The sequence below is a fragment of the Echeneis naucrates genome, chromosome 11 (assembly GCF_900963305.1).
Source record: "Echeneis naucrates chromosome 11, fEcheNa1.1, whole genome shotgun sequence".
Classification (NCBI taxonomy): Eukaryota; Metazoa; Chordata; class Actinopteri; order Carangiformes; family Echeneidae; genus Echeneis; species Echeneis naucrates.
The window spans coordinates 3,888,769-4,000,930 of NC_042521.1; the positions used below are offsets into that span (position 1 = coordinate 3,888,769).

Below are 112,162 nucleotides of genomic sequence, written 5' to 3' on the forward strand. Positions count from 1 at the left end.
CTTCCTCTGGTAGTATCAATGTCAGCAATCGTGTGTGCAGACATTCAGGACAAAGTGTACAAGCAGAACGTATTATATCCTTCAGGCCTGATTACATCGCTGCCTGCATGGCCTGTAATGGTTTAACATTTTCATTAGACACTGTTAATGCACAAGTGAAACATCGGAGGCAAGGATATATTGCTAATCTGCCCCAAGATTCATCATGTTTATGATGACAACAAGAAGTCTTAGCATGAAGAGAACAGACTGCCCCCGGTGCCTGTAGCATAGCACACCCAATCATCTGACTGACCTGTTAGCAGTCAGTGTATTATGGGTAATGTAGGCACCAGGCCTTCACAAGGAAGAGGACTGCATGGAACAAAACAAATGATATATCAGATTTTTCTGCATCAGTTTTATCACTTTTCCAAAAAAGTCTGTTGTGAGTCTGACAGTAGACGTGGAAGTTAAATTAGTCATCAGATGTTTTTGCTTTAACCTTTGATTTGATTTGGATAAAGGTGATCGATGACAATGAAAATAAATGATGCACTTTTCACTTCCTTCCTATCGTGCCTCCCAGACGCTGATAACAGCAGCTTGTTATGAGGCACCAAGCGGCTCGGTCAGAAAGCAGCTGATTCGTTTAACCAGATCACGGATCAAAGGCGGCAGCAGCAGCAAAGGCCGCTGCTTCCACTGACTTTGAAGTTTGGGATGAAAGAGCATCTCATCCCTTTTACAGGTACGGTGAAAATCTCCCCCTGCCCTGCAAACCAGCAGCAAACAGCCACCCGATCCGAGATGGCTCCTCTCAGCAGAATAAAAGAGGCAGACGCGGTGATGGGATAATGTAACTGACCCAAATCTGAAGAGAGTCCAAACATAGCTCAGCTTCTGAATGCTGCAAATGATCCAGCCGTGAGAAATACCACAGTCTGGGCACAGCGCCCTGCAGCCCCCCCACCGGGTCCACCTTCAAGGTGTAAACACAGTGAATTATTGGTGACTGTGAGTGGGTGTGAAATGTTTACTGATTATATCATTAATCTCTGAGTCTGAGCGAGTTTTTCTTTACAGACAAGCAAGAAGTAGTAAGTCTGAGGTGTCGTGTCAGGTGATGTAGTGTCCCTGTCCTCCCCCAGTGGCACTTAGTGTTCCCTTAATGTGTGAAGAAGTTTAATCTCCAGCATTATGATGGATTATATCCTGCTAGTGGTTTAACATTTGTTGTTGGGTGTACAATGTTTGACAGCTCAGACACTTCGAAAATGCGATCAAACTTTCAAGTTAGAATAAATATTGTGCATTAAAGATGTTTATAAATTAAAAAAAAACAGCAGATTGTGTGGCCCACAGATCTCCCACTCAGCTGATTAAAGCTTTAAGATTAATGTCACAAAATTGCCACAACGGTGTAAAACACCAGTCACTTATGGTGTGAAAATCCTCCGAAATGACTTGAATGACTAATCAAGTATTACATTTGTGAATTTCCTGGTTGACTCAATGTTTCGAGGCAGGTCTGTGTTTACAGATCTGTGAAGCTTTTAGTCAGACTTTAATAAAAGGATGTGAAAGTAGGTGACATGAAATCCTCGTGAACAAAAGGCTGATCCGCTTCTGTTTTGAAGATGATCTGCAGTTTGTTTCATTTCTAGTCACATTAGATCAGTGGTTAATCCTACAAATGAATCCAACAAGTCCTCCAAATGAAACAGCAAAATACCCTCACCAGTTTCTGTGATAGGCCACGTGCCCAGAAGAGGCCTCTAAATAGTCTGATCATGGGAACAGAGGGTTGTTGGTTCCCATGATGCAGCTCAGAGTCCGATCGCTGCTGTAGACGGCAGACGTGAACCGTCTCTGCGCCCTCTCATACAGAATCACATGAGGGAGGCAGAGACGCACAACCACCGGCATTCTTGACCTCCTGCCATCCCTCTCTTATCTCTTTACATTAACACACACATTTTTCAGCTGATGTATCTGCTCATGAGAACTGTTAAACAAGTGCATTCCTGTACAGAGCCACATGAGAGGAATTAGGCTTATATACCATAAGAGAGTTACATAATGCTTGGTTTATTTTTAAGGCATGCAGATCTTAACCTCTATTTGTTTTATTGACTGTAGTGCAGACCCATGAGACCACTGAGGAGTGTTGTGTAATGCGCAGGAGAATATCTCTCTGAGTGAGAGCGCACATAGTTGCATGACATCTTTTAAAAATGTTAGACTACATTTCTTGATCTTATTTAAAGCACTGGGCGGTGAGTTTGTGAGGAAGGACCGGTGGTCACAGGTTGAAGGTCGCGATGTGACCCATTTTTTGATCTTATTTAAAGCACTGGGCGGTGAGTTTGTGAGGAAGGACCGGTGTTCACAGGTTAAAGGTCACAATGTGACCCTTACGTTTCTGAATTCTTTTTGTATAGAATTCTACTTAAGTATGGCATCATTAATTAGATGACTAAAGGAAAACTGTGTGCTGTAAATTATAAAATTTCTGCTTTCAGACATCATCACTGGCTTCATGCACCAGTTGAGGTTTGGCCTTATGGGAGCACAGAGAATTTAAAACAGAGGTGGATTTTAAATGAGTAGATGACTGAACCGTAACTTTCATGATATATTTGCCACCATTAGGTCAAAATCTAAGTTTGAAATCAGTATTTTAATCAAAAATAGTGTGATCACATAAATGTGCAGCTCCTCAGGACTCTAAAGATCTCATAAAGTTTTGATGGTAGTGACCAAACAAAAGTCGAACCTGTCTGAGATCCATTTAATCCACTGGCCGATATTCTGCTGCTGTCAACATCTGGCAGCTGCCGCTCGCTGGATTATACATCTTCTGTTTGTGTAACCAGGATCAGCTGATTCTGCACAATAACAGAAACCGTCATTCAGAAAAAAAAAAGAAATAAAAACTACATTCCTGCCAACCGTGAGGCTTAGACAGAAAACGCAGTGGCTTTAGGCTGAGAACAGGGCAGGAGGGATTTTATAGGCAGCAGGCACTTTTAATCTCCATGAATGAATGAGTGAATGAAAGAAGTGTGTTTTTCCATCATAGGCCGATTTTGGTGACAAACATCAGGCACAGATCCATTTTATTGGGGTAGAGGTTGTCCAACTGGGGAAAAACACCATTTCGCCATTTGAGAAAAAGTTGATGTGTGGGTCAGAGGTCAGAGGTCAGAGGTCAAGTAGTGGATAGGATTAGGCTAAATCTCCAGGAAGAGAATGCAACGTGTTCAATGTTAATCTATGACTGTGTGTGAGAGAGAGAGATTATAGTAACATGAGTGTTCCTGTCAGGTACATGGACATGAAAAAGGGTTTATTAACTTTACCATTATTAAGAAAATAGCTATTTTAGAAATGTTGTGGGGGCAAGGAAAACTTATTTATGCAACACATTTTAGTAGTATGAATCTATTTCTCGGAATGAATTAGTTTCCTTCTCTTACTGCGCCTTCTTCTGCTTCACTCATCAGTTCTGATCTAGTCTGACTTTTAGGTTTTGTATGGACAGCTGAAAGAACTCGGCACTGAGTCTGCTGCTGCTGGTCACCAGATCTCGCCAACACCTGGAGGAGCAGGAACACAAACAAGCTGAAATCAGGAGGGGAAAAGACAGACACAGCAAACTTGAGATTAAAGCCTTTATTTGTACTGAGTGTACTGAGCGAACGGACACAGTCTGCCCTGATGGTGCAGAACTTGAAGCCGATCTCCTTGCAGCACAGAAAGGCTTAATACAGAAAAAATACGAGCTACCATGAATGTGGGTTATTTTTTAAGATGGTCTGGATGTTTTTAACAATGTGTTTTAATGTCATCAGTGTTTCCATCAGACAGCAGAAGTGAGCTGAGCGCTTCCCAGCAGCAGTGTGGATGACTTGGACTTTGCCTCCTGCAGATATGCTCTTTCTTTGGCTCTGACTCAACTGTGTCTAGCTAATTATAGCAGCTCACCACCCAGGACGGCTTCAGACATCTGGTGTTTTTTTTTTTGTTATTCCTTTGTTCCTGATGGGCTCCTGCTGAACAAAGTTCATGAAGAGACGGCGCCTCGTTTTTGTTATTTAATCTGCCTCTCTGCTGTTTTCAGCTCGCATGTCAGACAGCTCAGCCTCCACTTGTTGCAGTCAGATCAGAGACGATGATATAGCCGTCCAGAGTAAATTATGTCATGTGTGCTGCTCTGTGTTTCAGTGCTTTTTGATCAGCGCATCACCTTAGAAATAATATCATCATCTTTATGTCTCCAACCAGAGGCAGCCGTTTCAGCCGTCTATGTTGAATATGATCTCTCAGGGAATTCCTTCAAATGTTGAGCAAACATTCACTTTAGCTTCAACGTGAACTGATGACTTCTTGGTGGTCAAGGGTCAAAGTTCAAGCTCACAGTGAACTGACATTCTGGTGAATGCCGTATTTCAGCTAAGCCCAGAAAGAATTTCATCACATCTGGTAGAAACATCGACTTGAACTCAAAGATGAACTGATTGAACTGGTTTAGGGTCAAAAGACATGTTTTGGTTTTGTCCAACAGGATAGAAGTTTTACAGCCAAAAATAAAAATCAGCGGCCTCAAACTGCTCTATTAACTGTGCGAAATAAATAGGCACTATAGTTATGGAGGTATAGTTTGAGTGTTCCATTTGTTTATAAATCTATTTGTAAAATTCAACAGTGTATTCTCAGTGTATTCAGATATTATGTTATTAAACAGTGGATTCACTGAAATCTTGATCCATTGAATAATCAGCAGCACTTTCAGTTTGAAAACTGCTGTTTGGTGAAAAAACTAGTTTCCAGGGTCATAAAAGTTTACAAAGAAATTACTAAGTGCGGCTTGAATTTCCATTTAACACAATTAGCTGATGCTTGCAGAGGATGAAGTCGTTTACAGATCAAAAGCAGCAGTGGATGCAAATAGGCATGAGGCCAGAGTTGGGTCAGACATGAAGACAAACCTGGATAAGCAAAAGTGAAAAAGAGAAATAATTAGTTTTTCTCTATAGCAGAGTTTTATTCCCACCCTTCAAACGATCCTGAACGGTTTAGCTCGGACTAGCAGAGGATCCTGCGGGATTTGGGCTACAGATAATGGACTTAAGGACGCATCCCTGTAGCCTCGTCCCTCTTTTCTCAATGAGAGCTGTAATCACTGAGCCCAGTGATGTGGAAACTGGAGGATCACAGTCTGTGTGAGCGCGGCCGACTGTGATGGCGGCATTGATCAGCTGCAGTCAGATGGTGATAGTCGGTGCTGGAAAATTCCACTAGAGAGCAGTTTGTTACAATCTGTATGGTCACAGGAACAAGGTCAACATCATCTGAACCACTAAGAGCAGATTTACATAATGTGACTGACGTAATGTGCCCAATTAGAGCGCCATCAAATTTGATCACATTACTTAAATCTAATAGGGAAATAGTTTAGAAACGACTGAAGTCATTTTGGTTGTTTAGAGGTTGATTTCCGATGTTTCGATGCCCGTCTTAACTAAACCGTGTTGCACATGTGTGAACTCAGGTATCAGCAGGAGGAAGGCCGCAAAAATGTCTCTTCCCAACAAACGTGTTGTCATGGTGACGGGCTGCTCAAAATGGCCTTGTGCTCGTTGGCCTTAGGTCGCAAGACCAGAACAAATCTGCCGTCTAGCCAACAGGTTAAGAGGATTTGACTCATTGATGGAAGTGGAGTGATGCCGGCAAGTTAGTCCAGAAATCGAACCGCGTCTCTCTGGTCTGGTCTCTTTACCGTCTGTCTAATATCCGCTTTTCCTTGCCTTAGCTCCTTCACTCTCCACCAATTGATCATCTGCCCCTACCCGGAATCGAAACCCACGACCTCCTTATTGCGGGCCGTTGCGCAGTGTGACCGGCCTGTGGAGGTGGCCTTGTGGGTAATGTGTGACGTAGTGAGCAGGTAGCCATGTTGCAGCGTGTTTGTCCCTCTCTCCGGTGAATGGTGTGAAAAATAACGGCAGCTGTTGCCGCTGTAAGCTGTATAGTGATGAAACTCAAAAGTCCTGCTTTGTGATGCTGGAAGGGAGAAAAGAGCTGAATAAAGCCGGCCCATGTGTTCAGCCCGGACTGCTAGTTACCATGGTTACACTAGCATAAGCTGAGCTAGCCAAACTCACTTATCTACCTCACAAAATGTAGTTTTTGTATTTCGACCCAGCTCAATGAAAGGCAGCAGCAGTAGAGCTTCCTATTTCCATTTTCCCACAAATTACTTACAGCTAACCAGGAAAAGCGGCAGCCATTGCTAATGCAGTAATATTCACTGTAGTTACCACATATTTCCAAGAGGACATGCAAGTGATTTCTTCCGCAGCTCGTTTGCCGTTCGAACATGAGTCAGTGTACCAGCAATCAGGGAGCGAGGGAAAAATGAAATACAATAATCAAATAAAATCATTGATGCAGACCAGAGGAGCACTGTGGAGAGCCGGTGGAAACATGAAAACATCCTCCCTCCCCACAACTGTCCCGAAACCATGTGTAAGGATTAAATCCGTCAGAGGAAAAATATCCCTGCTGCCATTAGCCATAGGTAATTGATTTTCCCGGGTAGATCAAAAAAAACAAGTTAATGTGCAGGCGCCATTAAAGAGCGGACAGCTTGAGTCCTGGCAGGAAGCACGATGACTCTGTGGCTTCGGTTTGAACGACTCCCTCAAGTAGGACGAGAAACAGGCAAACAATTATAATCGGCAGGAGCGGCAGATCAGCGTGTCCTGTCCCGGGCCTCCTCCCTCGAACCTGGCCTGCTGTCAAGCTGCTCCTGCTCGGCCCCCCCACCTCCGTCTGCCTCCTCACATCTACTTCACAATTACTGCCTGTCTGATGGAGTGATCATCAGTGTGGCAATCAAATCAGCCTTCAGATCTGCCCCTGTGTTTCTCAACAGAATCTGAGAGGGGACGTTCAAGAGGGAACCACAGCCGGTTTAAAGGCCTCCTTAATCACCGGTGGTCTCTTCCTACGTACAGCCAGTTGAAACCACCAGACAGGGGGGACTTCAGTCAAGCATTCAGAATTAAATAAGGTTAAACAGTCTGCATCTCGTCCTTGAGCTAATGAATGACAGGCTGCCTTTTATCTCCAAGCTTCACCACACGTTTATTTGTAAGGTTTGTTTGCAGATGGTTGGGATTTTCGTTTGCAATACGCAGTCTGAGCAGAAGACTTTATATCAGAGGGTGACGAGCTAGGACAAGCTAGCAGGTTCATACATACATAGAATATGATAGAAACCAGGATTAACATCACTAAGCCTACAAATTGCTCGAAAGACCAGAACAGAATGTTTCTGAAGATACGAAACATCTGTTGTTCACATTAAAAGTGCCACAAATAATAAAATAAAAGACGACGAGAGACTTTAAAGAATTATTACCAGTAGACATTAGTTCCGAAGTGCCGATTAAGTTTAGACTGTGATCTGATGGAAAGGTTGTACATCATTACTGAAATCATGGCAACCATCAGTGTCTGTACAGAACTTCTTTCCCAAATCCTATTATTGTGGCTAAAGTTTCCTCTGGTCAGGGCCCAGTCCCCCCCCCACCCCCCCATTGTGTATCTGAGTGTTTTTCCATCAGCTGAGCCTGTGGGTGAGAACACAAGATGGTTCAGATTAAGTGTGTCAATGGCATGTGAATAAAAGCCCTGCTGTGAGCTCAGGATATTTCCCAGCGCTCCGTGTTCCCTGCATGTGACCGAAACCCGTATTTCGCCTCTTCCTTGTCATTCTGCATACATGCTTGCTGTGTTGATGGTATTTTTACAGACAAGCAGAACTGCAACAAAAGGTGATAACAAAGCAATAATGATCTCCCTTTTAAAGGAACGGATTGGTTGAATGATTGTGAAATCAGGCCACAATAAAACCGCTGTTGGTCACACTGCTGATCATAAATACATTCTTATCGCTCCAGTTATTGCTTTACTTTGTGAAATATATTTTTGTGCAACATGTTCCCATTTTATTAGCTCTAGAACAAAACATTTTGATCTCCTCATACTGCAAACACTCGTGAGTAAACATTTTTCCAGTACTGCAGGTTATGAAATCTGGGCTCAGCGTGCAGAAGGCCAGTGCGAGGCGTCCTGCTGAGTAATGCTGCACAAAGACTCGTGTGCGGGACATGCCACTCTGAGATAAGAGTTATTTATCTTGACTCCAACAAAAGGATACGGATTGTGTGATATTTGCCCATGATGTGGATCCCCCAGTGCTAATGTGCTGGTATGACCCCAGGAGGTGAGCCTGGTTGGCAGTGTGCGCACAGAGTCATGAAGCCGGGACACTGTGCCATGTGATAAGGCTATTAGAGAAGGATCTGGCCTCCTTAAATAACTCAGGTTTAAGTCTCCCACTGTGAGGGCATGGATGGGCCGAGAGAGGAGGTATGCAGGAGGCAGAGCAGAAAGAGGAGAGGTAGAAGGAAAGGAAAATGGTGGGGGGGCTGATTCAGAGCCACAGAGCGGGAACATCCTGTTGTGAGTCTTGTGCAGCATTAAGGAGCTGACTCAGTCTGCAGCGAAGTGGGAAAATCACGTACTGGAAAACTTCTTAGTGTGTGATCCGTCTCCTGAATTACATCCACATACGTAGATGCACTGGATGCACTTTACCTGAGAGCTCTGCATCGATTCAGACAGAAAAGAAGAGGGTTCAGTTGGTTCTTCATTTTTAGCGAATTTCCAAAAAACTTTTGAGTTTTGGGTCTTGAAAGTTCACAGACTTAAAGCTGCATTAGTTAATTATTTCGGCCACTTTGGGGCAGCACGACAAGTGATAAACAAAATATATAAGTTTATATTACAAACAATTATTTATTGAGCTGGCACTTTAAGTCATCTATATAAAAGTATTCATTAATTAATAATAATTTTCAAAGAGTTGATTTTTCATTTCAATTTTGTCACTTTTTTAATTTCAGAATTTTGTTTTTGTGAGATATTTCCAAGCAGTTTCCACAAAGTCGGTTTGGTTTGAATGGCTCCATATCTGGCTGTGGTTTATATTTCTTGAGAACAATTACTGTAAATGACTTCCTTTACTTTTCTCATTGTGGTATGACAGGGAGGGGCAGCTCAAGTGACTGAACAGCAAAAAGAACAACTTAATTATGGAAAAATACTCTCACCACAATGCTCCTATAATAACATATTTCACAATCCTGTCAGTATAATTATAAACATGCTCATCAGAACTTATTATTGGCTTTGGAAACAGAGGTTGAGTAAAAAGGAACATTTCACCACAAAGTCAATTGAATAGCAGCTTTCAGTCATATCACATGTCATCAGCAGATGAAGCTGCAGTTGATGATACGACAACATTAGACTTTTTTCTGAAACACAAAACGCACCCCAGGTCTAAAAAAAAACACCCCTCCTCACTGATGATTACAATACATGACAAAGCTGCAGCACAGTGCCCGCATGGCTCCACGCCATCCTCCTGTTGACCACGAGGAATAAAGAGTTTCACGTCATTTAGGAAGCTGTGATCAGGTGGAACAGATTATGTGCTCATTAAGACCCCAAAGTCTAAATGAAACCTCAATTATCCTCAAATTGCAGCCTTAAGCCTCTCAAATCACTGCATGGTTTCATAAGCATGGCTGGGAGCCACTGCACGAGGGAGGCAGCTGGAGCCTCAGCTGTATCTGTACCGATGCTGCGTCCAAATCAGACCGAGCTGTGGCGTCCACACGAAGGCGCCCTGAAACAGAAGGGGCTCCGCCATTCAGCTCGGAAAAGCAGAAACAAACACAACAGTTTTTCATGTTTAAGAGAACGGTCCAGCTTCTTATACAAGACGTTTTCAGGAGTTTGATTTTCAAACAAAACCCAAACACATGCACATTTTTATTCAACAACACACACATCAACAGGCTGTGGCTGATCACGCGTCATATTTCACAGGACACTTAATACTTTTGACTTTCTGGGCCCAAAAAAAGCAGCTGGTGACCTTTTATCATGATTTCATGATCGATTCCTAATGAAGTAATTGTTAGAGCGCTATGAATCATTAACAGATGATGGGAGGATACACAACACATACACACACTCACACAAGGACATAATTCACATTCCACATACCGCCAGATCCCCTAATGCCACTTACATGACTCTCACTTAAGTCTTTAGTTTAAAGTCCAAACACTCTTGTGATGCGCTTCATTCAAATTGAGCAGGAATGAAACAAATGGAGAATCTAAACACACTTGAAAAAGTGGAAAAACTCTATATGTGACCTCGAAGTGGTTCTGAGAAAAGGCCCTTAGTATCGAGCTGTTTTTGGTCCCTTTTGAACAAATAAGATGAAGACGTTTGAGGCGGTGTTGAAAAGGTGCTGAGGCAGATTACGTCTGTTGCCTGGAGAGGGAGTGCTCTCTGTGATCAGGCCACTCCCAGACGATCATCGAAGTATTTTCAGCGTCAGGAATGAATTTTCATGTTGACCCGTCTGATTTAGTTTTTATTTTAAAGTTGCGTGACCTTCTTCCTGCCAACAACTTACAACATTCACGTTTCATGTAATCATTAGATCGATTGTCTATATACAATTATTGATTAATGCAGCTTTAGTATTTATATTTTAAAGATTAGTGTAAACATTTGAAATAATCCCTGAAAGTTTCCTGCATTTGTAAGTTTCTAATGTGCAAGCTCTGCCAAATCTCCCAAAATTTCACATGAACGCACTGCCTTCAGTCATCGCTTTATTAGTGTCATACTTCGGAGTCATAACTGACATGAAAGTGGAGAGCAGCATTGGTCATTGAGTTATTTTAAGATGTCTAAGTGAGATTATCTGATTGTTCAAGCTTTGGCTGATCTGGATTGTTATTGTTGGTATTGTACAGACGTGGTCGTGTAGCAAAGCAGAATGTCAGATTTAATCCTGAGACATGGTTGAAACAGGATTATTCAAAGAGATCAAACTGGCACTATATTGTTCGGTGGAAAATTTGTCTTATATTTATGGCTTCGACAGAGCAATGATGTTGTGTTGTGTCCCCCACGACACTCTGGATTCGTTTTTACACAACTTCCCCGAACGCTCATAGTCGCCCAGTCAAAGCAGAGGAATTAAACAGCTTGTAATGTTTTCTTCAAACACAGATTCAGATTGTCACTTCTGGGCCTTCATCTGTGAGCCAACCGTGTCAGCTGGACAAACAAAGATGAATTCATTCTGGCCGTCTGCTGATGATGCAGGCCACAACAGGCGGCCCAAAGAGAGGTCTTCTCTGTTTAGCCTGTATTGTTGGACGCCAATGAAGTCTGAGTCATCAACCACGAGTGTGATCATCATGGACGCTTCAGAGCCACCGACACCCACGAGCAGCGGCCGTCCAGACCTCCTGCATGAAAACGCTCTTCTCATATTAATAATCATATTTATGGGAATGGGCTCATTCAAACATCCTTTCTATATTATCCATTCAGAACTCTTGCTAATTAAAATCCATAACAACAATTTGGAGGAACAACGACAATGATTCTGAACAAAACATTTAAAAAGCAAACAACTTTAATGTTGCAAATGTCAGCGGTCAACACGGGAAAGTTAAGACAACTTTTCAAAATGCTGACCTTAAATACGGACTTTACTCGTGTCCTACTTGGCTAAAGCTGAAGGTTTGTTTCTGCCAGAGATAAAATTATGAAATTTCCAGCATGAGAAGATGAATCAGGCATGAGTTTCATTATGATCATACGCCCTTCCGTCTTTATTTTGGTTTGTAAATCATCCATAAATGCTTCATTGATCAGTTGTCAGACACTAAATAAGAACAAAAATGTAAGAAAATGCATCTTTTTTTAATTTCCTTCCATTTTCAGCGATTTTCCTGTCTGGTCTTTAACAGTCTGTTTGTTTGTTTGTTGTCGCTCTCGCTTGTTTGCTTCATTTTAAATTCACTTTAAATAATTTTCAGAAACGTCACACAAACATCCGGCCGCCATCTTTGATGTCTTGCCGCCCCCTGCAGGAGACCCTTTACATGCCCTCCACTGACGTCACATCCGGCCGGACCCTTCAGTGGAAGAAGCAGCAGGAAAAATGGCGGAGAGGTCTGTAAACTAATCCACCTCCATCCGACTCAAACTTCTAAATAACAACGCTTTTTAACTCCGTTAGACACGTCTAGGAAACACGATGTTTGACAAAATGGCGGTTTTTGTTGAGAAAGCGTCGTTTTTAACGGTTAAAATCGGCACGATGGATCAAACGTGGAGAGTGTTTCTTTGTTTATTGTTGTTTTTCTAAATAATTGAATGAATGTCCTTGTTGTTTACAGACTGAAGACAGATGTCCACCTCCAGCAGTAAAATGTCATGGTAATACTGACATTTAAGTTTTCCTCTTAAGTCTGGATTATGATAAATTGTCATTTTTCACCCCCCTTTGTGGGAATATCTTTTTTCTCATAGTGTACCTTCCTCTCCAGTGTTGTGTATTTATGGAAGAAAATGTAAAGGTCTGATTAAAATGTCAGTTCTTGTTTTCCAGGCCTGGCCCTGCTCACACCTCCACCTGGCTCCCTGTAGGAGTCAGGCAAAACACCAAAAATGGAGGTTTGTATTTTTAGTTTAATTTTGAAAGGATTCTATAAGAAGCTTGCTTGTTGATTGAAATTGAGTACATTTAATTTTAGTAACTTGGTGTTCCCCCGTCTTGCCTTGCTGGTATATTAGGAGTTTCTAATGCTGCAGGGGAATTGATTTGAAATCACAATGCAAGCCTGACAATGTGTCTGCCAAGTTGAATGTAATGAAGTTTTTCATGTCAGAACTACAACTCAGTAAATACCAGAAGTTAATCAGCGTAGTAAAGTTCTTTAATAAATATTAAATATAAAGCAGGAGGTTGGATTTGAATGTGTAGATTCACTAAATGCTCAATTTTTGTGTTCTCCTTAATGATTGACTCGCGGCTGTGATGCAGACATCTAATGAGGCCCGGCCTGCAGTGGCCGCGTCCTTTCCTGTAGTGTCTGCTAGAGAGATGTTGGGGCTGTTTGAGGCCCTGCTGTGGCTCTTCATGGCAGGGTTATAGGTAAACCTCAGACAAACTGTTTGTTCCACATGAATGTGGATTAATGACGTTGCCGTTCCACCGGCACACTGACTGGTACTGATACTTCGCAGCCTGCTGGTCGACCGCGGCCTTTGTCTGAATTGTCTGGTTGTCTCTGTGTGTTTCCCAGTGATTGACCGGTGATCTGGACACAGTGTACCCTGCCATGTCACCAGGGAGAGGTTTCAGTCCCCCCATGACCCTGAGAGGGAAAAGCAGCTGAAGCTGACAGATGCGATGTGGCATCTGGACTCCTGCTGCAGCTGTGCAGTGCAGAGGACGAGGACCTGGGAGTGATATCAGGTCTGCAACGATACTATGAGTGGTGTATTAAGTTTAGTTAGTTTTTCCCCCAGCTTCAGTACATTTAAACTTTAAACTCTAAACACATTTGGAAAATGTAGTTTGTGCAATGTTGAATTTATTACCAGAGCTAAATGTCTAAATGTCACTGAGATGTTGTTTTTTGATTGAAAAAGCCAAACTATTATACTGTTTGTTTGTTTTTTTTTTCCCTTTCTCACTAACAGTGACTATTTTCCTCCTTTCATTTGTACAGAAATAAAAGCACAGAAGAAGGAACAACTGAATCATCCAGATCCAAAACAAACCAGGAGCGTGTCACCTCACAAGACTTCACAGATTTTATGAGTGTTGTGCACCACTGTGTCATAAAATGCTGTCATACAACGTGTCACACCATTGTGACTGTAAAGGATAAAACCTGGGGTGTGCAGAGAAAAGTGTTAAGTGACAAATCTTTGCTGCCCTCTTCAGTTATATAGTTGAACGAAGAATGTGTTTGTGTTCAAGCAGAGATAAAAACACTGAGTGGAAATAGAATTGTACTCTTCTGGATATTATGTTATATTATGTCTTGTTTGTTTTGTAATGTTGAAATAAATTTAATTTGAACACATGTAGTGTGGTACAGCTAACACACAACACACACTTCCTATGGAAAATGTAATAGAAAAAAACATGTATCACTTTTTTTATGGAGCAGATGAATATCAGATTAATTTTAAATTAAAGCCTAAATATTGCATCAAAATCCAAACCCATGAATTTCACATTCTGTTTAGAAGCTGCAGTTTTTCAGTATATTTAGATGATTTAGATGTTGCCATGCCAACGGACGTGCTAATAGTGCACCAAATTATAATGACAAACATAAGCATAAATACCAAAATGTTTGAGGAAGCCAAATAAAAACATGCATGTCAATAAATGATGGCTGTTTTCTCAGATGGAGAGGATGTAAAGTTTGAATTCCTGATTTATCCGTCAGCTGCGTCACTGCTCAGGATCCATGTGGGGGCGATATTGTACCACATCTGTACAGACCAGGAGAAACAAAATACATTTCAGGAAAAATGACTTTAAAATGCAAAGTGGTTTCAAATGTGATCCAGCAGGCATCCACCTTTAGTATACCTGAACTTTCTGTAGATTTAAGATTCATTATAGTTAATCACTGACCAAAAAAAAAAAAAAAAAGAAAAACAGACCAAGAAAACAACATTGAACAATGATCTACAAGAAACTGCAACCTCAATAACAAACTCATAAAACCTGACTACAAAAATGTATCATGAACATGGTTATTTTTGCTGAAGCCGACCAGAATATTTAAATTTAAAAATGAAAAACTTCATTTCAGCTCTTATATATTTTAATAATCATTTTTATGCTCATTAATATATTTAGTGAAACTTTTTTAGTCTTTCCATTCACACAACAACTACTTTTACAAAAATGTGAAATAATTGTTACAATTAATTTAATTAATTTTATTTTGGAAGCAAGATTTTAAAGCTCGGAGCGGATGTGACGTCACTGCTTTCGCTTTACCCAGACGCGGTGTCGGTTCGGAGTTCGGGATGAAGAAATGACAGAAACGGTAAGTTACCGAGCTGAGGCCGTGTTTGTTCACTGTGTGTTTTTCTGCAGTGAAACTGTCCAAATAAGAAAAAGGTGGACTGTCATGGCTCACTCGGTGTTTCCTCTGAAAAGTTGGACTCCTTTTCAGAAAACAAGTTTTACCTGGATGGTCTGATCGGCGCCATGTTTGTTTCTACGTCTCGTGTTTTAATTTGGCTGTTCAACTTTACTTTTTTAACTTCAGTTTACTTCGGTCTTTACTTTCGTTTTTGAGGAAAAGTGACTTTCATCTGCAGAATGGAGGTGTGTTGTTTGTGTTTGTGTTTCCAGGTGGAGCGACAAAAGGGGGAGGTGCCTGCTCCTCATCCTCACCATCACTATAAGACGTAGATGGAGGGGGGCAGTTATAGAGAGCAGCATCCTCATCAGGCATCATGGAAGGGGGGGGGGGGACTGACACAACAGACCTCTACTGACAATTCATGAAACACAACAACAGAACTGCCCCACTGATGATTCAGAGTTTTCATTCATTCATCCATCACAGAGCCAACAACCTAAAGACAATTTAGACTCAAGAGTTAACCTAAACATGATGTCTTTGGATGGTGGGAGGAAACATGGAGGCTCCACACAGAAAGGACCCAGGCTGGGAACCGAACCTGTGACTTTCTTATTGTGGGGCAGCAGAGCTACCCACTACGTCAGCGTTTGTTGCAGTTAAAAGTTAATTTTAGTCGATCAGCCTCATCAATGAACTCTGTAAAGTATGAAACTCATCCAGGAGTTTATTCAACGCCGACAGTACAAGCCAGCTCAAAACTGTCAACACAAATATAACATATGGTGGTAATAACTAGGAGCGATCAGACAAAGACTAAATAATCACAAGCTGTAATGGAAAATGACAAGCAGACAAGAGACTAAATGATAACAAGCAGTTATTATGATGGGGGAGATTAAGGAGATGAGACATGATAAATGAACTGCTCTGACAAGTGAGACAGTTAAGTGATGAGATCATATCCACGCTGTAGAGATGAGCGAAGACTTCATCGCTATGCTTCTTCTGCCCTTCAGTATATTCACAGGTGAAAAGAGGGAGCGCAATTCCACTGAAAAGACAACACTGAACTTTGTCTGTGCTGTGACTCGCACTGTTTCACTGTCTGATATATTTCCTTTGTTACGATTCTTATTCAATTTTTTTTTTTCTGGTTTAAAAAAATCCAATATGGCCAATTTAAAAGCTCAAGGTTCCTAAATGGCGGTTCTTTAACTGATGGGTGACATCATGGTTTGTTACAACCTGAATTATGGTCAGTCAATTGTTGAGTCGAGCAATCATCCACTGAGGTAAATGATGTGTCTCCTTCCACAGTCACTGCTGGAGTCGTGACAAAACTCATCATCATCATCAACAACAACAACATCAATTGTTGTGAGAGTAGCTGACTGGCCTGAGGTAAGTCAGATATTTAATGTAGATGTTTAGTGTTCTCTTCAGATAAAGAAAATGTTGTCTTCAAGTTCTCTAAGTGTCATTGTGCCTCTTAGATGGATTTCCCGGTGAAGGCAACGTTGCATCTGAATTTCTTTCGAGATGAGGCAGAGGTACGAGACATCCTCAGGTCGCACGACTTTGTGTTGACAGATCTGAGCGGACAAAAGCTGCGTGTCAAGGGTTCCTTTTTGAACCTCAGATCTGTGAAGGCCCATTTGGAGAAACTTCTCACCTCACAAGCCCAGACCAAGACCCCGCTGTACTCGCCTTCACCAGTCCAAACCACTTCCCCTGGGGCCATTTCCAAATACTATCCCAGCAGCAGTTCAGTGTCTCGTGTTGGCAGAAGTAGATTAGGATCCAAAGACTCTGATGCCTCTCCGTCCTCGCTTAAAGACCCTGGATCTTGGGTGCCAGACACCTCCCATGATGACTGCAGGAGCTCCTCAAGAACAGAAGAGCAGCATTCATTTAAGTACAGGACTGAGTCCTTTGTCATTGATGCAGATGTGTCTGATTACGCCAGCCAGTTCAGGAAAAAAGACATTGACGTCATCCTGAACTGCCATGATGTCAAACTAGAAGTTTCAAAATTTGATGATAGTGCCAACATCACTTTATGGGGAATGCATCCAAGGATAGCTGCAGAGAAACTACAGAGCCTCTTGAATGAGCTCAACAAATCCCTTCGTACACAGGAAGTTCCTCACAAAGACTTGGCTCGGGAAGGCAAAGCGCTTTTAGAGAAAATTCGGAAAAACAAAAACATTTACAGTTTGGTCCTTGTGTGTGATATGATCGACGGTCTTCACCTCGTAGGACCGTCTCGTGAGAGCTACGAGTTAAAGCAGAAGTTGTTGGGGAGGTCGGTGGACCAGTCGGGATGTAGAGGGAGGACGTTTGAAAAAAACTCCAGCCGGAGGAGCACCTCCGCTCCACCAAGGAACCGCATCAACACTGAAAGAAGTAGAGGTGCGGTTGCTAATCCGTCTCCGGTTGGAGCCTCAGGATACTCCCCATCAAAACCTGGGGGAGGTGCGAGTTACTCCCCATCCAACTACCAGGATTATAAACAGGAGGGGGCTAAACCCAAGTGGGGAGCTGGAGCTCACCTTGGTCAAAGTGGGCCTTCAGGAGGAGGAGGAAGAAGAAGAAGCTGCTCGGAGACCCGTGAAATAAACTCGGCACAGAAGGCCAATGTCTTAATGCAAGAGACAGAGAAAAGAGGCAAACCTCCGAAGGCACCACTATTACATGGTGCATTACTGAAGGTCAATCCGAACAATATAAAGAAAAAGATAAAAAATCTGAAAAAAAAGAAGAATGAGCAGTGACTCTTTGTTGATGAAAATAAGAAACTTTTCTATTTTGTCTCAGTTTATTTTGTTTTATTTTTCTACTTAAGTATCTTTGACAAGCTAAAATTTATAATAAGCTGTATAAATGTATCAGCACTTTTTAAACTCTTATAAGCTCTTATAGATACTGTGGAAATGAACTATTCATGGTTTTTGTAATAATGAGGATCAATTTTCTGATTCTTAAATTTAACTCAACTGAATTCACATTGATAACATTTAGATAATGTGACCTGGAACTCTCTTATTACAGGAGTGTATAAGAGCAACTCTGTTTCATTATTACTTTTGATCTAAGTATGATTCCACTTCTGTACACCCAATAGGAGCATAAATTACTTAAACAGGGAGAGAAAGAGGAGTCACTTTGGGAACTGATTGCACAAAGGACCATTAGAAAACAATAAGAATGCATCACCATGGGTGTTTTGAAGGCTCTTTGAGTGTTAATTAAATGTGATAATAAGATGTATACCTTCTTTTATCTCCATCTGTTTGTGCTTCCGTTAATCTTGTCACATTAACATCTAGACGGAGACAGAACAGGAAGTGGGGCAGTCCGTGCCACCGACCTGAGCTCATTGTGAGAGGGGAAGTTATGACGCTTCATGAGGATCTATCAGGCAACTGTCATGACAGACGAGCAGTTAACAACTATAGATGCAGTTAAGAACGATAGATGAGAGGAGTCAGGACTCAACTGAAGCCTCCAGTAGGTAGGTGTTGTATAGTTATGACAAGTGGTAATGTAGTTTGTTGTAAAGTCCCTTTACTCATAAATTTCCAATCAGTGTTTGTATCAAGTCTGAACTGAAGAGACAGTCAAACAGGGCTGGACTGATTACTCAAGCTGTGACTCAGAGGTCTTCGCTTTAGCAGCAGATCAGTATGATGGAAGCTGGTGGTTTCTCTCTTTTAAAGTGAGTTTGTTTTTGTTGCCAGGATATTTAAGAGCTCCCCATAAAGCATAATGGATGGACAGATGGAGAAACAAGACGAACAGCAAACAAACATTACCATCATTTCATCAAATTATAGCACGTCTCATTCTCCTTGACCTCAAGTTCGTCATAGATGCTACAGATTTTAGATCCTCAATCCTCTTATCAACATTTCCTGAGCTTTTGACTGTCTGTGCTGAAATACATTTAGGAAGCGACTCTTTGTATTCAACAATAAGCCTTTTGTTTTCTAAGGTTTTCATACCGAGGACATGATCATCCTCATTTCAGGAAAAAAAATGTGCAGGCGTGGATTTTGCTTTTCACGGACAATTAAAGCCCATCTGAGTCACGACCTATACTATGTTACCGCCTTCAGTTGAGAACGATAAGCATCTGCTGAAACATGTTGGGAGCAAAGCTGAAAAGAGAATAAGAAACACACGAAATTTGACCGAAACTGATGTGAGCACATTCTCTAGCTTCGATAACGATAATGGTAAACTTTCGAAAAAGTACATAAACAAATCACAAAGAGCTGGGAAAAGAAAAACCTCGAAAAGCTTCCTGATTTCATGAATAAGGCCAAGCGCCATGAAAGGAAATTAAGAGATTAGCTCTTTGTCATGACGCCTTTGTCATCACTCTATGATCTAAAGTAATTATGAGCTTGAGTTGAAGTCCAACTGAGAGGAAACAAAAAGTAGCACACAGAAAAGTTCGTCCAACATTAATTTGGCAGTTAAATACATTAGTCGTAGCTTCTCACCAGTAAGCCAGTTTTGTCATGAGTCACATGAGAATATAAAGGTATTCAGTATTTTTCTGAGTTGGAAAAATAAATACATGGACAAGTTACAGCAAACCTTCCTGATTTCAAGAATAAGCCCAAAGTACCATTAAAGAGAGTTCGTAAATCAACTCTGTATGACTTCACACACTCTGAACTTTATCATGCAAACACATCAACACTTTCTTATGTCGTATGTGAAGAAGACTTCTGATGATGTTTTTTGGCTCCAGTGTCCCAAAACTGGAGTTTTTTTAGTTTAAACACGGCCGTAACTTGGGAACATTTGGTTTAAAGCCTATGGGACACACTGCACTGCCAGTGCCAAGTTAAGAAAGGAAATGCCATGATCCTTCCCAGGAGATAAAGGCCATTTTCCACCCTCAAATTTGCAAGGTTAACTGCTCTTGCCTGGCAGTATGTCAGATGTGGGGTTCCTGCGTCTGGGAAGAAAAGATACACAGAAGTTGGGGCTGAAAGAAAAAGAAGTATAGAGAGTTAAGCAATGCAGCAAGAGTCGGACTCTGTCTGGTGACGGCGTAGAAACTTGTAGAACTTGTGGCAGGAAGAGAGACACAGAAGAGGATGCAGAAGTGTTGTGTGCTGTTAAAGATAGCGTTCTGCTATTTATATAGGTTTGTACGAGGGCAGGGGCTGACTGACAGGATGACGTGCTGTGGCTTGCAGACCACAGTTCTGTGACTTCACTAAGCACACCCTCGAATCTGCCGAAGTGCACGCCACGCCCACGACAGCACCAGAAGTCGACCATACTTCTCTTTCTTCTTCCTTGAGCTGTTCTCTGTTCCTCTGCGCCTTGTTCGTCTTCTATTTTTTTGTGTGTGTGTTTAGCGACTAAAGACAAGTATGGCAGAGCTAGAGGGCCTGGAGTTCGGCAAGTCGGACTTCGTGCTGCTGGATGAGGTGACGATGGAGCAGTTTATGGAGAATCTGAGGTTGAGGTAAGGCCTGAGATACTGTCAGAGGAGAGGAGGTTGGGAGCAGCCGGGTGTCAGAGATGCACACTTCATACATACCTGACATATACAGGAAAACTATACACTTTGTCAAGTATTTGTTTAGTTGACTGTGAAGTAAGATGAAATTGTTTTAAATAAAAGATTTAAGTGTTTACCTTCGCTGACTTACAAACCCTTTAGTTTGGTGATGATGACTTCACCTTAAAAAGATGGAGGATAGAAAAATGAGAGATTACAGATAAAATAGACATAACAAACATGATTACTCACCTTTTCTAATTCACCCTCAGGGTTTGGATATAAACTGAAGCACATAGACAGGCAGACAGTTACACCAAACCTAACTAATGTTTAGCTTTCTTGTGACCTTTCTGCTCTTTTGGTTGTTATCTGTCATACCGTCTCTGAGTCCAGACGGTGTGTTTTTTTTGTGTTTTTTTTTTGGTTGTTGTCCAGTCTCACTTCCTCAGAGCATCTTTTCAGTTCAAACTGAAATATCACTGTTATGCCCAGAGGCAGACACACACTAAACTGTCAAATTATATCAAATAAGCTCTGGATTTAGAGAAATTAAGTCACTTTTTTCCTCAAATGATTCACAAAGTTGCTCCAGCTTGGTGTCTGTTTGCCATCACAGGATGGAAAATAATGTATGTAGCAAGAGTTTTCTCACACAACCTGTTCAGACTTGATTGTGTAGATGGAAACCCAGCTGTGTAATAAATGAATGAATTTTTCATCTTTGCTTGTGAGTTCAGGATGTGTGTATTTGCAATTCTTAATGTTTTCCTTAACTTGCTTCTCTCAAGTTTTTGATCTTCTCAGTGAAAATGACGAACTGAAATTTAACCATAATCACCAATAACTGTGAATGACCTCTGAGATTGTATTTCTGGAGTTTCCACTCATGTTCTCTCAAAACCAAAACCCATAATGGTGCTTTCAGGATCCCCTTTTCATCCCTAATAGTTAGAAAAATTCCAAGTTTACCAATGAGGAAGTGGTATAGTATATTATAAATGGTCAACTAAGTGTTGATCAAAGTAAGAAATTGGGATAAATACACAGTCATTGTATTAACACAGCATTAACAAAAATGCCACACTGCATGTGTCCTAAAATCGTTTTAGCTCAGCTGGACTCAGCTTGGTCCTGCAGTGATGTATCACGTCCACCTATATGCCATTAACTGTTGGTAACACATGTTGAGTCAACTACTGCTCAGACACCAACAGTCTGACATCACTGACTTTCTGGTTCATTTCTCAAAGAAAAACACACACACACACACAAAAAGAAGCAATTTATATGTAGTGTCTCATTTGTCCCATGTGACACGACAATTTTACCTCTCCTAATTCAACTAAACCCAGGGGAGGTTACACAAGGCTGTGACGCCCTTGGAACCACAAGTTTCATTTCCTGCTTTCAGAGTGCACACGCTTGTGTCACTTCCTGTAGGCTACATGTGGCATTATATGAGCTTATGCGGAAATTTTAACTTGAGGGTTTTTTGTTTTTTTTTTCATTGTAGGTTTGAAACTGTTGTGGAAAACTCATTGTCAAAATAGCTTTTTGGTCCTACACATGTACAAAAATGTTACAGCCGCACATTTTATTTACATGTCTGGAGAATATCTGTATTCCTAAAAACTTGCTGATGATCATTGTACATCCATGTGACGTTTGAACAGCCTCAGTAATCCCTCACTGTGTGGGATCTTTTGTGTGCACAGGTTTGAGAAGGGTCGCATCTACACTTACATCGGGGAAGTGGTCGTCTCCGTTAACCCGTACAGACAAATGGACATCTACGGCAAAGACACCATCGAGGCATACCGCGGCCGAGAGCTGTACGAAAACCCCCCACACCTGTACGCCGTGTCTGACGCTGCCTACAAGGCCATGAAGAGAAGGGCCAAAGATACCTGCATCGTCATATCAGGTCAGCCTCTTTCACAAGCTTAAGCTTCACCACGTGAGCCAGAAATGCAGCTCTATTTTTCTGTTGATCATTTCTGTCAGGACCATTCTCATGAAATCGTTGTTTGTTTCAGGTGAAAGTGGGGCGGGAAAAACAGAAGCCAGTAAATACATCATGCAGTATATCGCAGCCATCACGAACCCAAGCCAGAGGGCAGAGGTCGAGAGGTGAGAGGATTCCTTATTCCCCCACTTTCAGCTGGAACGGAACCAGATGGGATATTCTAATTAGATCATGAGAATTTGATGTTGCCATAAATCACATCACTCTCCTCTTTTCCTCTCACTCCATTTTTTACCTCCCTCATGGCTGCTCCTCACGTTTCCATCAACGGTCATGACGTTGTGAAAAATCAGCGTGAAAAACGTGCTGCTCAAGTCAAACTGCGTGCTGGAGGCTTTCGGGAACGCCAAGACAAATCGCAACGACAACTCCAGCCGCTTTGGCAAGTACATGGACATCAACTTCAACTTCAACGGCGATCCCACCGGAGGACACATCAACAACTACCTGCTGGAGAAGGTGAGGGGCAAGATGGTGGAGGGCTGCAGACAGTAAACACAAAAACCAAAAAGTTGTGCGCTTTTTGGGAACACAATGAGCTCACCACTGCAGAAAACTTCTGCTCATTTACTTTTTTTTTTTTTTTTAATTACACCTTTTCTCCTGCATATGAATGTTTCATGAGGTGATGATAAATAGGTGTTAGGGAACATCCATGAATAGATGTGTCCGTGAAGTCGATGTGCGGCGGTGGCGTGTTAATGAATGGCTCACCTGGGGGTACTTGATGCTGCTGTATTTATTCGCTCTGTTAAAGAACCGTCTGGCACTCAGAGCCGGTGTGAAAGATGGTGGTGCCATGATTCATCCTCAGAGAGCAGAAATAACCAGGCTGTTTCTGTGGCAGCAAGCTGGTTCAGAGACGCTCTCCTGCAAATAGGAAAGGTTCGCTGTAAGTGCCTGAATTGAGGAAAATAAAACAAAATAAATTATGGAAATGCCATCGAGGAAAAACAGATGGTGGATTAGCTGTGGGAAAGTTGAAGATCCAGATTTTACTTTTAGAAATTTAAAGTGCACCTTGAAAAAAGGTGCTTTCAGAGGAATTAACTGCTCTTCTAAAATATATTTCTTCCTCCTCTCTGATTGGGATGGTGGTAGAAAGCTCATACGTCAGCCTGTAGGGTTGAACTCCAGCGGCATCTGATTCACATTATTTTCCAATTTGTCATCCATATTTTATGCCATATCTGAAAAATCAGTTGATTTTTTTTTGTTTGTTTGTTTCCCCGAGGACATATTTGCTGTCCATCCAGTTTGTAGCTCAGATAGTCTTTTGTTTAAATTAAAAAAAAAAGACAACTGCTACAAACAGAACTTAACAAGAAGTAACACCCTTTTGTTTGGGTTTGGTTTGGACAAAATAGATTAAGCGTGTTAGAATAGATGTTTGATTTACTGCCATGATTTGTTTTCCTGTTCAAGTCCAGGGTGGTCCACCAGCAAGAGGGGGAGAGAAACTTCCACTCATTTTACCAGGTAAAGTCTGAAATATGCAACAATAATGCTCTGTTTTCCTTCACTCAGCTAATTGACATCTGAACTAACATTAAACATTTCTCCACAATAGAATCGTATTGGTCCTTATATCTCTATTTGTTGTGTTTTCCTAGTTACTACGTGGAGGCTCTGAGGAAACGCTGGCAGCATTTCACCTCCAGAATGATCCTGCTGTTTATGTGTACACCAAAGAAGGAGCCGCAACAGTCGTGAGTTTCAAAGAAATGAGATTTATTGAAAAAGAAAATGAATTTTTAATGGCCCCACCACATTTTAGTGAGATAATAATAAACTTTTTTAGCCACTAATCTATTGGATAAGCCTTATATATATATAAAATCTTTGTGTAGACGTCCAACAATGATCGCACGAGCCACAAAGCTGTGATAAGTGCACTGGAGGTGATCGGCTTCTCCAAGGAGGAGATTAACTCAATCTATCAGATCCTCGCATCCATTCTTCTGTTGGTAAGCTACGCTTGAAGATACACTATAAAAATGTCACATAAATATAAATGTTTGTACCTGTGGATGTGATAGATTCGGCATCAGTGTTTCTCTGATAAACTGCACTCGCCTGTTTTTCAGGGTAACCTGCAATTTGAGAGTGACGGAGAGAGCGTTCAGATCCTGGGACAGGAAGCTGTGAACCAAATCTCTGAGCTGACCGCCACAGAGCCAGAGAGCGTCAGTAAGACCTTACTGTACCGGACCGTGGCCACCGGGGGCGGCGAGGTCATCGAGAAGGGCCACACGGAGCAGCAGGCCTGCTTTGGGCGGGACGCTTTCGCCAAGGTGCTGACTACCACTACTGCTGGTTCATTTTCCAACCATCAGGCTGGCTCCGTTTGACAGAGCAGCTAATCAGGGATGAGATTTTTGATGAACCGCCATAGCTTCATCACTGTAATGTCCTTTTCTCACACATCATCTTCACACTTGTCACATTATTTAAATCTCTGGCTCTTTCTCTTCTAGGCCCTCTATGAAAGACTGTTTGGCTGGATCGTTGGCCGCATCAACACCGTCATCGAGGTGAAAGACTACAACCCGGTGCTTCATGGGAAAAACACAGTCATCGGAGTGCTGGACATCTACGGCTTTGAGATCTTCGATAACAACAGGTCTTGTGAAACATCCTGCACAACGTTTTTCAGATGAAACACATTTTGGTGTTTGGTGATGATGTTGCTCAAGAGTGGTGTTCCTCTGTCGCCGGGCAGCTTTGAACAGTTCTGCATCAACTACTGCAACGAGAAGCTGCAGCAGCTTTTCATCGAGCTGATCCTCCAACAGGAACAAGCTGAATACCAACGAGAAGGCATCACCTGGCAACACGTGAGAAACACACTGTAACACATGGATCTGAGAGAGGTGCTGCCCTACAGCTTTCTCTTTTGCACAAAAACAAATTGCAGCCTGCTGGTTGTGGTTTGGTGCAGGCGTGTCCACAAAGTGTAGTGGCTTGTGGAGGTCAACTGAAATGTGTGACCCTTTACAAGAATTGGATTGTGTTTTGTTGGCAGGGTGTTTCTATCACTTTTCAAAGAAACACTGCTCTGTCAAAGGCAAACAGCAGCTTCCTAAATGATCACAGAGTTTAATCACCACCCGACCATTTTCAACAGAAACTGAGCAGTATAGCCTTCATGATGGAGGATTTAATGAAGGATAGTTCTATAAAACTGTAATTGTTTTATGTAGGAGATCCTAATAAACTGCTATCAGAGTGTAATCTGCTGGTTGGCATAGTCCTGTGTTAGTGAAAACAAAAAGTTTCAACGTGAGGCACAATGATGTCATTTACTCCCTGCGATTGCACAAGCAATGTGTTTGAAACAAATCCAGACAGACAGGACATGCACACACAGGACACACAAAAACACAAGACGCGTACACAGCAGCATGAGTAACCACCTAATGCACAAATGTGTCTTCACCGTTGGCACAGATTGACTACTTCAACAACCAGATCATTGTCGATCTCGTGGAGCAGCCGCACAAGGGCATCATCTCCATCTTGGATGAAGCCTGTCTGACGGTCGGTAACGTCACTGACACAGTCTGCCTGGACAGCATGGACACCAAACTGGCCCAGCACCCCCACTACACCTCCCGCAAGGTGAGGATGCATCACATCAATCCTACTTTGAAGCTGTTGGAAAAGTTGGAAAACAATAATTCACTCTATTTTTAAAGCTGCTTGAAGGTTGACACTCCTTTGCTATATTATATTAAACTGGCACTGAATGCACACTTCTTTTTTAATTTATGAGACTATTTGGATTTAAACAATGTTTGCCTTTCCCTCCAGCTGGTCAGTGAGGTTAGGTGAGATAAATTTGCTGATATCAGTCACACCAGGTGTATTTTAAAAGAAAAAAAAATAAACATCCTCCGGTATCATTAAGGTAAACACCTTATACTTCTCAAGTTAAAGAAAGGATCTTTGCCTCAACTTAGAAGGAAGTGGTTGTTGACATATCCACCCTACACTTACAGTAACTCTGAAATGCAAAAATGAAGAAATCTTATTTAGCCAAAAATGTAGTTGTTATCATTTGACAGACACGATAAAGTGAGAAATTGGATCTGCTTCAATCTCAAAGAAGTAGAATCTTTATCAGGGGGAAAGTTGGGCTGTAGGAACAAAAACAGCAGCGCTGGTGAAGCAGATAAAAACACATGTTCATATTAATTTGATAACTAAAACTAAAATGAAACCAAGGGTTCATGGATGAGCTAAAAATAAAAAGGCAGAAGTGGTTCTTGTGTCATTTTGGAAGTTGTGGTGCATCAGCTCAGCCACCTAAAAATAAATTTTTCTGAAGATAGAAAAGGGAAACAATGAAAAATCTGCATTTTTTTAGTTGATTTTTGACTGAAAATGTCGAGAAAAGTTCAAAAACCCTTCAGTTCTCCTTACTTTAACCTGAGAAGCCTCTGACACAGGCGCAATTCAAAGTTGCTGTCAGTAGAGAGCAGAGTTTCTCCAGAATGTTTTAGTGTTTCATTCTTCACAGGATGCTTTCCAAACAGTGGAGCCAAAACACAAGCATCAGCTGCTCCCCTCAAGGCCAACATTTGGACACTACTAGTTGTAATTTATGTGAAATATGAAAATGAAAAATGTTTTGGTTTGCAGTGACAGTGTCTTCTTCCTGTTTCCAGCTCAGCCCCAGTGACAAATCCATGGAGTTTCAGAAACACTTCCGTATCCGCCACTATGCTGGAGACGTCACGTGAGTCGCTCACACATTTACACACTTTGTTATGATCATCTGCTTTGGCTCAGACCGCCATGTGGCTGGAAAAGTGACAGGATGTTGTGCGGGGTTCACGAGTGTAAACCTTATAATCCTATTAAGAGAGGTCATTGGCAACAGCAGGTTTATTCATAGATGTATCCCAGCGATTCAGACAGACGGCTCTAGTGCCCTAAAATGTTTTATTTATTTATGTTAACAAACTCCCTGAAAAGATTCACAACATTTCTCTCATCCTTCTAAATATGTAGATGTGTGTTAAGTGTGTATTTAAAATATTGAAAACTATGTGCAGAACTGTGAAAGGAATCTCACGTATATTCCCACAAAACAATACAAAATCTAAATTTCTCACAAATAATGTGCAAATCCGGCACACAACTGTAGATATTTATGACAGACGTGGCCTCGTGGAAAGAATTTATTTATGTATTTGATGGCTCATGACACTGGATCCCTCTGCATTTGTATTTTCCAACAAGTGTTACAGATATCAAGTGATTGACATATTTCAATCTCAGGATTAATCCATTTGTTTCAGAGGAAAATGGGCGTGTTATGAAAGGAAAGACCTCATCTGGTTCTGATTAACTGTAATATAGTCACTATGATACTTATAAAGCTCATCAGAGTCTTCTGCCTGCATGGGTGCAGAATTTATAAGATTATTTATCATAAAATTAGTTTAGTTTGTTTAGACGTTGGTTAATAATCAGATGAAACATGTTCAGTTTCCTCCTCTGTCTCTGCTCCACTTCACTAATGTGTTCTCTGGACTTAAACGTCACAGCGGCCAGATGAGGCCTCTGGCCAGCAGTCACCCGCTGTGGCTTTGGTTTTTCAGAAGATGCCCAGCGCTCACGTGTACTGCCCTCAATCTAGAGAGGGGAAGGACATTAATATGTCAAGGGAACACGAAAGGAGGAGGATGGGGAGGGACGGAGCCAGCTGATGAGACAATTTTGGTTCTGTGAGATGTAGCAGCATTAATCAAGGATAAGTGGAGTAGCGTTTGCTGAGGTTTTTTGACTCAGGGAAATCCAGGCTAACACCATGTCGAACACGCACAGCAATTTCATCCATATTTCAAACTAAAGATGGCTCTCACAGACAATCACCTCGCTGGGTTTCTCTGCTCCCACTGAGCAGCAGCTGTAAATCTCAGCTCTTCACTGAAGCAAAGGTACCTGAGCTCAGCGGCGGACAAATCAATCAGAAGTAAAAGTCCTTTGTGGAAAATGTTTTTTCAAAAGGTTATATTGAATATTCAATGAAAAGGAACAGACACGTTTTTGATAGTGAAGAACCACCACTGAGTCCTCTGACTCTGCAGCTCCTTTACACAGAGTTTCACTCTCAGCTCAGTTATCTCTTGCGGCAGCAGCAGCCTCATATTTGGCGGCAGCAGGCGGCTATAAAAACACACAGTGATTTCCTGCCCAGCAGATGACATCACATATTTAGTTCAGGAGGTGATAGAGACCAAAAAGAGACAGCGATGAGGCTGCAGAGCAACAGCTGGATGTTAAGTAAACATCTGGTTGCTAACAAACAAAAAGGTGTGTCGAAAACTGGTGTCCACTGCCCCCAAGTGGGCGGACAGTCACTGAGTTACAGTACACCCCCCCCAGCGTGACCTGCATCGCTAATGACAGATGGTTGTCCCTGTCACTGTGTGTCCCCATCACCTGGCTTCAGCTCATCCCGCGGCCACGTCGAGGTCGCCCCAGCTGAGCTGTCACCCCTTGTATATTGCTTCCTGATGGCAACCCCCCCCCCCCCCCCCCCCCCCCCCCCCATCCAAATCCATCCTTACTCTGGCTAAATATACCAGCCCACCACCACTATCACTGGCTTTGACCTACTTCGCTCCCTCCTCCTCCTTCTCTTCCTCTTTTTCTTTCCTCATCCTGTTTCCTCTTTTTTCTCCTTCTTCTGTGCTGCAACTCTCACCTGGCTCTCTTTGTTATCCACATTTTAAATTCCCTGCAGGATTTCAGGCTGCACAGGCAGCACTTTGAGCAGCCATGAGATATATTGTTTTTCCTTACTGCACAACTTTATACTGCAAGAAATACCCCATCTTTGTCACCTCTTAGTTTGTGCTCCCTCTCGACCTGCACAGCACATCCTGTCTCCTCGCATCAACCTTGGCCCTCACTGGAATACGTTGTCCTCTAAATCATCCTCTCATCCCTGGAGGGCCTCTGCCTTTATCTCAGCATGTCCTTTCCTGTCTATCCTGTTTCTGCCACTGTCTTGTCCTGCCCTTGCATATAGTGTTGTGACTTGTTATTGTGCGCTCTGATTGCTCTCTCTCATCCTTTCACATGCCGTCTCCCTTTGGCGAGCTTTCCCAGATTCTGGTCAGGTGGTTTCGTCGCCTGTGAGCCAAAGGGACACATCTGTCATAGTCAGCCTCGGCTTCTTTGCCTCCAGATGTGACAGCCGAGGACGCGGTCACAGACAGGGCCACGCAGCTGACATTCAACATGCTGTGTGTTTGTGTGTTATTGTTTGAGGGAGGGATGCAGACAAAGTGTATTCAGATATTTATGAGTGGAAAAGACAGGAAGCTGCTGCAGCAGTGAAAAGAAATTTCAATCAACTACTTTTCACTACACATCTGAAGGCAAAATATTGTACAACATGTGTCTTGTAATTTTGATTCTTCATTTTATATGCACTGAGAGGAAGTTAAAGGATGATGAGAGTTTTTGTTCAATCATGCATGTTTTCTTTTGTCTGGAAATTATGATTAGTAGGCCGAGGCGCCTCTGTAGCAACACAACACATCGACTTGTAGCAATGCACAATATATTTTACGACATTTCAAAAAATAAACAATACACAAAAAACTCCTGCAGCTCCTATGATGTTTTTGCAGCACCAGTGATTTGGATATTGTACATGGCCATATAGTGATTTAGATTTTTATTAAATGTGCCGCCCTAACGGTTATCGACCTAACAATATTAATTTCTTCATTATCTCAGAATGATCATAATCTTGTTAATGCAGGAAAAAAAAACACCTGAATACACTTCTTTACTTTTAAGATAAATATTTTACATCAAATACTTCGCAATAAGTTTGGCCAAATTTTTGACAGAAATAAATTACCATTATTTCGTTAAAAAGCAAACAGAAAAAAGTGAAAAGAAAAGAAAATGAACTTGGCTCTCTTTCCTCCTCCCACATTAATCATCTCACACCCTCATATTTTTCCTATGACACTTGGAGCCCCAGGTTGGGAACCACCAGACTAAAACTAACCATAAAATGTATATCCTTTTTTTTTTTACTTCTACTTTTTAGTAGTCTGTTTTATGGCTGGATTTTCAAGATTGGTGTGTTGGTGTTGTGTGTTCTATTAAAAGCAAGATTTATGTCAAGGGGCCTTACAGTGTGACCTCCCACTAATGCCTCACCAAAACCAGCAACAGTTTGGAAACAAGCAGACTGATTAGTTTACAGACAGTTTCTTTTTATCCCCAAACGTGAGCTGAGGGGTGAATTGGACCGTGTTCCTAAATTGAAAATCATCTAACCTCTGGATGTGAATCATTTGGAGCAGAGAGTGGAGTCTGTTAACGGGTAATGATACTGACCCTGGTAGAGAAACACACTATCCCCTTAAAATTGTGTTACTTTCTCACTGATCTTTGTTATTGTTTTATTTTTATTCATCCTGTTTGTGTTCTACTCGTTGATTGATTGCCTCCTATAAAGCATCTTTAAGCACAGTTAAAGGTGTTTTTTAAATTAAATGTATTATTATGATTATCCTTGGTGGGGCCACTCTGGATTAATTCCACCGTCTCCTTCTGTCTATTGCAGATATTCCGTCGAGGGCATTTTAGACAAGAACAAGGACCTGCTTTTCCAAGATTTCAAGCGCCTCATGTACAACAGGTGCCGCATACAGATAGTTTTCTCCAGCATCGTGACAGTTCAGTACCTGGATTAAATGTACAAAGGAGTTGCTTCTTGCTGGCCCAGTTAATGGCGTCCTCTGTTTGCTCTCTGCCTCTCTCCTAGTACAAACCCAGTCCTGAAGGAGATGTGGCCAGATGGTCAGCTGAGCATCACAGAGGTCACCAAGCGGCCTCTGACCGCCGCCACCCTCTTCAAGAACTCCATCGTGGCCTTGGTGGATAAACTGGCCTGCAAGGTAAGTGGTTTTGGGCTGGTGATTGACTTCCTCTTCCTGTAATCCTCAGTTACTTATGGACCGATTTAAGCTTCTTATTACCTAATTCTAACCGTAATAAAGAAAAAAGGTTTCTAACTTTTGAAAATGGCAAAGAAAAACCTGGATAACACACTGAATTTTGATTCATTCATTGTGTGCCTTTTGGGGCTGATTATTTCATACCTCAAAGGGGTATTAGTAAATTTGTGCCCTGTGGCACATGAAACGATATGATACAAATCAAATAAGTATGACAGAAATCCTCAGATATATAGATACTGAAGGTGAACTCACAACCAACACAAGTTCTAGGCTGGAAATTTATGTGCTAATTATGATCAAATACTTTTATTTCATTCCTCCAAACTCTTCAGTGCACCTATTATACAAGCCTGAACACACACAGATGCCTTCAGCACGAGTAAATTTAACATTAATCAAATCTAATTTCACACTTTTTTCACAAAAGGGCTTTTAACACTTCAAATGACTGTCTGTGTCAGTGGATGTTACCTCCGGTCTCCTCAGCTGTGAACATTAAGGTGATGCTCTGCACCAGTGCAGGCCGGTCCCCGTAAAGCCTGGATGAGTCACAGTCTATTCTGAGACCATCAGTTTGTTTTGTGTGACGTTTCTTTACGAAAAACGGTTCATCACCATGCATGAAAAATGACAGAGCCAGGGGAAAAGTGTGGCCATCCAGCAGGAACATGTGTAGATAGCGATGCGCCCTTCTCAGTATCAGTAAGCACCAGTTTCGAATGGTGAAAACGTGCTGCTCACCTCTCTTGGCCTCATCTCACTGAGTGAAGTCTGACATTTCCTGCTGTTATTTTGGGATGGCCTGTTGTCGGGCAGTTGTAGCATCTTGTCTTTTTTTGTGGCTGAGGTATGAGGTAAAATGAAAAGAAACTCCCTCTGGCAACCGTTTCAGGTCACGTGAAAGAGAGCAGATGCTTTTCTCAACCGCTCTTCGGAAGCACTTGTGCCCAGCCTGGCCCACCTCATCTGCTCTCAGCCCCCATTAAGCGACTTTTTTCTCAAATCTCTGCTGAGCTGAGTTGAAACTTGGGGCGGACATGCATCGTTGATATGATGGACAACAGCAAGTCCTCAGAAAGTGCTCCCTTTGCTCCGCCTTGTTCATCTTTCTTTGTTGTTGGGATATCAGGCTCCACGTTACTGTCTCCAGACAGTCAACATGCAATTCACTGTGCTGTTAATAAGCAGATGCACAGGATTGGTTGTGAGGCTCAGCTGCTCACTGTAGCATCTGCTGAAAGATTCTGCAAGTCTGATTAAGGTCAGTGAACTCAGTCTGCCAGTTTTGGCTGCAGCTCTGTGACAGTTTACAAGCCAAGTTTAGTTTATTTACTTACACAGTGATGAACACAACAACAAGAAAATCAAAGACAGGTTTGTACAGATGAGAAAAAAAGACTTTCCTCAAGCATACGAACTTTAAATCAGTCCAAGTGCGGTGACATGAAAGTGTCAGTGCTCCTCTAAAACTGATGTTCTGTTTCACAGGAGCCGTACTATGTTCGATGCATAAAGCCCAACGAGATGAAGTCCCCGATGTTGTTTGACGACGCTCGCTGCCAGCACCAGGTGGCCTACCTCGGCCTGCTGGAGAACGTGATGGTGCGCCGGGCCGGCTTCGCCTACCGGCAGCCGTATGCTCGCTTCCTGCAGCGGTAAGACAAAGAGCTCACTCTGGAGCTTCAGTTAATTCCACTGTAAGGAAGAAAAGTGTTTTCACCAGAGGTGAGAAATAGCATAAAAGTATTTTACATAGTTGAAGTAGCTGCTTTGATGGCATTTCATTTAAAAAAACTAAAATGCAGGACACAAATTTTCATGTGCTATTTCTTGTTAAAGTGGGAGAACGGAAAGTACCAACTAGATCTTTTTCACTGATAAGAAAAGTTCATTTGCATTTTAAAGTAAAACCAGACTTTTCTGTCTTGTTTCTTTTAAGACAAAATCTTGCTGTGTACAGCTGAAGAAAGCTGTCATTTTCAAACAATATTGCAGATATGTACATATACATAATAAATGCAGTAGAGCATTAGCTTGGATTTTAGTCTCTCATATGAGTCTAGCTGTAAAAACACTCATTAGACAGAATCATTTGTACTTCTTGCAACCAACATACTGAATTAAACATGCAAAAGTGGGGGAGTTCCCCTTAAAATAAAACCCCTGACTCACCAAATTTCATAGCTAAAGTGATTTTAATCTGTTACTTCCACATTCTAGATAAAAATAGAACTCCTTTCTTCTTCTCATCCTGCACGTTTCACAGGTATAAAATGACATGTGAGTACACGTGGCCGAACCACCTGATGGCCTCGGACCGGGAGGCGGTGGAGGCCATCGTCACCCAGCATGGCTTCCAAGATGACGTGGCGTACGGTCACACCAAGCTGTTTGTCCGAACGCCACGCTCCCTCTTCACCCTGGAGCAGGAGAGAGCGGCGCTCATCCCCATCCTGGTGCTTTTCCTGCAGAAGGTTCGTCGTTTTAGAATGATCGTGATCATCTCGAGTATTCACCAACGGCTGCAAAATCTCCACGGCTGTTTTAATGAACATGTATTGATCTGACAGTGCAATTAACTGACACAGAGACCGAATTTGATGTCATAGGCAGCTCGAATCATGTGATTACTGTTAATCATCCAAAATGTTATCATCTCCAGCTTCAATCGTTGGCTTCTGGGTTTCAAAGTGGAGATTGCGTTTTGCCTCAGCCTCATGAATATGTGGCTCCTGGTTATGCTTGACTGAAATTCATCTGCCAGCTTGAATTCTAATTTCCTGTAACAATAATTGGGAGAATTAATGAGATCCAGAGTACAGTTGCATTAAAGCCAATTACTTCGCTTGCTCAATGAATTACCCTTCTCCTTTCTCTCTTTTCCCTGACCTACTTTGACGGCTCTGCAGAGAAGTCTTTAACTGGAGCATGAGTTTGTCTTCAGCACAGCAGGACACAGAGGAGACATCTTTCTTCACTCTTGTGTCTCTAATACATCCCTCCCTTTATCTAAAACTCACAGGTATGGCGTGGGGCTTTAGCCCGGATGAGGTGCCGGCGGATGAGGGCCATCTATGCCATCATGGGCTGCTATAAGCGCTACAAGGTCAAGGCTCACTTCTGGGAGGTGGAGCGGAGGTTTGCTAATGTGAGAAATATGGCCGACTACGGAAAGAGCGTTGAGTGGCCGACCCCACCTGCAGCTCTGGCCCAGTTTCACAAGAACACAGTCATGCTGCATCGCAGGTCAGATCCCACAAAGTGAAACTCATACATAAAATTTACAGACTCTAAGAACATTTTTAATATCTTTATTTAGCCTTTATTCCTCACAGACTTTAAACTGTAGTGCACCTTCGATGTGTAGTTATTCCTCCCATGTGGCATGTTTTCTCGTCCTCACCCTTCAGGTGGTGGGCGAGGCAGATCGTGAAGAAGATTCCTCCGTCCGACATGCTGGAGGTTCGGGCCAAAGTGGCAGCTCTGACCGCTCTGAGCGGAGAGAGGAAGGACTGGGGGATCAGCAGAGCCTGGGAGAGGGACTACCTGGCCAACGTAAGAAAACACAAAAGAAAATGAGTCCTAGGAACCGACAACAGAGATTTTTTATTTTCCTGTACATATCCTGTTAAAAGGCGAAAGATATCTGCATCACAATATTCTAAAGTTTTAGTTGGTAAGCTTTTATTTATTCAGCAATTTTAGGGCTGATTGTTTTCATTGGCATTAATCTGAAAGTTATTTTTGACTGTGCTCAAAACAGATTGTGATTTCTCTTGTACTGAGCTGGTTAGTTGTAGAAAATATTACAAACAAGCCTCAACATGCAGAACGTCGCTGGACGGCAGCTGCTAGCTAAGACAACAAGGTCAGCAGTAAAAACAATGCTGAAGTTTAAACTAAGAGATTTTTAAATATCTTAATTTGTCCATATATCCATATATGTACGGGGCGCAGCTTTGGAAGATCAGCAACGTTTAGAAGGCAGCAAGCTGAAGCCAATGTGTCGCTCTGTACCTGTTTAAGCCTTCAAATGGAGGTTAAATAAGACATTTTCAGTCAAAACAGTTTTGTTAAGAAAAAAATAAAAATATTTACATCAGAACTCAGCCAGTGAAAATTCTCTAAAATGAAACAATAATATAAGAGAAAACCTTGGTTTAACTTTTTTAAATAATTGTTACTTTAATGGTGCAAAATCCACAGGTTTTTTTTGTGTGTGTGTGTGTGTGTGTGTGTGTGTGTGTCCCTCAGCAGTCTTCTTATATTTCTCATGTTTTCAAAGCAGCTGTAAACAAGAAGACCTCATCTTTTTCTACTGTGAGCTACTTTTGGCTTTCATTCACCCTCCAGGCAGAATTTGTCACAGTAAACAGGACTTGTATGACCAGCAGTGTGAAACAAAACCTGAATCAAACTTTCTGTAAATGTGTACAGTGCATGTGACGAGCTTCACTGTAAACAGCTGCATGGCTTAATGAGCATGCCGTTTGTGAACACAGCCTCTTTTTAATGACTCCAACAGTTAGCTCATTTAGCAGCTAATCTGGGGTGTACTAATGGCCGGAGCCTTGAAAGGTGCCTTCAGGGAACACGAGCTCGACCGCCTCAACGTCCCGAGTCACTCCTTTTGTCGGACGGCCCATGACTCGCTGACTTCCTTCAGGGCTTCACCTTCACATGATTGTAGTTAATTCCACAAAGACCTCTACTGTACATGCCTGAACCTAATGCATCATGCAAGCAGCATGAATCATAGCTTGCATGTGGCTGATGTGGCTTTAAATCAAATGCCTGAGAACAGAAAAAGAAAAAGAAATGGCGAGTTACACCAATTAGTGTGTCCTGCAACACAATCACAAGATTCAACAAGTTGTCGTTGTTATTTAATTTGAGCTGATATGAGAAATGAAAACAGGGATGTTGCTTGTGTGTAAAATTGAATTATATACATATACACACACATATTGCAATAGTTATGACTGGAATATCTGCTCTAAACACATTAAATATGAAGAGCTGGACGTTACAATAACTCAGATATGACATCACATTCAAACTCTTCCTGGTTTTGGCTTAGTGCCCTGTTGAAATGGGAATGCAACCCTCTCAGACCAAAGCAGCACGTTTGGAAGCACTGAAATATCATTCCCTGCTGTAGCATTGAGAGTGTCCCTCATTTGGCAGGAAGGGGCCGAATGCAGACCATGAAAAACGGCCTCAAACCCGAATGTGGACTGGAATCTTCACACACTGTGGCCTTATAGCTGTATATTCAGTCTGAACATTGAAGACTTTATTATGACGCCTCCACTCTGCAGTAGAAAGACTGTGACATGGTTTTAAATTTCCTTCTCAGCAGCCCCCGACTGTATTTCTCATCAGGCAGTTTAGCTCCAGTATCAGTCGCCCTGCTCCCCTTCTAACAGCATGTCAAACACCGTGTCTGGTAGCAGCAGCCCGAGGCCCCGAGCTTTGATCTGAAGCTTATGGAATTAAACCCATAAAAAGTCTTGAAAGAGGCTGAGAGAGGTCACAGGGAGTTTCACGACTAATGACAAGATATATTCCCATACCATCCGAGCCATAGCTGCTGGCGCCCGGCGGCTTCTTCTTTTAATTGTTTGTGTTTTTTGTGTTTTTTTTTTTTTTTCATTTCTGCAGGCACGAGACTGCCCTCAGACCAGCTCCGGCTTCATTCGGGTCTCCAAAGAGCTCAGGAACAAAGACGAGTACAGTCAAGTCCTCTTCTCCGGCTTCTGCAGGAAGGTACCGTATGTGCGGAAAAGAGCACAGTAAAATGGAAATGTCCATTTTTTGTAACCAGAAGGAGTTTCTTTCTTTTGTTGCTTCCTTTCAGCTGTGGGATGTTTTTCTCACTTGCTGCTTCTCCCCTCATTCCCACTCCCTCACACCTCTCTTTGGTATCACAAGATTGCATGTTCCAGTGAAAACAACCCACTCTGACAGTAATCTTAAAAGAAAAAACAAAACGAAAAACAAGCAATATAGATAAGAAATAATAATGAAAGGAACGGAACTATGAATTAATCTCTTAAGTTTTCCTAACCTTTAAGATTCTGCCTGTTTTGAATGAAATGAATGAGCCAGTTTATTATTTCCCCTCAGGATTAAGTTGCACTTATCGTATCCCTGTGGATGATAATGGCCACAATTTTCAGATCAGAGATTGCACAGAGAGGGCTCTGCTAAATTCCAAGTCGAGCTTTAGTTTATGAAGAAACATGGCCTGTGATAAAGGAAACAGGACAGACACACCACTGCGTTCGTTTCTCCTCTTTTGTTTATGTTTGTGTCTTGGTTGTTTGCAGCTCCACGAGGAAAACCTGTTTTGTGACTGATAACCCAGAAGACTCTACAAGTAGCAAAAAAATGTATTTTTAAAAAAAGGCTTGTGAATGAAGTCAGACATTGAACAAATATGGAGTGTGATCTTTTTCTTCCTCTGCTCTCTCAGGTGAATAGATTCAACAAAAGCACAGACCGCTCCCTACTCGTCACTGACAAGTTCGTCTACAAATTAGAGCCCAAGAAGCAGTACAAGGTTATGAAGAGGCTTCCTTTAGACGCTGTAAGTAGTCCCACAGGAGAGCGCGCAACCGTGAACACACATTCACACACATTCATGCACAGACACACAAAGAGACAGAACGGAAACTCATCAACAATGCTTGTGAATATATTCTTTCTGTTTCTGCAGTCGTTACGTCTTCATAAATATCGAAAAATGTCACGTAAAGACCAGAACTAACTGAATTTATATAAAACTGCAAACACATCAAGTACAAAAAGCCCGTTCTGTTGAATTTGGGTGATATTCTCACTCGTTTCTTGTCAGATAGTTTAAGCCGTATGTAAAACCACCTTTCTGATGTTGCAGCTGAGAATTTTTTAAGTGAATGAATTCATCAAACGATGATGATGATTAACATGAAATTAAACGCATAGTTTTCCTTTGTTCTTAAAGGGCCTTTTCTAGGGATTTATTGTTGCACGTCTGTAAACTTGGGGTGGTCAAATTAAAAGCCAAACATGCTTTTAATTGTTAGTTTTAGTTAGTTTTGTAATCCTCCGTTCTCCTTGAGCTCACACGTCAACAAACAATCCTCAGCTCCATCACTCTTTCTTCACGATTGGTGGTAAGAACAACCTGAAAAACTCACCACAAGTAGTAAACTTGTCTTTACGTGCGACCCCCACAACCCTTCACTAAAACTCCTTATACTCTATTGACCCCTGAAGCTAAACGAAAGTAAAAAGGACGAAAAATGAAGCGAGAGCTGGGGACCGGTCTGGGTTTGTCAGGCCTGCGTCCCCACAGATGCACCGAGCAGCAGCTCCACTTCCTCACAGCTCAGAGGAATCTGGGTCAGACTCGTTGTACTTGATCCCAGCTGTCCTTTATTTCTTACTCTTTGGTCTCAGTTGTGCTCTTCCTCTATTCATGAAACAAACATGCACATGTCACATCGTCCATCACGTTTTGACCCGGGTCACAGCCGTCCATCATTAAGGTGTGAGCCATAAGAGGACTAGATGCGTTTATAACCCATTTTAAGGCGTGCTGTTGTGGATGTTATGCGTGGCCATGCTCCTGCTACCACAGTGATGCCGGTCTTGGCTTATCTTAAGGGTTTGTGCCGTCTGGGGCGAACCTGGCACACTTTGTGGCCTGATCTGAGAAAGTGGATCAGGGATCTCACAGGGCCGCCTGCACTGAAGGACGGGAGGCTAAAAGTGAAGAGAGACCGTAGATGACATCTTTATTTAATCTGATCCTTCAAGGCCCCCTGAAATAGCTTCTAGATCCCGACTTTGCTCTGTGGTTTGAAGTATTTCTGACTGAAATGGGATGTTGAGGAAGTCCTTCTTGATTTGAGAAGTTTAACGGTAGCTGAAATACTCCTGTGTCTTTCAGTATTAGCTGCTCAACTTAATCCTCGAACGAGAAAGATTGGATGTTAGATTTATGATTTGTTGTCTCTGACCTTTGCATGTTTTCACTTTTAAAAGCTTTTTCATACCTGTTTGGTAATTGTTTTTTCAATGTAACTTTTATTTAAATCAGGAATGTAATTTCACTGATGGTCTTAGTGAAGACCAGTAACACATTCTTGAGTTGGCACAGCTGGACGTCAAACGGTGGTTTTAGCGAGCAAAGCAGAGGGAGAGAGAGAGAAAAATGCCAGAGGGTTAAAAACCATCATTATGCAGCAGCGGAGTGACTAAAGATAGCTGATGTCATTAAGCTCCGCTGCTCAGACTGAAGGATGTAAGTGGTATCCAGGTCAGAAACGGAGAATAGAGCCATGAAGAAGCAGCTCAGCCCCGTCACCGTCCTCCTCAGTACACAGTCATCAGCTTCCCTTTTTCTGATTTTAATGGCTCTTCATGTTTTTTACCCCTAATCAATTGGAGCCATTTGTTTTGACCAAACTTACATGACTCACACTTTCTACGGATTGGATGAATATGAAGCCCATAACAATGGAAGCTGAGGCTCGTGGTTATTGTAGTGATGACAGCTGCCCACTTTACCAAACGGGCGCAGCCTGTCAAAAAGAAATGTTAGACAAATATATGTTGAATGATAAATAATTGTTAGGGACACTGAGGATGTGTTTTAAGAAAATATGTGTGGCTATAAACATTCCCAACATTTGGTGGTCCCAGCTTAATAAACGTGAATGTTTGCCTTATTATGTAATTATCTTTTTACGTCAGTGAATGTCTTTGGTTTTGTGGTTTTGTTCTGTCGGTTACATCGTGTGGATTTATGTGTTCAGCGTGACTCAAGCAGCCGTTGAAACTGATGAGGCATCTTTTCCACTTAGTCAGTCTAATTGGTTTCACAAAGAAATTCAACTTTACGTTGACAGACTCGTGCACAACTTCTGCATTGTCCCCTCCACTGAGGGGACGAGTTGCACCAGCATGTGGCCTTGACTGAGCCGGGACGTCCTGCTCACAGTCGTCCTCACTGGATAAACCTGTGTGTGCCCGGCGCCATAAGAGGCTTAGTCCATCTCTGACACACCTCACTTTCTCTTGCCATTTTTATAGTTCTGCTGTTTCTTCTTTGCCTGTTTTCCTTCTGCATTTCGTTTTCTCTCATTCACACCCCGTCACTCTTCTCTTTGTTCGTGTTTCTCCAGCCACAGTGAATTTGTGCATTTATCCCAACTGGGTCATACCTCATGACTTTACCCTCACTGGCCGTGCACACGTGCACCGTGAGTTTCTCTCACCCTACATACAGTAAGCAGAAATAATCCTCTGGCTTCATTCATGCATGTTTTTTGATCCAGGATATACTGCGCCTTGCTGTATTAAATTTACAGGTTTTATAGGTTGACGCGATAATCCCCAGCGTTGTCATCCAAATTAATTTCCAGTGCTACATGTGCCACCGAATATCATCGTCACTCAGGCTACAGTCAGGGCTTGTATACAGTATGTGTTAAACTGGAAAAACTTCCTTTGTCTTAAAGAACTCCTGCACTCATTTTCCTGTGATATGTGACCGTCTGGGTTCACACAATAATGGACAAAAATTGAAAAAAATCAAAATGAAACAGTCAGGTGTTTTACAGAAGCTGCAAAAGGTCATCAAAAAAGGGACATAAAAGCAACAATGGCTCATAACTACACCAAAAGTCTACATGCATCAGAATATCAGCAGCACGGCCGTTGATATGAGAGGAATAAACATCATGCACACACGTTTCTCTTGGGTCATCCCCTCAGTCAGAGCTGGCGTGTGACTCCATGTCTGTGTTTGTCTCCACAGTTTACAGGACTGAGCCTCACCAGCGGGGTCGACCAGATGGTGGTGCTTCACACGTCCTCCGAGGACGACGTCTTGTTGTGTCTGCAGCGAGGGGTGCTGTGCCCGAACCAGGACCGAGTGGGCGAGCTGGTGGGAGCGCTGGTCGACCACTTCACACGGTGAGTCCGGCAGCAACTCGCACTTTTCCGCTGCTAATTTTATCCCGAGGCCTCCATCTCTGTTTGCACCGCAGTGTTTCAGAGGGGACAAGGTGGCTCCTGCGATGTGCCCACCAAGGATGGTGGAAGGTTGAAACGTTTCAGGCTTAATCTGAAGCACATCAGCATGACAGACATCCGTTCGGCAGATGTCTGGCAGTACATTTACTAAAACTGTACTTTTCAAAGGTTATACACCAAGGAGAAGTAGGAGAAGACTCGTGTGTTATTATGATTATTATTATTATATGATTATGTTTCATTTTTTCAGAAATCACTGAATAATTGAAGCTGTTAAGAACAAAGGAAGAGCTCAAATACCACAGCTGTGCTATCAGTCAGTTGATTGACAGAAAATCAACCAGCAGAGTAAAGAATTTTCAAATATTTACAGGTCTAGCTTGTCTGAATATTCAACACAATGATGATGTTGGCTGCAGCGCTGAAGAAATTGCTGTTGGTCACAGCTGGTAGATGTGCGATTAGGGTGGTGAGGGTTTACAAGTAGATATTGATAAATTTGATGGTCACGGCCCAAAATCAAAATCAGAAGGAGTTTCAGGTGAGTTTGCTTCTAAGAAACTCTTCCATCGTGTTTTGTAGTGGTCAGAATTTCAGCGGCCCTGCTGATAATTAGACAAGTTTTGTACTTTTGCACTCATGCTGATAATTGATTAGTTTGTTTATTCAAAGTTTTCGCTAATGCCAAACTCTCAGGCAGCTGATTTCACTCATCAGAAAACTTTACAGAGAGGAGAAGTTCATTAGTGAGATCAGCTGGTGAACTGATTGTTTGGAGAGAAAACAAGCAGCGTCTCGGGTCTCGAGGTCACATGAATAAACAACACGCTGTCGGTCTCATTGTTGCCGGTCAAAGACCTCAGCTGGAACCAAGTCTATTAACGCAGCGCAACCATTTCACAAATCATACTCCTGGCATTTATCACTGCCATAGTTGTTGGTGTTCGCGCCTGGCACTCAATAACTGCCACGAAATGAATCAGTCACGCTGGCGTTTTTAACACTTATCACAAACGGAGCCTGATTTGTCATTGTTGTTTATAAATCACATTCACTTCCACCCACATCAATCTCTACCAGACCGGATCTGAATGGCACAGTCACAAGTTTTCACACAACTCAGACTGTTTAGGTTGTGGTAGCAGGTTTGTGTGTTTGTGTGTATCTGTGTGGTGTGTGTGTTGTCGTAAGGACTGTCCACTGAGACAAAACCTGGTCTGCAGTTATTTGGTCTCTCGATGCATTAATCCAACAATTCTACCACAGTGAGTGAGTTTGTATCACAATTTACCAAAGACTGAATCTTTTTCAAAACCAGGGAGAACTATTTCAAGTTTCAAAGTGAGTACGTGATATCCACTTACTTGGTGCGTCCAAGTCTTTCACACGCTGAAATCTGCATACGTGGATCATGTGATAACCATCCAAAGCATCTTTGTTTCTTTATTTTGATCTCTTTTATCTGAAAGCTCATTTCCCAGGAGTCCAATTAAAATGACAATAAAAGCATTTTCAGAAACAATGAACAACGCACAGGCGTCGTGTAGATATAAATATCAGCAGTCACACGCAATACATCGTCCCACAAATAGTATAACTGCAGTAAAATAAGGAAACTGATTCATTTAGTCCGCTGAACAAGGCCATAAAAGTGGGTGAAAAGCTCAAGTTGGCAGATTTTTGCCAATGACAAAATTTATTATTTAAGACATATTGAAAACAAACCACAGGAGAAGCCGTTCAGATGGAAAATTTCGATTTTTATTACACAGTTTTTTCATCTGTAGCATTCAAGCTGTTTCTAATATTTCGTCTATTCGTGACCGTCGAGTGAAGCCGATCTGGTTGTTTAAGAAAAGTAAAAAATATAAACAACGGGCCTTGCTGGCTGGCAGTTTCTGTTTTTTATGGGATGTCTGATGTCATGGAGAGATCAGGTCAGCGTCATGTTGCTTCAGTCGTTTATTTGGTTTCTCAGCTCAGACGTGTGCCTTCCTGCGTTCAGCCTGCTGATCCCAGATTCCCAGACTTTTGGTCTGTGCTTGTTTTTTTTTTTTGTTTGTTTGTTTGTTTGTTTTATTTGTTTTTTGGAAGGGGTGGGGGGCAGTATCTGGACCCCGCAGCAGCTGCGTGGCTCTGGTGGGTGGATGCAGCAGCGGGCGTCACAGAAGAGAGCTGAGGATGAGGACTCAGTTTCAGCTCTCCGCCTGTCTTTGTGCCACCATCTGCGGTGAATGGGGGGGGGGGGGGGTCGCGACCTCGACCAGACTACTCATCAAAAGGAGGCTCATGAGACAAAGTCAGGGGTGAGCTGTGTAAGAGTGTAAGCATGTGCAGGGATTGGGGGGGCGCACACACACACACACTCCTCTTGTGTTTCCTTGTGTGAGGAAGTGAGATCCCAGAGTCATGTGCTCGTCATTTTAATTTGCGAGGAAACTAAATGGGGGAATTGTGACTCCTGCTATTTTTTTTTTTGCCTCATCTCATCAGTTCATACAACTGGAGAGGAGACCTGCGAGGCTGCCGGTGTTTATAGTTCAGAGTATGAGACCAGACGGATGAAAGTGGGTCAGCGAAGGTAAAGTCTGACTTCAAAGCTGCTCGGCATCGTCGGCGTGATTTGCTGTCATGTCACATCCGTCTCCGGTTCCCTCGGCAGAGCTCGTTCCTCTGCTCCTCCTTCATCTGTCGCTCTGTTCCTGTACATAACCCCCCCCCCAACGCCACCACCACCGCCATCCCATCATCCCTTTCTCTCTCCTGCTTTCCCCTTCTGTCACCTGGGTCTGAGCTGTCAGCATGAATGAGGCATGTTTGTGTGTTTTGGTTTGTCTGTGAGTTTGTCGGTATGCGAGAGAGAAGTTGAGTGTGTGTGTGTGTGTGTGTGATTTTTGGGGGGTTGGACTTGTGGACCATCTGCTGGGACAGCTGGGGGAGTACGAATGAGCAGGATTTGGGCTCTGATCTGCCCCGGCCTTAAAAGATTGTGGCGTACTCTTTATTTAACAGGCAATTTGTGTATTTTATTACTTTGTTGATCACTGCGAGGAGACCGGTGTTAGATGTGGCCGCCAGCAGAGTGACATTATGTGCCATCAAATCGTAAATGTGCATTTCAGGTTTATTCAAATCTCTGTCACCCCCCCAACTTTAACAACCATCAGCCTAACAGTTTGTGTGAGGAGGCCGTGGATGGAGGCCAACAGCCCACTACGACACTACGACAGGTGGCGTCCAGCCCCACATGGGGCTCAGTATTTTGGGGGAATAGTTTCTTCGTGGATTTGAAATGACAGCACGAGCGAGCATATACAGTTTCAGCCAAAAATAAGTCACAGTGTGGAAGACAGAAAGGCTCTAACTGTCCTTTAAGGTCTTCAGAGGGGTCTGTTTTCACTGTAATCCTGCCAATAAGTAGCACAATCATGGAATATAAGATCAATTTGGAGTTGCTGGAATAAAAGATAGTGGCCTGTAGTCTAATATGTGTCAGTTTTAGGTTTCTAGATGTGAAAATAGTTACAGAAACGTTGATGAGGAGGAAAATGTACGACTAATGAATAATTAAAGATAACGGACAGACAAAGCTCTGATTTCTGTTGATTGCTCATGTTGTGTAACAAAAGTGCACCACCCACATTTGGCTCGATTGGGGTCAAAGGTCAAGGATTCATTTCCTAAACCTCAGGAGAGTCCAGACTCGCCATCTTACTTCCTTTCCCGGTTATTTGTTTTCGTTTACTCCGTCTCTTCCTCGCAGCCTCTCTCCTTCTCCAGCATTTTCTCTGCTCTTCTCTAAATCAGCAGTTTCGTTCATGAATATGAAAAGACCTGGGATGGTGTTGCATTAATAGCAATCTTCTGGGTCACCCCTCCCTTCCCGGAGTAGCAGTAAAACGAAGGGGGGGGGAATAAAACTGATTTCATTAACCTCACAGCATATGTAAGTGGTCTTGTGATGTGTGTTTAATGCCCAAAGAAGCCCCCCCCCCCACCCCCACCACCTTGACCTGTTATTGACGTCTAAAGACTTGTTGACTTTCTCGTCTAACCTTGCTGTCTGTTAGTGCAGACGTGGGCTAAATCATCCCTCTATTTTAAATTTCAGCTTTTTAGGTCGTGAAAGGCGTCATCCTGAAGCCTGAAATAGCCCCTCTTTTTTCTCCCTCAGTGTCTGTCCTCAATGTGTTGGGCTCTCAGTCGGCGAAGCCGGCTGGGCCGACAGACAGAGGTGGCAGGGGGGGGGGCAGCTGGTGCCGGCCCCGGTCAGCTCACCCTCTCCGCTCACTTTCCGTCCTCCCTTTTCTCTTTTAATTTCATTTTTTCCGCCCTAACACAGCTTCCAATCCGGTTCCGGTTTCGGTTTTGAGGACCTGGCACAGGATCAGAGTCTCTGCCGTTTTGATCGTATGGATGGTAACCATGGCAACGGCTTTTAACTTAGGTGGACATAAACACTGACCTATTTCAGTTCCCACAGAGCTCGCAGGTCATGTGGTTCAATGATTTTTCTTTTTTTCCCCCCCCCCACATCAAGGACAAAGCTCAGCCTGAATCTTTCTGTTGATTACAGACGTCTGACATCAAACAGGCCTGTTATCAGCTGACTGACTGACTGACTGACATCAGCACGCTTTAAATTACTCACCCTCAAAAACGTCCCACATGCAAAACATCCAAGCACTTTTCTGCGTCCTTCTTTCATGGCTAAAACCAAATAAATTCATTAAGATGGGGAGTCACATTTTCCACATCCAGAGTGATATTTTTAGGGCAGCTGTGTGATGTCGTTGTCTAATAAATCTCAAGTTCACTGACTTTTTTTGCCATGTATTTTATGAATGATGACTCTCTAATTAATCACCCATCACAAATCTTCTGTGATCAACTGCAAATCTACTTTCACTGCTCAGAAACTCGACAAAACAGTTTTTGTAGGAAGCTGTTTGTCAGTGTGAATGCTGCCCTTCTTTCAGGGTCAGTCATGATAAAATTAACTCGGGGTTAGACTCCGTGGACACGTTCCTCTCTCACCACATGAACCATGAAATGAAGTATAAAGGGTGTTTTGGTTGTGATTTTTGTGGCAACTGTATTTAAAAGCTTCTTGTCGGTACAAGTTCAGCGAGGACGCCCGTATTTAAGTTTTAACAATTTGTTGCAACAAAGCTATTCTGGCTCGGTTGTGTGTCTCCGCTCCAGAAGCAATCTTCCTACAGACTGTCCTTGAAGTCACAAAGCTCCAGCAGGATGAACACACATTACAAACATTTAAAATGCACATAAATCTAAATACTGATACCAGCATCAGGGGCCTGGTGAGGTGAGGTGAAGGCTGTCAGTGGTGCAGCAGCTCAGAGCAGCAAATATTTATTTAGTGTTACAGATCTGACGTGAATTCATTTGGACAGTACACCAAGCATGTGATTATAAAACGACTTTTGTTCCTACTTGACCCTCTGTGCTGCTACATTTGTGCATTTTACAAAAGCCCCATTCAGACATGATTAATATTTCAGGAAGCTGCCTGTAAATCTTGTCTCTTCCCGTCCTCAAAATAAAGTTGTTTTCCACTTGGTGTCGTAGCCGCCGGAAAATTGCACGAGCTGTTTCTGTGTTAGTCAAAGACATGCGTGACCTTCGTTAGAGGTGGGCTTTTTATCGAACATAGTTTTAGTATCATCTTCTATTTATCATCTTACACAGGACATTACATCCTCTGTGACTCTGAACACTGATGAGGCTGACTTGTCTCTTGTCTGTAAAAAAAATACCTTCAAGTGTCTTTCTGAATGGTGGATCGTCTTTTTTTCAATTTTTTCAAAGACAATTGTCTTCAACATGATGTTTAAAATGAGCTCATAAAGCCTCCTTTTTTTTTGTTGAACAAGTTCCCAAGATCCTTTTCTTCTTCTTCTGTTGTCACACTGCAGGATTCTGATGAAACACAGGTACAGAAACACAAACATGACAACTTGTCCTTTATCAGACTAACACAGTATATAGGTCAGGACAAATTACTCCTGTCGCTGTTTTCCCCTTTCTGACACAGATTGTATGTAAATACTAAAGCGAGCAGCTTTGTGTGTCGGCGCTCCTGATAGGATTTAACGGTCGGATGCGATGGGTGGGAAACATCTGAATACCCACATCACATTTTCCCGATGAGCTCATTCCCACAGCATCATCAAAGGCCCCGCTTGTGGAGGAGCAGGTTTTTAGAAAAACGCCCTCACTGTGTTAAGTCTCGGGGACTTGCTGTTCCAGCATCACAAAGCCTCCTGGGTGCACTCACACAGTCCGCTTCTGACCTCAAAGCAGCACCGGCAGCAAAAGGCCTCTTTGTGGGAGCGACCGGCGCACGCACGTGCTGCTTCGAGGTCGACCTCAGTGCAACAAAGTGGTCCTCAACACGAGCTGAGCACCACACAGATATTCGTCATTTTAGAAAACCTCAAAAAGACTCACTGTTTGGCTGTTCACTGGTGTTATTCTGCTGAAGATGTTTGTACCGATGTGCTCAATAACAGTTGTGCTTAGTGCCGACTTTCACCGAGATGGAGCAAATGTTCCTGCTGCATGAAGAAATTTAGAACAAACAAAAAAAAATCAGCTTGCGGTCGAAATTGATAATCAATTTGATGAGTCACCCAGCACGTCCTCTTTGTGCTTCCTCACGGATTCACTGCTAAACTCATTTGCTCTTATCTCAGAAATGTGCAGGGGTCTCAAGAATTAATCAGTGGCGGGCAAATTATCGACTCCTGCTAATAAATTGCATCACAGTTGATTCAGGCCGTGTGTGTAGGTGAGGTCACGGGGTGTTGGCTTTGCATCTTACACCATATTTCCACCGTTTATAGAAATCTCCCTTCATGTGCTTGCTCTCCAGTTGCTACAGTATGAGTAATTTTTTTCCCAGAATGCCCCCTGAGGAGATTCAAGATGCAGGGTGCAGCTGGTTGAGATAGGCCCACTGTTTCTGATGGCGGTGATGCTAATTATAATGGATGAGCTGAGCGATGATCGGCCCTGTGACGCCAAAGCGAACTCCCCAGGGGCGGTCCGCTCCCCGCCTGCCCAGCCGCCATCACACCCAAGGATCTGAGCGGCTTTGGCTCACGTTGCCCCTGCCTTCTGGACCGCAGATGCTGCCGTTGCCCCAGCGATGGTTGCCAGGCAGCTGGGGAAGTGCTAATTTAGATGGCAGGGGAAAATTGTAGGGTTGTGTTGACGAGGGAGTGTCAAGTCGGGTGGAGACGACTGTGAGCTACAGAAAGCTACAGGTGAGGGATGATCGACATATTTGGAAAGCAGCTATTCCTTAAAAAAAAAAAAAAAACTAAAACAGGAACAGGAATTTTTATCAGTCTCACCTCCACCTCTCCTCCATATTCGGTGCACAAACATCCATTATCTCTACAAGCTCACTGTCTGTCTTTAGGAGACAAACAAACTATGAAACCCTCGACACGCTCAACAAAGGAAGTTCAAACCCAGAGTCCTCTGTGCTCTAACCACTGCACAGCCACGCCGCCGGCAGAGTGGCGGTACTCAGGCAAGGAGCACGTTTCCCACATTGTCAATCTGTTAATTTAATCCAGCCATCGACTGTGACTCAGGCCACGCGAAGTGACTGAGGCAGAAAGACTGGACTGTGAAAAATGAAAACACATCAGCCCAGCTGTGTGACGTTCAACCTCGACGTCACTCTGCTTCCTGTCGGATCCTAACGATGATCCAAAGGTTCAGATTTTACTCTGATGATACTGATGTGAAGAGAGAGAAAAGATCCTGGAGGTTGACTTCTCCGACGACCTTTAGCACAGTTAAAAACTCTCGGTCTGATGTCAGAATTTCAAAGTGTGTTTTCATTCTCGTTAACAGCGTTGGATGGAAGGTGGTGTGATGTGAATTTAGGTTCAAAGCTGTTGTTTCCTTCGCTGTTTCGCTCTCTTTCCTCAGACACATAACGTGTTACCTCCAGGATGTGTGGAAACCGAAGAACAGGGCTGTCAGCGCACGAGCGTGTTTGTGTGTTTTGACAGCTCCGTCTTGTCTGGGGTCTGTGGGATCATCAGGACGTCATCATTTCTCTGATTGTTACCTGATCCGACAACAAAGCGTTCACTTCTGAGAGTTTACATCCACCTACCATCACTCATCTGCTCCTTCCTGTCATCATTATACTGTTATTGTGAAAATCCTGCTCTTTGTTGTTGTGGTATGTTGTTTCATAAGTGTGTTTGTTTATTTATCAGAGAAGAACCACTTTGAATTTCAGGGAAATCGGGATCACGTACCGCTAATTTGACTTTTTACTTGTTTTTGAGTTGTTCCTCCGTTTTTTACACAACGTCTTAATCAGGTCATAATCTGTGTTTGGCCGTTCTGACAAATTTTTACACAACTAGTTAATATTTTATATGACTCTCGACAAACAGGGATGGAATTTGAAACTGGTCTGAACAGCAGAGCCAAACAACTCTTGAGGGGGTAATTCCAGTTTCCTCTGATGTTGGTTCGTGTTGTTTGACATTGCCTTTGGCAGCGGATTGACTCGGACTGGCCTTATAGTCTGGTTGTGTGTGTGTGTGTGTGTGTGTGTGTGTGTGTGTGTGTGTGTGTGTGTGTGTGTGAGAGGGGAAGTTTGTGGTTTTTTTCCCAAAAGAATGGGAGGCCATCGCACATGTGGCCATTTTCAGTTTATTGAAGGAAAATTCTGTCCTCGAGCAACAAAACAAACAGCATTAAGGAAACAACGTGAAAGAAAGCTGCTTTGTCTGTTGAAACATCTTTTATCTGAGATGGCACATTATTCCCCGGGAGCGTCTTCTGCACGGGCCGGCTGCTGGTCTGATTTTCACACAATGGGACGAAGAGCATCAGCAACACGGCGCGGCACCCGGCTCACCGGCAGCCGAGCCATGAATAAAATGGCACGTAATTCTCTGTAATGCTGACACCAGAGGCATGTATTCACATCGGATCAGCAGCATTCGGCATCACGGAGGCGATGACAGGGAGGAAAGATGGAGGAGGAGGAGGACTGGTGGAGATGAAGAAGGAGAGCAGTGGAAGGGGGAGGATCCTCCAGGAGCTGTTGCTGCGCCCCAGTTCTGTCTGCAGCTTCATCTCCACAGAAATAAATTATTCGACTGCAGCACCACGAGGAGCGTTTGGCAGACGGCAGACCGTGGGCCATGTTTATATACCGAATCCCCATCCACTCACCGAAACACACACACAGACCGCACACAGAACACAAAGCGCTTTATTATCCCCGTGGAGGCTACTCTGCACCTACACAGCAGCAGGAGAGAGAAGTTTAACGGCCGCAAACGCTCACATTAAAGTTGGTACAGTCTAAGAATAGCAGGCAGCATGGCGAGCATTAACACACAGTCTGGTTGCTAAAAAACGTGACATCTAAAACACCAGCTCACATGATGAATTCAGCACAATGCTCTGCTCAGAAGCCACCGGTTTTTCACAATAAAAGCTTTCCTATGAAAGTAAGGCAGCAAGACTTTAACTTGGAACGCTGTGGAGTTAAAGATGGACGTGACTCCAGCTGGACAGTGAATTTATCGAGACGAGATGTGAACATGGTCAGCTCGGTGAAAAACGGCAAACTGATCTGAGATCAAAGTTAGTTTTTGATCGTAGCCTCCTCTTCCTGCAGCACAACATCCCCCTGTCCTCGCTGTCCTCGCTGTCCTCACTGTCCTCACTCCTCCCTGTCCTCGCTGTCCTCGCTGTCCTCGCTGTCCTCGCTGTCCTCACTGTCCTCACTCCTCCCTGTCCTCGCTGTCCTCGCTGTCCTCACTGTCCTCACTCCTCACTGTCCTCGCTGTCCTCTCTGTCCTCACTGTCCTCGCTGTCCTCACTCCTTACTGTCCTCGCTGTCCTCGCTGTCCTCACTGTCCTCACTGTCCTCTCTCCTCACTGTCCTCGCTGTCCTCTCTGTCCTCACTGTCCTCGCTGTCCTCACTCCTTACTGTCCTCGCTGTCCTCGCTGTCCTCACTGTCCTCACTGTCCTCTCTCCTCACTGTCCTCGCTGTCCTCACTGTCCTCACTCCTCCCTGTCCTCGCTGTCCTCACTGTCCTCACTCCTCACTGTCCTCACTGTCTTCACTATCCTCACTCCTTACTGTCCTCACTGTTCTCGCTGTCCTCGCTGTCCTCACTGTCCTCGCTGTCCCCACTGTCCCCGCTGTCCTCACTGTCCTCACTGTCCTCTCTCCTCACTGTCCTCTCTCCTCACTGTCCTCGCTGTCCTCGCTGTCCTCACTGTCCTCGCTGTCCTCGCTGTCCTCGCTGTCCTCGCTGTCCTCACTGTCCTCACTGTCCTCTCTCCTCACTGTCCTCGCTGTCCTCACTGTCCTCACTGTCCTCACTGTCCTCACTGTCCTCTCTCCTCACTGTCCTCGCTGTCCTCACTGTCCTCACTGTCCTCTCTCCTCACTGTCCTCTCTCCTCACTGTCCTCACTGTCCTCACTGTCCCCACTGTCCTCGCTGTCCTCACTGTCCTCCCTGTCCTCACTGAGCCTTTTCCTCAGCACGTTCCTCTGGTGTCGCCTTTCAGCAGGATGCATTCGGTATTTTGCACAAATCAAAAATCCTTTGGAGGTCAGTGGGTTTGTGTGTCGGACAGGACAGCTGGTTTTTTGTGAGGGTGGGGGGGGTTTGAGGTTGATGAGGAGCCAAGAGGGACTGCAGGGTGAAGGATAGCGAGGCCACACCTGTTGGAGTGACCTGCAGGACGATCAACGGCAACGCGGCTTCGGAAACTGTGACCGAGCTCAGATTCTTTCAGCATTAGCGGAGCAAATGGTGCGACAGCATCAAGTGACTGCCAAGTTCAGTTTTAGGCTCCGCCCCCAACTTTATGCAGGCAGCTCGAGACTCATCTCCAAGATATTTTAACGTTTGAGGTGGGATGTTTGTGGCATTTGGCTGCTTTCAGAAGGAAAGAGATGGACAGGAGTGACTTTATAGCACCAACTCGGCATGTTAGCTGCAGTAATGGAAGAAACAAAGCAGCCATGCGATCGTAGGTCGGCTCTGGACTGCCAATACCAAACAGGTTCAGCTAAAACTGGACGTCAGATTCATTTACTCTCCTGCAGCTTCAACATGGAGTTTTAAAATGCCAGCTTCACTCTGAGCACACTATGGATGTTAAATGGAGCAAAGCTTGTTCAAACTTTGTCATACGTTCTATTTTACTTGTCACAGTAAACAGAAACAGTAATAAATGTGATGAAGATTTTTTTTTTTTTTAATCTTTGCTGTCATTTGACAAAATGAATGTTGTCCTCAGATGTTCAGGTTAGAGACAGAGAAAAAATGTGAGCTTTGTTCACTTGTACATGAATATGCACAAATTTCAAAGCCGCTCCGCAAACTCAACTCACGCCACACAACCATGTGACTACCAGGAGAAATATACCATCCGTGTCCTTTATGACGCGCTGCAGTGAGGATGTCTGATGTGCTCACCTGGTGTGTGTAAACCCGATCTGCAGTGTGACTGCATAACAAATAAAATTGCGTAATTTGCATGAATTAAGTTCATCTTTCCAAACAAACCAAAAAAAAGAAGCTTTCTGAGGAGGACCTCTCAGAGTTCAGATAACAGGACTGAGTGTTTGAAGCGATGCATCCTGTCCTGTCCTGTTAGCCTGAGCCAGCCCTGTGAATCAGTCACATTGCTGACGTTCAGAGGCGTCCACAAATAGCTGTTTGGAAAATATTGTCCTGCATCTGCTGGGTTCAAACGAAGTGCTTCTGACAATCGAATGCCCGATCGGAATAGATTCATAAAAGGAATATCAGCCGTGCACTCGGGATCTCCTGGGACTGGGTTAGAAACAGTGTAAGGCTCTTTGTCGGCCTCTGCCATGAGCTTGTGTTTGGTGAGGCGGGGGAGTCGCTGAGGCTGCAGGAGCCCCGCGGGGCCGAGAGGAAGCTGCAACTTCACAGTGGATCATCTTCAGCTGACTGTGCAGCAACCGGGCAGGCGAGCAGACACACTTCCTCATCCCAGCTGTCAGCAGGGACTCCAAAACTGAACTCTGGATATCACAAATTCATCCAAGTGTAGAGTCATCAATAACAAACACACACTCATTGTGTGTGTGGTTCAGATTTCTCTGAGATGAATATATCTACGTTCTCATTGTGCAGGTTTTCAGGGTTTTCATGTGACGTTCAAACACACCTGGTCTCAATTCAATTCAGTTCAGTTTCATTTCAAGACTTTTAAGTGGATAAGCAGTGTTATTTATGATCAGTTGGGCCGCTCTATTGTGATTTCAGACAGATATACTGTCTGATATTTGATCTTGGGCCGTCTCATTGTCTGGGGAAACAGCTGCAGCGCTTTGTTTTGCTGTGAAGCTTCAGCATAAGCATTTCTGAGGCATAAACATTTTTACAGAGCTTCAGTTTCATTAGACCCACAGTCCAGACTCGGATGTTGTGATGCTTCATATCTTATTTTGCCCAAAAGCATTCATGTAAAAATGTAGTTTTGTGTGAAATAGCCAAAGGCAATCAATTCAGAAATACGCAACGCATTTGTTCAATACAGGAAGCTTTAAAAGGTGCAGTTTTTCCAATGTCCACCAGAGTCTGACTCCAAAAGTCCAACTTTAAAGACATCCATCAATGTACTGATGTTTAAGGAGGCGTTTTTGACAAATAACAAATTCTGGTCTTGGTCTGATGTTAATTCAAAGGTTTGGTGAATAAACTGTCCCACTGAAAAACTTCACAAGTATAATAATACAGAGATGTGTGTCTCTCTTTTTGTCCTCCAGTGTAAGAAAAGTCCAGTTTCCTGTGAAGGTTTGTCGTTCAGCCGTGCAGCTTCACATGCGAGGAAAACTCAAGAGCGTGACGGTGGAAACTAAACCTGGCCAGGCTGCCGCAGATTTCAAGAAGAGTCGAGACGGTTTCATCCTGCTGTTCCCCGGAAACTAAGAGAGTCCATCCAACCAGACTGCCAACAGATCGGCCTGGACGCCACTGCAGCTTTGCGCCTTTATCAGGACTTTTTCAAATTGTACTTTTAGAAAGATTTTAAAATAATAACCTGGCAGAAGAATTGTTGGTGGAATCTGCTTTTTTCATCCTGAGCTGCATGACGACAGCATTTACCAAAGAATGATCAAAGTGCTGAAGAGCTTTAGAGGCAAACTTGAGAAGTTGGAATTGTTTGTGTTGGTGCAGACACTCCTTCGATCCTTCCGTGTATGAAGCTTGTGTTTTGTTATTATATATCTAAAGTGTTTTTTTGTTTTTTTTTTAAGAAGAATGAGTTAAAGCATACATAGATGCACTTTTTTTTAACAATGCGTACAATCAATCAAGACAAAGCTTTCCAAATATATTTTTGTACATTCAGTAAAACTGCTGCAAAGTCAAACTCTTTAATGTATGTTTTCTCATGCAGCAACAATTTTCCATGTCAGAAGTAAAAAAAAAAAAAAAAAAAAAAACAAGACGGGAAGAAAATAAATTATTCAAGAATTACTCATGCAGTTTCTCTGTGTATTCACTCTCTCCAGTCCATGAACAGCGCTGTTAGAAAATACACTTATCAAAATATTTTTCTTTTAAATGGATTTGGGGCCTGTGGAAAAAAAAAGACAAAAATATGAATAAAAGAGGTCGAGAGCTGGCGTGATTGTGAAGGTTTCCTGCACAAATACAGTCAGTTTACAGTAACAGTAATTCCGCTGTTTGTATGGAGCTTCTCCACCCAGCAGGAAGTGACAGTCAAAGATCTTCAGTCCAAACTGAACCTCTGAACAGCTGCACTCAAGCTCGCCGTCCGGAGAAAGCCTGACTCCGTGACGCAAGAGCCATTTCCTCTGTCGTCCCCTTGGTGTCCTCTGGACCTGTATCATCTCTAGACCACCAGACGACCAGAAAGCCAGGAAAGGAAAAGGAGGAGGGGCGGAGGAGTCGGCGATCAGCCTGGATGTTCATGTGCAAACAAACAGAGATGCAGCGATTTCAGGAAGTTTACAATCATCTCAACCGCAGGGCAGCCTGGATTAGACTGAATATACCAGTCTGATCCTCATCACACCCACATCTCCAATTTTTATCACCTCTCATGGCAAAGATTCTCACATTTCTCACAGCAAATCAGAATGAAGTCTCTCCTCTACTTTTACAGTAACTCAACATTTTAGCCGTTGTGCTGCACAGTTTAGCCATTTCCACGATTGTGCATCTGACACCTACCACAGTGGTTGTGGTCAGTTGTTTACTGTTTGCTTTAATCGTCCTTGAGATGTCTCTGGGACTCTAATTGGAGTCCATCTGTGGCAAACAGAACTGATTGGACCTCGTTTAGAAAGGCACAGCGGGGCAGGGCATGACCTGAACCTCTCTGTGATAAGACTGCTGAGGGACAGATCGTGTGTATACTCCATTTCTCTTCAGAGGAAGGGTGAACGCAGCCAAATGCAGAAAGGGCCTTGACAAAAAGCCTGCGAGCTAAAACAGGGACCGCTGTTCATCTTTCAGCTCGACAGTGACTCGAAGCAAACTGTCAAAAAAGAGCAGGAGTAGCTTCATGACACGTCCCGAACTGAGACTGAAGACAGACAGTCTGAGGGACACACCAGGAGGATTTGAACTAAAGCCTGGATATTCTTGTATATGACATATTTCACTTTCTGTCAATGAGCATAGTTAATGATTATATTATTTTAAAAATCTAGTAAATTAATAAGTATAAAATCCATCATCTACTTTAACCATTAAGGTATTTAAAGGCAAAAAGTGAACTGAGAATGCAGATGGTCCAGTCTAATGAATATTATCTTTCTCCACAAACCCCAAATCTCCCTCCTGCTCCGTAACATTCTGTAAGTCAGTGTTTATTTGTGATCAGGGGGATTTGAATAATATGGAAACAGAGGGAAATGTGTTGTGTCTGTATAAGTGACACACTCAGAGAAATGACTGCAGATCTCAGCTCTGTGTTCATGTTCCAGCGCCTGCATCAACACTTCTCAACTTTGAGTACAAGGGAAAAAAGCAACTTAAAAAAGACGAAAAGCATGTGTAATACATTAACTTGTGATTGTTAATGCATTGAATGCAGAATTTTAAAATGTGCATCAAAGTAGGAGGTAAAATTTGCTGCAGTTCGTTGCAATGCTGTTTATAAGTGCGCTGCTCTGCTCATCAGTGTTATCTGTAATCGACTGCTCTGACCTTTCAGGTAAAAGGTGGAAAAAAAAAGTCGATCTGTGTTTAAAATCTTGTTTATCTTGTTTACTTTGTTTACATTTTGGGGAATTTCACTTTATGTCCCGTTCTTTCCTGTGAGTTTAAAGTAGCGGGTCGCTTTTTAATCCTTGAAGCCTCCTTCGGCCTTCATGTTTGGATTTACAGGTAAGAACGAGGGAATAGATGGATCTGACGGCGTGTTTGTATTTTAATGCTATAAAGTTGACAGGAAGGAAAATATCTGTGACTGGAATCATCGTGTGAAATCAGCAGGCTAATGTGAAAGGCTGGGCTAGTCTGTCGTTAGCCTCTCTGTTAGCCTTTGTGCTAACCTCTCTGTTAGCCTGTCGTTAGCATCTCTGTTAGCCTTTGTGCTAGCCTCTCTGTTAGCTTGTCGTTAGCCTCTCTGTTAGCCTGTGTGTTAGCTTGTTTGTTTGTTTGTTTGTTTGTTTGTTTGTTTAAAAACAGAAAAAAAAATTAAAATAATGTTCTGTAATGCAAAATTGAGATAAAAGTATTCTGCTGTATTTCTGGTGATTTGCGGTTAAATGCCCACTTCAGGTATTTTTCTCATTTGTTGACAGTTAGTTTGTTTAAGGTGATGTGTTAAGGATTGTGTTGACATACTACACTTTTTATCTTGTAACTTCTTAAAGGGACAAAAGGGACAGTGCACTATGACATTTTTTATAGTTTTTACAACATTGTGGTAACCTGTGAAGAAGGATGAGGCCCATACAGGAGTAAACTTTAGTCTGCAGATAATTCCATCTGCCATCAGAACTCTTTTTATTTCTATATCCTCATTGGTTTAAATTTTATTAAAGCTTGATGTTGTGCATAATGGATGATGTGACTGGCTTCAGTGACGTGAGTGTATCATTGCCAGATATCAGCTTGCATGCGGCAGTCCAAGGTGTGGTAGGACGAGATAACGTGATGTCAGTCTGGTCAGTCTGTTATTGCAGCTTCATGTTTCAGAATTACCAGTCGCAGAAAACAACTGACCCGTGAGTTTGCTGACTCCCAGATCAGATGTTGTAAATAATGTAAATGCATGTTGTGTCTTTGAAGTGACTGGGGGGGGCAGAACAGTGATCCTCTGGAGTTGTCATGCGAGTGTCAGCCCGAGGTTAGCGCTGAGACGACAATTATCCGATAATTATGGGGTCGTCGTGACATCCCTTCTTAGGCAGTTTGACACCAATTCACACCTCGATTCTTGCAACTCTCAGCAACTCTCACATGACCGCCATGGCATCTAAATGATCCACAGGTAACATGAATGTGTGAACAAGCCAGAGGAAAGGTCCAGATGCCTGATGAGAGGTTAAACATCTATCCTGCTCCTGGATACATCACATCATTTTTAGATTTTTGTAATTAATGTTATATTTTCTGCATGTCGGGCAGCCCTGGTTCTATTGTCCCGAGCCCCGCTCTGACTGGATTCATTTCTCTTTTACATTAGCTGTTCGTCTGTGTAAAAGCTCAGCTGAGCAGTTGTCATTTGTAAGTGGAATTTACAGAAGGTGCTGCTCTTCTACTTTTACCGTCTTCTGGCCAACATTTGGTGATATTGGCAGATTGTAGCCATTAAAAGTTGACATTAGATATCAGCTGTTCCTGTTTATTCATTAATTTATTCATTTTCCAATACCACTTATGCTTTTCGGCTAATCTGGGGCTGGAACTAATCCTAGCTGACGTCTTGTACGTCTTGGACAGGAATGTGAATGACTTCTGGTGAAAAACAACCTTTCACACTCACATTCACACCTTCGGGTAATTTAGAGTCTCACTCAGTTCCTGTTATATTGTAAATAACAGCAGCAGGAGAGGATTATGTGTTGTCAGGCATTTATCCAGAAATGTCTCAATTTATAATTTAGAAACTCTGGTTTTATGATTCTGCTTTCAACTTTGCTTCACTTTCCACAAATGAGCGATAACTCCAGTTTCCTTTTGGTTTCCGTACTGAACCTTTCCATATCTATGTACAATACACAGCTTTACCCAAAATGCCTTTTGCCATCTAAATCTGCAGCTGTGCAGCAACATGTTCACTTTTTGGTGCACTTTATTTTGAGATCTCAGAGTAAAGTACAAGTAAACATTCGACAGAAATGCCCCTCCTCCACACACCTTAGCCCTTTGCTTTCTGGGCCCATTTTCTCAGAAAATTGACAAAATAAATTTAAGTGTTGTATAATTTAAAGTCTGTTTTGATGACGTCTTTTTGGCACAGTTGATTCAGCTTCTTAGAAAATAAACTCCAGCTGCAGAGGGAACTCATGCTGGAGCAAATGACCGAGATTTGTTTATAGAAAATGAAACAAAAGGCGTCTCGGCATTGGCCTGATATCTGTTACTCTGTAATCTGCCGCTCTGTGTTTCTGCACCAAATAAAAGCGTCTGGGTTCTGTGTGTTAATCTGTTGCCACCACAGAGCCCGTCATCAGCTCAGCCATGAACTGGAAACCACATCTCTTCTCCCAGTTAGAGCTCCACCAGTCACACCAGTCTTATCCCGTAGTGTGCTCCATCACATTCAATCCAAAACAAAGATTTTAGCAGCATATACACTCAACCCATTTGTGGATAATCCCTTAATCATGGATGTAAAAGCTGTGATTTATAAATGAAGTGTGAGAGCAGCTTTTGAAAATGCAAATTGAAGCATATCCTCTCTGGTGTTGAGTTGGTGTGTGCGTGTGTTTGAGACGTGCGCACGTAACAACAGTTACTCATCAGATCAAAACAGGAACATTTTGATCCACCAAAGCAGAATCTTTTTCACAGAATCAGTAGATTTATTCATCGTGCTTTTCTTTCCTCCCACCCCTGACAAACTGATAGGTTTAGTTTAATGACAGCTTTTCCATCCACAAAAGTGCAACTATTATTTCCCTGACTGGTTTCCCCATCACAACCACAGCTGCTGCTGCTGCCAGGCTTGTTTTCTACCAAATTTTTCCAATCATTTTTTTCCTTCTCTGACACCTCCATTCATCTACCTCCATCGCACCGTGAATGAAAGGAACGCTTGTATTTGCCGCCTTCACGATCCGTCACAAGATATTAAGGCATTAATGCAAACAATCAAGTGGTTTCAATGTGGATGCGTGTAAATCAATTCTAATAGTGTCACCGAGCATTTGTTCTGGATTAAGATGAAGTTTCTTGGTTTCTTCCTGCAGTGCTGCTCAAAGTCAAATTCCTCCACCTCTAATCTAATTTATCAGGAGTGGCAGTTGTTGATGCAATCACTTAAAGCGCCATGCAATTCCATTACAAAAAGACTGGCACCTGGTCCGTCTCCCTTTAGAGATTAGCAGCCCTGCAGTGAGGATTTGGTAATGAGTTGGAGAGGATTTACCAGTGGGAATATAATATGTGTCCCAGAGCTGCTGTGTTTTTTCCTCTTCTAAATCCTCTCAGTGCAGACCAGGCCACTGGTTTGGTCAGTGCTGCAGGTTTTCCAGCGTCTCTCCGTCATCAAGCCCGGGGGAGGTCACATGCTGGAGATTACAGTAACATGAGGGGGGAGATTGGTTTTTGCTTTGGCTCACTCTGAATCAACATGCCATCAGTCCAAATGCTTCCTATAATCAGGAAATATTTCAGAAACCACTTTTAATTGCTGCTGTCACGTGAAACCACTTCACAGTCTATATTCAAGTTAAAAACTTTAAAACAAACCTCCAATAGAAGTGAAAGTCCTGCTTTTAAGGTAAATAAAAATAGTTTTAAATGTTGGCCGAAGACCAATGTCCAAAGGAAGCAGTGGAGACCAAATATATAAAGAGAAATAGATAAAACCAACATCTTTAGGAAGAGTAGTTTTTCTTTTTAGTTTCATATTGAACAGATAAACATGAAATCATCATCAGTCCATGAGGAAGGATTTCACCCAAAATATTTCTACATTGGCAGGAAAATGAGCAGGATAGTTATTCATGATATATTAATGTATAAAGGGTTTTAATGTAATGAAACATAGTGGTAGTCATTTATATATATATATATATATATATATGTGGCTTTAACAAGAGCTGTCCAGTGAAATTTGACATCTCTGGATGGACTGGAGTCCCCTCTGGCGTTGTCCTTCACCCACTTCTTATGACTGCATGGCTGATTGAACCATCTGTTCGCTCAGTCAGGATGTGACAGCGAGCGGCTCCTCTCCAAGGTCCCAAACTGTACCATGATCTGTAAAGAATCTCACAGTGGAGGCTGACCCTGATGTTACCTTTAAAGCTCAGCTGCAGCAGATCAGCAGATCTGTGTTACCGTCATTATGGTGAAAGTGAACTTTGGTGCGTGAAACTGTTCCACGTCTTGAGATTTAAGAAATTAGATTTATATTTCTCAAATGCATATATGGTCACAATGATGGTCACTTGAAGCTCCTCTCCTACTGCAGTTTAAAAGGATGGTGGAAGTTAGCAATTGATTTAAAACATAACCTGCGCAAACTAGTGAGGCCTAACCAGTTTGGCCATTTACAGCTTGGACTGAAGGTATTGAGGTGGCAGACACGCAGACGACTGGAACACTTTGTGCTTTGGTCTTATTAACGTGAGGAGTTTTGCACTGAGCTTGGACACGTGAAGAAATCCAAAGCTTGACAGATCAGCTTTGTCTGGTGCTCTTATTCACCTGTTTGTTTGGACAGCTGCTATTAAAGAAGGATTTTCTTATGTTTGCACTTTTTAATTATTGTTGCAAATGACTGACGACTCACTTTCTGTTGAAAAATGAGAAGCTGAAAGTAGTCGATTGTGGTGAGCCTGAACTAGAAAAGTGTTGCTGTTGCTTGAATTGATAATGTCTCTGGATACCATCCATGGGCTGCATTGAAGGTGGGGTTGTTGGAGCATGTTGGATCCCAGAGGGCTGATAAAAACCAGTGAACAGCAGCCGAGTCTTTCAGGAAGCCGCTGGGAACTAACACATCCACTATAGAAGTGTGACACTGGGAGGCAGCGAGCTCGGTGATTTGTGTCCTCGGAGGACGGGAGGAAGCTGGAAAGCACTCAGTCAGGCTGTGGCAGCCATCTGCAGCGAATCCTCTTCATCTCACTTCATCTGTCCTCTTTTTTTTTTTTTTAACCCATCCTGGCCTCACCTCCTTCACCTCTCTGCCCTGTGAGGTGTCCCCAGTCGTAGCCACTGACCCCAGCTCTGACCAGCTGCATATGTTTGGGGTTTTCTTTTCCCCCTGCTGCTGCTGTCTCAGTTCAGCATTGTGAACAGATTATAAATGGCATTTAAATAATCATTCTCCAATACCATCAGACAGAGAGCCCAGACAGACGCATCGCGCCTCAGTAAGTAAGCTGCTTTGACTGAAAAGTCAGTTTTGAGTCTTAGTTTTGTGGCAGACATCTGGTCCATGATAGAAGCTGAATGCTAAATCTGTTAAAAAAATGAAAAATGTGGCATTTCACTGTCGGTTCATTGTGGTGTTTCACAGATCTGTGTTCTGTATGGGGAAATGGATGAGTAGTAGAAGACGGAATGATGCTTCTACTCTTCATGTCTCAGTTTTAACAACAGAGAACTGAACTCAGCGGCAGAACTCGACTTATGTTCGTTCATGTTTTCCCATCATGCAGTGCAGCATGTTGCTGGGCCGAGGCTGCAGCTCAGGATTTCCACCTGTGGTTGTGGCAGAGGGTGGTGATTGACTGCAAGGACACGCTCAGATGGGGCGAGGCCAAACGGCCATCTGCAGCGCCGGGCTATTGTGTAGCTGTGCATTAAGCTTTTTTATGTCCCACATGAATTTACAGCCAGACTGAAGTTAGTTGGATTGCAGGCGGAGAGTTTATCACGTGTGATGTGCGGAGAACAAAAGCCAGTTTTGGTTAAGTGTGTGAACGTCGCAGATGCAACAGTGTAAGAAAGCTGCACGTGTATGAAAAGAGAGAAACATCAGGTTTGGATTTCAGCTCAATACTTTATTAAATAATCAACATAGTAAACATCATCATCATGAAAAGGAAACAAACAAACAAACAAAACATGGAGAAATGAAACAGTCACATTTGTTTTACTTCAAGTTTTCCCTGTCAACAGTATTTAACTTCATAGCCACAGAAATGCTGCGGTGGCTTTACAAAAGTCACTGGAGGTGATGTGCTGCCTCATTTTGGTGTGACAGTTTTAATGATGGCTGAGGGAGGTAACCATGGAAACTCAGGGGTACCTGGGCGGTGACGGACAGATAATATATTTATCTCCATACTAACATCTGTCCAGTGTTGGCACAACACAGCGGAGGTGTTGCGTTGATCTGGAGACGGTGAAGTCTGAATAGCTATGGTCGCCGAGGCCGCGGGCCGAGCAAGAGCCGCCTACGACAAATGCTACATGTACAATGGCCGACTTTGTGCCGCCAGCTGGTGCATTGGTGAAAAAAGCTATTGATAGCTTGTAACTTCGATCAGTCCTTTACTGTACTCTGTGTGAATCTGAGGGGGGGCAGTGAGTTCCTTGTTGCGGGAGATGACGCTGTCTTTATGAATTTTAGCAACAAAACAGGCTGAACCTAAAAAACGTCCATCTCACCACATCTTTACTTCGCAAAATGACAAATCAAGTTCAAAACCATAGACGTTAAGTTAAAATTCTGTTATAACGCATATGAAGTCACATGCTTTGCTATTTCAAGCTTGAGAGAATGATTTGAGTTTTTTTTTTTTTCCTTTTGTTTCTAAACACGGACAGACGATTATGATAGTTGAACCTGCAGTCACAAGAGACTTTAATACTGTTGATATCATGTTTCCTACGAAGAAACACTCCAATGAGATCCAGTTTTAAGTCACCAAAGAAATAATCTTTCATTTAAAACATCACATATAAAAATGAAATATAAGCAGAGGTAAAAAAAAAAAAAAAAAAAAAAACTAAGAAAAATCTCTAAACTACCTGGCTGACATGCATGCTACTACACAGCAAGACTATTTCTTTTTGTTCATGGTTTCATTCTTAACAGCTCTTTTTGTTACACATCCACATATTTACATCATCAGTCGAAGGTATGACATTTAAATCTCATACCAACCTACAGCAGCAGCAACAGCAGCAGCAGCAGCAGCACACTGAAATAACACAACTCACAGAGCTGTGGCGACTTAGAAGATAATCCTGGTGATAGATTGATATTTCTCTTACTGTCAACAAATCCCATGGAAACACCAAAACCAACATTTAATTTATCCACAACCAACCAATCGTCGCTGTTGCAAAGGTCTTATATATCAATATTGTTTTGCGTCACAGAGTAAATCCTCTATATGGTATCCTGCTGCTGTATTCATCCACAGCTGGAAATAGTCCTCAGCAAGTTTACAAATTTCTCCTGTTTCCATCAAGAAATGTGTTGTTTTTTTTGTTTTGTTTTTACATTACAGACAGAGAAAGTACTAAAATGCAGTCTAATGCGTGGGACTTGTTGACAGTAGGAAAAATACAAAATAACACCATCAGTACCCTTAAAATCTTTGTCACATTGTCCACAAGAAGAAGCCAGAATCTGAAACAGCCTGTAAAGCAGAGGTGCCAAAGTCCCAGATGAAGGTCCTGTCCACATATTAAGATCCCGTTTGCTCTAAATGTCAGCTTTAATCTTGTTAAAAAAGCGTTACAAATGAGCCGCAGCGATGTCACAGGCATCATGTGTCTCTTCGCCGTCCGTCACTTAGGAGAGCTCAGGAGTCATGCTGAGGGCTTTGATTGGATGAACAGAATTAGAGCTCATGTTGAGATGTGAGTTAATTGGCTTTGAAGCCGCTTCGTCCGGTGAAACGACCACAGGAGCAGCTACAACCATCCAGCACGGCGCTGATTGGGGGGGGGGACAGTTGCCTACCAAATTTATGTCACATTTAACAAATGTCATCATATTTTTTAATTGGTAAATAAACAATAGATAAACCTGTTTCCTGTGTGTCTGTGCCATGAGGGAGTACGAAGAAAGAGACAAACTTAAGCGAGGGTTGTTTCTTTGTTTAGTTTGGTTTGTTTTTTTCCTCAGCCGTCACTGCTGTCAGGGCAGCAGTTAATATCAGCATCGCTTGAGCATGTTGTTCTGAATCTTCTCAATTAATTAACGTCCAGGTCTGCAGGAGACGGCTGGTGAAAGCAGATGTTGCCCTTAACTTTGACCCACATTCGCACGCACACACACTCGACCAATCTGATGCCAACAAACAGTCCCATTCTGCCCTTCCTCGTCCTGACAATGGCTGGCGGGTGTGGGGTGTCAAATCCAATGAAACAGGCCGGGAACAACAGCTGAGTGTGTGTTGATATGAGGCTGGGAGGGGAGGGGAGGGGAGGGGAGGGGAGGGGAGTCGGGGGGGTCCAGCCAAGACACAAGTGTCCTTGTTAAAGCTGGAGCCAGGATGGAGAGAGAGAGAGAGAGAGAGAGAGCTGCAGTGACCGCCACGACGAGCCCAAAATGGCTGCCGATCAACACTCTAGACAGAGACAGCGGCAGCATCGGCGGGGGCGTTTCACTTCTGTCGTCTCTCTCTACATCCCGAAGGCGAGTTTGACTCCAGTAAACCCGAGCAGAAGATCTGGTCTTTCTCCGAGGCACCTGGCTAAGACTGTACAGGAAGTCTGACACCAAATCTCATCAGATCCTGAACCTTTTACTAATTTCTTCCATCCTTTGCTCCCTCTCTCTGTTTGATTGGGCGGGGGGGATTAGGCCTGGATTACCCAAGGAGAGCACCAAGGAGTGTTTGTATGCACATCAGATCTTACAGGGTTGCCTGTTTATCATATGACCTTGTGGATGAGTGTAGCATCACAGCAGAGCGTAAAAGGGCGACTCCCTCATTTGGAGGGAGGCGGAGCCGCAAAACGTCCAACTGCCCAAACGATCCGAGGCCACATGCTACTGTTGCCAACATTTAGTGGTGGATGTTTAAGGCTTTGAAACAATTCCCAGCCTCAAGCCAAGAAAATGGCCAACAACAGAGGAAAGAAAAAAAAAGTCTCTCTGTCAGACTTGTGTTTGTTACTGTGGTTTTTTTTTTGCAACTTTTAATTGTTGGCAGGTTGGATGCATACATTTATCCAAACGAATTTGTTTGGATAAAAACAAAAAATGAAGAAAATTGATAAAAATGCTAAAATCTCACTCCAGATATATAATTTGCAACCGTTTCACTGCTTATTTCCCTTTTATGTGCTGAGAGCCAGTCTGATGCATAGTGATCAGCTAATTTGTGCTTTTCTGCTACTTTTCTATCTACTTTCTGCACATCGAAGCATTTTTCGCAGCAGACAGCATCTGAAGATATGAACCGTAAACTGATCTTTTGCAGCAGGACACTAAGCTCGTGGTCAGCTTGGGACACGAAACCCAGATGAATATTATATCTTGTGTGCTTTTAAATTAAAGAGAGCAGTAAAGTTCATTTGTGACCCATCTCTGTAAAACACGAACACATTTACAACACGCAGGAAATGGAGATTGAAGTCACTGGAGCACAAATGCCAATGGTTCATTTAAGCGAGTAATTTAGGAGAGAAAACAACTCCCTGTTCCCAAAAGCCTCTCGATGGCAGATGAGGATGTCCGGCTGACTGATGGGAAAGTGGGACAAATTCAGGAGCAACACCAACGAAGCCCATCAACCACAACAGCTCTCATCTGTCATTCCTGCCTGGGTCGCTCTCTCACACAACAGAAGAGTTTTTATTCACACACCGAAGAGAGTGCATCGCACAAGACGAGGCATTTAAGTGTGTGTGTGTGTGTGTTTACAGTCCAGCCCGGCCAGGATTAGCCACTGATGCTCTGCAGGGCTGCCGAGTGGACAAGAGGGGGGCAGTGGAGAGCAGGGAGGGGCTGCAGTAATCTGCTAATCTCATTAATACCCCGGCTGTGGGTGCCCTGTCAACAAGACGCAGGGAACAAAGGATGGGGTAAACAGCTGACGACCCTGGCTGCCGTCCACCGCACAATGCCTACGCACGTTAACGCAAACACTACGCCTCCTGGAACACAAAGCACGGCAATCTGAAACCCGTATTCTGGGTGCAGCAGGAAGCGTCCCTCCAGATGAGATAAAACAGACACTCACAGGCAGGTTTAGTCGGGTAAAGATTAAAAAAAACAAAAAACAAACAAACACCAAACAAAGCAGCAACTGTCCCCTCAGGTCAGAAAACCCCCAAAAGGCTCCTCAAAACACTGCCTGTTCACTTTTCTTCACTGATTACACGGCACACAGCAGGACCAGCGGGACCTGACATGGACATCTCAGCTGCTCCCATCAGTCTGAGTCACTTTGCACTGCCGGCTTCACCAGCTGAGGACGTCGGGACGTCTCCTCGTCTTGTCCAGGAAAACAAAGGTGGATTATTCTATCGCTGAGGGTGAATGACGTTATTTAAAAATCCTTGTGCTGTTCCTACTGAGTGGTGACATTCAGCCAAGTGAGGGTGGGACACTGGCTTTGCAGATCCTGATGAATTGTGTGGAGATGTGGGGGGAGGGGGGGTGGGCAGCTGGTCAGCTGGGAAGACAGGGACCAGCCTCAGATGGCACAGGTGGACCAAACATTTCCTCAACTCGTGTAAACTCAGGTGGAAAAAAAGTTCATGTAAGCCTCTGTTTATGTGCAAATGATCAGAAATAACCTTCATGGGAAAAAAGTTTCTATCTGTGGCGGAAACAGACGACAGACACAAACACAGATGGAGTGAATAAATAAGTCTTTTGTGGAAAGAGGCTTTCAATACTTCTGCAGAGAAGCAGAAAACGGGAGGGAGGTCTGCATGAGACAAATGTGTGTGCACGGACGTACAAAAAGGCATGCGGTCAGCAAAGGACGGGTGCTCCGACCTCCTCTCACCGATCCAGCACCCGACTGTAGTCCTGAGGGCCGCAGGCGCCTTCACTCTTCAGTTCGGCAAATACTTGAGTGAAAAAGTGCGGGTCTGCGTTGATGCGCAGCATCTTGGCGCTGGTGGCGTCGATGATGGCGAGGCAGCGGTCCCAGAAGGCCTCCTTACCGGCCTCCACCAGGAAGGGCTTGAGCGGGTACGAGATCTCGTTGCCCATGTAGGAGTAGGACAGGTAGAGGCAGGTGAGCAGGATGGCCTGCAGCTCGTGCTCCGACGCCACCAGGTCACCATCCACCACGTCTCGGCACAGCATGTAGACGAAGACCACGTTGGCCGGCGTGACGAAGGCCTGGTCCTGCCAACCCTGCAGCAGCAGCGAGCGGTCCACGGCCCGCAGCCAGAGCACCGGGTCGGCCGGGGACAGGTGCTTCAGGCGGTAGCAGCGACAGCACAGGAACTCTCCCAGGCAGCGCAGGAGCTCGCTGGTGGAGGCCTGGACGATGACGCGCTTCGGAGAGGACGTCAGGCCGCCCTGGGGGACTTTTTTCACGGAGGAGAGCTGCTGGGATTTGTTGTATCCGTATCCGTGGCCCTGACCCATCCCCAGCCCATAGCCCAGCCCCAGACCCAGTCCTGCTGGGCCCTCGTAGCTGGACAGGTTGGCACACGACAGCGACTTCTTCACATTCTCCCGGTTGAGGTGCAGCACCGCGTCCTTCTGGTAGACGTTGATGTTGTTGTTGTTCAGGGGTTCCCCGAGGCCCCCCGGACCTCCGGGGCCTTTCTTGGAGTTGCCCTTCTTCTTCGTGGAGGCCACCAGTCGTTTCCAGGTCAGCGCCGGCAGGAAGATGGACTGGCCCCTCTTCAGGCCGCGGTCCTTCTGGCTGTTGAGGGAGCGGCTGCTGAGGCTCGGGTAGTGGCTGAGCGAGCCCGGACGGCTGTCATAGTATCCGGACTTGCGGGAGCCGGGCGACAGCGACAGCACGGTGCCCATGGTGAGTCACAGCTCCAGAGATTAGACCGTCTCAGAGGAGGAAGGTGTTTCGCCTCTGCTTTATTTCTCCAGCTCCAGGAGACGTGAACGCTCAAGAAGAGGAGCTGAGCAGTGCAGACATGTCAGATAAATCAGAGCGGTGGACACGTTCAACGTCACCTGCAGCAACGAAACACAACAGAGGAGATTATTGTTAACACAACAAGGATTTCACACAAACACAAACCTACTTTACATTTTGACTTCCACAGAGAAGACGCCAAAGTTTCCAAACACCTTAAAATACGTCAGTATTTCAGCCTGGAAACTTCACCAGGAGCTGGAACAGGCTGCTTTAATGAATGAAGAATTGACTGGAAGGAGTTTTTTTTTTATTCTGCAGTCTGCACAAATCTTTGAGCTTCTACTCTGAAAGAAAGCTTCAGTTTCATCTGCCTGACCTGAGAGACTGCTTCTGTCCACAAAAACACATCCACCGTTCTGCCTCACCTGTCCGAGAGGTTCAGGTGAGGCTGTTGGTTGTTGTTTTCACTCTTTTGCCGCAGTCCTCAGGAGCGCAGCCGGATCCGGACGCAGCGGAGGGTCGCTCCTCTCCACCGACTCTTCAGAGAAGCGGAGTCCGCAGCGGAGCGTCGGAGCTCGGCAGCCGCGGTGCAGAGGACACGCTCCGGGCCGGGGTTAATCTCTCCTCCATGTCCCGGGTCGGAAAACCAAAATTCAACTTTTTCACAGCGCCCGAGTCCTTCCGACGCATCTCATGTCCGCTCCCACAGACCCGAGCTGGGAAGTCTTCCTCAGACCTGGACCCGGACTGATCGGTCCGACAGTCGGACCTCTGAACGGGATCCGACACCCAGAGAGGAGAGCAGCCAGTGAGAGAGAGGAGCGGCCCATCACACACCAACCCCCCCCCCAGACAGACTCCTCCTAAAGGGGCTCAGCCTCCACACACACCCACACCAAACCAAAACCAAAGCCAGACATACATCCGCTGTGCAGACTGGTCTTAATGGGGAAATAGAATAAAAATTATAAAGTAAAATAACACACTCAACTCCTAAATGATGGAAGTAAACTATGATAAAATAGAAAATATAACTAAATTGAAAATTGTTACAGCTAAGCCTGATTAAGAGTCTAATAACGAAATGCAACGAACAATAATTTAAATGACCTTTAAAACAAAGTGAGTAAGTGAAAACTACAAAGTCAGCTGGTTTCCATTTTATCATGAGATGATGAAAAGGAGGAAAGTGATGATCGTGTGATTTGAGAGAAATCCCCACAGCAGCTGTTAAACGGACCTCGTGGTCAGACTGGTCTCAACTGCTGCTCCAAAACTAAATCTAAACTTGAAAACAGTCAGCAGCAGCACCAGCAGGCGTGCTGCTGGTTTAATAAGGAAGGATTGCATGCAGTAGCAGATTACCTGTGTAATAAATGTTTCATCGAATGGTGCAGGATGCATGTGGGCCGATATAAAGCTGTAATCCCCGAGAGGCCTGCAGAGCGTCAAGCACTGGGAGGTGAAATTCACAGGTTCATGTTGCTTTATGGGACATTCATGCATTTTTCTTACACCTCAGACAGACGCAGAGCTGCCACAAGTGCTCCTGTACTTCCCTCAAACCTGTGCTGTGTTATGCTGCATTTAAATTTTATTGCATAGTAAAGTTAACACCACGTTTTACAGCGACTGTGGCCCTTTAGTGTCAGTCCATGTTGCCATAATGATCCTCATCTGTCGTCTCCTCTCTGCCCTCATGTCCAGTGAATCCATCAGCTCAGCGCCCTTGTCAGGACCAAATTTAAAATGAACTATCACCGGATGGTGATGAAGTGACAGAGTAGCCTCCTGAGAGGGTTTACCACGGGCTGGGGTGAGTAAACCGCCCTCACGTGGAGGAAAGTCAGGTCTTATTATGTAAGTGTCTTCATGAGTCCATCCTGAATTGTAGGTCATTGCCTGAGCTGTCGAGTATAAGAGGATAAGATGCAGCGTTTGAAATTACGGCGAGGAGAATATCAATGAAACTGCCACTTCCTCTGTTGTGTACAGTGTGTTATTCACACATACTGCATATATTGCACAATTTCTTGTGTTATATTTGTTATTAGTTACAATAAGTGGCTTTATTAGCAGTTAATAACTAAAGCTCCAGAGCTCAGTTGCATGAAGAAGTCAAACTCTTAAGGTCCCTTTAACTGACGCCTTCATTAACAGCTTATCAGCATTTGTGACTGCAGATTTGGTTTGCAGATTTTTAGAGCACTCTTCAATACATAACAGCATATTATTACAAAGTTGGAGCCTTTTTAAAGGGATTGCTGCAATCTGGTAACGGCAAAGTTCATATGAACAGCCTGGAATGGATCCATGAAGAATCAGCAAACTGTTGGCCTGGTTATGCAGTGATAAATTATTTACAAACTACAAGCCCTTATTAGAAAATGGCGGTCACTGCCTCATGATTACATTAAAATAAGCACTAACATCCTTTCATGGCACTTTGACATCAGTCTACAGCGAAAGACTTGACTTGTTGCTTTTCAAGGATTTCCCCAGAGGTGGGAAATTGTCGGAAATGAGATGATAAACAAAATAAACAAATGCTGGAAGGACGAGATAAGAAGCGTCGTTTTGTGTACAGGACAGCAAAAATCGGACACACACAGAGGTCGGAGAAGATTTGATTTCATGAAATTTTAGACAAATATTTAAGCTCACTCTTCAGCTGCTGATAAAGACATCTGCATATTAAAATCAGGAAGCTTACCATGTTTTTAAAAATGTTAATTCTTCCTGAACCTTTAGTAGCGTGGTCGTCTAAAATGAAATATATACAAATGTATTCAGTGGCCTTCTGGCACTTCAAACAACAATCACAAACACAGCTAAAAGAAGAAGAAGCTTGTTGGGCGCACCACACATCCACAACACCACCCAAATTGCTGTCAATTCAGTATAATTAACTTCCTCATGAATACCAGCAGCCCAAATGATGCGGGGTTAACCGATACTTTACCGTTGAACTGCTTCGTTCGTGTCTTCCAAGAAGCAGGTTAATCAGAAGAGCCTTTTCTGTGAGCTTTCCCAAAATAAAGAAGTGAAGAGCTGCAGTAAAATTAGCTCTGAGCCGTCATACCATCCTGCTGAAGGGCTAAATTTGGATCTAGTCTTTGTCTACTAGATACCACTTTTCAGCAGTGGACCCACACACATGCACATTTCTGTGGCTTTACAAGCCTTAAGAGAACAAACCTTAAAATGCATAAATGTGACTTTGGCTCGGGGCTGTGAGGGACAAAGTGCCTCTTCAACTCTTACTCAGGGGCAGACACCTGCCATTTCCATCCAGCCTTTCAACAGAAACCTTAACTCGGGAGCTGCATTAAAACAAAGAAAAAAATGATTGAACTTGAGTAGATGAATTAGCCGTCCTTTTGGCAAACCTGCCAGTACGACAGTAGATAAGCTGGGTCGCTTCTTTATTAAATCCACTCATCTGATTGACCGTGAATCACTTTGTAACCTTGGAAGTCTAAAAGCTTGTTTGGCAGTTTCTCAAACAAGCTGTCAAACCGACAGCTGTCTGCTGCTCTTATAGCTGAGTCACTTCCCAGAGGAGGGAAACCTTCATTTGGTCTCCAGAAGGAAGACGCTGTGGGTTCGTAACATCCTTTAACGCCCACCGAGCGACCACACTTAACCACAAACACGCACACGGATGACCCCCCAACATCACCAACACATGCAGACTGGAAACAGTCCAAAGATCGCACAACTTTTTGGTCAAACAAACAAACGTGTGAAGTCTTATTTAGTGGTATCTGACAGAGCCAGGCCAGCGGTCCTTCCTTATTTTCAGTCATTTTACCGGCCACTGTGATTCATATTTATTGTGCAGACATGATAGTGCTATCACTCTTCTTCTCTAACTCTTTCATAATCAAATAAAGAAAACCAAATTAATGAAACAGCCATAATTCAAATACACCAGTTTTTCTCAGTCTGAAAGTCTGTTGCCTGTGATTTACATGTCGGGGACACTCCGGTGACACGAGGCCACATGTTTAAACACAAACAGGACGCAGCGTGAGGAGTTTTAGGCTGAGTCAAGGGGGTGCAGACAAAGCAGGAGGAGGCACTCCTCTTCTCGTATAAACCCATCTTTGTTTTCTCCTCTGTTTAACTTTTATGGCACTGTGAGCTGCCTGATTGGCTGGTGGAGCTGTATAGGGGAGATCTCCTCATTCAGCTGACACACACACACACACACACACACACACTCTCATTATCCCTTCTCATTTTCTCTGCTGTCCTTCCCCCTCTCTCCCTCCACCAGCTGCAGGACCTTCAGCATCTCCTGCACAGCTGACCCGGATACACTGCCGACTGTGAAAAGAGCTGTTGTTGTCCACTCATGACCCCCCACCCCCCCACCCACCACCACCACCACCATCTCCTCATGCTGCACACACACAAAACACAAACACAAGCACATGCAAAGAAACACCAGCACAGTCCTGTGATGACTGTCAGTGTCGGTCTAATCCTCATTTTGACTTTTATTTTCAGAGAATGTGGATAAATGACATCAATGATATCATCGATTTTGCTTTAATGAGTCCAAATCCTAAATGTCCACGTTAACTTGTCCTGATTTATGTCTGGTTTGCATTTTTTCTCATTTCAGGTCAGACGTCCTTTTTGCTATGGTTGCTGTTGTTTGACCTAGTTTCATTACGTGATTGCGATTTGTGCTGTCATGTCCCACAGTTTGCACCAGAAGACCGATGCAGTGGATGAAACTAATTGTATTCAGCTTCTTGGTTAGTTTTTCAAACAAAAAACCAAACGCACAGCTGGAACTGTTTTTCTGTTATACACCTTCTGAATCTACATTATTTTTGAATGCACTGAAATGAAACCTAAAATTAGTTTGGTGTAGCAGGTGGCTTCATTTTAGTTTTTCTTACTGTAGTTATTATTGTGAATTGCTTTTCTTTTCTTTAATTATACTTTTGAATATGCAGTCGATGTTTTATTGAAGTTTAAGCTGCTCGTTTTCTCAAATGAATATATAAAAAGATTGCCTTTGTGCTGCAAACTCAACTGGCAGCGTTTTATATAGACTTCCAGGCGATTTGGGTTCAGTCAGTTTAAGCAGAAGAACTCCATGTTGGAAAACATCGCATTCTTTAAAAGAAGGCGGAACAAAAAAGGCAGCCACATCAAAACAAAATAATGAACAACATAAAGAAAAGGCAACAAAATCAGAGCGAGACATCAAAAATGAGAGAAATGAGGGCGCAGGAATAGGAGTGGGTGAGAGGCATGAAAAGAGGACACACGGAGAAGGGGAGAGAGTGAGGAGGAAAAAGAGAACAAGGGTGGGAAGAGTCGATAACGGGCTGCAGAACGAGGGCACAGACGGACGATGAGCTCAGCTGTGGTTCCTGCCGGAGTCAGACAGGTTCACCTGATGACACATCTGTCAGTCTGACTCACACAGACTCTGTAATCTCCCTCCTCAAGACCTGCAGAGCAGCAGTCCACATCGAGGGGAAAGACCACATGTGCCACAGTGGGATTACATGATGTTTCAGGCTTTTATTAAACATCACATCGTGGCCTCTATTATTATCCTCCGCTGACGTCATGGAGCTCCCTGATGAAACAGTGAAACACCCTGACTGTGTGTTTTTCTTTGTTTTTCTCATTAAACTTATTCATAGTTGTCTGACAAACATGCCACCAAAGAAACGAGACTAAGATGACTAATAAAGCTTTAAAAGCACTTCCTGAATAAGTACATACAATTAAGTATTATGTGTCTGATGCTCATTTATTCTATTTTTATTCATCTTTATTATTCTTACATTGTTACTTCAGTAAAAATATTTTTTCTTCCGTCACTGTTGAAGGCTCTGGTGCATCGATGCAACAAATTTGACTTTGACTGGTTCAAACTTGAGCATTTGTTGTGTCTGAATGAAATATCAATCAAGAAATAATACGAATCTTATTTATATTGTGATGATATGTTTCTGTTTCTGTTTGAGTGTATGGAAGTCCATCAGAGGAGATAGAATTGTGCAGCATATATGTGGTGATACTGCTCTCTAGTGGACAGTTCTGAGCCTGTTTTTAAAAATGTTTATTCTGACATGAATTGATTCACATCCATTGTTTGCAATGAAACATTTCTTTTCAACAATAAGAACTCTCATTGCAGGCTAATTAACTTTTTTTAGGTTACAGAAATGCATGTATGGATTTGCCTTCTTTGTTATTTTGTTTTTAGCTTTTTTTCTCCACTTTTCACAGCATATTTCCACTGATTAGCCTTTTATATGTAGGCCTGTATGATAGTGGTAAAAGTCTTTTTTCAAACTGCAGCAGCGCCACCTAAAGGCTAAATATGTGAACTCTGTCAACCTTGATTGTATCAGTCTCTAAAATAATTTATAACTAATAATAAATATATGCATTGCTGGCTGAAACAACAGAATTTTTTTAAGCTAAAGTCATAATAAATGTATAAATTTCATAAAAAAAAAGTAATTGGCGGAACTGACCGGAAGTCAGTGGGCGTGGCCTACAGTTTGCGCTGACTGACGGGCTAAAAGTTTAGAAAACTTTTTTTTTTTATTAATAAAAACAAAACAACAAAAAATGGCCGAAGAACTTGAAAAGCTGTCCAGGTAACCTTTTTTTTTTAAACATTTCTCACCTGTAGCTTCTACCTGTTTCCAGCTGGACGACGTGAATGCTGATTTAATTTGTTCTGATGGTCGCCATCTTTAAAGAGTCTGTTTCTGTGGAGCACTTTGGACCCTTTGGGCCGTTCAACAGCTGCTGTGAAGGAAAAGTGAATTGACAGACTCACCTTTTGGCCTGACTGAGCTGAAGAGTCCCAGTGTCACCTTAAAGGCCAAACTTTGGACTGATTTCAGGTCAGTAGCTGGAAAACTTCAACAAACATGTTAATTGAATGTATTTAATCTGAGAGTGGATGTTTTTTATCCACACCCACAGGATGTAGACGGCATAGTTACAATTCAAGGCCATATAATTGCAGTTTGCTGTGTAAAATGTGAAAAATGTCTTTATGGCTGTTGAAGTTGTGACTCGTGCAGGTTTCTGTTTCCCAAGTTGCTCCTGTTGTTTTTGACAGTGTTATCCAATAGAGGGCAGTACATGCATGTAATAATACATTCAGTCTGCATGCCTTTCACCCAACTTTGATTAATGGTAAATTATTAGGTGCCAGTTTAATTTGGACCTAACATGTATTGGCAATGGGCTAAATGCTTTTTATAGCCGCTCTGGGCTTGGCAACCGTTGTTAGACTCAGTAACTGACTGTTTCATTTAATTTTAAGTGCAGGCCTATTATTACCAACTGAACTGCTGCTATCAGCACTGGATGAGCTGGTTGTTCATATATTACAGGGATCAGACATGATCCATGACAGACGGCACATACAGAAAATACAATCCCACAAATCCTGGAAAAGAATCAACCAGGGTTTTATTCGATAATCATCTGCTGGCTGTAGCTTCATGTTTATTGTACAAGATAGAGATTGATATTGATCTTATCTCAAATAAGAGATGTAAACATTTTATTTCTTTGACCGTTTTGCATCATTATAATTGGAAAATAACTGACCTTTGGTTGAACAGGCCAGCACTCTGGAAGACATCACCATTGAATCTGGGAAAGTGAAGATTTTATTTCTGGATAATCTGTAGATTAAGTCACTAATAAGAAAAATATGAATGAAATCTTACTGCATGACTTGGTAGCTTTTCTTTAGATCCAGTGAGGTCAATTGGGAACCCACTGTGATTAATGTTTCTACAGTGAATTTGAAAATGGCTCAGGTTTCCTGGCTTCCTGTAAGTTTGTGTCTCGTGTTTGTCACTGTCTCTGCCTACCTGTCTGTCTTTGACCGTCGTAGCTTTGGGCAGGGGGTCAAACCTGTTAACCTCTCTATTGAAGAAAACATCATTGTGGGGGGATGACGTGCTGTTCGCTGCACCTTGATGCACACAAACAGACACCCTGATCCCACAGGCACAATGCAGCTTTCAGCACTGAGCAAACATTTGATCCGACCGGGGATCAGCTCACTAACCCTCATCCCCATTAGCTCCTTGCTTCTTTCCTTTTACGGTGCACAGATTGAATGGATGCAACTTGGAGCAAAGATTTATCTCCTGAAGGATGACATGTATACGCATCCGCAAGCCGCTCACCAGAAACAGGATCAGAAAAGACCGATGGTGGCTAGTTGGGCGCAGAAATTGAGATATTAGCTGTGTGTTTAGGGTGTGATGGGATTTATGGGACCAGAAAGTAAAGCCTTTCAGGACCTGGTGTGGGTTTTAGAGACAACTTATTTGTTGTTTGAAGTCAGTCTGTGGTGTTAACCCATGACCCCGCTGACCTTTGACCCTCAGGACGACAGCTCCATCCACGCGTCAGGGAGAAGGGCTGTCACAGCGGAAACATCCAGAACACAGGCAGCGCTGCTGGGGAGGGATGGAGGCCAATTAAGGGCAGTGTTGCAAACACAGGATCAAAAACACGGCGTGAGAGGAGAGTGTCAGGCTACCGGATACATAATCTGTCTGCAGGAAAAGTGTGAACGGATGCCACAGCCTGAAGAAGAGAGGCAGGATTAAGAGCCAGGTTTGTGGGGGCTCAGCTAATGTGTGCAGAGAGAATGCCAAATGACCAACTAAGCCCAAGAAGGAAAACATCCACAAAATCCTTGAAAGATGTCAGGAAATTCAGAAAAATGCCAAAAACTGAGCAAATATTTGCTTGATAAGTGTTTTCATGACTTAAATGATTGTCTATTGTTAGTTAGTTATTGCTATCATTTTTTCACTAGCTTATCTTTTAACTTGTCCAAATGCAAATTACTTTAGTCGTGGCAAATATTTATAGGAACTGCATGTGTATGTAAAATATGTTTAAAAGTTTATATTCTTTGATGCAATGGCGAGGGTGATGATTGCTTATTTTCATCATTTATCAAATTTATTTATTTATTTAATTATTTAATTTTCAATTCACCAATATTTGATCCATAAAATGCCAAACCCCAGAGATATTCTATTCACAGTGCTACAAAACAGAGAAAGGCTAAATCTTCACTGATAACATAGAACCTGCAAGTGTTGAAGAAAAAGTGGAATGATGTTTTGTTTATTAAAAGGGATGCAGATACATTTTCTGTCAGTCAACAAACCCAACAACATCATCATTTTTATATTTTGCAAAAACAGTTATTCAATTTTAACTGCAGATTGCTCATCAAAATATCTGCCAAAGTAATTGCAGTAAAATTTTCTTTTTACTTTGCAAAAGGTTTAATTGAAGTCCGAGACACGAGGGAATGTTTTTGTCTTTTGTGCTGCTGAGGTGCTGCCTTTTTTCTTGGGGGATCATCACAGATTCAGTGATTTATTTTATTTATTTATTTATTTTTCTAAATCTACTGAATCTAAAGCACATTGTCTTACAGTTTGGAAGGAATGTTTGGGCCACAGCGCTTCGTGGTGAACTTCAGGGCTCAAGTGGTCAAAGTTCCTGCTTTTGCACCGCTGTTTATTTTATCTGCAGCTCTGCATCCATCTGATTTTGATAGCTCATTAAATTTATCACTGTTTTTGCTGATAGCTGCCTTCCAGTGAGTTGATAAGGGTCCTGTGTTTCATATCTTTTTCAGGTGACAGACTTTCCCTCTACCTTTGCTGATGTGGACAAACGTCTGAATAACTGCTGAGGGAGGTGTGCAGCCTTCAGGCCGTCGGAGGAGAAGCTGGAGGTGGGTGACCACAGACATCCGTGTGCCAGCGCAGTGCCACACATGCATCAAACAGGGGCCACGTTATCTTCAAAGCCCGTCCCCTCCGACATGTGATATGACTCAGGCCTGAAAAAGAAAAAAGAGAGAGCGCAGACATCTTGCATTCCTGAGCCCATTCCACAAAGTACAATAACTTCCTTGAATTCTTCGACCCTCGACAGCGGAGCCAGGGCACATCCTGTTGTCCTCGCAGCACTTCCTGCTCATGTGGCTCAATCGGTCTCCGTCGTTGCCATGGCCACTGAAAAACACTGAACTCATGCTTAATAGGCACACTAACAGATAACGCTCAGGTGATAATACAGCGAACGATGAGTGAAAAAGTTCAAGTTGGCATCACTTTTTTTTTTTATTTTTTGTTTTTTTGACTTCTTATCCATCTGCAGTTTTAGTGACAGAACTCCTGTAACAGTCACGTGTAGTCTTCTTTCTCACCTTCTCTTTTCTTTACCTTGATGACCCTCCTAATGTATCCTGTAATACCTGGTGTGTGGGGGGGGGGGGGGGGGGGGCAGGGTCCACCGTGGACAGGTGACCCGTGACAAACAACACGGCTACGGGCAATTTAGAGCCACCAATTAACCTACTGTGCATGTCTTCAGACTGCGGGAGGAAGCCGGAGCACCCTGAGGGGAGTGATCTGTGTCAGGTCAGGTGACCATGTGGCTTTGTGTGTGATTTTTAGAGAGATGGCCCCTGACTGACCACAGCTTGTTGTCCCAGAGTCAGATCTGCTCTGTTGGCTGTCTTCCACTGTGGCACACTTAACACCTGAATTGCTGTTTTCATTTCAGGCTGATTAGAATCATTAACGATTAAATATTCAGTCTGTTGCATGAACGACAATCTCTGTAGTCATGATGCTGCAGGAAGTGGGACCAAAAAAGTTAATATTTGGGAGGAGCTGAGCATCAGGGCAGATCCACTTCTATGATGAAGTTGGTGGAGACATTTGGTGCAGCTGTGGATGTTACAATATAAACCTGAATATCTGTTTAGATTGCGGGCCATGCTGCTGGAGATATGAATACTACAAACAGGAGGATGCATCATCAAAGAAAACCTTGTTGTGGTGCTTAGCTGGAAGCAAACATTTGAATAAATCTTGCGCAGTAACGCTGAGCCACCTAAAACGGCCTCCATCAGGGCAGTTGCTCACTTTAGTGAAGTTTTAACGGCTGCACGCTGTTCACTTTTCAGTTTTTGGACCGGCTGTGTTAAGTTTGTTTTGTTTCATAATCGCCTGCTCGCTGCCAGCATGCCGTTCATTTGTGAGCTTCCAGCACGGTCGTCCCCGCCAAACCTTGATCCTATTTAGTAAAAGAGAGAGTGAAAGACGGAAAGCCAGCAGGCTCCCTTGGGTATATGCTAACCCTGAAGGGATGCATTCAATTCTGCTTCCTGCGCTGCTTCGTCTTTCCAAGAGTCCACAAGCCGGAGGAAATCAGACTGGCAGCACGCCTGTTTTAAAGAGATTGGTCTGAGATGTGTGTTCTTTTTTTTTTTTTTTTTTTTTTTTTTTTTTTTTTTTTTTTTTTAGCAGAGTTTTAACCATCTCTCCACATTAACTCCACCTGCAGATCTCCTGTCAGTTGACTTTGAAAGCGGAGGAGGGATGCTACAAGCCCTCATACCCTTATGGGATAAGCATGAGTGCCCGTTTGGTATGGCCATAGATAGCAGGTATAGGTGGCGGGCCATGACATCATGTGCCGTGAAGGTGACGCCCCCCCGTGTCTGAACACCGCGCCTCCATCCGCCGCCTGTACATGGCAGCTGACGCGGCCTCTTGTGTTTTTTGGGAGGTTCAGAGTCTGTTTTGGTTTGTTTCCTCTGATTGGAAGAAGCTTCTCTATTTATAGCACTTTTGAATAAACCTGTTTTTCCATGAATTCATTCTCATCAGCTGAGGTGAACATTTTTAATTTTTTTTTTTGTTCGACGTTGAGACGACGATGAGGGTATTCGTGACTGTCCACTTTTCGTCATGATTCGTCCCGTATCTTGTCATGCCGGGGAGTTTTCACGCCCTTTGGGTGAGGTGTATCAGATGGCATACCGGATGCATGCCTATCAACCGGGGCGTAGTTATCATCCGATATTCTGGAGCTCAGGTTGTTATCTGACATACCCCTACACAACCGACCCCAAACATACACAAACAGCATTGTAATGCAATGCCAGGAACGCACAGCCGTCCTGGATGTGGTCACACGTTTCTCAATACGTCATCATGACGATGACGAATGTCGATGTCAAATCGAGAAAACCACTGCAGGGAATCTCTTATCTTACCTTTTTAATATTCTCAATCATATTGACGATGACTGTACATTCCTGTTCTGCAGTGCATAAAAAAAAAATAAGACTGCAACATTATTAGTATAATTGAAGTGAATATTACTGCTTTTTTTTATCACTTAATCGATAAAATACTTTTTACAATTTTATAGTTGAGTTGTTTTGTTCAAAAAATTGTCCTGGAAAGTTCAACATAAGTCGACATTAAAATGCTGCTTAAGGGGCCATTTTACTGCTATCTTCCCTTTTTATGTTGCTGTTTTGTACTGTGTGTAACAACTTAAAGCAGCATTTTGCATGCGGCACTTTTACTTGCATTTACTTGCATGGTGTTGTATTTACTACAACTGAAACTGCTGGCTGTCACTGCACTTAACGCATAATTGCTCCCTTTTAAGATGCTTTTCTCTTCGTTATAGAAAAGCCTCTAAGTCTCACCTTTGACGGGATTTACAGACCTGCGAGTCAAAGTTAATGATCTTGTAACTATTTCACAACTTCATTACATTTACACCCACTGATGGGAGACGTCTCTGGCAGGCATCCAATATAATGAAAGTATTATAACTGTTACATACTTTTGTAATTTCTGCAATTAATCATGAGTCAACCTACAGTAAAATTACATCATTTAAGAATAACACAAAGTTCTGTACACCCAGGTCCCAGTTTAACATCTGACATGCTGAAACAGATTAAATTTATGAATGTTTCTGATGTTGTGGTGTCTCTGTATGTATGTGTATATATAGATATATATAATTTCTTTCATGTGGTCCCCTCTGCACTGAACTGAGGGACACATTTATTGGCTCTAACACAATCACCGAAATCCTCTTTAAGCCGCTTCCCCTCAGCTCTGCACGCTCATCAAACTTCACTCAAATATGTTATGATCTTCTAACTGCTTTCCCCAACAGGGCAGCATGTAAGGAATGCTGCTTAATGTCGCCGTCTGTCAGTCCGACTTAATGCGCGGCGCTCTGTAACACTGCGAATATGTTAAACCCTGTGATGTCATGGCGTGAGAGCTGGAGAAGAGAAACTGTCGGCACGCAATGTTATTAATAGAGCAGTATGCACGTGTGTGCGGGCAGGGGCAGACCATGCATGCGACAGATTTGGCTAATCGGCACTGCTGAAGGCATTTTATTAGGAGTGCAGATGTGCCAGAGATCAGCTCAGGTTAAGGAGCTCTTCTATTCTAATCTTTACGCTGCGCTCATCACGATGCACGTGGATGTTGAACTTTTACATTTGTTGTTTCGTCGGTTTGCTTTCAACTTGTTCTAAACTTTGGAGGCAGCAGTTGATCTAATCATAAGCTCCATTTAGTAGATGCTCTGGAGCCTTCAATTATATCACACAATCTTCATCTGCAAACTTTTATGGTGGATTATTTTTGTCAGCTGTAATAATCAAAGACATGAATGAGTTTTGAATTGCAACCTTTAAGCCAACAATGATGATGTTTCTGAAGTCATCTGAAAAAATGGAAAGTGGAAAATGAACTCCACGTTAAATGAGCTGTCTCTGTCGACTTATGAAGATTATGGAATTTGATGGGATCAAAAATAAAATAGCTACTTAATTGATGTTTACTTTAGTTGGTTTGTAAACTAAAATGAAGTTTATTTTGCCCTGAATCAGTGTAACACCACCAGCCCCATTCCCACTCAAGAATACATTTTTCCACAGTGTTTTTATATTTTTGTTTGTGTTCTCTTTGGAGGTTTTTGTTCTTAGTCCAAACAGCGGCTGTTGATATTATTTGTGCAGTCATGGTGGAAATGAGCAGCATGATGCCTTTGGAAACTGTTGGCTTCTTAGTGTTTTTGGTGCTGCAGCTGGGGGGGGGGGGCTGTATGTAGCTTCCCGGAAATCACTAAAAGCTGATTGTTTTCCTGCTCTTTTGGAAGTTGGCACATAAATACCTGCCACGGAAAGGCATGAAGACGAAGGGTTTAGCTGCCATCATGTCGGTGCTGCTGTCTTGTTGTGTTTAGTCCACCAGAAATGTAACATTTAAAATCGAAACTACTGAAACTGACCAAAAAGTAAATGTAAAAAGAAATGTGTTGCTGAGGGCAGACGAGTTTTCCCTGAATGAGACTTTGTCCTCATCAGTCTACACTTGATACCCAATAAAAACAAAGCAACAAACTGAAATATCACATTGGCATGAGTTTTCAGAACCTTTGCTATGACACAAAGTTTGGTTGCGTTGAATTTCACTTGACCATCTCTGAGATGTTTGAACAGAAGCACGACAACAATACGACTGGAGCATAAGTAGCACCATGTAAAAGTGTTGAATGGGTCCATTTGTCGCCAAAGGCAGAGGATGTATCATTAGACACTACCATGAAGGTGGACTTGGGACTTGATCACTTAGCTGCAGGTGAACTTATGTTGTCATTGTTTTATTTGTACAAGGTCATCTGATTAGTGTAACATCTGAACATGGAGTCACACACAACTGCTCATCAGTGATAACAGTGATGAAGCTGGCTCTGAGTTTTTTTTGTTTTTTTTTTAAATATATATATATTTTTTTACATTAACTGCAAGTTCAGGAGTGCTAAAGATCAAATTTGCTCCACAAATGCAGGTTCGTTAAGTATTTATTTGCCGTGGCCACCAGAAATGAAATACTGCTAAACACTGTTAAGTCTGAACCGTTAGTTTAAGTTTTTTAGATGCAGAGAATTTAAAATGAAATACATTCAAACTGATGTTTTTGTTGGATGCATAACATAACAACAATAACGTTCTCCTCTTGAAACTGATTCCAACGAATTGTTGAGTCTCACCTGAACTTAATGTAAGTGCCCTCCCGTGTTTTGACAGTAAAACAAGCCCTTCTTGGATGTGACCTGACATATATGAGTCGAACGGTATTAGAAAAGTTTGAAGACCGGGCCTGAACTTGAACTGAAACTATAGTGACTCAGCTACAGCATTCAGAGGGAGTGTTTTGTTGTTGTGAAAACTATTTCACCCATAGAAACATTTTTTTTTTTCCCTCCCGACTCCAAATGAGTATCACTCATATACAGTAACACTCAAATCACACTCAAGTGGAACTGCAAACCTGAAACACAACAGAAGTTGTCTGCCAGTCAAAATAACCCGGTTTTTCCTTCGCCTTGCTGCGGCGTCTGTGATCAGGAGGTTTACGTGTGAATGTTCCAGTTCAACCTGAATAACAAGCAAACAGCAAAACAGCGTCAGAGCCAGAGAGAGAGAACGAGGAAGTGGTGGAAATGCTCATTGTTTTTAAGTGTTAGAACGAACATGACATTTCTCTGACTCATGGGACTTGTGGAACTCTTGTTTTTTTATTTTATTTTTCTGCCAAAATTCTTCGAAGGCTCTTGATTCGACACCTCCCCCCCTTATTTTGAACTCATTGGTTTTGAACTGCTCCTAGGAGTGGTGGGAATGTTGATTAGTTAAGTCCTGAGGGCATTCATAATTTGGAGAAGTTGAACTCCCTCCAACTTTAAGGTTGACTGTCTCTATTAAGCAATAAGATGCCGTTTTGGCGTCTAATCCAGCACAGGTGAAATGAGAGCTGTCACACTTAAACTTCCTTTTATTATTTTAGAAACCAGGCAACAACATTGAAAATGAACAAGGAAAAAAAAAACAAAAAAAAAAAAAAACATTAACTAGTGTTGTCCAGGACAGATACTTTTGTGTAATTTAATGCTGGACAGGCCGTCACGAGTTTGTCACCCTTTGTGTCTTTTCAGTTTCAGCCAGCCTCCTGTTTGATTTGTTTATGTAGAATTTAAATCGTTCATATATTAACTCTTTGTTGCCTTGTCCACCACTTTGGTCCAGCATGAGCTGCGTCAACAGCCAGATTTGGTGCAGATGTTCACGGTGCCCAGATGATGAACTCCTCTGATCATCTGACTGTTCTCCTAAACCCAGCGAGTCAAAGTTTTTTTTTTTTTTTTTACTTGACCAGTAAAATGACAAAATTTCCCGCTTCGTCTCATTGACGTCACCAATCTGACTCCGCCATTGTAAACATGTTAGCCTCCAGCTCAAATGGTTAAATCTTGATAAAGTCGATGTTGATTTGCTTTGAAGCAGGAGACTCGTCAAATGTAACATCATAGTATTTTTCCAACTTAAACAAGCCGCACTGTTGTTGCCTTAACACTGGACAAAGGTTATAAACCCCAGCCTGCTTTTCCAGAGTCCTGTGTTTTGTTCACATGAACATTACAGCAACTGCTAACAAGTTCAGGGAACATAATCCAAGAAACAATTACAATTTCTTCCAAATGTATTCTGCAAAAATATTTGCCTAATTTCTTGGAGACAAGACTGTTTAGTACACATCCCTTCAATTTTAGCATTTATGCCACAAATCTCAAATTTTACTGGAATCCCTTTTTAATTGATGTTTACGGTCCAATTCCTGCAATTTCTAGCTATACCTGCTATATCCTCCTTTTCTGTGCTGTTGTTTTTTTTTGAGCCCTCAGCATGAGGAAGCTTTTATGCAAGAGCTGGTATCTATGTTTAAAATGATTAATCTAAGTTTGTAATGATTAGCTAGCCTTGGACTACAAGTCGGTTCAAACCACAGGTTTGTTTATGACAAGTATATCCTGTGAAGGAACAGATTCATTATGCGTTTTGTAATCACAGTGTGTGGTGTCTACACTCAGCGTTGCACACCCAGAGCACAGCAACTTTATGATACGGCAAGCAAGACGTGAAATAACTTCAACAGTTGGCTTCGTTTTAACTCAAAATGTTGGCGCTCCATAACTCCATTTTCTCAGCTACAAGTTGATGAGCTTGTGCGTTTTTCAAATACTTCTCATGATATTTTCAGTCAGGCACCTGCAGCCAAGGCAGCCAGTGGACAGAAAACACTCAAACCAGCTCTGCGTTGGCAGTTCAGCTGCTTCACCTTTGCATTCGAGAACAAATTCCTGTGGGGTTTAGCGTTTTGAAGGGCGTAGAGACGCACACATGAAAAGGATTTAAAGTGACACATTCCAGAAGTTATTGTCATTTTATATGTTCCATTACACCAGAGCTGTGTTAGCAACATAAAAGGAAAAGAAAATTGCTGTCAGTTACGGAGACAAACGCGTCTCGTCGGCTCATCATCATCAGCCCTGACATTGTCCTTAAAAGAATGAGCGGCGATCCCATGATGGCAGAGGATGGTGGTGCAGTCTGCTGCTTCGATGTGTCATGTCGTCTCAGGTTCCAGGCTTTATATTGCCTTTTGAATAGCTGCATATTATTGGCATTATTCATTGCGGGAACTTTTTATGCTTAAACAGCCTCAGGTCGTCATTCAGTGTGGCTCTTATCTGCAGCGCTGCAGGAGTCACTCTTTGGTTCCTGTTATTGCGATCCCTCGGCGTGCAGGCAGATACTTGCGCCCACTTTGGCCGCGGCCGGGCTCTCGCCTTTTCCACCGCCTGACAATTCAGATTGTATAAACCTTGATGGCAGAAAATAAGGATTGTTTGTTATTACAATGCCAGTCCACAGTGGGTTGAGCGTGCGTTGTTTTGACTCGGAGAACAATCAACTGTTGCAATAAAAGAGCCTCCCTCAGCTCGCTTCTCCCCCCTCTTCCCTTCCCTGTTTATTTACAGCATGGATTCCTCCAGAAATGTCAGCATCTGATCCTCATTCTGTCTTCTTTCTGGAACGCGGGAGACAGCTCTTTTCTATTTTATGTTGTAAAACTGAGAAGGAAGTTCTTGCCGTGTGGACAGCTGTCACCCAGATTAATTGGAAGATGATTTGAAAGGATGTTGTGTTAGACTGACCTGAGGGCATGCCCGTTTCACACAACTTGAATATGAATGGAAAACTGGTGTCTTAAATTTGTACTGTCCAGACTGATTCATATGAGTGATATACTCTAAAAATAACTAATCTGTGGAACAAGCAGGACCCCGACTCCAGATCCTGTGTGGAGGCGAACCGATCTGGCACCAGATGCAAAAAACTCTGCATAGATTCGTGACCAAACTATGTGTACACACAAAACCAGAAATATGCTTACACAAGACTCTGTTTTGCAAATTGGACACCCGCGCATGAGCCTCATTGGTATGTACATGTACGTAGGAACGGTTTGAAAAGTTGGTATAAGATCCGCAGTCATCTTTGATATCACTGATGGCTGCTCATTTCTAGGTCGGTAGACGTGAACGGGCTTCAGGGGTCGACTCCCCACAGCCGAGTTCAGTTTGGACATCATTTGTGTCCATACGCTCTGAGCAGGAGTCCCTCTTTTGAATCCCGACTGGTGCAAATCAATGCAAAATAAATAAAAATCAACAAAAGCACAACTTTGATGAAGTCCATTGCGTTTGTTCTCAAGGTTATGTCAAATCAATGGGTCGAGTGGTGAATAGATGGTTGCGACGCTCACCCAGCTTCAGTGTGTGGAGATGTGAGAGAATACGATGAAATGATGTGAATCGTCTTCAGAGATGCAGACTGAGGAAAGAAATCAATGCCATTACCTCACGAAGTACTGTTCCTTTAAAACTGGCCGTATCACTGTGGTTTGTGTGGCTTGGGAAAGTTTGGAGTGAACAACAGGAAGCCGGGCTGCATGTTTATGGAACAGGTAGCTTACTGATGGTTATGTCGCTTTTTTTTGTGTGTGTGTGTGTGTGTGTGTGTGTGTGTGTGTGTGTGTGTGTGAGTGAGATAAGACACAAAAGCTGTGAATTAAATGGCTCCGCGGAGAAACCTGCTGAGATGGAAAACTCATTTTCAGCTTTCCTCTGTAGACCTTTCCATCCTCTTCTTATGAAAGCGAAGAGAGAAATGAGCGTGTGTGTTTGTGGCGCGTGAAGAAGGGAGGGGTGGGGGAGGGTTGTAGGTGGACGGCTGGGCAGTGGAAAGGTGGGAGTCTCTCCTTTCAAAAGGGCCGAGAACAAAACAGGAAACTATCCCCCTGTTTTGGCTCGTGGTCGCTACAAGTGTTTGGAATTTTGAGGAGATGAATTCACATGTTATGTTCATGTCTGCGCTCAGGTCGGAGCATGCACACACAAACACAAACACACACACACACACATTCACACACAGCTGAGGGAATGTCTGGCATGTGTCGATAAGCAGAGACACGACGACTGCAAAAACCCCCCCGTGGATGTTATGAGGAGCGATCGTCCAATAGACTAAATAATTGCCGTGATGGTTTGGTGACCTTGGTCGAATCTGGACTCATGTTCTTGGTGGGTCAAAGCAATGTTGATGCATGTGTCTTTGTGATTTTGGCTAAGAAGCTCTGAAAAGCATCGTGACCTCTTTAAGCCTCTGTAAACTTTACACAGCGGCAGGATTTTTATCTTTGGTGTTTTTTCTTTTTTTAGATGTATTTTCTTCTTAAGAAGGGACACAAAAGCAGCGATCAGTTTCTTGGAAAAGGGTCTTATCACCTGAAGCAGACGGAGCAGACAATGAAAGAAAGACTCGATTTAGGGGAACTAGCTGTTGTTGTTTTGAGAAGAAGAAGAAGAAGAAGAAAATCTGGGCTGTTGTTGATGTTGTTTCTTGTTGCATGTGTGTTTCCTGCACCTCCTTCGCCTTCATATTGTTTTGACATAGCTGCCATCCTTTTGAAGCTTGTGTATTAATTGGGGACTTTACAGCATCGAGGTTAGCTGGCATCCTCCATACGTTGACGACCGCACAACCAAACACCTATTCTTCTCCCCTCACGTCCGGGAGCCTCCCCAGTCAACACCTTCCTGTAGCTGTCAGATATTTGCTCATGGCCTCATGATAAAACAATATCAGGAGAGATGCCTCTCCTGATATTAGAGTTTTTTTTTTTTTTTTATGTTTCCTATTATTGTGTATAGCAGTTTTATTCCATCAAGGTCAAAGCTACAAAGTGGAAAAGAAGGAGGTCTGGCCAGTGATTGATTTATTGATTGTTTCAGTTGAAGCGAAAACCATCAATCAAAGCTTTTTGTCTTTGTGTCACAGCTTTAATCTATGAGGTTCCCCTGATGGTCAAAGTTTGGGTCATTTTGTTCATTAATATCTGGCAACAAAAGAAATCCACTGATATCTGCTTCGTAGATGAATATTTCTCTTTGTCTAACTTAGGTTTGCAACTAACAAGCATTTATATGACTGATCTACCCGTCGGTTCATTTCTCAAGTCACTGAATTGTCCTTTAGTCCGTAACATGTCAAAGTTCAGAAAATCAGAGAAAAGGAGAAAAAAACTTGTATTTACATTTAAGAAACTTGAACAAGATAAGTTTTATCCTGCTTAATTGAAAATGTTTGTACTTATAACATCAAAATTAATTTTGTGTTAATCAACAACACAAATTATGTTGGATAAACAACACAAACTAATCGTTACTTTTTCCACACTTTTTTCATAATGCAGTTCTTGTCATGTTCAGTGTGATTTGGATAGTCTTTTTTTTTTTTTTTATAAAAATTTAAGCAAAAAATTTAAGCAAAAAAAACAAAACAAACTGTAACCAATACATGTTATTTTATTTGTAAGTGAATAGATGAAGTCTAAGTTAAAAAAAACAACAACTGTATTTTGTATTTAAAGTATTTCAGCAGAGTGATAAAAGAGTAATGTGACAGGAGGATACAAGCCTTTTCCTTTATTCCTGTGGAGCAAACATTTCTCTCATTACACTTTGTTTTTTGTTTACACAAAGACGTTGTCACTCAGGTTCAATAGCATTGACCTTTGACCCCGGAGAAGTACTTCCAGGTGGGGCCTCTCTGGTCTGGCCCCCAACACCAAATGCAGACCTCCTGCAGCTACACACAGATACTCAAACCCTAAACAAACAGTGACCTGACTGCTCAGCAATGTTGCGTGATCTCTGAGAGCAAGCCAGCAGAAGACGAAGCGACTGAAGAAGCAAACCTCCAAATCAGATTGTGATAATAAATCAGTCAGGCTAATTATTCATAAGATCACAGGATGATCCAAGAAATCAAGTTAGATTTGATTTTCAGCTCCGGTTCTGTTTCTCACGTTTCCCGTACGTCTCATTTCTTTGTCTCGTTCATTCCTAACACAGTCACGTCACCTGAGTCCGTCCGAAAAGGCTGAAGCTGCTCTGGAGTTCACATCCCAGATGTCTGATCAGTTCAAAAGTAGGAACACACTTAAAGTTTCACCAGCGATCGAAAGCTTTTCCTTTTTCCGACCTGAACTTCGTACTCAGGCCGTTTGGGTGCTGATGTAGAAATATTTGCTGAATAATGTCTGTGTGGAAGGTTGCCGGTCTATGAAAGCTCCTGTTGAGCTGCTGGTCTATGAAACTTAACTACCTTTACTGACGCTGCACCTGCTCTTCTCTCCCCATTTCCTGCCAGAAACACGATAACATTCTGAGGCCTTTCCTTGGTCACCTCACATCTGCACATCCTTCGACTGGAGACAAGCTGCAGCTAGCCAGGTCAGGTTTAAACTCATGACCTCTGTGTAACTGTAGCGACCGGCAGCTCATTTGTCAGATCAGCGCGATGATGCGCTTGAGTTTAATCTCTTTCCGTCACAAACTGCTCTGCCTGTGGCTGCAGATGCCGACAGCCGCCTCATACGCAGCTCTCGCCCGTGGCTGCCAACATCATCAGCTAAAGATCAGCTGTCAGGCCGTTGTTACCCAAATATGCTCCATGTGTCGGAGGAATGTGTGCAGGACAAAGGCTGCAGCTTGTTGCATTAGTGTAGCTGGAAAGAAATTATCATTACCTCAGGAATGTGTGAACCGAGGATCACTGCGGAGCACACAGCACGTGAATGTGAGGAATTTCTTTTTCCAAAATCTTTAGCAGGTGCTCATGAGTGTGCTTAATGTACATGTAATCTTCCCTCAGGGATCTGTGGCGCCCGTGATGTCACGCAAGTCTCTTTGTGACCTCGTACTTTAAATCGTTCAGTCGTCTGCTTTACCTGCTCTGCGTGCTAAGAATAAAACCGTCAGCATTCACGATGACTTGCTCAACGAGAGGTGATCCCTGAAATATGAAAAACAGCTCAGTTTGTTTCGTCCATCTGCCACGTTGGAAAATGTTCCACAGGAATTTTTTGACATGAAATGTTCACAATGGTTGACGTGACACTTGTGGAGTTGTGCGAGCAATTCCATCCATCTTTTTCAGCCGATTTCACTCAGACTGAACACTTAAATCTGACGGAAAGTCTGCCGCCTCCAACAGACACACGGCCAAATGAAGTCGGATGCATTAAGATGAGGCTGAAAGAGGCTGAGGAAGAGGATGCTGTTCAGTGTGGTGGGGAATGAATGGAGCCAGGTGCCACCTGCTAAGGAGAGCGTTAGCAAAGCTGCGATGTTTCCAGTTAAGAGCCCGATTTCCCAACATTTCTGTCATCACATGCAGCCTGTTTGAGACTGAGCTGCAGTCAGTAACTGACTGGGCTATACTGCCAAGGTTCCTCCTGTCCGACGCTATCTCTCTCTCTCTCTCTCTCTCTCTCTCTCTCTCTCTCTCTCTCCTTCCTCTTGTGTCAATTGTTCCCAAAGAAAAAAAAAAAAAAAAAAAAAAAACAAACCACAAGCGGCTTTACGAGAACCCAAATTAAACTGTCTGGGAAATCTTTGTTTAAATCAGGGGAAGGGAAGTAAACAAAGTTATGATTCTGACATGCCAGCTGACCACCGCCACATTTCAGGTGCAAGACGCTCTACAGGACCAACATCAGAGGTGTTTGTGTGATTTTTGGAGAAATACGGAGAAAGCGTGTTCAAGTTATTTCACAAGTTAAATAAAGGATAAAGCCAAGCTGTCAGAAAAGAAATCAAATAGTCAATACACCAGTGAAATCTGAATGCTGAAAGTTTAGTAATAACTTTTAACTTTTAAGCAGGCTAAATCTTTACACTTTGAAGTTTTGCTTTTCAGTCAAATCAAAAAAAAAAAAAAAAAAAAAGACTAGTGAGCTTGACTTGACGGCTCTGAGACTTAAAAATAAAAAGTAAAATTTTACTCTGAATCTTTGCGCTGTTGTTGCTGCCTGACTACGACTCTTTCCACAAAATATAAAATAAATCTGTAAAAACGGGCCATAAATATATGGTTAAAAAACAGCTGATGTAACTCAAACAGTATTCATGGCAGCAGCCTCGTAATGAAAGAACATGTCACCCGTGTGTTTCTCCGCAGTTTTTCAACAAAGGAGCTCTATAGCTAAGACACGTGGTGTTTTTGGATACACATAAAAAAAACTCTTTAGGCTCAACTAATTGTTGGTTTTGGTTGACTGTTGTTGTATGATAATTATTAAAGAAATCGCGTACAAGAGTAAAGCATGTCAGGAGCTTAGTGGTGTCAGTCGTCTCTCCTCCCCCTGGGCATCACTGGTGTCTCCTCGTTTTACCCCCCCAAACATGCTTCTCGACTCATTTGCCCCCTTATCCCACTGCACCCTCTGTGAGCTGCAGGATTACCCCCGACAGCGAGAAGCTGTCTGTCGACGCCCGTGGCCTGTGGCGGCGCGGTAATGGAGCAGTTAAAGAGCCTTTTGAGGCATGTATCTGTCGGGTGGTGCGAGGAGCTGCAGGCTTTCGGCTCTGGGATTAGCGTGACAGCAGAGAGAAGGGGGCCGTTTCCTCAGATTTGAGCTGACTGGGTGACCTCATTGTCGGCAGAGTCACGCCGCATGCCTTCAGCCTTTCTGATAAGCTCGGTAACACACGGAAATACTTCATAATGCGCCCACAGAGCAGCAGGCTATAAAGTTTATTGCAAGTCTTTGTGTATTTGTTGTTTCCTCTGTTTCTGATGATGTAATCCCCCATCGGCTTGAACTCTGTGACCTTTAGGTCCAGCTTTGATCTTTGCTGTAGTTGCCGGGGATCTCTGGGGGACGGGTCAGGAATTCGGAGAGGGCTAGGCCACCTCTACAAACAGGCCGGGAAACCAATGCTTTGCCAAACTATTACACACTTAACCAGGTTTTCCCGAAGTATTTTAAATAAGTAAGACAGGGGAAAGGCGGGGGTGTCACCAGCATCAGGCCGAGATGAAGAATGTGGATAACGCTGTTTGCAAGGATCTACCCGCATAGAAATTAAAAATAACAATTGTCCAAACGGAGTCGTCTGGAGTTATAAACTCCGTCAGCAGGTGTTAGCAGGGAACTGCCAGCCAACAATAACAACAAGCAGACATGAGGACGCTGTCAGGTGAAAACTTATCTCTGAGACCTGCTTATAAACCAGTTTATCTGAACAGACAAAATTTAGCTTTTTATATATAGTACTTGACAAAGCAACCTCTATTTCAGGTCCATTCAGGAGCTGCTCTGGAGCTTTCAGGCACATGACACAGTCTTAATTTAGCGAATGTCATTTTCCCAGATGTAATAAAAATGGATTTTAACCACTGCACTTCTGGATCTGGAGATAAAAAAACAAAACAAAGACATAAGCCAAACGTTTGGTAACTTAGCAAGCTTATCCACGTTCCTCATCAGGTGGGTGAAGAATGGGATGAAGAACGTGAATAAATCTCTTCATTTTGAAAGTGAAAGGAGAACTATTTGTTGTTTCGATTGTTCTTAATCCCTCTGTGTGTTTCTGATAGAGAGGAGGGGACCTTTTGCTGGATTTGGTTGACCTGGAGAGGAGACCTCTGGGTAGTTGGTCTTGAATGTGTGCTTGATTCATTTAGCAGCAGATTTTGCTCCTAGCCCTTCCCCTGATGCCCCGTCTCAGACGTATGCTTTATCCAGTGATTATAAGAATCATGAGTTTGGTTTGTTGTGCAGAGGAGCCGACCTGGTAAGAACCATGCTGTTAGCACAAATTGTTAATTAAGGATTTAAAAGGTGCTGTTAGGCTTTTTTTTTTTTTTTACCTTTGGACTGAGCCTAGGCTGCTGCCTCACCCTATTTATAATCTTTATGCTTTAAGGCAGAGTGTCTGTACAATTACCATGCATGTCTGTTCAGTGTTAAACTATCTGGTATCTAACAAACAAAACTTGTCAACAGTGGCGTTGGCAACTTCGCTGTTCTCACCTTCTGCAGGTGCACAACACATTGAGCAAACACGGCATCAGCTCCTATTCACCAAATCCACTGAACTGGAAGAGGTGAAGTGAAGCTCAGTTAATCAAATATGTGAAATATTCAGTATTAGTTGTGATTTTACAGCAGCTGCTCACCACCACATCACTGGATGTGCGGCTTTAGACTGAATGACTATTGTGTTTGTTTTTGGATGTGTTTTCCGTTGAATTAAGACCCAATCCACGATAACCACTCCATCAAATCATTTCATCCTTTTCTCACAATTATGATGAAGTCTGTGAATTCCAGTCATTTGAGGCATTTATCTCACCGAGTGAGGCCTCGCTGTGATTTATCATGGAAAAAAGGTGAAAGCATTAAAACCACAGCACGCTCAGTGTAAATGTACTCATTATGAGCGACGTGGGTACGCTAGCTCAGGCCTCCTGTAGTTCTGCTTTAAATCCACTTCATTCTTCTTTACCACATGCTGATACCTTCCTGGACACCTTTTTTCTTCCTCCTCCTCTTCTTCTTCTTATCTTGTTCACTTCATTCCTCCCTTTCTTTCAGCCTTTTGTCCCTGACTCTTGTCTTCCTCCGGCCTTTCAGGAGAGCGTACTCGTTTCAGGTTCAGTGACCAACAAGCATCCAACACAAAAGTCGGAGTCTGAGAAATCGGGCTCAACTCGGTTCCTGTGTGGAGAAATCCAGTTCTTTCCAGTTCTTAAACTACAGACATTGTTCTCTTAATGGCGTTTTATAATGCATCTGTGGTCACAGCCCAACTATCAGACGGAATTTAGTCAACTTCTGTCTTTTTATTCTTGCCAAAAAATTGCATAAGCAGAAAGTGTGTGTGTCCAAATCAAATGAAATATACTTCAGATACTGCGTTAGTTTGGACCGAACGTATTTCCTCCTTTTGTACACAAAATGGTTTTTCGATGTCGCACAGCGATTTTTATTATTAATTTTAAAAATGGTTGTTATAAGTAAAGTATTCTATGAAAAGGTTCAGCGGACCAACTTGTGCAGAATCTGACTCTGCAGCTCTTCTTGATTTTAGCATCTTCAGCTCATTGTTTTGGTTTTATGGCCTGTGACTTTACAGCTCTCTCCAGACACCGCAGGCTGCTGCTTTCAGTAGAGAGCTCTGATTAACTTTATGTCCTGCCCGCTAAACACAAATAAAATCAGCTGCTATCTGTTAAGTGCAGTGGCACATTTAGTAGTTAAGGAATCAAGGGCTTGGTGGAATTGGTGGAAACCAAAAACAGCTTTCAAGAGCCATTTTGACTTTAACTAGATTTACAGAAATTACTTTCTATTTCTTTGATTATTGTGAAAAATGTTGACAGCCTGTTAATATATCTACCACAGAGCTTTGAATGTGTGATTATCAGGGCTTAACATTTTTAAATATCAGCTTTTCGCAACGAGAATTTAGAAAAGTCTGATAGAAATCAGGAAAATCAGTCTGATTAACTGGCTAATATTGACAAAGGTTCCTCTCTGGAAAGCAACCAAAAGGATCAGATAAAAATCCAAAGATATTAAAGGGCTTAAGCTCCTCCACTTAACCATCATTCTCTTCCCGCCTCTCCAAAAACACCAGCAGTCACTCAGGTGACTCCGTTTGTCTAAACGGTCACTTTTAAGAAGGTGTCTGTTTTGTTTCTGGTGGTGAAATTTCTCCCGTGTACAATGAAGATGTTTTTTTTTTTCTCTTCCCACCGTGTCAAGAACAACAAACAGGCTGCCAAGATAAATTGCGCCATGTTTTTCATTCACTGTTCTTAAAGCTGCCATTTCATCATGCTGCTGTCGTCCTCACAGTGAAGTTCCTGAGTCAGATAACGAGCCATGCATCCTTCAGCCTCATTCAGGACACACACACACACACAAACACAACAAAACAACAAAATGCTTTGCATCCTTCTCTTGCTGACTTTTGGCAACTGAGCATGAAAGGGAAATATAGGTCGGTTATGTCCGGATGTCTGCATTTTGGCAGCCGGAGTGTTGATACGATGTGTTTTACCAAGGAGATAAAAGAGCTGGACCAGACTGAACCGCAACATGAAAAACACAACACCACCGAACAGGAGCAGCGGACAGGATATACCCAGCTAAACACATATGACTGATAAATGTGTAACAATGCCTTTATCACACAAAAACAACACAACACTGTTCCTTTTTTGCAATCTTGGAATTCCAGAGTCAAATGTTTGAACACCAATTCTGGTATTTTATCCTATTAATAACAAATAGATTTCCTATTGTTCATTAAATTCTTTAAGCTGTAATTATCAAACCAGAATATCAACTGATTCACATAACTAAAGCTTGATTATATAATAAAATGTGACTTCTGGGTATTTCAGCCATAAATATCCAATCTCACATTTTATAACCAGTATATCACCTCTTTTGTTTTTTGCCTTCATTGTCAAAATTGTCTTCATAATTGTTTTATCAGTGTGGTCAAGGTGGGTAAAATTAAGGGAACAAGATTTCAGTGCTCAATAAGAAGCACATATTAAAGAGTTGTTTATCAGAAAGGTGATAATTCTGGAAAATACGTCCTTTAGGTCTTTTTGCGAAGCTTTAAAATTGGTCCCAACACCTAAAAATGCCATTTTAACTTCATCGTAGTGATTAAACAATCAACATCCAGTGAGTATGGGATCTAATGAGCAGTCATCAGCGGTCTAATCCCTCTGGGGCGCGTGGGAGACGTGTTTCAATGCATACACACACAGCAAATTTAATGATTGTGTGTTTCATTACAAAAGAAGAGTGACAGCTGAGATCATGACAGGATGCTGCAGCTACATTCTTTTCATCAGGCTAATAATCATTAAATCTTCATTTGTTCAAGCTTCAGTCACGTCTTCAGTACAGCTCCTGCTTTCGTTTTCATATTGGTGCGAGATGACGGCAGGCTACAACAGGTGCTGCGATCCTCTTTAGGCTTTTCAAATGGTGTCATTGTGGGAAAATGCTGCAGGACTTCTGCATCTTCCTGTAGAGGTAAACTATATAAAAGGAGCAGACTCCCCTGTTGCTGGTGGTCTGACGCAGCCTTTGGGGTTTGGAACGTGAACGTCGGGGGAACCATAAAGTCTGATTAGGATTTATACAACACAGCAAGAAGACGAGCAGAGAAAGACAAAGACATTTAAAAAAAAAAAAAAAAAGTGGCGCTTCACATTCGTAGCGCTTGGTTGACTTGGGAGTTTGTTGCTTTATGCAAAGCATCGCAGTTATTTCACGGTCAGTGACAGTGAAATGGCATCTGAGCTCTTTTAAAGCCAAACAGCAGAGGCGATGTGCAGCACATTAGCCGAGTTATAATGTAAAACCAGCTCAGCAGGCTGGGCGACTCCTTTTCATGTGAAGTGTGTGGGCACTGCGTGCCATTTTTCCTGGAGGTGGATCCTCCGACAGGAACCTGACGCTTCCACACGTCTGTTTGTGTGTCACCAGGACTGTTCAGTAATGAGCACGTTTGCGGCAAATTTATATCGTATCGTCACAATGAATTCTGTATATTTCTTCTCTTGTTCTTGACATTGGCCTTTGTCTGATATGCACATTAGAGGAAGCACTGTGGTATGAAAGGACGAGATAAACCCTAATTAGAGGAGACGGAGCACAGAGTAATACATTAAGGTAAATATTATTGTTGATCATCTGCTGAGCCACAACTGAAGCAGATTTTGCTGCCGTTCCGTACCAAAGTGATTGGAAGGAAGACAACCAGCAGTGTCTGAGCTCTTATCATACATAAACACCCCGCTCACCGTTCACCCACATTTAAAGGACCAGAATTACATTTTTCAGCCACTTTCTTCTTTTATTTGGGCATAAAATATGTACATATTTTATATCATTCGAGGTTTAATTGAGTGTTTGTTATATGACGCACAACCTTAAACTTCATTGCAATGTGACCAATCATTTTACACACACATATAAATTCATATACCTGGACAGAGCTCTGCATCATTAATTATAATCTACATTTCCGCCTCATAGGGTGCTATTAGAATTCAATTTTATTACTCAATTCTGCAGCACTCAGTTTGATGATGGCGAACTGTCCATGTACTGTGTAATCTACAGTCATAGACACGTTAATTATTATGGTACATGCTGCTCAGTGTTTACAAGCTGACAAGGAGTGTAGTTATTTTGAATTTTCATCTGTACTGTACTGTGTTTTGGTACAGGGCGCGATGTCAGACAACTTCTGCTCTTTATTGTCACCGATTCCCAATATTTAAGTTTTCAGCAATCGATGTTGGTTTTCCCTTTTATTCCAGACCAAAACATGAAGCTCCAGTTTAAGATAAGTGGATCTAGCTTCATTATCTGTATACACTTGTAATGTCACAGTCACAGATAATATGATGTTTGGGTTCAAACCTGCTAATGATAATGACCACTGTACCACCTGCAAACCCCCAGCTGGTACAGTAACGGCATCTGTATGGCACAGCTGCCAGATGCTCCTCCATCTGCACCAAGCTGAGCAGTTTTATTCAAAATATAAAACTCTTTACTTCACACGTATCTTTGTTTAGTAAGCATGAAGCTTGATGCGCGGCCTTTAACCCTCTTGAGCTGTTTCACAGTTGCTGCCCTCCTGTGTCAGTTTCCAGCGGTTGGCCGTTGTGCTTCTCCTCCACTTTTCGCCTCCAAGGTCTCTGAGAGAGGCAGAGGTTTAGGCCGACCCAGTTGTTACTGATGCCCTCCTCCTTCTCCAGCCTCGAGGCTGTATTCTCTGCAGGGAAGGTCATCACGCCTTGATTGATGCCCCGAATAGCCCTCATAAAGTCGGGATCGGTGCCGGACCCCTGTGGGGATCAGGTAGTGGAGCAGAGTCCCATGGCCGAGGTGTGTCTCAATACACAAAGGAAGGGAGGAGATGGGGGGAAGGGGTGACAGCTGACCCTTGAGAAGTCACACCCATTAAGAGAGCGAGCCAAAACCTGAAGAATTGAATTAAAGCTGTGAGCTCAAGTGTGCTTTACATAAACAATGATTATTCTTGTCTTGTTACTTTTTCTTTTGATTTTTTTTTTCCATTTATCTATCTATCTATCTATCTATATACATATATTTATCAATTATGTCTTGCAAGTCTTTTGAAAAGTTTAGATTTAAGATGCCACTCATCATTGTAAAGTGAAGTGTTTTTTTTTTTGGGGGGGGGGGGTTATTTTTTTTTTTTAAGTATTTCAGTAAATAAAATCAAAAATCGTTATTTACAACACTCAGTCATTTAGTCTGCAAAATGTCAAAGCTCACGGTGCAATGAGGTGACATGATATATATATATATATATCTATATATATATATATATATATATATATAGATATCATTAACGAAAACTTACTATCACACATGTAAACACAAATCAGTTGCATCGTCTGAATTAAAATCTTTTATTACCCATAGTAACATAGTAACAGTAAATGTTCCCCGCTGAGGAATTTGCCCTCAACCTAAATGAGCAAACGTTCTGTTTGGTGTCAGGACTCCATGTGGAGCAGTTACCTTCACGGTGGCGTCCTGATTGATTGGTTGATGTCGACACGATGCTTGAACAACACAGTTTAAAGTAGAGAGAAATAAATCGAGTTATATATAGGACCATATCATCATCATCATCATCATCATCCCTTCTTTACGTGGCAGGTTACGTTTACCTTCAGTTCAAATGGTCCACAGTTGCTCTGAAAGTCTAATCTCTCAGTCAGTCATCAGTGCGGGCGTCCACTGTGGGTTATGATGCTCTTCCTTCTGTTTGGGTTAAAGGTGTCTGAGGATGTGTCGGCTGTCAGCTGACTCAGCCGCTGTTGACAGAATTTGACTTTTGTTTGGGAACGGCGCCCTCGGGATCCTGCAGGTGCGCACAATCTTGTTTGGTTTCTGGAAGATAGCACCAAAGCAGAGAGGGTGTATTATTCAGTGACGGGGCGAGGCGACGTTATCACTGCTGCACTCTGACTGTAGTAGCTGAGAGTCAGGGGTGATAGCAGACTACTGTGGAAACACTTTCTTTTTTTTTTTGTCTGTTTCTGTTTGTGTGTCAGTTCAACTTTCACCTTGAGACGCATGTTCAGGATCTAAACTGGCATATATACCGCACCATTTCACAGGCAGTATGCAGGTCTGTGTCGTCTGGAGTGCTTTTGGACAGACAGTCGCATAAACAAATTGCCTGGCTGTAATGGATGTTTACCTAAATTTGTTTCATACACAGTTGAGTAATGGAAAGACGGCTCAAACCACAAGTGCATAAGGTGTACACATCTGCACAACAGAACAAAATAAATACTTATTTTACTGCTTATGTTTTGTCCAGTAGTCTTGCTTATGTCTCTTAAAAATTCTGCTCTGAAAATCCAAAACGCAGTTTGGTATTTAAAAGAGACATTTTCAACAATGTGTCTTAGATTAGATTAGATTGGATTTACTGCCAGTACTCTCACACTCACACACACACACACACACACATTTAGCCAGAAAGTACAATGAAGGATTAATGAAGGTCCCCTGTGATGGGACCTCTGGATATTTCAGACCGCCGGCCTCCAGTGCAGCTGCACTGTCTGCACCGGCCACGTTTCCGTCCGTGTTGTTTGCATGTGGTATTCGGTGTCGAGTGGGGACGTGGGGCCTCGCTGCAGACTGACAGACGCTTTGGGAAATGGGACAGTGTTTGCAGCACATAATGTCTGGAATGTGTAAAAGAAGTAGACAGAAACTCTCGTAACCAAACCAAGTGATGGTTAGCAGTTATGGTATTATTCCAGTCTATCAGTGATGTAAGTGTTAAACCCCGGTGGCCTTGGAGATAATTTTCAAGGATATTAGCCAAGTTGTGGATTTAATCTACAGTGTGCGATTGTGGTGAAGGTTGCAGGTCATTTTTTCTGTGTAATATAAGTTGTTCTTTGTTGGTCATGCCCTTTGCTGGCAGTCTTTATTCACAGTTGATGTGGTTCAATGTTAACAGAGACGTACTATCTTAATTTGTGACCTTCGGGGGGGGGTGCTTGGATGTATAGATAGATAGAGAGCTAATTAGTGTAATGTTCAAAAACTTTGACCAGATTTTGACTTGATAACCTGAAGTGATCCCCTTCAAATATTTCCTTTCTCTTTACCCCGACAACGAAAATGATTTTATCAAATGGGAGCTGTTGCCCTGCTAAATAAGGGCTCGCCTTTGGTGCCATGGTCCATTCCCTCTGAATACATTCTGCTCAGACCTGTCGGCCTCCGCTGGTCCTCGGTTCAAAGAATTTGGATGTTTACATCCCAACTTGTATCCACTTTGTACCAGTGCACACATGCCAACAGTCTTCTCATTCCTGAGAGATCCCCTATTTATATAGCACATTCTGTGGCTCGTCCCGTATTGTCAGTACTCCCTTATTTTCCGCCTCAGGATGGGATTAAATCTCTTAACTTCCACTGAACTATGCCAATTCAAATTAACACATTAAAGAATTTGGGTCCATGTCGAATGCTGCAGGAACCAGCTCAGAACCATTCTATTAATTCTGCTTCAAAAAGGACAGTAATGCTGTGGTAGTATTGCAAAACGACATGACGATGGAGCTTGTTACAACAAATATTTGGAGAAAATTCTCACTATTTCAAGTAACAATGAGAACATATTACATAATATGATGAGCTCACGATGATTTGTAATTCCTCCAGAAAATTGTTACATGATGGTTGTTTTCATTGGATTTATTATTTTTTTTTATAACTGTACCAACAAAACTTTGCTAAATTAATGCTAAATTAGTGAAGTTATGAAAATATTTCCACAGAGATTAGGAAGTGCAGAGTATAATCATAATGGCACGGTCCATGCTGATTAAATTCTGAACTTCCTAATGTTGTTTTGTTGTTTTGGTTGTGACTACTGTGGGATCCAACCACTTTTTTTTTTTTTTGTGGGGGGTGTGGGGGGGGGGGACAATAGACGGGAATGCAGACTTCCAAGCCTTGACACGAACAATCATCTTGGCAAGACCGTATACAGTGAAAGGCTGAGCTGAAGATGGAGTGTATAAAAAGAGCTGACACAATGAGACTAAGCCAGAAGTTTATCACTTGGCTGCCGTCCTGTCAAAACAACAACCAAACTCCTGCTGCTGTCGGTAGCTGGAAGCGGGACGGCAGGTCGTTCACCTCCTGTAACAGACTGGATTAGGTCTGTGTAGGATCAGTCTGAGGAGTTTGAGTCTGTAATTAAAGGAATCGTTCAACATTTTGGGAAATGCAGTTATGTCAGTGTCTGTATAGAGCTGCAGTCAGACCATGTGTTGGCTGCATGAAGAGGAAAATGGATCAGTGTAAAGTACAGAACATGGCAAAAAAAACTTTTTGGAGCATGTTGCTTCTTACTCAGAGTGAGATAGGAAGATACATGTGAATCTTATGTCTGTTTTATGTGTCAAGATGTTGTCAGCTTAACTCAGATCCTGGTGGCGGGGGGGCAGTCCGCCTAACTCTCTCCAAAGTAAAATAAATCCCCTAAAATTGCTGTTTTTGCATTTCGGCCACACAGATTAAACAAACAAACTGTGTGGTAATTAGTGAATTTATTTTTTCACTATAAACACAGCCGAGCTAGCTGTTTCATGCTGCTTCAAGTCCTAAAATAAACTCAACACGAAGAAATAGTTAAGCAATTTTGGAAATATCCTTACTTCACCACGAAGCTGCAACTCGTCAGTCCAGTAGACTGGTGATTTTATCAAGAGTTATTATAACTTACAGGCAGGTGAAAATAGTCAACCTGGTTCAGTCCAAAGGTAACAAAACACATCAATCAGCACTTCTCATGAGAATGAACGATGATATAATAAATGACTGATTATTTCTGTAGTGCAGAAATATAGTATGGATACTCAACGCTCAAATAGGGCAGCAATAATGACTCATCTAATTCATCTAATTTCATTGTGTGTTGAGAGACTGAGGAGGAAAAATAGATTAATCTCCATCTGCCCAGCAATGTAAACAAACAGTGACAAAGGAAACCAAAGCAAAGAACAACACAAACTCTTAGAATAACACGTTATCATATGTGCTACCGTAAGTGAGCATCCCCATATCTTCGTGTATTCTACCGAAACATTATCTGTGGAAACCCAAATCACATTAATATTTGTATATGTCAGATAGCGTAGTGCTTGTTCTGGGTCAACTGCTGTAGCATTTACAGCACGACAGAATATGGGTCAGAAAACTGAGGCCAAATGGGACATTCCTGTCAGTGTCACGTTGTTATTACGGTAAGATAAACTGGAACCACCTTAATTTCATATAAAAATAAGCCCAAGGAAAACAACACAGCCATAGCAACAGCTCTGTGAGGCGGTGCTGACCCAGTTGTGCTTTAAGTTAAATGAAACTATCAGCGTGTCGCAGTAACTGATGTAAAGCAGGTATAAATGTTTACAATCTTTATCATTTGGGTTTAAATAACGTTGGAATATAGTACAGGTTATAAATACTGAGGTACTTTTACATTTAGAAATGATTCAGATAATACATGAAGGTGGGACGAAGGTCCAGAACGAACATCTGTGCTGAATTTTTGTAAAAATACTTCCATTAATTGTTGAGACATTGCAGTTTGAATCGAACTTGGCGGACTGACCAACAGACCCGTATTAAAGCCGAGCTGCTGATGTGGCTCAAAAAGGGGCGAGAGGCTCGTCTCGCCGTTTTTTTTTTTTTTTATATTTTATTCTTGTCAGACGCTGAAAGTTCAACAGGCTGAGTCACCACATCTGGAGGGCATGAAGAACAACACCTGTGAACCGCTGCCGCAAAAATGCAAATAATTACCTCAAGTGCAGAAGAAGTCCACATTTTTCCAATACATGTATTATCTGTTTGCACCGAGCACACATACACGTTATGTAACGTGTATATCTATAATGTGTGGAATTTGTGCTTTTCATCATTCCTCAGTTAATTTTGGAGAAGGAAGCTGAAGCGCTGACTCGTTTATGAATCTTGGTGTATAATTCTTTGCATTCTGAACATTCCCTCCAAATATATATGAGTAATGGCTGACACCCCACTCTCTTTAATTTCAAACTAAAGTTCAATAAAGTCAGGGAAGAGCAGAGCAAGAGGCCTAACGGCAGCACCAGCCCTGCTTCACATTCATGTCTGTCAGCAAAGCACTTTTTGAATATCTCTGGGATATTCCTCTAATACGTCTCAGCATTTAGGAGGAGGGAGGAGCAGGGTTGGGTAGGACTGTGAGCCGGATTACAGGCAGACAGAGTGCTGAGAGACACCTGAACAGATTGGCATAATCAGCCCTGAGAGAAGTATGTCATCTCTGCTCGCACCGACGTGATGACAAATCAAATTCAGCCACAGAGGAGGATCGCTCACGGCAGTCTGACTTCCACAGAGCTCATACTGCTCCACCCGCCAGCAGGTTTCTGTGGCAGCCAGTCACACAAACAGCTGACTCCTGGTGACCTCTCCTGCGACAATCCTGCGTTTGACTCATCCACTCAGGGTCATTAATCCCCTTGAGTTGGGCTGCAGTAAACTTTCGTGACACACTTTGTCACAGTTTTAGTTGAAAAACAGGGCGTGTGGAGTTAGAGCTGGGTGTTGATCAGACGTCAGGAGTTGAGACCAGCCTGCACCGCCCATACGCTCTTCGTACACAGTCCTATTGTTTGGTCACCAAGCTCGAGAATTCCTGTCGAGTCGAGGAGATTCCTTGCTGTGTAATGGGCCATTATGTTAGTGTTCACCAACATAATAGCTTGAATGTTATTCAATAGACTAATGAGGTATGCCAAAAGCCAATGTCTCAGGGGAGTTCCTTGCATAGCTCAAAGGGTAAGTGCCATTGTGTTGGGTCTCGGGCCTGTCGGTGGGCTGTTAACCTCTTCACTGTGGAGGTACATGTCCTTTTAGCGACGTCTCTGCAGAACTGAGAGCTAAATATTGCCACTGCTGACGCATGATGTTGAGGGCACGCATTGGCTGTAAAGATAACAAATAATAATAAAAAAAAAAAAAGCCAAGTCATAGAAGCAAACATCAAGCAGTCATTTTGATAAAGGTAATCAGATAACAGGCCATGGAGTCAGTGAGTGAATTGAAATGTGGTGGAATAATACTGTCAGTGGGGGAAAGTGCAGTAATAAAGATTGTTGTATAAAACATGCATTTTATCAATTAGATTATCCAACAATATGTAAAATGGCAACAAAAATTATGCTGCATGATGACGATCTTTGCACTTCTACTACTTTTCCTTGTAATGAAGTCTTTAATGGCGTGGCATTACTTCCTTTTACTGAGGAAAAGATTCTGATTACCTTTTCCACCATTAAATGTTTGTATGAAAATATAATGAGTAATTTTCATAGAACTTACATGGAAGAATTTCGCTTTCGCAATCGGAACAGATCGCACTTATTATTCAATCTCACTTGTTACATAACATATTAATGGATAAATACTTTTGCTTGATTTTGTTATTGAAATTTCCCTCCAACATGCCAAGACAACAAAGCTGCACAGACTAGTGGCCACTTGCACTTGTCTGTCAGATCAACACTGACTCCTGCAGCAGATGTGTCGTTAAAATAGTTTCACAAGTAAAAATTAGGCCTGTCTGTCTGGAAAATATGACATCAGTATCATGATTTCGCCCTGCATGCAGCAGGGCACAACACTGTTTTGTACAATGAGCCCGAGGCCCAGATTTGTTTGCTAAATGGGCTGGATAGATAAGACTTTTCAGACAATTTGTATTGAATTGTTCTCCACTGCCAATTCAAGTAGCGGTCTGATGAGTGATGGGAGACAGTTATAGACGCACCAATATTTGAATTGAACCCAAGAACAACTTGTAAGACATCCATCAAATGCAAAAGTAAGATGCCAAAGGGATGGATTGATGCAGGCTTTGTGTGTTAAAGTGCTCGTCGTGGCAGAAACAGCTCTTAAAAAGGGTTTTCGCACTTTAAAGGGAATCAAACAAGCAAATTAATTAATTTTTAGGACAAACTAAATCAAGAACGCACCCCCTTTAGTCCCCAAAGCCGTCAGATTTTTGTGATGCACACCAACACCAACAGTGTTGGGAGAGATTTACTGTCACGAGGTTGAATTACGAAGGGCTGAAATGTTTAGGTTCATTTATGGGAAAAGACAGATCTGCTATGAGGTAGGTGAAAAACAGCAGCTGTAAATAAAGCTCTATATCAAGTGGAGAGGCCGGAGCAGATAGATAAGGCGTAAGAGTGAGTCAGGTTTTTGTTGAACTTTAGAGAGTCACTTGTCTTCAAAAGTTGGAAAATGTCTGGTTCAAAGGTGAGAGATATTTGAAAATGTTTGGAAGCGAAGGTGATCATTACAGGGTTGAAAATCAGCGGTGTGCTGGATGTCTGTTGGAACCCAAGCTGGTGACAGAAACCTTAAATCTACTCTCAGCTGGTTTAGAAATTGCTGTGCGTACGCTGGTTTGGCACGGACTTTAAAGGGCAGGGAAAACAGGCTTTTATTGCTCTGCCTGGTCCTCCTCCACATCAACACCGCTGTCATCACTCTCTCTCTTTACCTCGCTTCTTTTTCTTTCACTTTTGCTTTTTTTGTGTTTTGTTTACCAACTTCAAACCTTTTAATATTGGATGAACGCTCCTTTTTTTTTTTTTTTTTTTTTTTGTGCGCCCTTCATGTATAAATCTCACAGATATTGGCCTGTCAGCTCCTGTTTACCAGGTTAGATATTCAGCGGATTTCGGCAACAAAGATCTGAGACATTTCACAGAATAACGATAAAGATAATGAGCAGTTGTTTTTAAATAAGTGTGTGAAGTTTTATTAAAAGTTGGCCACTATATGGCACCTTGTTCTCAACACATTTCATAGAAATGACAAACCAAATGTGACGGACCAATATGGCCATCAAATTACAAATATGCAAAAATAATAAATAAATAAACCATAGCGCATCATGGCAACAGCATACATATTTTGTGAAATCATAAATTATGATGAAAGCAAAAAGAAATCTAGGATAACATCAGTAAGTGAAACTCCCAGCAGCTAATGTACTGCATAGCTACAGTGACCTGCGTCCTGATGTACAGGAGAGATGACCTGCGATCTAAAAATGCAGTAAATAGTTTCAGTCAATGAAAAATGTCTAAAGCAACCTCACAATGCACGTTTCTGTGTGAAGGCAAGACAAACAATCTGTTTTAAATGTGCACATAATGGCGTTTTGAAATATAACAAACAGGACTGCCTCAAAATAAGGCAACATTTTTTTTTAAGCTCTGTAACAGGGATTTATACTAAATCTCGCTGCTAAAGATGATTTGAAATGCTATTTGGTTTATTTACTTTTTTTTTTTTTTTTTTTTTTTTTTTTAGTCCAAAGGATCGACTGAGTCTGACATCTGAAAAGATCATTGAATGTCCTTGACTGTGCAGACAGGGCCAAGTTGTCTGTTCAGCTTATCTCCTTTCCCTTGAACTCCCAGAGTCGCCTCGCTCATCTGTCTGACGAAGTGGAGTCTTAAATGCTCTTTAACGTGCTGCAGACACCTACTGCAGCCAGTTGGATGGCTCTCCTTCGCCTTCCTCAGGGCGCCAGAGAGGGGCCTGTGGCTGTGAAACCCTCCGTCCTCTGTATGGCAAGGTGTGGAGTTTATCCGCTGTCTTTAGGAGGCCGTGCTCTCCCCTTCCCATGCCCTCGCCCTGTGGCGCTGTCTCGCCCTCCACTTTTTGAGCAACAGGCGTGTTTTCAAGGCAACCCTGAGGGCTCGAGGTGACACATGTTTCTCGACGCTGGTATTCGGGCTGTTGACAAAGACAAGAGAGCAGTCAGACATCTGAACCATCAGTAGTATTGCAGCTGACGCATCAAGTGTCATAATTTTTTGGGGTGATTCGAGCAGATAAAAGTTTTTTTCCATTCATTAACGTGTCAAAAAAAAAAAAAAAAAAAAGTGCAGACGTATGGCGCCGCCAACTTTGTGTGCTTTGGGTTTCGAAACATGATGTTACATGAGCAGAGAGCTGTGGCAGAGGCCAACTCCATTACCCACATAGCCCTCACAGTTCAGCCGGGGCAAGTTGTGCTGCTTGCTTTGTGCTAATTTATAGGTTTGGTGGCATCTACAGTAGTGCTCAGTCCTCACAACATGCAGGATGTGTCCCTGAGACACTGGGTGTTGTCCATTTATTTCTGCACAACAGATACTACGGCATCCAGCCTCTTTTATTTATTTTATTTTTGTGTGTTCGGGTTGTTTTACCTCTTAATCCTGCCTGAGTCTGCTGCCAGCTCTTGTTTACTCCGTGCCTCCTCCCGACCATCGCCCCGGGCTGAGCGGATCACCGTGTCGGGCGATGTCTCATACCTGCGAGGAGGAAAACACGCGATGAGAAGCTGGATCACCTTTCGCATTATTCACCCCGTGCAGTTCAAAAAGGGAGGGGAGGGGGGGGGGCATTTAAGAGACTGAAACCTGCCCTCACATGCGATGGAAACGAGCACGAAAACAAGATAGAAAAAAAAAAAGATAGACTGAGGCAATTTATTTTTTTTTTTATTTTTAGTATCCCTGACAAATCCGCCGGGATTAATCGGTGTTAATGTTAGTTTTAGACTACATACCTGAGGTGGTTTTCCCGCCGGCAGAAGTTTCCACATGTGTTGTCGTTTTCGCGGGAACAGCGGCAGCGAGGTCCGCCGCCGCCGGTTGCCATGGAGTCCGGCGCCGCGCGCCGCGTCCTGGGGGCGTTGCCAAGGCCGTAGGAGACCACGCGCCTGCACAGAGCGAGCACAGGGTTCGGGTCAGTCGGAACCCGGAACCGGTTAGCTTTTGTTTGGTTTGAGCTGACGTCAGCGGTGACGTACTTACTCAGGTGTGTTGACCCAGATGATGTCCAGGTGGCAGAAGTAGACGCACTCCTTGTCCAGGAAAGTGGCGCAGGAGCAGCGTTTGGTCCGCACATGGCGCCGCTGGATGTCGGCAGAGGCGGTGGGTGCCGATAATACTGTAATTAAATCACTGAATCAAAACTCAGCTCAAAGTCTGGAGGCTGCTTCGGTAATTTGCGTAATTGCAGCGAGGATCTGCTCTGCGGTCACGCAAAGAAAAGGCAAGATTCACATTAAAATTGCTTAATATGATTAATTATAAGTCATTCAACAGTTTCCCCGCTTAGATAATTAAACCTGAATCATCGTTAAAGCGTAGACTGAATGGGATTTCTTTTCTTTTTTTTTAATTACCTGTGCACAAAATCCAGGAGTACATCACTGACAACATGGAAATAAAAATGTATACATCCATATTTCAGCGTCTTCTATTAGACAGTCTTGCCCAGGAAAATGAATAATCCTCCAGAAGTGGAAAAAAAAAAATAATAATAATAACAATAATAATCATAAAGCATCCACTGAGTCCCAAAGTGTATTTCAGTGATCGTCCCGCAGGAGCGTCAGACTGGAGTCTCTTTGACAATGTGGCCCCACATGTGCAGCCTTTTGACTTTATACAAGTGCTCCCCACCTCCCGTCGTCCTCCTCCTCCCCCTGCAGTCATGTCCTTTGGCACGGCCCCACACAATAATGTTTGTTAAACGGCCCCTGATAAGCGGCCCACATTGGGGACATGGAGATGTCTTGGCTGGAGTTATGGGGATTGTATACGTGTGTGTGTGTGTGTGTCTGTGTGTGTGTTGGTCACTGAAGGGGCGACCTGTGCCGTTCTCATGTTGGAGTCTGGGGATGTGGTGTTTCACTTGTCAGACAGCAGGTGGCAGCCAAAGCACTTTCCATTTTTCATTGTGCGCCTCCGAGAGAAGTGAGAGTCATTAAGGACACAAAATAGAGCAGTGATAGTTAACTTTGATATTCTCCAGTACAAGTTCAGTATTTTTAAAAATGAATGCATTAATAGCCATCTTAATATTTCTCGTAATTGATACTTTTTTTTTATTCACTCTGATGATTTCCACAGAAGCTGAAAATTAATTTATGTGTGTGTGTCCATTGATAAACTGACACAGATACATGGACTTAACCCTCTCTGGATGTGTGTGTGTTCTGGAGTTTAACAGAAATGTCAGCAACAGTTGATCAGCTGCTCTCATATCAGAGGCGTCTGATGACATCACTGCCTGATTACATTATTGATTGCAGCTGTGTGTCTCCCCTGACGTGAGCGCCACGACAACTTCCTGAACCTGTGTGTGTATTTTGGTGTTTTTTTAGGATCTAAGATGTGGACACAGAGAGCGATTTATAAACGCATGGAAAATATTGACGGCTCGCGTTCTGTCCTGGGAAATGACATTTGAAAGAAGTGGCACACTTAGGTCTCACTGTTAAAGTAGACACAGGACAGGAATCTCTACTACTTTGGAAAAAATGACGTGTGTACCTCAAACTATGTGCCAGTGAGGGCGATATACTTGTTTTTGTTTTTTGTTTGATAAGCATCACCTCGGCTTTCCGCTCTGAGTGTTGAATATTCCGTGCAAAACACACACAGGAAACTTGGATTACCACACAAAATTAGAAAAATTGAGCATGAGACTTGAACAATCGCTGATCAAAAAGTAAAGCAGATGTCAGAAAGATGAATACACGACTTCTTAAAGAATGTATTTTACTCCGTTTTACAGTTTAAATGGGCTGTGAAACTGTAAGTATGCCGAAGTGCCAGAGGTTTAAAAAAGTTTAAAATGTGGGGGGATTTTCGCCATCTCTCATCCATCTTTTTTGGCCGCGCTTTCGCTGCTTAGGGTGCCAAAATATTATATTCTAAGCAGAAACATTATAGCACATCGATCCCAACAAGGCCCCAGGTGATGTGGTTAGGTCCGTGTGGTTTTATGGAAGAGGAATAATAAGAAACGTAATAGGCCATAATGCAATAACCCTAACCCTAATAACAGATCAGGCAAAAATGAGCCAGTTAACTAAGAGACATCTGCTGAAGAGTGCAATCACACAGTGCAGACATTGAACAGCTTCTTTATTTAAGCACCTTTATTGATATTCTACCTTTCCCTCCCCACTCTCCTGCAGACAAAGATGTTTGCTGCTTGGAGGGGAGTTTTCCTTTTGCATGGTCTGGACACTGTGAACTGTGCTGGATTTGAAAAATCAAATTTCAATGCAGCTTGTTGTCCAAAGAAAATAGTAACGTAAGTTTCAAGACTTACACCCATGATTACATAACCCATGCAGACATTTTAATCTGCAGCTCCTTTTTTTTTTCTTCCTTGAGATTAAGTATTTCAACAGATAATGAAGAGACTTGAGCTGGATGATGTGTCTCGTTTACATACTATCAATTCTGCCTGTAGTGCCAATGTATATATTACAGTGCTAAGAAAGTTTATCATGCCGATCATTCATTGTCTTACATCATCCCCTTGAAATGAATGAATAAGGTCCTGTTGGCTGCGGACCTTGTGCTCCTCAGCTGCTGTCTTTTATTATTTAATGAATGCTTACTGAAAGTACAAACAGGCTCCGAAGAGGCTCTAATCGAATAGTTTGTCTCCGCCGTCAGCTGTAATAAGCTGTGGAAACAAAGGGGTAGTTCGTTTGCCTAAATCACATATTCAGAGACACTACCGGGTGTAGGCAGCAGTGGAAAATCAAGCTCGTTTGTGTGTGTGTGCATGCTGAAAGTGGAAAAGTCTTTCGGTAAAGTATCTTGACATGCTGTAGCTCTGAGGCCCCTAATCAGAGGCCGGTTTCTAGAGTTTCCACTGGCCAGGGGAACAATTTGTGCTGGAAGGGATACTGCGATGTATCTGTGTCTGCAGCCTTTCTTCATTCAGGACAGAAACAACCCAGATGAGCATGAGAGGCAGCTTTATTACGCACCGTCTGACAGACAAATGCTCACGTTTAGCTGGTGAGACCTTGCAGCTGCTGTTATGTTGTGAGTTTACACGTTTGTGCTGGGCATGCCTGAGCTACTGATGTCGCTCTTGCCTTCATCAAACATTTGTCCTTGCAGCACTGACAGACATTGTCCACTAGGGGTCTGTGTTTGCTTTTCTTTAGTTGTCCCCT

The 112,162-nt window shown here is 42.8% G+C and overlaps 4 protein-coding genes, 1 long non-coding RNA gene and 1 other non-coding gene across 8 annotated transcripts; 4 read left to right on the top strand and 2 right to left on the bottom strand.

Moving 5' to 3' along the window:
• The first annotated feature begins 11,251 nt into the window (after positions 1 to 11,251).
• LOC115050886 (uncharacterized) lies at positions 11,252 to 14,343 on the top strand. The gene is made up of 5 exons (XR_003841240.1): positions 11,252 to 12,111; positions 12,339 to 12,378; positions 12,551 to 12,615; positions 13,248 to 13,420; positions 13,677 to 14,343. It is a non-coding gene; the product is annotated as an uncharacterized LOC115050886 (long non-coding RNA).
• Positions 12,980 to 13,113, top strand: LOC115051548 (small nucleolar RNA SNORA9). The gene has a single exon (XR_003841282.1). It is a non-coding gene; the product is annotated as a small nucleolar RNA SNORA9 (small nucleolar RNA).
• Positions 14,344 to 14,964: 621 nt separating the features above from the next.
• Positions 14,965 to 18,335, top strand: rbm43 (RNA binding motif protein 43). The gene is made up of 3 exons (XM_029514467.1): positions 14,965 to 15,020; positions 16,383 to 16,466; positions 16,559 to 18,335. The coding sequence occupies exon 3, from the start codon at positions 16,559 to 16,561 to the stop codon at positions 17,837 to 17,839; it is 1,281 nt and encodes a 426-aa protein (XP_029370327.1). The 5' UTR covers positions 14,965 to 15,020; positions 16,383 to 16,466; the 3' UTR covers positions 17,840 to 18,335.
• Positions 18,336 to 18,509: 174 nt separating this feature from the next.
• On the top strand, positions 18,510 to 55,168 carry myo1g (myosin IG). Of its 2 annotated transcripts, none has more exons than XM_029514529.1 (23): positions 18,510 to 18,579; positions 20,447 to 20,556; positions 22,311 to 22,519; positions 22,632 to 22,725; positions 22,915 to 23,080; positions 24,047 to 24,100; positions 24,235 to 24,330; positions 24,472 to 24,588; positions 24,709 to 24,915; positions 25,099 to 25,244; positions 25,344 to 25,458; positions 26,072 to 26,242; positions 27,292 to 27,362; positions 31,227 to 31,301; positions 31,428 to 31,560; positions 33,112 to 33,278; positions 33,890 to 34,097; positions 34,646 to 34,869; positions 35,034 to 35,178; positions 37,288 to 37,392; positions 38,102 to 38,215; positions 41,435 to 41,592; positions 54,485 to 55,168. In XM_029514529.1, the coding sequence occupies exons 2-23, from the start codon at positions 20,462 to 20,464 to the stop codon at positions 54,645 to 54,647; spliced, it is 3,033 nt and encodes a 1,010-aa protein (XP_029370389.1). In that variant the 5' UTR covers positions 18,510 to 18,579; positions 20,447 to 20,461; the 3' UTR covers positions 54,648 to 55,168. The 2 variants fall into 2 exon arrangements, with proteins under 2 accessions (XP_029370389.1, XP_029370390.1); XM_029514530.1 differs by lacking the exon at positions 18,510 to 18,579 and adding an exon at positions 52,396 to 52,404 and having other exon boundaries at positions 20,034 to 20,556; positions 41,435 to 41,563; positions 54,501 to 55,168.
• Positions 55,169 to 63,746: 8,578 nt separating this feature from the next.
• LOC115050974 (cyclin-dependent kinase 5 activator 1) lies at positions 63,747 to 69,328 on the bottom strand. Of its 2 annotated transcripts, none has more exons than XM_029514174.1 (2): positions 69,280 to 69,328; positions 63,747 to 68,949 (listed from the first exon to the last, which is right to left on the bottom strand). In XM_029514174.1, exon 2 carries the CDS (start codon positions 68,788 to 68,790, stop codon positions 67,801 to 67,803), a length of 990 nt encoding a protein of 329 aa, XP_029370034.1. In that variant the 5' UTR covers positions 68,791 to 68,949; positions 69,280 to 69,328; the 3' UTR covers positions 63,747 to 67,800. The 2 variants fall into 2 exon arrangements, with proteins under 2 accessions (XP_029370034.1, XP_029370035.1); XM_029514175.1 differs by having other exon boundaries at positions 69,231 to 69,308.
• Positions 69,329 to 107,448: 38,120 nt separating this feature from the next.
• On the bottom strand, positions 107,449 to 109,571 carry edn1 (endothelin 1). The gene is made up of 5 exons (XM_029514430.1): positions 109,358 to 109,571; positions 108,984 to 109,119; positions 108,737 to 108,889; positions 108,375 to 108,479; positions 107,449 to 107,916 (listed from the first exon to the last, which is right to left on the bottom strand). The coding sequence occupies exons 1-5, from the start codon at positions 109,416 to 109,418 to the stop codon at positions 107,778 to 107,780; spliced, it is 594 nt and encodes a 197-aa protein (XP_029370290.1). The 5' UTR covers positions 109,419 to 109,571; the 3' UTR covers positions 107,449 to 107,777.
• Between the last annotated feature and the right edge of the window lie 2,591 nt (positions 109,572 to 112,162).

Coding starts and splice junctions, on each gene's coding strand:
- edn1 (XM_029514430.1), bottom strand. CDS start 109,418: ATGGATGTATACATTTTTATTTCCATGTTGTCAGTGATGTACTCCTGG. Junction 109,120..109,357: donor CTCCTGGATTTTGTGCACAG/GTAATTAAAAAA, acceptor ATTTAATTACAG/TATTATCGGCACCCACCGCC. Junction 108,480..108,736: donor CGGCGGGAAAACCACCTCAG/GTATGTAGTCTA, acceptor TCCTCCTCGCAG/GTATGAGACATCGCCCGACA.
- myo1g (XM_029514529.1), top strand. CDS start 20,462: ATGGCAGAGCTAGAGGGCCTGGAGTTCGGCAAGTCGGACTTCGTGCTG. Junction 20,557..22,310: donor ATGGAGAATCTGAGGTTGAG/GTAAGGCCTGAG, acceptor TTGTGTGCACAG/GTTTGAGAAGGGTCGCATCT. Junction 27,363..31,226: donor CACTATGCTGGAGACGTCAC/GTGAGTCGCTCA, acceptor TGTCTATTGCAG/ATATTCCGTCGAGGGCATTT.
- rbm43 (XM_029514467.1), top strand. CDS start 16,559: ATGGATTTCCCGGTGAAGGCAACGTTGCATCTGAATTTCTTTCGAGAT.
- LOC115050974 (XM_029514174.1), bottom strand. CDS start 68,790: ATGGGCACCGTGCTGTCGCTGTCGCCCGGCTCCCGCAAGTCCGGATAC.